The 143224-nt window shown below is 43.8% G+C and overlaps 4 protein-coding genes, 1 long non-coding RNA gene and 1 pseudogene across 6 annotated transcripts in view; 2 read left to right on the forward strand and 4 right to left on the reverse strand.

The window, feature by feature from the left end:
- Positions 1–1622: 1622 nt before the first annotated feature.
- Positions 1623–11177, reverse strand: TMEM230 (transmembrane protein 230). Of its 2 annotated transcripts, none has more exons than XM_041732912.1 (4): positions 11152–11177; positions 9137–9257; positions 7691–7813; positions 1623–2660 (listed from the first exon to the last, which is right to left on the reverse strand). In XM_041732912.1, exons 2-4 carry the CDS (start codon positions 9233–9235, stop codon positions 2520–2522), a joined length of 363 nt encoding a protein of 120 aa, XP_041588846.1. In that variant the 5' UTR covers positions 9236–9257; positions 11152–11177; the 3' UTR covers positions 1623–2519. The 2 variants fall into 2 exon arrangements, with proteins under 2 accessions (XP_041588846.1, XP_041588845.1); XM_041732911.1 differs by having other exon boundaries at positions 11087–11171.
- An 859-nt stretch (positions 11178–12036) lies between these two features.
- Positions 12037–19069, reverse strand: PCNA (proliferating cell nuclear antigen). The gene is made up of 6 exons (XM_041732910.1): positions 18664–19069; positions 17529–17626; positions 17298–17365; positions 16426–16620; positions 13267–13390; positions 12037–13183 (listed from the first exon to the last, which is right to left on the reverse strand). The coding sequence occupies exons 1-6, from the start codon at positions 18882–18884 to the stop codon at positions 13104–13106; spliced, it is 786 nt and encodes a 261-aa protein (XP_041588844.1). The 5' UTR covers positions 18885–19069; the 3' UTR covers positions 12037–13103.
- Positions 19070–22639: 3570 nt separating this feature from the next.
- LOC121477778 lies at positions 22640–27524 on the reverse strand. Its single transcript, XR_005984370.1, has 2 exons — positions 26609–27524; positions 22640–23282 (listed from the first exon to the last, which is right to left on the reverse strand). It is a non-coding gene; the product is annotated as an uncharacterized LOC121477778 (long non-coding RNA).
- A 199-nt stretch (positions 27525–27723) lies between these two features.
- Positions 27724–93238, forward strand: CDS2 (CDP-diacylglycerol synthase 2). Its single transcript, XM_041732307.1, has 13 exons — positions 27724–27935; positions 71097–71233; positions 72471–72567; positions 73323–73420; positions 75534–75673; positions 77175–77233; positions 78027–78109; positions 80290–80377; positions 80924–80992; positions 81924–82076; positions 83541–83660; positions 84995–85098; positions 85352–93238. The coding sequence occupies exons 1-13, from the start codon at positions 27879–27881 to the stop codon at positions 85482–85484; spliced, it is 1338 nt and encodes a 445-aa protein (XP_041588241.1). The 5' UTR covers positions 27724–27878; the 3' UTR covers positions 85485–93238.
- Positions 42517–46318, forward strand: LOC121477777 (annotated as a pseudogene).
- Positions 93239–137580: 44342 nt separating the features above from the next.
- The window catches only part of PROKR2 (prokineticin receptor 2), an 11671-nt gene continuing 6027 nt past the window's right edge, over positions 137581–143224 (reverse strand). The window contains exon 3 of the mRNA XM_041733121.1: positions 137581–140591. Within this exon, the coding sequence (XP_041589055.1) occupies positions 139895–140591 (697 nt within the window). The 3' untranslated portion in view covers positions 137581–139894. The remainder of the gene's footprint in view (positions 140592–143224) is intronic.

The following is a 143224-nucleotide window of genomic DNA, read 5'->3' on the forward strand; positions in this document are numbered from 1 at the left end:
CTCTGCTCTTAGAACCCTAACACTACATGCACAACATGAAAACTATATTCTAGTGTAGATTTTTAAAAAGGATGTGATCTCCATGTATATGGAAAGATACACCCAACAGAATAACTGGAAAAAAGGGAAATTATAGAACTATACAATGGGAACCTGAGTTTTTATTTATTTATTTTAAAAGATTTTGTTTTCATAGAGACACAGAGAGAGAGAGAGAGAGAGAGAGAGAGAGAGGCAGAGACATAGGCAGAAGGAGAAGCAGGCACCATGTAGAGAGCCTGACGTGGGACTCAATCCAGGGTCTCCAGGATCACACCCTGGGCTGCAGGCGGCACTAAACTGCTGTGCCACCCAGGCTGCCCGGAACCTGAGTTTTAAAAAGAAGGATATATATGTTTATGTGCTTACGACACTTCTGGATAGGTGTCTAAGAAACTTCATTAGACAACCTTAGAGACTGGGTCAGGGAGTAAATGTTTACCTTCTACTGCAAAACGCCTACTTCTAATTTTATAACCATGTTCCATTTTGAGTGTTTTCTCCTTACCAGGGACACGATTACCCTTATAAAAAGGACCAAATAGGGGCAGTGCCTGGGTGAATGAGTCAGTTAAGTGTCTGACTTCAGCTCAGGTCATGATCCCGATCCTGGGATTAAGCGGAGTATTGGGGGGGGGGGGTGTCCTTGCTCAGCGAGGAGTCTGCTTCCCCTCTTCCTCTGCTCCCTGCCCCCTAGCTTGTTCGCTCTCTCTCTCTCAAATAAAACCTTAAAAACAAACAAAAACAAAAAATTTGGTTTGGTTAAAGCCTTCTGGTCTGAGTTTTACTTTAAAAACAGTTCCCAGGGGATCCCTGAGTGGCTCAGTGGTTTAGCACCTGCCTTCAGGCCAGGGCATTATCCTGGGGTCCCAGGATGGAGTCCCACATCGGGTTCCCTGCATGGATCCTGCTTCTCCCTCTGCCTACGTCTCTGCCTCTCTCTGTCTCTCTCATGAATAAATAAAATATTAAATAAATAAATAAAAATAAAAACAGTTCCAAGGATAATGCTTTACAGATCTCTTTTACATAGGAACTTCAGTAAGAGTACTGGGCTCCCCAGCCTGCTCTCCCATTACCAAATGAACTTAACTTTGGAGGTTGCTTCAGGTCAGCCCTCTCTGTCCCTCATTTCCTGAGTCCTAATTTTTTCCCATATGCACTCACTCTGTGAGTGGTATCATCCAGTTTTTAGTTAGTGTCCCAACAATGACTCCCTAATTTCTATCTCGGGCCTAGACTCCCTCCTGAACTTTAGATCCATGCTTTGCAACTGCCTACTCAACAGTCCCATGTGGATGTAAAGTACAGATCTACAATTTAACATATCTGAAAGTGAACTCACCTTCCCCAATAAACCTGTTCCACCTACAGCCCTCCAAATCTCAGTTGATGACCCTTCCTGGCTTCTAGTCACCTAGGTCCATAAGCTCACAGTAAGAGGAGGATTGAAAAGCAGTCTGACCCATATGGTCAGTTATCTAAAAATGAAGTTGGCCCTGAGTATTGGGATCAAAGATATCATATAATCATTAAAATGTTTTCTGAAATATACTTAAAATTAATTCACTTTAAGTCTAGGATTTAGATTTTGGCATTTTAATTTCTTTTGAATATGTCACTTTGTGCAAGCTAGGAAGCAGAATCAAATTAAGGCAGTCTGGTCCACCTAGGGATCCAGGCTGAGTCTTGCAATCTTCAGCAGAATGACATCATAATGTAAGGTGCTAATAAGAGGTTTATAATCTATAAGTAACAACCATTTATCTACATTTTTTCCTTAGGAAACAGCCAAAGTCCAGTCCTTAAAGGCATGATATACAGAACATCTTGATCTACAAAGAACAGAATGACCCAAATTAAATGCTGGTCAACTTACTGGTGGACCAAATCAAAGCTGACCAAGGATTCCTGAACAGAGAAAATGTTTACCTTTTGGAAACTTGCTCTGAGATTTAAAAAAGTCCTGGCTATTAATGAGAAAGCAAGTAAAAAATATTACAGATGCACCCACACTGACATTTGATTTTGCCAAGGTCTTCCACTGGAACACAAAGTTAGAGAATGAGTGTAGGGGTAAGATACTTAGATGTTTTCAAAATAAATTACTAGTAATATGAAATTTGACATATTGAATTCTTCCATTTGCCACCAAAACAAACTGACAATGAGGACTATTTAAAAGAAATGCTGAACTCTAAAAAGGGTGGCAGCAGTAACACCTTCCACTATATAATAACCTCCTGCTTTCCCACACCATTAACATTGCTATTCTTCCAAGATAGATATTTGTGTGGAAAAAGTTGTCAGCTTTTGCCAGGGCCAGTTAATTTGTAATTGTATGCTCGGTTGACATCATGAGGGTGGACCTTTAAATCTGGCCATTCTTTTGTTTAACATCTGCAAACTACAGAATTCCTTAGCCAGTTTCTGTTCTCAGTCCCATCTGTGTTTCTTCTTCTCAGGGTTGAGGGTGGGCGCTAGTCATCAAAATCTGGAATGTCATCGTAGGAGTAACCCCGGTAGCCTTTGGAAGCATAGTAGGCAATGCGCAGGTGGTAAAATCCTGGCAGGAACACCAGAATGCCAATGATCAGGACAGGAACGGCTCGGTCTGCCCCCTGGTGGCAGAAGGAGGCAAACACATTAGTAAGATACAAATTATAAACTGTAAAATAAAACACAGCCATACATCAGGGTCTTACACTCTTTGGAGCATTTCCTTTGGGTAGTATGCTACCAAGGGAACAGGTTTACATCTTTTTTTCCCCTGATTATAAAATGCAGAAAAACTGAAAAGCACTAAAAATTAAAAAGTCAATTGTCCATCTTCACCCATATTTTGCTTATTTCCTTCTGTTTCGCCATTGTAGTTTCCAGTTGTGAACACACCATACCCTGTGCCTTGTTTTAGTCTCTTATTACAAAACAAGCAATTGCCAAAATACTATGAAAAGTTCTGCACTGGGGGTGGGAGATAGGCAAAGGAGACAAGACAGACAAAAGGTACAAACCTCCAGTTACAAAATAAGGAAGTTCTGGAGAAGCAATGCATAGCATGGGGACTATAGCTAATAATACTGTATTGTATTAGCAAGTTGCTGGGAGTGTATATCTTAAAAGTTCTCACCAGAGGGAAAAAACAATGTAACTATGTAGAGCTAGATGTTTTTGTTTTTGTTTTTTTAGAGCTAGATGTTAACTGGACTTATTCTGGTGATCATTTCCCAATATATACATATATTGAATCATGTTATACAATTGAAATTAACATGTCATAGGTCAATTACACCCCCCTCCCTCACTGTTAGATATTTTGGTTGTCTCTCACTTTTTGTAACTGTACAGAATACCACAATAAATGTCACTGTTTTTCCTGGCCTTTCAGATTATTTCTTTAGTGTATATTCCCATGAGCACAATTCACAGGTCAAAAAGGAAGAAATAGTGTTTAATGATTTTATCAGTAGGGCTTCAGTTATTTTGGGAGTTCCAGGAGGGCAGGGACTTTGTTCATCCCTATATCCCCAGGTGTGCCCAACATATAAATGTATTAAATAAATGAATCCACTTTTATAAAATTGCTCTGTCTTTAGGTAGAATTTTAAATGTTTATATAGTTAAACTTATCCTCTTTTCTTTTGTGATTTTTCCCATTTTTAAAAAATGATTTTATTTATTTGACAGAGAGAGTACAAACAGGGGAAGTGGCAGAGGGAGAGGGAGAAGCAGACTCCCCGCTGAGCAGGGAGCCCGATAGAGGGCTTGATCCCAGGGCCCTGGGACCATGACCTAAGCCAAAGGCAGACGCTTAACCAACTGAGCCGCCCAGGCTCCCCTTTATCACAGGTTTTAAGCTTTTCCTCATCTAAAGATTTAAATCCAATCTAAAAATCTCCTTTTAACAGGGCTAGTTATACAGCGTACATTGTTAGGTTATCATCTTACGCTGTTTTTGTTTTTGTTTTAAAGATTTATTTATTCATGAGACACAGAGACACAGAGATACAGGCAGAGGGAGAAGCAAGCTCCTCCTCGAGGGGAGCCTGAAGTGGGACCTGATCCCAGGTCTCCGGGACCACACCCTGAGCTGAAGGCAGATGTTCAACCACTGAGCCGAGCCACCCAGGCATCCTTATTGTTAGGTTATCTAACTCAATATAATTTTGGCTGCTTCACTTACAAACAGAAATCAAAAGAAATTAAGTTCTAATTAACTCTACTCTTAAATTTACACTGGAAATTGTTTTCTAAAAGATACCTATTTCCTGATTCCATCACAGAAAAGGCCTAGAAACAATGAAAACCAAAGCAGGAGCACCACTAATGCCCAGTCTGTGATCTCTCTAAATCTACTTCCTATAAAGAAACTAGGGCTCTTCAGAGAAATGGCTGTTTACAAGCTGGGAGACAGGAAATATATAGATAAGCCTGGGATAATTTGCTGTGCCAGAAAGCAAGAAAGCTATCAACGGCTATGTGGGTCACATTTAAAAGACAAAGGAGTAACACGAAGGGGTCCTACTGACCAAATATGGAACAATTTAGGTATTAAAAAGAATACGGGGGATCCCTGGGTGGCGCAGCGGTTTAGCGCCTGCCTTTGGCCCAGGGCTCGATCCTGGAGACCCAGGATCGAATCCCACGTCGGGCTCCCGGTGCATGGAGCCTGCTTCTCCCTCTGCCTATGTCTCTGCCTCTCTCTCTCTCTCTGTGACTATCATAAATAAATAAATTTAAAAAAAAAAAAAATTAAAAAAAAAAAAAAAGAATACGGGGGGCACCTGGGTGGCTCAGTCAGTTAAGCATGTGACTCTTCATCTCAGCTCAGGTCTTGATCTCAGGATTGTGAATATAAGTCCTGCTTTGGGTTCCACGCTGGGCGTGGAACCTACTTTAAAAAAAAAAAAAAAAAAGATTGGGATCCCTGGGTGGCGCAGCGGTTTGGCGCCTGCCTTTGGCCCGGGGCGCGATCCTGGAGACCCGGGATCGAATCCCATGTCGGGCTCCCGGTGCATGGAGCCTGCTTCTCCCTCTACCTATGTCTCTGCTTCTCTCTCTCTCACTGTGTGCCTATCATAAATAAATAAAATTAAAAAAAAAAAAAAAAAGAATATAGACTATGAAACACAAATATGTGAAAGAAAAAATAGTTTACAATGATACTCACCATTCTCTGACCCCTTTTAAGATTGCTAGATATATTTTTATACAAGTTGTGAAACAGAAGTAAACATTTTTCCTATTTTCACTATACACATTATATTTTGTGGTAACCAGATGGTAGATTTGAGAAAGTGCTTTATAGTGGAATTTCAGCTAATGACTACAGAAAATGATTGAAGTGGATTCATTAGTATAAACAGTGATGGGGGGCATCCCTGGGTGGCTCAGTGGTTTAGCGCCTGCCTTCGGCCCAGGGCGTGGTCCTGGAGTCCCGGGATCGAGTCCCATGTTGGGCTCCCTGCATGGAGCCTGCCCGCTTCTCCCTCTCCCTGTGTCTCTGCCTCTCTCTCTCTCTCTCTCTCTCTCTCTGTGTCTCTCATGAGTAAATAAATAAAAAATCTTAAAAAAAAAACAAACAGTGATGGGGAAGTTTATAATAAATGAATTAAGCTGAAGACACTTAAACCCAGCAATCTATCTTAGTATCAACTAAAAAAACCCTGAATCTAAGCAAATTCCTATATCTAAAAAAAAAAAAAAAAAATGAAGAACAAGATCAAAGATATCAATACAGCACCCCTAAACTTAAGTAAAAACTGTTATAGATGCATACTGAAGATGCACACTTAAGAATACCAGCAAAACAGAGGTACCTGGGTGGCTCAGATAGTTAATATCAGACTCTTCATTTCAGCTCAGGTCACAAGCTCAGGGTTGTGAGACTGGACTCCACATGGAATCTGCTTAAGATTCTTTCTTTTTTTTTTAAATGGTTTTTTTTTTTTTTTAAGATTTATTTATTTATTCATGAGAAACACACAGAGAGAGAGAAAGGGGCAGAGACACAGGCAGAGGGAGAAGCAGGCTCCATGCAAGGAGCCTGATGTGGGACTCGATCCCGGGTCTCCAGGATCACACCCTGGGCTGCAGGCGGCGCTAAACCGCTGTGGGACCGGGGCTGCCCAGATTCTTTCTCTCTCCTTTTCCCTCTGTCCTCCATCCCACCACTCTCTCTCAAAAAATAAAATAACGAACATCAGCAAAATGTAAATTTGGTATTTGGCTTCATACACAGAAAACACAGTTGGAATACACGAAACAAAATGTTTATAGCTGTTGATGATGAATGGTAAGACACACGGGGGTTTAAAATATTATTTCATTTACTTCTGTTTTGTTTCAAATACCTGTAATAAAAAGTGAAAAAACTTCACAAAACCCAAAACTTATTAGTGATTTTTAAAATTAACATATTTATCCTTATTTAAAAAGTAGTCTTTTAGGGGATCCCTGGGTGGCACAGCGGTTTGGCGCCTGCCTTTGGCCCAGGGCGTGATCCTGGAGACCCGGGATTGAATCCCACGTCGAACTCCCGGTGCATGGAGCCTGCTTCTCCCTCTGCCTATGTCTCTGCCTCTGTCCGTCTCTCATGAATAAATAAATAAAATCTTAAAAAAAAAAAGTAATGTTTTATAAACCACACAAAGTAAAATGGTATTTGCTGCATGTGGATCTCACCTCTACTCTCAATTTTTAGTATATAATTTAGAGTCCTCTGGGATTGATACTGCATGCTTCAATTAAGGTTAACCAAAGGCACAGTCCTGAAGTTAGGTGTTCAAACACAGACTATACCAAGTAAACATCTGGTGACCATATAATACTTTTAAATAGATAGGGACCAAAGGCAAATCAGATTACTTCTTAAAAGCCATATACAGCCATTTTATTACAACAGTGCTACTATTCCCAATTTCTGTCATGTCCACAGTTTTTCAGGTCGTGGCTGTGTTCTCTGTGTAGAACAATATGACCATCATCCCCTGGCCTGGTGTGTGTTGAAGAACACACATGACGTAAGATCATCATTATTAGTTCAGATCAAGATGGATGCTGTTTATTACTGTATATATATAGCCTGAGAAAAAGAACCACCAAATACCACTTCAGGTTTTGAAGATAACACTTTGAAGCTCAACAAGAATTCCAACCAAACCTAATGTAAGAAGGATCAGACTCATGAGTCACAAGTCCTGGCTTAGTCGGTGGTTCCAGACCTATACAAAGCTCACTGCTTCTCCCCAAACCTGGAATAGTATGTCTGTGCACTGTGAAATTACAGTAACACATTCTACTCCAGTTACAGCCATTACCAATCAGGAATCCTCAATCTTAGGCTTGGCTTTGCTGTTTCAAACCATGACTGGGAAGGTTGCTCTACATCTTGGAGGGAAAATGTACCTACCTGTCCCCACCCACCTAGAAACTGTGGGACAAGCATGCTGTTACTCAAAAGAGGAAACGTATTTTGTACAAAACGTAACAAAACGTATTTTGTCATCTGAGAACAAAATCTAAAAGAAAACTCTTTTCTTCTTTCTGCTAGAGTGTACAGGAATCATACTAGACATGAATATAAAACAATACAGCCCAGACTCACACTTTAAAGATCTCATGGCACATTCCCACAAACCCTTCAGCTTACCCCTTTGCTGATATAGCCAGCCAGAAGGAGGGAGCCTATGATTATGAGAAAGGCACCAATCAAAAACAGCACTGTAGCAAGCGCAATGGCCTTATATGGGATCTTAGGAGGGCTCTTCTTAAACTGGAGGAGAAACAAACAAAAAAGGCAGAGCATTATGAAAATACCAGGACTCAGACACTTTAAAACAAGGACGATAATAAGAACCAACCTAGATGCTTTGTGTGTCTTGAAGGAAGTCCTACTTACCCACGATAGCTCTGGGAGAGAAAGGAAAGGGACAAGCCGGAGGTGAAGCTCCAGTTATTGCTCTAACAGTCACCAGAGGAGTCCCAGCAGAATGTTACTCTTTCTACTTCTAATCTCATTCCATACCATTCATTGTACCATAAGAAAACATTTTTTTTTTTTTTTTACAAAAATAAAAGACACTTTATGGTCATTCATTGATTAGACATGTGTTTATTAAGTGTCTGGCACATGGAAGGTTGTACTAATCTACAGGAATTCAAGAATGAACATCATGCTCTGGAGAAGAAAATATGTGATTTTTGGCATTCAAAGTTAAGCCAGCACATAGTCAAAGGTCTTAGAGATAGCTTTTTCTAAAGCATTAGTTGCCCACCCCCTGGATCAAGTAACCCGACTTGTTAATAAGTTTGATTCAAAGTTAAGATTCAGAGACAAGCTTTCTAAGGTTTGCCTCATTTCTGTATCTGACCTAACTGGCTGGAAGCTTCCCAGATGTACTTTCAAAAAAAAACCCCAAACCTCTCTCCTTCAAATATGAGTCCAAAGAGCACAAAGTAATTGATTTATTTATATTTAAAGGGACGGGTTCCTGCTTTTTCCTCCTTGGCCCTGGGTCCACCTAAACTATCCTAAGGGGAAGTGGGCAAAAGGAGATGCTACACCATTAAGAATTTTATAACTAATGATCAGGGTAGGATACAAACTTAACAAATATTCTGTTTTACTTACTGTTTGCCACAAAGAATACCTTTAATAAATTGGATCTCATGACATCAGGAAAGAAGGAAGATTCCCACAATTTGCTGGCTTTAGCAGTTAGTTTCTCCCTTAAAAGATGAACTGGCTTTGACTAAAGTGTAAACGAACCAATGACACAGTCCTTAAAAAAAAATTCTACTTAACAAAACACAATCTGAGTATTTTTCAGAAAAAACAAATAAAATTTGTAATTACTGGGCTTTGGCATTACAACTAAAAAACTCTTAGAAATGAATAGTATTTATATCGGTTTGAAACTGCTCTACCAAGGTCCCTCCTTCAGCAAACTATGGTTGAAAGGGTCTCAGAGCTTAGTTTCCTTCTTGTTCCTTCTAACCCCTAGGGACAGTTAGCAGAACCTCTGCCTGGAAGGTCTTCCTGCTAACTCAACAGAAACAGAGCCAGCCAGTCTCACCAGCTCCCTTCCACATCTACCTGAAGGTCAATGTAGCCATCGTCTGTGCTGGAGAGCCTTGAGTATTTCACTTTACTACTGGGGATTCCAGTAGCCAGGTTGGTACGAGACGGCATCATAACACACTGACAGAGCTATTGCCTAAAGACAAAGAAAACTGTTATTGTTGCAAGTGACAACAGTGTGCTACGTATATTGGAGTTTTGAGCCTGAGATGTCATACTAAGCAACTGGCAATTTATGTTCCATTGCACTTGAAATCTGGTATTTCTTTGACAGAGTGAAAACATTCTCATGTATCTACCTTGGTTTGTCCTCGTAGAATGAGAATCAAAACATTTGCCAAGAAACAGGCCTCATATTTGTCTTGTCACCAATGTTCCTTTGCATCTTAATTTTTCCAAAGCCTCACACAGAGTAGGTGGAAGAGTGGTGACTTAAATTCTGCTTTAATACTGCCTGGCCCCAGTCCCTGCTTCAGGAAAAGGCAAGAGGAGCATATGCTCAAATGATTCTTTTATTTGCCAGGGAGGAAGTTGGGTGGGATACGGAATACACTCACATCAGCATTTTGTTGATTCCCTCTAATGGCATCATTCTTTTAATGCAAAAAATCTGTAGAGCTTCCTGTAAATTTGGCTGTCAGCACTATCAGTACTGGTTATCAGTCAGCACGGTACCAGTGCCAATCTGCCTGCCTCTCTGCCCCACCCCAAGCACTGAAAGTAGTGATTTCATTTTCCATATTACTTCTATGGTTTCCTTAAAAGAAAAAAAGAAAGGAATAAAACCTGTCTTTTGTTCAAAATAGTCAAAGCCAACTTCAGTAATTAAATCACAGTTATTTTGTCACCAGTTTAAGAGATAGTAGGGAAGATTAAAAAGCAGTGACATTTAAATCAGAAAACATTTGTAATTTGTGCACTTTTCCTCCATTAAATCACAAAATCATGATTAAAAAGTAAATCTATTTTGATTGTGAAGCTATTTCTAAAGGTGAAGTGTAGGGGCAGCCCCGGTGGTGCAGCGGTGCCGCATGCAGCCCGGGGCGGGATCCTGGAGACCTGGGATTGAGTCCCACATCAGGCTCTCTGCATGGAGCCTGCTTCTCCCTCTGCCTGTGTCTCTGCCTCTCTCTCTCTCTCTCTCTGTCTCAATAAATAAATAAAAAATATATATAAAAAAAAGGTGAAGTGTATCTGTAAAAAGAGAAAATTATGTATTTTACAATAAGTGCAACATTAAAAAAACAAACTAACCAGAAACTATAAAGACTTTGCCTTCCTCTGGTATGACACTTTGGAAACAACCATCATCATTAGAACAATGTCAGTTAATAATTACCCAGTGTTGGTACCTACCAGGTACTATTATTCTAAGTGCTTTCTATATATTTTATCTATAATATTAATGAGCTGTTTCCAGTGGCCCGTAGTCAACCTCAAATAACTAGCATTATGATGGAATTGGTGCTAAATGCAAATGTCCCTTTTTAGCAATTATATACCAGTGCAGAAATCAAGTACTCAATCAAGTATGCTAATTTATATGCTTTTCTAAAGTTAGCTCAAACTGCATCTAATACTAGATTTTTAAGTGTTGCGATCTCGGTTTCATGATAATCTAAATTTAACTCTATAAAGTCCAAATTACCGGTATGTGGGAGTTTGAGGGAATTTAATCACTTCAGATTTGTATTCTTTTCAAAAAAAGTTTCCGTACTTTGCCATTACCTATTCCTACACCTGCATCAAAACATAAAAAGGCGCTGGGTGTAATAAGGAACAAGGGAGACGAAAGCTTACTGGTGTCAAAGAGTAAGAATTCTGCAAGAGAAAGGAAAAACGTAAATCGAGGTTTTCAAAGTAGCAGCCCAAGTTCCCAAAAGGCTTTTTTTTTTTTTTTTTTTTTTTTTTTTACCGGTTGCACCACAACCTGCAAACTCCCTGCCCACGCCAATGTTGCAAGACCTTGAAAGCATCAGTGAAGCAGTCAGCGCAGAGCCTGGCATTAGGTGCCTCCACACACACACTACCTTCCTGCCCGTCTCCCGACCTAGCCAGGAAGACAGGAAAAACCGACACGAATTTAGGCGGAAAACAAACAAAACCGGCTTCTGGGAAGAGGCCAGCATCGGCCGGCCTGGCGAACGCTCCACATCCAGGACGCGGAGCTAGATTTCGACGGGCAGCGCAGTCTCGGCCCCGCCGGCGCCTGAGGGGGGCGCTTCTGCTCCCGCCCCGCCGCACGCACGCCTTACCGGAGCGCCGCGCCAGGCCGCCCGCGCGCCGACGGCTCACTCACGGTTGGCAGCGGAGGCGCCTGAGGCCTCATGGCACGCCTCGCCTAACTGTCACCCCGCCCCACCCGAGCTCGACGCCGGAAGTGATGCGCCGAAAGGCAGCGCGCCGGAAGCGGCGTCACCGGGAGCGACGCCCCCCTCCTTCCGCTCTCTGGAAGGTCCGGCTTTGGCCCTGCGCTAGGGGGAGCATGCTGCGGGAGGCTCTGGGAGCTGCGGCGGGGGAGGGGGGCGCCGGTGGAGTCTCGCCCTGTGAGGTCTCGGGAGTCGCTGCGGCTGGGGCTGCGGCCCGGGCTTGCTGCCGGCCCCTTCCGCTGGGTGTCTGAGGTGACCGGCTGCCCCGTTTCTTTCTCTGATCCCTCGCGCAGTGTTGGGAGCTCAAGCGGCACCCCTGGGAGACGGAAACCCCGACAGTGCAGCAACCACGGGAATGCCAAGCCGCCTATTCACTGCCCGGGCTGTAGGCCTTCCTCGCCGTGCCGGTGGTCTCCGCTGGTCAGTACCCCACCACTACTGTCGTGGCCCCACATTCTAGTGGTTTCCCTCTCCTCTCGATCAGGATGTCGATCCTTACCCAGATAAGAGGCCCGCCCACAAGGGACATTTTGCAGCACATGAAGCTTTGTAAATGTCAGATTTATTAAAGTATAATTTACATACAATAAAGTACAATTGGATGAGTTTGAGAAGTGCATACAGTCTTGGAACCATCACCAGTCATATAAGTTACATCATTCCCAAAACCCGTCAGGCCCCTCGGCAGCCAAAGTCCTTCCCCACCCCAGGCACACAGAAGGTCCAGTAACTAGAACTCCGTCCAGGTATTACAACAAAGAAACCTGTCATTTAAACCACCAGCACAAAATACACTGGGATAAAGGACTTTAATGAAGCAATTCTCAACGTGTACTATGCCAGTTTGTGACACAATTAGTAACACTTCAACAGTCTGTTTCACAACTACTAGTCCCAAAAAAGGCTATTTATACTACAAAAATTATTTTTGCACAAACATATTGCTTGGGCCCTATCAAATCTACTAAATCTTTCAAGATTCTTTTAAAAGGCTCCCTAGGCTAAAGAAACACTGGCCTATAGCAATGCTAGTCTTCTAAAGCCCACAGCTTTGGATACAAAAAGCTTCTGAAAAAAGTGTTAGTTTTCGCTAAAAAAATATATAGGGTTTGGTCTACTCTCCTGTTCATTTCTTGAACTCAAGTTAGAATACCAAAATAAGTTTGACAAGTGAATCCCCAAAAATATCTTGTCACCTACTGTATTTGGAATACTTCATTTACATGAAATGGTAGCTTGAACTGAATTCCCTAGGATACTTCCAACAGTCCAAATGAAGGCACGGTCTTCTGATATTTGGAATTCAAATAACTTTTATTTAAATTGAAAAAAATTATTTAAACTGCATTTAGAGTCAAAACCCTTTTGTTATGAAAATCACGAGAACTTTTTAGGTAAGGCAGAAATATTTCTAGGTTAACAAGTCCAGATTTGACTTTATTCTTTAAACAAATTGTAAAGGATGAAGAAAAAATAGGTTATTTACAGAAAATATCTACATATGTACTCAGAGGTACAAATTTGATGACAGAAGAAACATAAGTACATGTTGGCATCTCAGAAGCAGTTCTTAAAGAGCTTAATTTTATTTTCTTGGATTTTAAGAAAAATATCTAAGATCCTTCTTCATCCTCAATCTTGGGAGCCAAGTAGTACTTTAAATGTCCCATATCAGCAATTTTATACTCTACAACTGAAAGAAGACAGGAACATAATTAATTATTGAGAAGTAACACATATGCAATCTACAAAACAAGATTCAACAAATTATCTTACCAAGGGGTACATCTGCAGACATACTGAGTGTTACTGTAGGAGACAGCGGAGTGGCTTTTGTAAAGAAGTTCAAGTATCTCAGTGCAAAAGTTAGCTGAACTGGCTCATTCATCTCTATGGTAACCTGAAAGAGAAAACAAAAGATTAATCATATTGAAAAACATCAAGAAAGTTACAACTCATTAGTTTGGAATGTACATTTATTTTTAAAGATTAGAGAGCAAAAGAGAGAGAGAGAGCGCATGCATGCAAGAGTGAGCAAGTGGAAGGTGTTAATATTCAAACACACTCCCAGCTAAGTAAAGAGCCCAAGCAGGGAGATCATGATCTGAGCCAAAACCAGGAGTTGGGAGCTCAACCGACTGAGCCACCCAGGAACCCCTAGAATATACATTTAAAAACCAAACAAACAAACAAAAAAAACATTTATTAGTTTCATATCATTCTTCAAAGTAGCCAATTTTGAGGAATGGTAAATAAAGCAAAAGACTCAGGCATTTAGTCTTTCCCATTTGTACTATATATTGCTCAGGTAAACAAATTACGTGATAAGAGAAAGCTCTTTATGGGAATACTTTTAATAATTAAATCAGCTAATAAATGAAGGAATGAAATATATTATTATAACCCTAATGACCTAATGATTCTAAATGATTATTATGGCTAAGAAAATACATGTACACACCTCACACCTACTAGAGGTACACACACCACCATCTGTAGAGTATTCTTGCTCTCATTCCCAAAACAAAGAAAACACTGAATATCATCAAGCCTCCGGAGCTGTGGCTACCAGTTTATAGGAAATACAGGTTAGATAAACATATTAATTGACAGAGGGATACAATGGGCAAAATCCAGACTTTGGGAAAACTCAGTGACAAAGGACTTGCTTCAACAAATTGTAATGGGGGAGGGGGGCAGAATTGAATGGAGAACCAATGAACTAAAAGAAATCTGAGGGATGCCTGGGTGGCTCAGAGGTTGAGGGTCTGCTTTTGGCTCAGGGCGTGAATCCCACAGTCCAAGCAAGGATCGAGTCCTGCATCGGGTTCCCTGCATGGAGCCTGCTCCTCCCTCTGCCTATGTCTCTACCGCTCTCTCTGTGTCTCTCATGAATAAGCAAAATCTTTTTTCTTTTTAAAGATAGATTTATTTATTTATATTTATTTATTGAGAGAGAGAGAGAGAGAGAGAGAGAGAGAGAGGCAGAGACACAGGCAGAGGGAGAAGCAGGCTCCATGCAGGAAGCCTGATGTGGAACTTGATCCCGGGTCTCTAGGATCACACCCCGGGCTGCAGGCAGCGCTAAACCGCTGCGCCACCAGGGCTGCCCAAATCTTAAAAAATAAAAATGAAATAAATTAAAAAAGAAAAGAGGGCAGCCTGGGTGGCTCAGTGGTTTAGCTTCAGCCCAGGTCGTGATCCTGGAGACGCAGGTTTGAGTCCCATATCAGGCTCCCTGCATGGAGCCTGCTTCTCCCTCTGCCTGTGTCTCTGCCTCTGTGTGTCTCTTGTGAATAAATAAAATCTTAGAAAAAAAAATTAAAAAAATAAAGAAATCTGAGGGCCTATCAACAAACTACAATGTATGGTGCCTATTAAAATCTTGATTCAAATTTCTGAAATAACCAAGAAAATAGGAAACACTGCTAAATTTTTTTATTTTATATTTTTGCTAAATTTCTTAATATCAAATAATGAATGTCATTAAATGCTTATCCTTCAGATATAAGACTATTTATAAAAGAATTAATTTAATTAAAACAAAAAACCTGGGTTGGCAGGTGAATTACAATGTGATTTAGGAGACAGATAATGCAGAATTAGCCTCTGGACTTTTGCTACTAATATTTTAAAGTCTTCATTTAACCTGAGGGTTGACTACTTACGCAAGGGACAAGAATATCTAACATAGTTACCGTAAACTTAAAATGCCAGACACTATGTTAGGCGCTTTGAATATGTTACCATATTTAATCCTAATAAACCTGTGAGGTTAAAACCGTCAATTCACTTTCATTTACAAAATTAGCTGATTTTTAAAACATTTTTATTTATTCATGACAGACACGAGAGGCAGGCTCCATACAGGGAGCCCTATGTGGGACTCAATCTGGGACTTTGGGATCACACCCTGAGCCAAAGGCAGACACTCAACTATTGAGCCATCCATGTGTCCCAGAATTAGCTGATGTTGGTTCAAAGGCTACAAACCTTTTAAAAAATGCAATTACAAAATATTAGCTTATAAACGAGGATCTAAAAAGAGCACTTGAGGAACACGTGGGTGGCTCAGCGGTTGAACATCTACTTTTGGCTCTGGGTATGATCCTGGGGTCCTGGGATTGAGTCCCACATTGGGCTCCTTGCAGGGAGGCTGCTTCTCCCTCTGCCTATGTCTCTGTGTCTCTCATGAATAAATAAAATCTTAAAAAATAAATTAAATTAATAAAGTACTTGATTATATTGGAAAACCTTAATTGCCCCCTACTGGGCATACAGTGTAGAAAGCTAATATAAAGATTTATCGGGATCCCTGGGTGGCGCAGTGGTTTGGCGCCTGCCTTTGGCCCAGGGCGCGATCCTGGAGATCCGGGATCGAATCCCACGTCGGGCTTCCGGTGCATGGAGCCTGCTTCTCCCTCTGCCTGTGTCTCTGCCTCTCTCTCTCTCTCTCTCTCTGTGTGACTATCATAAATAAATTAAAAAAAAAAAAATTTATCTAAGAGCTCCTAAACGGTAGGTTTTTACCTCCAACTAGATCCGTCTGTTGAGTTGCAATTATCTTGCTATAGACTGAATGTTTGCTTCCACAAAAACTCATGTTAAAACCAAATCTTCATGTGATGGTACTTGGGAGGTAGGGCTTGGGGGGTTGCTAAATGCTATACCCTTCTAAAAGAGACCCTAGAGAGCTTCTTTGACTCTACCAGTTGAGAAGCCCACTGTCTGTGAACCAAAAAGCAGGTCTTCATAGACACTGACTCTGCCAGTTTCCCAGCCTCCACAACTGTGAGAAATAAACTTCAGTTGTTTCTAAGTCAGTGTCTATGGTATTTTGCTGTAGCAGCCCGAAAAAACTAAGGAACAACCTAATGTTAAACAAGGTCAGAATTCTCTTCAAAGTATTTTGTTTACTTTTAAGACACTACTTACAGCTTCCTCCTCCTTATCGACATTACTTGTTTGTGACAACTTGATATTTCCATTTCCTAGTTCTCCACTTGCAGAAAATTTCACTCCATCTTTTGCGCAGGAAATTACAACAGCATCTCCGATATGACTCAGATCTCGGCATATACGTGCAAATTCACCAGAAGGCATCTTTACCACACAGCTATATTCTTGTTCCTGTTAAAATGAAAAATTAGAGTTCACTTGCTGGAAAACTAAATTTGGCATTCTCATTTTTCTGAAGCCTCAGCATTTAGACAAGAATTCAGAATTTAAGGTTTTCTGATTACTTTAAAATATCACTCATTGTGTATTTCCATAACATACTCTCTAACTCAAAAAATAAATGCAGGTATAAAACAAGTATGTCATAAGAATAATCATACTAAGAAAACTAAAATTAAAGTTTAAATCTTTAATGATAAATGCACTATCCAGGGGAAAAGAGCCTCCCCCTAATCACCCTCCAGGCCTAAATCAAGAGGACATTAGGGTATGGCCTACAAATGATGATGCATGTGCAAGCAGGCCCAACTGCCTACCAAAACAAAACAAGAGATAGTAAGGATTTTAAACATCTCAACATTTCTTATGTTGATAAACCTCAACCTCACCTGAATGAATTTCTGCTAACACAGCTTTATTTTTATTTTAAAGATTTTATTTATTTATTCATGAAAGACACAGAGACACAGAGAGAGGCAGAGACACAGGCAGAGGGAGAAGCAAGCTCCATGCAGGGAGCCTCAGTCCTGGGACTTCAGGATTACGCCCCTGGCGGAAGGCAGGTACCAAACCGCTGAGCCACCCAGGGATCCCCTAACACTGCTTTAAAGTCTACTCTTAATACTCACTGGAATTCCAAGTTGTTCAACATCTAAATCCATTAACTTCATTTCATAGTCTGAAACTTTTTCTTGATCTACCAAAAGAAAGCAGATTGAAGAAAAGCACATAAGTTTATAACTATGCCATTAATAAGTTTTACAATCATTAGGAACATTTTCTTAAGTTTTTCACAACTAAGAGAAATATTTTACACTGCATTTAAGTTTCCTCTAATTTAGTAGAAGAGTATCACCTACTTGGAGCTTCAAATACTAGTGCCAAGGTGTCCGCATTATCTTCAGCCCTTAGTGTAATGATGTCTTCATTGCCAGCACATTTTAGTATTTTGGACATGCTAGAACACGGAAGACACAGGATTTAAAATTGCCACAACGTTCTCAGAATCGTTAAGATTTCTGACCCAATTAAAACAAGGAGTTACCATCTTTACCAAGGTCGTCTGAGGAATTGGTGAGGTAAACTAATCCGGCCATTTTGTAACGCAATTTGGCAGTATTTATTCTTAAACAGGCACACAGCCTACCATGAGCAATTTCACTTCCAGATATAAACAAAAGAGCAGCATTTCACGCACTGCAAATTGCAAATCCCTTTGGTGCGCGAAGCAAATTATTGGGTCCTGACGGTCAAGAAAAATGAGCTAAGATACTTATTAATACACACTGCATGTAGTCGAGGTCAAGTATTTCTCATAAGCCTCATATTTGAACATGTTTTCGGAAGGCGGGGTGGCTCGGTGGTTGAGCGCCTGCCTTTGGCTCACGTCGTGATCCCGGGGTCCTGGGATGGAGTCCCACATAGAGCTCCCTATGTGGAGCCTGAGGGAGCCTGCTTCTCCCTCTGCCTGCGTTTCTCACGAATAAAATCTTTAAACATGTTCATGTAATGATCAAAGAGCTGAAAGCCACTGCCCTGGAGAAATTTTAAGTCCAGGAACTTAGGGTGCTCACTGCGACTTCCTAATAATAAAGGACCAGAATCAACCGATGGTCCCTAGGTAGGGTGACATAACTCGGGCACATTATAAAGCGGTTAAAGGCAGTCAAGCCAAAGGGTTCTCATCCAAGGCCGCCGGCACTTAGTGGCCAAGGTGCTGTGTAAGTCTTTTCCCGGCAGCACGAAGAAGCCCGTCATTTTCCCGCCACCACCCGCTTTGTGACTTTGGCGCGGAAAACGCCGGTTCGCGCGGCTGCCAGCGCGGGCTTTCGGAACCGCGCGCTCCGCTAGATCCCGCCCCTGGGCGCCGCAGACCAATGAGAAGGCGCGGGTCGCCCACGCCAGCCAATGAGAACCCAGCTCGCAGGCGCTCCCGCCAAGAGCCGGAGGTGGGGGTGCAAGAGAGGCCGGCCCTTGGCGACCCCAGGGGCTCACCTGGTGAGGTTCACACCCATGGCCAAGTTGCGGTCGCAGCGGTACGTGTCGAAGCCCTCGGAGCGCAGAGTGAGCTGCACCAGGGAGACGTGGGAGGAGTCCATGCTCTGCAGGTTTACGCCGCTCGAGCTGATGTCCCAGCAGGCCTCGTTGATGAGATCCTTAAGCGCCTCCAGCACCTTCTTCAGGATGGAGCCCTGGACCAGGCGCGCCTCGAACATGGTGGCAGAGTCACAACGACACAGCTGCAGGCGGAGACGAAGAGGAAGTTGTGGCCGGCTTGGCGTCACGGGATACGAGCGAGCTGGCGAACGCAGCGGCGAGGGCCTGGGAGCCGGGACGAGCACAACCCGCCCGCTCCGCCTGCAACCGTTTAATAGCGCCGCGTCTGCTGGCGCGCGCTCTCCGCCTCTGCGCCGCGTGTGGCGCGTCACCACGTTGCCCCGCCCACTCCCTGGCGGACGGACTCCTGGGCCAATAGTGTCCTTGGCCTCTGCTCGAGCCCGTCCTCCCTGAACGTCCACTGAAGGGTCGGCTGCAGGGGCGGGGCGGGAGCGGGGCGGGAGCGGGGCGCCTCCGCCTCCCGCAGGACCGCCTTCTTGCTCCGGCTCGCGACGCCGGGCGCTGAACAAGTCTGGGCTTGTGACGGCCAGACCCAGGTTGGGGTTCTTTGAATTACAGTCTTGTGCTGCCTCCTCAACCTCCCGCTTCAGGACTAGAAAGACTTTAGCCGTGAAAGTGAAAGGCAAATCCAACCCACCGGGAGGAAGACGCCTGGCAGCCCGAGGAATACAGCTGTTTTAAAAGTGCATTTTATTTTTGCTATCGTAGAAGTGATGTTTTGATAAACGTGGCTAAACTGACCACTGAAAGATTGCAATCTACAATATTTTCCTAAATACAGATATCAGCAATCTTGTTTTAAAAGTCTAAGTTTATTTGCGTGAAAATTCTAATCTGCATATTAAAAACTTGCAGGGGGCACGAGGGTGTTTCAGTCAGTTGAGCCTCTGCCTTTGGCTCAGGTCATGACCCCAGGGTCCTGAGATCTAGATCCAAGGTTGGCTCCTGGCTCCCGGAGGAGTCTGCTTCTACCTCTCCTTCTCCCTCTGCCCCTCCCCAATATGTTCTCTCTCTCTTTTTTTTTTCCCCAATATGTTTTCTCTCTCAAATAAGATTTTAAATAAAGATTTTATTTACTCATGAGAGATACAGAGAGGCAGAGACGTAGGTAGAGGGAGAAGCAGGTTCCCTGCACAGAGCCTGATGCAGGACTCAATCCCAGGAACCCGGGATCAGGCCCTGAGCCAAAGGCAGATGTTCAACCACTGAGCCACTCAGGTGTCCCCATTTGTAAATTTTTTTTTTTTTTTTTAAGATATTCGTGAGAGACACACAGAGGCAGAGAGAGGCAGAGACACAGGCAGAGGGAGAAGCAGGCTCCATGCAGGGAGACCGCTGTGGGACTCGATACGGGGTCTCCAGGATCACGCCCTGGGCTGAAGGCGGCGCTAAACCGCTGAGCCACCTAGGCGTCCCCTCCCCCCCCCTTTTTTCCCCCACCCCCTTTTAAAAAAAGTTTTAAAGTCACTGTGAACAAAAACAAGAAAGCAATTCACCCATTTCTCCCACTCCCACCTCTAGTAACCACCCATCTGTTCTCCATCTGTGAGCTCCGGTTTTTGTTTTTGCTTTTGTTTTAGGTTCCACATAGAGATCATATGGTATTTGTCTTTATCTGATTTATTCACTTAGCATAATGCCCTCAAGATCCAACCATATTGTTGTAAATGGCAAGATTCCATCCTTTTTTGTGGGTGAATAATATTCTGGTGTGTATATGTGTGCATATGACAATTTCTGTATTCATTAATTCATCAATGGATACTCAGGTTGTCCCTATAGCTTGGCTGCTGTAAGCAATGCTGCAGTGAACATGCAGAAATATTTATCTTTTCAAGTTAGTGTTTTCATTTTTTTAAAATGTGTTTTGGTTGTCAAATTCTTTTTTTAAAAAAAGATTATTTATTTATTCATGAGAGACACACAGAGGAGACAGAGGCAGAAACACAGGCAGAAGGAGAAAGCAGGCTCCATGGAGGGAGCCCGACGTGGGACTCCATCCCGAGTTGCCAGAATCACACCCTGGGCCGAAGGCGGCGCTAAACCGCTGAGCCACCAGGCCGCCCCTGTGTTTTTATTTTCTTCGGATTACTATCCCAAGGTAGAATTGCTGGATTACATAGTAGTTCTATTTTTAATGTTTTGAGGAACTTTCATACTGTTTTCCATCATGGGTGCAACCATTTACATTCCCACCAAAGTGCACAAGTGTTCCCTTTATTCATTTCCTTGTCAACACTTACTTCTTGTTTATTTGATAATAGATGTGAGGTGATAGCTCATTGTGGTTTTGATTTGCATCTCTCTATGATGTTGAGCATCTTTTATATACCTGTTGGCTATAGGCATGTCTTTGGAAAAATGTCTATTCAGATTTTTTGCCCAATTTTTAAATTGGATTGTTTGGTTTTTGCTATTGAGTTGTGTAAGATTAGCCCCTTATATCCTTTATACAATTTGCAATTATTTTTTCCCACTTAGTAGGTTGCCTTTTCATTTTGTTGATGGTTTCCCATTGGTAAATTTTGATAGGGGGACCTTCATGTTTTATGTATGATCAACTATCCTTTGCATACATTTTAATATCAAAACATAATAGTTTTATCCATCTTTATTTTCCTTTCTTAGTTCTCTTGGAGTCTCCATTCCTTTGCAAAATGTGGAATCTTTTCATTCCAGGGAGAACATTTGCTTCACTAATAATAAATGTATATTTGGCTACTCTATTTCTTGGTTTTTTGCTTACATAATTACATTTTGGTTTAATGCTAGATCTAAGTGTAATCAACTTGAAGACATTTTAAACGGTGATTAAACTCCACCCATATGGTACCCACATTGCACATGGTCAGTTGAAATGATATATGGAGGGCAATGACCTGTTGTAGAAGGCCCTCTAATGTAGTAGGATTTTACCAGAAAAGCTAGCTGTTTGGAGAGTGGAAGAAAGAGTATTCTGGGCTGAAAGAATAATATGTTGAAAAAGGACAGCATGTTTAGAAGATGTTCAGATAGTACTTCATTTTAGAATTCGAAGATATTTTTTATGGGTAATTTCCCTCAGTTTTATTGAGATATAATTGACATATAATAGAACTCAAAGATTGATATGTCTGGAACACATTGGTAAAAGGGGGACTGGTGCAAGGTGAGGTTGCAAAGGGAAGTAGGAGAGCTTGTAGGACTTTGCAAGTGTGAGAAAATTATCAGAAGATCTTTGACATGATCTAATTTGTGTTTTAAAAGGATCACTTTAACATCTGGTAAAGGTGCTATTCCAGTCAGTGAGAAAAACAATGTATTAAGTGAATTATCAAAATTGATTAAATGTTTAGGAAATAATAAAGGTATAGACTCTTCCTAATAACTGTTCACCAAAATAAATTCCAGATAGATTAAAGAATTAAAATTCAAATAAATAAATTCAAAATTCAAATCCATACTGGCTCAGTCAATAGAGCATGTGACTCTTGACCTTGGGGTTGGTCCCTATGTTGAATGTAGAGTTTATTTATAAATAAAATCTTTAAAATTTTTTTCAAGGGATCCATGGGTGGCGCAGCGGTTTGGCGCCTGCCTTTGGCCCAGGGCGTGATCCTGGAGACCTGGGATCGAGTCCCATGTTGGGCTCCCGGTGTATGGAGCCTGCTTCTCCCTCTGCCTGTGTCTCTGCCTCTCTCTCTCTCTCTCTGTGACTATCATAAATAAATAAAAAAAATAAAATTTTTTTTCAAATAAATATAAACCCAATAAGATGTGTGAAAGTCTTTTGGTAAATATCCATGAGATCTTGCTATGGGCTTCTAAACATAAAAGGAAAGCCTCCATAAAACTAAGGAATGACTATGTACGTTTTATTTTATTTATTTATTTATTTATTTATTTATTTATTTTTTTACTACATACATTTTAAAACTCAGTACGGCTAAGAGCATTGTGTTGGTTAGTATAGTTTAAGTTTCACGACAGAGAAGCCAACTCAAACTGATCAAGAAAAAAGAGGACTTTATGCATCAAACAAAAGCCAGAAGTAGCTAGCTTGCAGTGTCCAAGGCTCAGTCTTAGTAAGTATATGAACAAAATGGTTAGCCACATTAATATACAAAAGTAAGTTAATGGGAGACAGAATTTTAATCTACCAAATAAATTAAAATTGTGTCAACATTCATTGTTAGGAAGAAATCAAGGAAGGGGACACTTTCATGCATTGAAGATTACAGTATAAATTGTAATTTTTCTGGTGGGAATTTGGTAATGTGTATGAAGCCTTCAAATTTTATTTATTCTTTGACACACAAATTCAACCTCTAGGATATTTGCTTAAATAAGTAATCAGAGATACTTACCAAGATGAAGCACGTTTAAGAATATTTCTTATAGAGGGGGGATCTGTGTGGCTCAGTCAATTAAGCATCCAACTCTTGATCTCCGTTCAGGTGTTGATCTCAGGGTTGTGAGTTCAAGCTCTGTGTTGGACTCCACGCTGGGCCTAGAGCCTACTCACAAAAAAACAAAAACAAAAACAAACAAACAAAATAATGTTTCTTGGAGAATTATTAAAAATTCCTCTGAAATTGGAAATAACCCTGAGGTCTAACAAAATATTGGTAAATTATGTTAAATCTATAACATGGAATACTAAACAGCCTTTCAAATACCATTCATAGGGCAGCCCGGGTGGCTCAGCGGTTTAGCGCCTCCTTCAGCCCAGGGCCTGATCCAGGAGACCGGAGATAGAGCCCCATGTCAGGCTCCCTGCATGGAGCCTGCTTCTCCATCTACCTGTGCCTCTGTCTTTCTCTCTGTCTCTCATGAATAAAAAAACAAATACCATTCTTAAAGGACACTGAATGATAAACAGAAAAGTCAGGTTATGAAATGGTATAAATAGTAGTATTCCAATTTTCTAAAATTGTTATACTAGGTGCAAGTGCATGGAAAATAGAAGGAAAATGCAATAATGTAAATAGTAATTAATTACCTGTGGCTGATACTACCACGAATGATTTTAATGTTTTCCATTATACTTTTCTGCATTTTCCAAATTTTCTTCGTGGGACATGTATTGATCAGAAAATGTTAATGAGGTACACCTGGGTGGCTTCTGCCTTTGGCTCAAGTGGAGATCTCCCCGCACCCGCACCGGGATTGAGTCCTGCCTCACACTCCTTGTGGGGAGCTTGCTTCTCCCTCTGCCTATGTCTCTGCCTCTCTCTGTCTCTTGTGAGAGACATTTATTTATTTAATTAGTTTATTTAATTTCTTTTATTTATTTATTCACAAGAGACAGAGAGAGGCAGAGACATAGGCAGAGGGAGGAGAAGCAGGCTCCATGCAGGGAGCCTGATGCAGGGATCACACCCTAAGCCGATGGCAGATGCTCAACTGCTGAGCCACCCAGGCGTCCCAAAATAAAATCTTTTTAAAAAAGAAAATATTAATGAATGTTTGGAGAGAAAATGTCATAAACTATTTTATATAATTTCTGGCAAGTTTCCTTATAAGGTGATATCTGTTAGAGTGATTCTTAAGTCTAGCTGCCCATTAGAAACACCTGGGGAGGAGCCGGTGGGTGGCTCAGTCAGTTAAGCTGCCTTTGGCTCAGGTCGATATCAGAGTCCTAAAATCCAGTCTTGTGTGGAGCTCCCTGCTCAGTGGGAAGTGTGCTTCTTTCTCTTCCTATGCTCTCCCCTATTAGTGCTCTGTCTCTTCAATAAATAAATTTTTAAAAAGAAAAAAAAAGAGAAACACCCAAGAAGATTAACAGCAAAAAAGCCTATTTTCTCTAGGCTCCATCTCTAGAAATTCTTATTTAGTTGGTCCATTACTATCTTTTAGAAACTCCCCAGATAATTCTGATAAATAATCAAGACTGAGTAGTACTGTTTCATGTGGGATCATGTGGGATCAATAGATGAATATTTGCTTAAAGCCACCTGCGCCCCTACATAGACTATTGGTTTGAAAAAATGAGACCTAGAGTTTTGCCGACATCTAGACTCTAGTTTAGATGGACTAATGATTGAGTACGTCTGTAAGTTTGTGGGAGGGCAGGATTTGCATTTTTGAAGCTTTAAGAAGCTTGACAATTCTGCAGAGCACACTCTCAATTCCATTTTGTATGTTGCCTCATTAAATTGAGGAAGGTTTAGTTATCTGAGAACATCTGTCAAACTAAATACTGAAAGGGCAATGTTGAAGGGCAAGATAAAAAGCAGATAGTCTGTTTATGTTTATTGACAATTTTTAAAAAATATTTTATTTATTTATTGGAGAGAGCATGAGCACAAGAGCAGGGCCAGAGAAGCAGACTCCCCACTGAGCAGGGATCCTGTTGTGGGGTTAGATCCCAGGACGCTGGGATCATGACCTGAGCTAAAGGAAGATGCTTAACTGAATGAGCCTTCCAGGCACACCTATTTATTGACAATTTTTAAAAGAAGTTGCTGTTTAAGGAATTGTTTATTGACAATTCTTCCCAGCTAAGAGATGAAAAACACTATTCAGGGAACTGAAGGATTTTCTTGTTGTTTGTACTAATACAGTTTTCAAATGTTTTTATTACAAAATAATTTTTATTATAGAATAATAATTACAACAATAGCTTTCCACTTATACTGAGCTCACAGCCCAAACATTCTGGGGGACTTGAGAATTTCTTGCTAGTTATATCAAGTAATCAAAATAACATCTAAAAATAATGGGAACTAATCAAGGAATGTAATGAAAAGAAGTCATTGTAAACAAGATAAGCCACAAGCCTGAAAGAAATGACGCTACATGAAGGAGCTAATATGAGGACTAGAAGGGAAAAGTCAGGGATAGAGGAGCAGGTGTAAGGTAATGTAAGGATTTTCTTCAGGGTGGAGATAGGGGGAGATCTTTACTTTTATTTTCTTTCTACAGTATATATATATATATATATAAAGATCTCCCCCTATCTCCACCCTGAAGAAAATCCTTACATTACCTTACACCTGCTCCTCTATACTATACTTTATATACTGTGTATATATATATATATAAAGAGAGAGAGAGAGAGAGAGAGAGAGAGAGAGACCCTAGTGCTTGCCTAAAGGCCTATTAGTATGACTTTCAGTGGTCTGAATACCTGCTCCTTGGTTCTCTACAGCACTTTAGATATGTACTAGGTTTAAGCTCAGTTAGCCTGGAAGGGCTTAGAGCAATGGCTGAGAAATTTGTTCAGGCCAAATTGTAGGGGTTTATCTACCCTAGTAATCATACTGTACACTCTGAAACTTTAATTGCTATGCACTGCTCTTCAGCCTCCTTTATATTAGGCTGGGTTTGAAAGGCAACAGTTGAGCTGGAACGACTGATGCGTTGCTTACTCAGTTGTGACCTTTCATAATTACGTACCCTAACCGTGAGGATCTGGATACTAACACCTCTATGTCAGAGGATGACCTTTGTGGCTTTCTTTGTGTTGACATCCTTCTACATCTCTTAGGTAATAAACCTTGCTTCATTTACTCAAGAGGTGTCTGATCTTTAGATGAAGAAGTAATCACTGACATTGGTCATAATGATGGTCACACGGTCCTCAACAGATTAAAAGAGCTTTAAAATGACCACGACTATGTTATTTATTTTTTATAAATAACATTGAAGCAAAAGACAAAATAAAATACAAAAGCAAAGCTTTCTATAAATTATGGCCTGGAAGGAGCGGTCTGTTTCTTCTCCCACAAAAAGCCCGCCAAGAATTTGTGCAATGCTGTGGGTAGGAAACCAAGCACACCCCGAACCTAGTCTACTGTCACTGTGAAGTACTGTTACAGAAACTTGGGGCTATACTTACAGAAATCAAGAAAACAGAATGCCTTTCTCAGAATTCTCACTACCTTATCCAGAAGCCACAGCTACGGACAAAATCGCTGACATGAAATCGCCACTCCTACGTGTGCGCGTTTCTCTCGGTTCGGTGACGGTATGCTTACAGGAAGGGACCCCATCTCACACTTGTTTTACACCCCTCCTAAAGCAGAGAATAAGAACCGCTGGAGGCAGTGCAGTGTTTGAACGAGGCAATATGGACAATGATTATCGTGGGCTTTGGTAACGAACAGATCTGTGTTCTAATTCCTAGCGGGCAATGTCTTTGTAGTTACGAGACCTTGGTCGATCCTTTTCCTTTAGGAGAATCTTTAAATCCATTCAAGTGCTAAGGATATGTCCGGTATACAGGGGGATCCCCTGTGAACGAGGCAGCCGACATTCCTGTCCAGGAAAAGCTCTTCTTTAGCAGTCCAGGAGGCAGAAATTTGAAAAACCGCGGAAGATCTTATCTGTAAAATAAACACCGTATCTACTTCTCTCTCTGTATGAGGTGAAGCGATTACTTAGCTCAGAGGCTAGCCTATTGAACACGCCGGAATTGCTAGAGACTGAAGTTTGGGCTTCGCTTCCTTATCACGTGAGTCTCTCCTCTTACACGGCGGGGCTCCCTCGGCTTTTCCACTTGAGGACCTGACGAGTGTCTCTCTGTACACGGGAGGGACGAGCCGCGGCTACGGAGGACCCCGAGCCGAGAGCAGCAAGCACCCAGCAGGTGAGAGCTCGGAGGATGCCGCCCCGCCACCCGCGGAAGCCGATTTACCTCTAGGACCCGGAGTGCCAGCGCCCCCAGTCCGCTGTCAGCCCGGGGCTCCCATTGGCTCGTCTGCTTCGGAAACGCCCGCCTCCTCGCGCAGCTGGCCCAATGCACGCCTCAGCGCTCCGCTCTGCTCCGCCTCCCGCGGCCCCGCCCCCCCGACGGATTCGCGTCATTGGTGGATCTCCGGAGCCGCGGTGGCGGCGGTGCGCGTGCGCGCTCGCTCCGGGGTCCTGCTCTCTGGAGGAGAGAGCTGGCCGGGGCCGGAGCGGGCCGACTGTGCTCCGCCCGGGTGAAAGGGCGGCGGCGGCGCTGGGCGGGGCCGAGCTCCACCGCCCGCGGCCCGGCTGCGGTGGGTCCTGCGAGCCGCTCGGGCGGGGCGGGGCGGCCGAGCGGAGTCCGCGCGCGCCCGCGCTGAGCTGCACGCCCGGCGGCTGCGCTGCTCCCCTGCAGCGACGTCGCGCGGGGGTCTCCAAGCATGACCGAGCTGAGGCAGAGGGCGGTCCGCGAGCCGGACGCGCCGCCGGAGGACAAGGTAGCGGCGGCGGCGGGGCTGGCGCGGCGGGGCAGCGGCGCCCCCCGGATGTTGGCGGGTGGCGCGCGCGGAGCGCACACTCGCTCTCTGACCCTTTGTCGGCCCGGGGCCTGGGCAGCGCCGAGGGTCTCCGGGTGAGGGCCCCGGCGGAGCGCGCGGGAGGGGGCGGCGGGTCGGGACCCCGGCTGCGGGCTCTGCTTGCGGTGGCATCCCTCGGCGCGGGAGGCAGCGCGCGGCCCCGGCCCCGGCCCCGGCCCCGGCCCCGGCCCCGCAGGGTTGGTTGGGGTCCCCTGCCCGGCTGCCACCTCGCCGAGGCCTTCCTGCGGTGGGGGCAGCGGGGCCCCGCCAAGCCTGGACTGGCAGGAGCCTCCTCTGAGCCTGTCCAGAGCTGTCTGCTCCCCCTTGGGAATATTTGGGCGGGGAGGCGGCAATTCAGAAAAGGCCATTGGAATTTGCCTCTAAGGAGATTTAAATTCTTTCTTGAAAGTTCAATCTTTTCGCTTTAAAATAAGCAGGTTTCTTGACTCACGTCCGCAGGTGTTGGAAGGGTCACTCCCAGGATGGGTTTCCTGCCTCGAGTGTGGGCATTGATGGAGCGGAGCAGGAGGGTAAAACAGAGGCCATCTTGGCGGGGACGCCGCTGGCTGGGGGGGGGGGGGGGGGGGGGAGACACCTTTCGTTGAAGTGAAGGGTTTGTGCAGGGGAGTTGGGCACGGCGGAGGCGGCTCTGTGGACGCCGAGCGACGGCGCAGCAGGAGGGTTGGGACTTGGTGGCAGCGCGTCGAGCTTCAGGAGCCTCAGTGTGTTAGGCAAGCTGAGCGGGCAGTGGTGTGAAGGATGCGTTGAGGGAGCCTGCACGGAATGGAAGACGCTGGTTAACTCGAGGGTTGCCAGCGGGTGACCTGCACATGTATTCTTTGGTTCATGCTATTTTATTTTTTTCTTAACGTATTTATTTATTTATTCATGAGAGACAGAGAGGGGCAGAGACCTAGGCGGAGGGAGAAGCCTGATGCGGGACTCGATCCCAGGACGCCGGATCAGGCCCCGGGCTAAGATTAGGCGCTCAACCACTGAGCCACCCAGGCATCCCTCGCATGCTATTTTAAAAACCGGAAGGTTTCTCCTAACAGCCTGAATTTCAGGTCAGTGTGCATAATTGGAGGACCTGCCGTCATAGTCCCACCTGAATAACACGGGGCTGGGAGCTGAGGAACGGCTGTTGCCACCAATCCCAGTTGTCCTGCACTGGGCCTCACAGCACCCACTTACGGATGCAGCTTGGAGGTTTTGATAACTGGAGGAAAGGGACATTAGGGAAACACCAGGAAGGGAGAAAGCACAAATTTTGGGGACAGGGTGTCAACAGAGTAGTTATACTAGGAGGCATGTTTTGGGTGAAGGATAATAGGGTGTTAAACAAGTTTTTTTGTTGCTGCTATTAATAGTGGATCTTTCAAGGAGAACTCTTATTATTAATTTTTAGAATACATTTTGGAGAAAATTTAGGGTTTCAGTGCAAGTTTAGGAGTCATTTGTAGAGAAAGGTACTTTGAACTCTCTTATCTTCCCATTAAATATCCTGGTTGGGCCTAAAAGAACTCTGCCCTACCCTGCATATACATGTTGGTGTGTGTTTAGAGATTTTAAAAATATTTTATTTATTCATGAGAGACAGAGAGAGGCAGAGACATAGGCAGAGGGAGAAGCAGGCTCCCCGCTGTGAGCCTGATGGGGGGGGGCCCCTGTGAATCTGCTGGGGGGGGAATATGGGACCCCTGGATCACAACCTAAGCCAAAGGCAGAAAGTCAACCACTGAGCCACCCACCCAGGTGCCCCTTAGATATTTGGAGATTGCGTAGCCTTGTTTGAGACTTAATGTTAATGGAACTTTGGAGACAAAAGAAGGCATGGTAGCTAGTGGGATATATTTTTTTTTGAAAAGCTGTTTGTCATAGACATACTTAGTGGTGAAAACAAAACCACCCCTCCGCCCCCATGGGATTATGAGGTGAAAAGTTTTTACCCTTCCCACTCAACTCCTTGAATCCATCTCCCAGAGAAAAAGTGCCATCTGAGTCTTAATTACTTTCTCATTCCGTGTTTTAGGTAGGGAGACCATGAGGAGCTGTCCAGCTGAAGGTACCTTAAATGTTTGCAACTGCATTTAAACCACTTATACAATGACAGAATGACTGGAGTTGTGAGCTCTAAGTGCTTGTTCCCTAAAACACAGCGGCTACTGCATTCGGTTAAAAGCCTGATTGATGTAGTCCATTAGCCCACAACAAGGCAGTCAGCTCCTCACCCTGTCACTCAGTATTTCTGAACTACCGTGTATGGCATTTTTAATAATAAAGATACATTTTAAGAACTGTGAAATGCTTTATGTGCCTTTGATGAATGTATAGAGTCTTTAAAAATGTTTACTCTATTTCATAGTTTAAGAAACCTATCTCCATGATTCTTGTTTTGCTGATGTTCTTGTGTTAAAACCTAAGGAAATTGGGATAAAACAAGGATATCTCTTTATTTTTTATTTTTTTTAAAGAATTTTTTTTTTTTTATTTATGTAGTCATACAGAGAGAGAGAGAGAGAGAGAGGGGCAGAGACATAGGCAGAGGGAGAAGCAAGCTCCATGCACCGGGAGCCTGATGTGGGATTCGATCCAGGGTCTCCAGGATCGCGCCCTGGGCCAAAGGCAGGCGCCAAACCGCTGCGCCACCCAGGGATCCCGGATATCTTTTTAAAGAAATGAATCGTGAGGGATGCCTGGGTGGCTCAGCTGTTGAGCATCCGCCTTCGGCTTAGGTGGTGATCCTGGAGTCTCCAAATTGAGTCCCACATTGGGCTTCCTGCATGGAGCCTGCTTCTCCCTCTGGCTAGGTCTCTGCCCCTCTCCGTGTTTCTCATGAATAAATAAATAAGATCTTAAAAAAAAAATGAATCGTGAAATGAGAACTTTCTTCTTTCATAGAAAAATTCAGAAAATATTATCAGGTCAGTTCATTAAAAGAACTGGAACAAATTTGAAGGATTCTTTAAAATGTTCCATTTGCTTAATGGTTGTGGCAAAATTGTTTTGTAAATAAGCAAACGATCATTAGTTTCAAAATAGTCTGGAGAATGTTTATTAGAAGTCAGAAGGTATTTTATTATATTTAGCATCCTAGAATGGAATTTTCAAAGCCAATTGCTAATAAAGGAAATGTTTTCCTCTGGGAACTGTGCTTATAATTTTAAAGTCCCAAAGCACAGTATTGTTGCCAAATTTAAGAAGCTTGGAATTTAAGCTTTGAGAATGATCCTCCTTCTGCCCAACCGTGTTTTTCCAATGGAGGTTAGGAAAGAAAAGGATGAAACATGGGCCAAAAGATCGGCATCTTAAAATTTATGTCTGGGTTGGCATTTCAGGAAACTTTGTTTTGGAGGTTACAGTGAAGGCTCTGCTGTATTTAGGTGCTGGAGTGCTACTTAAATTAGAGCTCTGCTCGTCTCAAGGCTTCCTTTGTAGATAGATAGACCAGCCTGGGGAGGAAATAATGACATTGTTTAGAAAGAGGAGTTTAAATTTTAACTGGAAAAAAAATAAATTTTAACTGGAGATGGTCGTTAGGTGCAGGGACTGTGCCACTTACCAGCTCTATAACTTTGAGCAAGGCACTTGTATAAAAGCCTCCGTTTGTCTATCCCTAAAATGGAGGTGATAGGATAGCATGTGTTTCAGAGGATACTCCTGTGGTTTAAATGAATATGAGTGTTAAATAGGGCAGAAGCCATCACATTGTGATGGTGTATTAGCTAAGACTGTTTCTGGCTGAAATAGAGTTTTTTTTTTTTTTTTTTTTAAGATTTATTTATTTATGATAGAGGCAGAGACACAGGAGAGGGAGAAGCAGGCTCCATGCCGGGAGCCCGATGCGGAACTCGATCCTGGGACTCCAGGATCGTGCCCTGGGCCAAAGGCAGGCGCTAAACCGCTGAGCCACCCAGGGATCACAAGCCACCCAGGGTTCCCTGAAATAGAGTTTTATAGAAAAAAATCACATTCACCTTCTCTCTCTCTCTCTCTCTCTCTCTTTTTTTTTTTTAAAGATTTATTTATTCATGAGAGACAGAGGCAGAGACATAGGCAGAGGGAGAAGCAGGCTCCCTGCTGTAAGCCTGATGCAGGACTCGACCCCAGGAGCATGCCCTGAGCCGAAGGCAGACACCCAACCACTGAGCCACCCAAGTGCCCCTCACCTTCCACTCTTGTAAGAGGATTAAATCACCAAGTTATGAGTGTTTGGAATAGTCTTTCCCTATTCATCTCTTTTTAAGGAAAGTGTTATAGACAGGGCTTGCACTCTGTGATGTATGTTTTCAGGCCAAATTTTTTAGTGTTCCAAATCACAGATAGAAGTAGCATTGCTGTACACAATTATCTTCCCTTTATTGCACTGGTGATAATCTATTTTAGGATAGCGGTGAATAATTAAAAATGTTTTTCTGATTTTTAAGAGTAAATTACTGAAATAATGAAATTTTAGTTTAAGAGCTATAAAACTACAGATATAGGAGAAATGCTCTATTTCAACTCTTTTGTTTTTATATTGAGAAATACTTCAGGGATCGAAAAATTAGTAAACCTTGGCTATGGTTCTTAAACAGGGAGAGAAATGACAAGATTTGCTACATAATCCACCATTTTAAGTTTCTTATTTATGTTGATCACGGTGTATAATTTTATTTTAGTTTTTTAAAGTGTATAATTTTATAAACTCAATTAGCTCTCATTTTGTGACTACTTAAAATTAGGCTTTTTTATTCATTAGTTTTTTTAAAAAGCTAATTTTGGGGGTGCCTGGCTTGCTCACTTGGTAGAGCATGTAACTCTTGATTTTGGGATTATAAATTTGAGCCCCATGTTGGGTGTAGAGATTACTTAAAAATAAAATATTTTTTTAAAAACTGATTTGATTTGAGATGTTTTGTGTTTGTACACATTTGTGATATTTCACTGGAAGAATTTGTATCTTTTAAAAATGTTAAATTGTTCTCATTGGTTATTAGAACTAGAAGGGTCTTAGAGGTCATTATTTGATAGAGGAGGATACCATATCCCAGAGAGTTTCTTTGCTCAAGGTCACACAGCTCCTTGGAGGCAGATATGGGTCATAGGGTATGAAGGTTTCCTAACTGTTTTTTTTTTCTCATTATGTTGCATAATGCTGCCTGCAAAGGTACAGAATTAATTTACAGACTTTAAAAGCATGCCCACATATCACCTGTTTTTCTTATGTGGCTACAAAAATCAGAAAAATAGCAAAAGGTTTTCAAAAACTTGCACATGTATATGTGCAAGTTGTCAGTAAATGTGGAGATTCTGAGGGGAAAAAAATTGGCAGAAAAAGCTGATTAGGTCCAATTTTCCCAGGTACTGGTGGTTTATGTATTTTGGAGTCTCCATCCCTGAGGGCCACCATTCGGGTATCCTTGAAAGAAAGTCCCAGTGTGGTGTGGGCTCCTCACACTGAGCTGCGTATGAGGTTGCTTTCTGGATGACTTTTAATATCAGAATTGTTTGTTCCAGCAGTAATCAGTCACTCAGTATTCAGCACCCCTTCTCCTTAGAACCTTCACTGAATCCTGTGTCCGCTGTATACAGTCCCTTTAGCTCTGAAGAAGGGCTGGTGTCTGTGTTCATAAGAAAATGTTCAGGATTTTATACCAGTTTTGGCTTCAAATATTCCATTCTTTCTCCATTGATTTGAAGAAATAGAACTAAATGCACAAAAATGAATCTTGTAACTAATTTCATAGTTGCAAAAGGATGCAAATAATTATCCTTTAAAGTATTTGAAAGAGGGATGCGTGAGTGGCCCGTGATTGAGTGTCTGCCTTAGCTCAGGGCGTGACCCTGGGGTTCTGGGATTGAGTCCTGCATCAGGCTCACCACGTGGAGCCTGCTTCTCTCTCTGCCTCTGTCTCTCTGTATCTATCATGAATAAATAAATAAAATCTAAAAAAATAAAGTGTTTGAAAGAATGTGAACATTAATACAGTAACACCTCCCATCCCTTATCTGTAGAGGATTTGTTCCAAGACCCCAGTGGATGCCTGCAACTGCAGATCACTACTGAATCCTAGCTCTACTGTGTTTTTTTCCTATACATACATAAGCCTGGGATGCCTGGGTGGCTCAGCGGTTAAGCATCTGCGTTGGCTCTGGGGGTGATCCTGGAGTTCTGGGATCAAGTCCCACATCGGTCTCCCTGCATGGAGCCTGCTTCTGCCTCTGCCTGTATCTCAGCCTCTCTATCTGTGTCTCTCATAAATAAATAAATAAAATCTTTAAAATACATAAACCTATGAAAAAGCTTAATTTGTACATTAGCACAGTAAGAGATTAACAATATTAAAATAGAATAATTGCAACCATATCCTATAATAAAACTTATGTGAGTGTGTTCTCTCTCTCAAAATATTGTTCTGTACTCACCCTTCTTGTGATGTGAGATGGTGAAATGCTTATGTGATGAGATGATGTGAGGTCAATTACATAGGCACTGTGACCTTTTGAGGATATCTCAGGAGGATCACCTGCTTCCAGACCCTGGTTGACCTTGAAAAGCAAAACTGCTGCTAAGAGGACTCTTGTATTTCTGATCTGTGCATTCTTCTTCTGTTCTCAGATCTACACTGGTGGAGTATATTAAACTTGTTTGCATTTCTAGTAGGCTTGCAGAGTAACTCTCCTGCACACGGTTTCTTATTTCCTGTGCTGTGACAGCCTCCTCGACTTTCCTGACTGGTGCTGGAGGCTACTGGGCATGAGAAGGCAGAGACTTTCATGTGCTATACTGCTTCTGATTTGTGAAAACGACATAGAGACCCTGACTCTTGATTAGTGTTTTTGCCAGAGTCTTCTTGGAAAAATACCAAGTTGCTCCTGGTGTTGGGCAGAGTTCTTGCCTTACAAGCCTGGTGGCAGGGTGGTGCAGTGCCAGCAATGGTAGGCTGGTTCCATTAGGCAGCTTGCCCGTCCAGTCCCCAATCTTTGTTCTTATGCTGTTTGCCCCAACAGTGGGGATGGCATAGGGCCCACCAAGTTGAGTGACCTTTTCAAGAAAGTTAAACTTTATTGTGTCATTTTGACTAGGCAGTGCATGGTTCAGAATTTGAAAGGTGCAAAGTGTAGGCTGTGAATTCCCCCTTCCCTCCTCCCCAGTGCTCCACAGAGGCAGCCTCTTGAGCCAAGTTGCAGTGCTCATGAGTGCCTCCTGTTGGTGCAGGACCTGATATGTCCTTCCAAAGTTAGACATCTATTGTTACCTTTTGGCAGCAAGTCATTTGTATTAGGGTCTTGCAGGGCCAGCCTAGGGCTCCTCTGTGAGGACTCTGCTGTGTTTTTGAAAGAGTTGTTGAGATGTGGGATTTTCTTTTTTCTTTTTCTTTTTTTTTTAAGATTTTATTTATTCATGAGAGACAGAGAGAGAGAGAGAGAGAGAGAGAGAGAGAGGCACAGACACAGGCAGAGGAAGAAGCAGGCTCCATGCAGGGAGCCCGACATGGGGCTCAATCCCGGGTCTCCAAGATCACGCCCTGAGCTGAAGGCAGCGCTAAACCGCTGAGCCACCCGGGCTGCCCAAGATGTGGGATTTTCTGGCAATAGTCTTTGCTCCTGGGTCCCTGACATTGAGGGGATTTCTGTCATTGACTCCAGATTCTTTTTTTTTTTTTTTTAAAGATTTTATTTATTCATAAAGATGCAGAGAGAGAGAGGCAGAGACACAGGCAGAGGGAGAAGCAGGCTCCATGCAGAGAGCCTGATGTGGGACTCGATCCAGGGTCTCCAGGATCATGGCCTGGGCTGCAGGCGGCGCTAAACCGCTGAGCCACCAGGGCTGCCTGACTGCAGATTCTTTAGTGGGCGATTCTCAGAGCCTCCTCCCGACAATCTGTGTCCTGCTAGTCCTGGTGGTTTCATGACATCGAGGACATTCCTTGGTGCATATCCCTCAATCAGTAACTATCTCAAATCTGACTTCTCTTGCTCTAGACATTGACCCTCCTGTCTCTGCAAGTAGAATCAGATCTCTAAGTTGCTTTAGCTTTAGAGTACATTGGTCTCTGTGTCTTCTCTCTCACCCCGTCCAGGTCACAGATTCTAGCCAGGTGTTACCTGTATTTCTTATCTGTTACTCTTGAATATTTCACGTAGTTCAGCACTATTGTGAAATCTTCTAATTGAGTTCCATCCCTTTAGAATTTGTACCTAGTCACCTCTAGTCCATCTGTCCTTTCTATCTGCTAACAGCTCTGAAACCACCCTATAAATTATAAGGAAAAAAAGAAAAAAAGAATTCTGGACATAGAAGACAATACACTCTTCTCTCTTAACGAGTCTCTCCTCTTGTTTGGTGCCCCTGTGGTGTCAATCTTGGCTCCTGCTATTTCCAACTCCTGAGTTGTGCTCTTTGTCACCCCTCTCCCTACCTCTACTTATTTAAATCTTATTTTCTCAAAATCTGTTTTAGCTCTTCGCCATCTCATTATTTCATCAGGCATATATTTATTGTAGAAATCACAGAAATGTATACATATGAGAATGAAATCCACCTATAATCCCATCATGCAGAGCTGTTCAAATGCATGCGGCTGCACCTGACTGTAATAGTAGTTACCACATATGATCTGATAGCTTGCCTTTTTACGCTGTCAGAAGCATATTCTCCACATCATTAAGGTTCGTTCTTTATAAACAGTATTTCAAACTTTTTCTAATTACGAAGAAACAGATGAAAATAAAAGATATTCATTGTAGAAACACCAAAAAGAAAAGAAATCACCTTAAGCCTGACATTGAGAGATAACCACTGTCATTGATGTTTTGGTGTGTAGCCTTTCTTTTTATATGCACTGCACAGTCCTGTACTATGTATACTACTGTTTTAGAACTCATTTTTTACTTAAGAATATGCTCTAAACATTGTTCAAATCTGTAAACATTTAACCACCATCATTTTTAATGGCTATGTGTCATTTCATTGTGTGGCTGTGCCTTAACTTATTGAATCAATCAGGGTTTTAAGTTGTTTTAAATTTTTTGCTATTATAAGCAAGCCGCAGGAAATACCCTTGTTAAAACAAAACAAAAAAATAAAATAAAATAAAACAAAACAAAATGCAAAAACTCCTTTCTGCACATGCGTGTTCTTAGAGAAATTCTATGTTTAGAACTGCTGATTTTAAGAAGGGATGTACATTGTCTAAACTTTTGATACAATTAATGTATTTCCTTCCTGCAGTAAATTTGTAGCTACCCTAACTGCATGAGAGTGTCTATCTTTGTGGTTTCTCCTCCCCCACAAAGACATACTGAGTATTCACTTGTTTCCTGATCTTAGAAGAGGCATTACAGCCTAGTAGTTACAAGCACAGACTCCTAGTTGGACTAGTTGGTTTATAACCTGGCTCCCCCCAATAATTTGCCTCAGTTTTCTCCTCAGAGTAATGAGGCTTAGGATGAAGTTATTCTGAGGCATTATCATGTTTTTGCATAGGAACTGTATCTTTGAGTAACCAAATAGTTGATTAGAAGTTTTACATTTCTTTCTTTTTTAAAAAAGATTTTAGGGGCAGCCCGGGTGGCTCAGCGGTTTAGCGCTGCCTTCAGCCCAGGGCATGATCCTGGAGACCTGGGATCGAGTCCCACGTCGGGCTCCCTGCATGGAGCCTGCTTCTCCTGCCTGTGTGTGTGTGTGTGTGTGTGTGTGTGTCTTTCTCTCTCTCATGAATAAATAAATAAAATATTTTAAAAATAAAAAAAAGAGGGATTCCTGGGTGGCTCAGCGGTTAAATGCCTGCCTTCAGCCCAGGGTGTGATCCTGGAGACCCAGGATCAAATCCCACGTCAGGCTCACTGCATGGAGCCTGCTTCTCCCTCTGCCTATGTCTCTGCCTCTCTCTCTCTCTCTCTCTCTCTCTCTCTCTCGTGAATATTTGTTAAATAAAATCTTTAAAAAAAATAAAAAAATAAAAAAAAGATTTTATTATTTATTTATGAGAAACACAGGGAGGCAGAGACCTAGGCAGAGGGAGAAGCAGACTCCCTGCAGGGAACCTGGTGCGAGACTTGATCCCAGGACCCTGGGATCACTAACCTGAGCCAAAGACAGATGTTCAACCTCTGAGCCACCCTGGTGCCCCTAGAAGTGTTTCCTTATAGAACAAATGGAAAAAGAGTGATAGAATATTAATATATTCAACTCCCCAGGGAATTGATAGAATGAGACCATAACCATCAATGCTACCATCAGACAGCCAGATATGATGTATCTCCTGATGGAAGTACACAATACAACCAATGGAGCGTCTTGTCCAAAAATCATACCTGAGCCTGAATAAGATGTTCGTTTTAAGTACTAGTTTACAGGAAATTAAAGGGACAGGAGAACACATTGAAAAATATCACTGGACAAATGACCTGGTTACTTTAGAAAATACATGACAAGGAGACATCTTGCCCCACTATAAAAAAAGGGGGAGCAAGAGATATAAAACTTGCACATTAAAAGATATATGGTGTGTTAATGATTTCTGGACCTTATTTGGGTCCTCATTCAAACTGCTATGAAAAGAAAAAAACTAGAAAATTTTGGATAAATTCAAATCCTCGAGATTTATTTATTTATTTATTTTAATATTCCATCCATTTACTCATGAGAGACACAGAGAAAGAGAGAGAGAGGCAGAGACAAGGCAGAGGGAGAAGCAGGCTCCATGCAGGGAGCCTGAGGTGGGACTCAATCCTGGGACTCGATCCCAGGTTTCCAGGATCAGTCCCTGGGCCAAAGGTGGCACCAAACTGCTGAGCCACCAGGGCTGCCCAAATCCTGGAGATTTAATGTGAAGGAATTGTTAATTTTTATAGGTGTGATAATGGTATAGTGATATTTAAGAACTCTTAATAAAAATGCTAACTATAAAGGAAACAATATATAAAGGAAACTATAAAAGAGCTAAATTAAAATCAGGAACTTCTGTTTTTTGAACTAAATGAAGAAGTCTACAGATGAGAAGATTTAAAAAATATATTTGACATAAGATCCAGAATCTATGGAAAGCCTACAAACTAAATATATGAAAAAGAGAACTCAAAAAAATGGACTCTTCAAATGGTCAATAAATATATGAAAATGTGCTTGACATCATTAGTCATTAGAGAAGTGAAAAAAAAATTTTTTTTGAGAAGTGAAAATTAAAACCTCCAGTGAGATTCCACTGTACACCCACCAGCATGGCCTAGATTCAGAAGACTGAAAATACTAAGAGATAGCAAATATATGGAGTTCACATACTGTTTGTGGGAGTATGAACTGGTATTACCACTCTGGAAAACTGGTAAATATTTACTGAAGGCTATGTATAGGGGTGTCAGTGTCTCCATCCTTTGGGTGTCCAATTCTTGCTTTCAGTTCAGGTCATGATCTCAGGGTCATGAGATTGAGCCCCCTGTTGGGCTGAGTTCTGTGCTCAGCTTGGAGTCTGCTTGAGATTCTCTTTCCCTTTCTATCTGTTCTCCCCTACCCCCTCATGTGTGCACTCTTTCTCTCAAATAAAATCTTAACAGAAAATAAAACCTACTATACACAAATCCTATGAACATTCATAGGTGATTACCTGATAGAAATCTGTGCACAATGTTCATAATGGTCACTAGAAGACAAGTTATAGAATATTGAAAGCAGTGTTCTCTATAGTAGCCACAACCTGCAAATGACCCAAACTGTGAATAGTGCTGCCATGAACATGGGTGTACAAATATCTGTTGGGATCTGTGCTTTCAGTTATTTTGGGCATGGACCCCAAAGTGGAATTGCTGTATCATATGGTAATTTTATGTTTAATTTCCTGAGGAACTACCACACTTGTGTATTCTGGGAATTTCTGTTTTAATATCTAATAATGGCAAGTATTGATTGATGTAATCTACATAGACCACTCTTGTGGTCTTCAATAATTAAGAGTGTAAAGAGGTCTTGAGATTTATTTACTTATTTATTTTTAAAGGTTTTATTTATTTATTCGAGAGACAGAGAGAGAGAGAGGCAGAGACACAGGTAGAGGGAGAAGCAGGTTCCATGCAGGGAGCCCGATGTGGGATTCGATCCTGGGTCTCCAGGATCACACCCTGGGTTGAAGGTGGTGCTAAATTGCTGGGCCACTGGGGCTGCCCAGGTCTTGAGATTAAAAAAAAAAAAAAAAAGGCAAGAACTGCAGCTTTAATGAACTGTGTTATTCACCAAGGAGGAGAAAGGTTGAAGCAGTCATTGCCAATGGATGTGGATTAGGTGGGTGATACTCTTCTTTGATCTCTAATGTCCCAATTTGGAGGATACTTTATATGGTCACCCTAATAATGGGATCCATTATAAGGTGGGTCATCAGACTGGGTAACCCAGTCACCTTTGCTTGGTGTTGTAGTAGAGCTTCCTGAACTGGCAAGCTTTCATCTTCTTGTAGACCATGCTTTAGGATGAAAAAAACTACAGAATGTAGTTTTATTACACCCCTGATTGTTACATTAAAAATTTCTTTGTATGGTTCTATAAGACATCAGATCTTTTTTATTCTCTAAAATAAAGCCTCTTATCATATGTTCATAAAACATATGTTGCCAGTGTGACTCTCAAATACCAGTAATTTTAGAGACCGTACATTCCTTTTGAATTTTGACTAATGATTTGAAATCTAATGATTCTGACTTCCTCCCACTGTTGTTTGGAATGTAACTCAAAAATTTCCCCACTCACTGTTTTGTTTAAAATGTCAAATGGGGATCTCTGGCTGGCTCAGTCAGTTAAGTATCTCTTGATTTTGGCTCAGGTTGTGATCTCAGGGTCATGAGGTCAAGCCACATGTTTGGCTCCATGCTCAGTGGGAAGTCTGCTTGGAACTCTCTATCCTCCTCTCTCTCTGCCCCTCCCCCCAAACGTCTTTCACTCTCTCTTCCTAAAAATAAGTCTGTAAAAAAAATGTCAAATGGATTTTTGAGACACAGATGCTTCCTATGTAAACATTGACTAAAAACATCACGTTGAGAAACGTGCATTTTATGAAGTTTGCATTTTAACAATCTGTGTGTGTCTTCCCAGGAAAACACTAACTGGGGAGGGTTTGTAGGGTGTGCTTGCTTAATCCAGTCTTTTCTTCTGGTCTGCAGAACACATCACTTCCTCCCAAGGCAGGTGACACCAAGCCTATTTAGTTGCAAGTCCTTGTATGTGGCCCAGGGTTTTGTATTACAATTTGATGTCCAGTAGTCTTACTGGGTCTAGGGACTATGTACTAAAGATTATCTTCTGTCCCTCTCCCCTTCAAGGACAATTGTGGATGAGGGACAGGATGGAGGGGGCAGGATAACCCAAATAAGCTTTCCTGTTTGGACAAGGAAAGAATGAGTAGCAGTGTCTTGCCTTGCCTTTCTCCTGACTGGGAATTTGTCTGAGACCTCTTTGTGCTTAGATGGGACCTGGTGCTTGATAGGCTTCATTTTAGGTTGAGTGGATAGGGAGCTGAACCTCCTAAATCTCATCCATCATCTCATAGATCTCAGTCCAGAGACTCCTCCAGGGGGTAGCAGAGGACAGAGGGCTTTACTTTCTCTGGAGCCTTCTTCAAGTATATACTCTTGGCTACACTTTCTGTTTTATTTCCTCCATCTTAGTTCTTTAGTCTACTTTGTTATCCAGAAATTTGTTGAAATCTCATCTGTGGTTGGTCCCTGTCCCTACTATTTCTGCCTAAAAGGTCATGGTTTTATTCCTTACTGTGCTTATTGATATTCATTATCAGGGGGATATGAGGCATGCTCTCTGTCTGCTTTCATCAACAGGAAGTTTTCAGTTTTGAGAGACTGAGCTGATCTTATATTAGAAGCAACTCATTACAACACTTTTGTTGTTCCGTGTTTGGGGTGAAGGATAAACATGGTTCCTCCTGACTCATGGCACCTCTGAATTCTGGGCTTCTTTACATTAAGAAGGGCAAGAGGTGACACTTGACCATGGTAAGTGCCTGTGTTTGATTGGAATTGGCTGATGGAGGGGAGGACACTGGGTAGGAGACCAAGGAAGAGTCAGAAGAGGGTGGTGTGAGACCATATTCTGAAATAACAAGTGTTTGAGAAGAAAGAAAAGCTGTGTTGAGTACCATGGAGAGGTCAAGTGGAAGGAGCAGACAAGGTTTTACCTGGCCAACATTATTTCCCACAATGGTCCAAAAATTCCTTCATGAAAGATGGTATCTCAGAAGGTGATAGGACGTAAGTTTTTCCGAACAGTAAACCTTTATACATTTCCCATTTTATGGATTTTGCTAAGCTTTTATGATACTTTTAAGCCCCTGTTGGGCAGCCCGGGTGGTGCAGAGGTTTAGCGCCACCTGCAGCCCAGGGCGTGATCCTGGAGATCTGGGATCGAGTCCCACATCGGGCTCCCTGCATGGAGCCTGCTTCTCACTCTGCCTGTGTCTCTGCCTCTCTCTCTCCCGCTCTGTATCACTCATGAATAAATAAAATAAAAAATCTTTAAAAAAAAAAAGCCCCTGTTACCTTATGAAATAACCAGTACTTGTGTGTGTTTATAACCTATTTCTTTAAACATTACCACAAAGTATCAGGTTTCCATACTAAAAACTAGTTGCTGTCCTGTTAAGCTGCAAGTGACTGAAAACTAAAAATGATAGTGGATGAAACAAGACAGAAGTATAAGTACACTTCTTCCTTACACAGAAGTCTGGAGGTGGGCATTCCAGCACCTTCACAGTGTCAAGGATTCAGGTTCCTTCTCTCTTGCTGTTCCACCATCCTGAGTGTGTGACATCCACCCCTAGTGCAGAATGGCTGCTGGAATTCCAGCTATCACATCCATATTTCAGGAAACAGGAAGAAGGGAAGGAGAGAGAAAAAGCCTGTTCCTTTCCTGTAAGGACTCCTAGAAAATGCATGGTTTTTGCATCTACCCCATTGGCTAGAACTCTGTCACATGTCCTTGCCTGGCTGCAAGGGAAGCTGGGAAATGCCCTCTCTAGGTCGCCATGTGCTTGAGCCCTGGGGTTCCTATTACAATGGAAGAAAAAGAGGATAGATGTTGAGACAAACAGAACTTTGAGTACTTCAGAGGCCTGAAGATGCCTATGAAAAATTGGCAGGCATTCTACAAAGCCACTGCACAGAAGCAGAGCTGTGGGAAGATGAGGGCAGAGAGTAGAAGAGTCCAGTTGTGGTCTCCTTTGGTGGTGGAGGTGGTGGTACCTCCTCAGCCAGGTCACTGACAGCCAGACAAGGAGAAAAGCAGGACTGTTTTGTAGGTGTGAGAATGGGAAAGAATGGTGGGGACCAAGCACAGATAGTTGCCTGTGGCTTAGAGAAAGAACCCTCAAGGCACAGGCCTTGAGGATCTGTTGCTGAGTGGTCTGTAAATGTCTAGTAAACAAAGGAATAATATCTAGAAAACTCCCTGCATCCCAGTAGCTCCCAAGACCCTGAGATCATGACCTGAGCCAAAACCAAGAGCTGGACTTAACCTACTGAGCCACCCAGGCACCCTACCTCCACTTTTTAAAGTAGTCTTTACCCCCAAAATGAGGCTCAAACTCACAACCCCAAGATCAAGAGTTGCATGGTCTACCGATTGAGCCAGCCAGATGCCCCTAAAATGATGATCTTAAGTCTTATGAAATTGTATGGAAATGACCTGTTAAAGATAGCTAGCAATTATGCTGCCTTAACAAGATGACTTTATCTTATTTATTTATTCTAAAGATTTTATTTATTCATGAGAGACACAGAGAGAGAAGCAGAGACACAGGCAAAGGGAGAAGCAGGCTCCATGCAGGAAGCCCGATGTAGGACTCGATTCTGGGACTGCGGGACCACGCCCTGAGCCAAAGGCAGATGCTCAACCGCTGAGCCACCCAGGTGCCCAAGAAGATGACTTTAGATAAAAATTATCACACATGCAGCCTCTTTCCATCATTGCAACAGAAATGTACGTTCCCTAGATGTTGAAACAGTCACTTGCCAGAGGTGGTGCAAGTCCTGGCAGGGTTCTCTTGCTGCCTGAAGGGCCTAACAAGGATGCCATGATTAGGTTCTTAGTGTAATGTGGCAGTTCTCTTTGGAGAAATGAATCAGTTACTGATAAATTTAGGCTTCAAAATAATAATAGTCGTCTAAACAAGAGGTCATTGGTGGAAAAATAATCAGTTGAGAAATGGTCCCATTATGTCATACATGGAAGTGGGCTCGGAGGGACTGACCAGCCAATCTGCATTCTGATCACCTTTAGCCAGTTTTTCCAGGGGCTTCCCTCTGAAGGCATAAATCTTCTATATTCCCTTCAGCTATAGGTGGGTAGTGTCCCATCCTACTTTGAATATGAGGGTAGTTTGTGGAAGCCCAAACACCTCCTTTACTGGCTACTTTAAATAGAATCTTCCACTACAGTCTGGTCTATGCCATGTTGAGGCTGATGTCTGTCACCCCCTATAGTTTTGGGAGAGCAAGGGCCACATAGGCTTTGTTTTTTTACAGGGATGTCAGCCAGACTCAGTTTTCTCTTGAACGGTTGCCATTTCTATCTTCTATCTGTTCCACAGAGAATTCTGTACAGAGAATTTTCAATTTTCACATAGTGGTCTGTTGAAAACACTTTGGGACAGTAACTATTTTGAGCACTTCTGTCAAAGAACTATTTCTTCTAGAGATATCAGCCTTTCCTAGAGGCTTTTTATCAGACAAGTGACATCTCATAATTCTAGAGGATCCTGCTTGAGTCCTGAAACTGGTTAGATATCTTGTTTCCTAGATCTCAGGAAAAATTACCTCAATAATGGGCTTTGGTGTTGTAACACATGGCTCTTATATTTCTCATTGGTTTTAAAATACCCAAAATACAAGCTCTCTGTCTTCTCTGCACTGGGAACAGCTCTCCTGCCACAACTGCTCATCCCCTGAAAATGTACACCTGTGCAAAGTTTGTCTCCAACCCCTTGGGCAGGAGCACCTCTCAGCTGTTGAGCCGATCAATGTCTGCAGCGATGTTAAAAGCAATGGGAGACACTGACAGATGAGAGCCTCGACAGCTTGGCAGCCCCATGTTCCCTGACCTCACTTATTCCCAGCCATAGCTTGTGAACCAAGAGACATCAACACAGCGGCCAAGTTCATTGGGGCTGGGGCTGCCACAGTAGGGGTGGCTGGCTCTGGGGCTGGAATTGGGACTGTGTTTGTGAATTTCATCATTGGTCATGTCAGGAATCTGTCTCTGAAACAGTAGCTCTTCTTTTACACCATTCTGGGCTTTGCCCTCTCAGAGGCCATGGGGCTCTTTTGCCCGATGGTGGTCTTTGTCATCTTCACCATGTGAAGGAGCTGTGTCTCATCTCCCATTGATCTTTATCCTGTGTCTCGCCCTGTATGTTCCTTTTTCTATACCTCTACAAGCAGCCTGGGGAAAGTGGTTGGCTCAGGATTTGATAGAGGGAAGACAAATAAATACTGTATTAATAAAAGAAAATCTAAAATACAAGAAGGAGCCATTATATGAAGTTGAAAAAACAATGACTTTTGGTATCTAGGGGATCAAGAAAGGGATGGAAAACCAGGATGGTTTGAGATTTTTCAACCCCCCCCCCCACCTTTTTTTTTCCAGGGAAAGTTAGCCCAGGATTTCTTTTTTTTTTTTTTTTAGCCCAGGATTTCCATCTTCATTCATCACAAATCTCTCTTAGTTTTGATGAGTTCAGTATAGATATGGAAGCTGACCTCAGGGGCTGGTGGTTTTGGTTACTTTGAAGAATCTCATGTTGTCTCCTGTGGTCATCCATGTGGGACTCTAGGGCTTGATCATCATTCTGACTTGTTTAGCACTGCCTGGGTGAGGGCAGGGGAAGGGCTTATGGGGGGTGGTGACAGTTTAGCTGGAGGAACAGGAGTGCGTCTGGAAAGATGGACGAAGAATAAGTTAGGGGTCCCAGGGGGAAGGCCCTGAAGACCAGGCCAGAGAATTTAGGGGGAAGCCAGCAAAGGTGGCTCAGCACCTCAGCACAGAGGAGTTGAGAAGCTTAGATCTATCCATTTGGTGCATTTTTAAAGTATGGAAGCAATCAATACTTGTTTGCTGGAAAATGTGGAGGTGATGGGAAAATATTTAAAATTTTAAAATTACCTTTAATTTTACTGCCTAGAATGTAACTGCTGCTATCATTTATATTGTGCCCTGCTAATCTTTTTTTCTGTGGCTGCTTGGTGTTTTCCCCTATCTTTTTTTTTTTTTTTTTTTTTTAGATTTTATTTATTTATTTATGAGAGACACAGAGAGAGAGAGGCAGAGACACAGGCAGAGGAAGAAGCAGGCTCCATGCAGGGAGCCCGACGTGGGACTCAATCCTGGGTCTCCAGGATCATGCCCTGGGCTGAAGGTGGCGCTAAACTGCTGAGCCACCCGGGCTGCCCTCCCTATCTTTGTTAAGTAGGTCCTCATGTAAATGGTTTCTTCTCATAATGGCATGATGAACATCCTCCTGTAAATGAGGTATTTCTCTAGATACTCACTTTGGGTATATTTCTCACCAAGGAATGACTAGATCAGAGGAGATGTGAGCCATTTAAAGGTGCTTTTTTTTTTTTTTTAAGATTTTATTTATTCATGAGAGAGACAGAGACATAGGCAGAGAGAGATACAGTCTCCTCACAGGGAGCCTGATATGGGACTCAACCCCAGGACCCCAGGATCATTACCTGAGCCAGAGTCAGATGCTCAACCACTGAGCCACCCAGGTGCCCCTAAAGGTTCTTAATACATATTTCCAACTTGCCTTTCATAAAGTGCTGGTAATTTACATTTGCATGAGTACTATATGAGCATACTGGTTTTCTCTGAGCCTGGTCCAGTCCACTGTCAATGTTCTTTTTATCTATTCAGTTTGACGTGAGAAAATGGCTTCTATGGCCATTTTATTTATTTATTTATTTTTAAAGATTTTATTTATTTATTTATTTATGGGAGAGACAGAGAGAGGCAGAGACATAAGCAGAGGGAGAAGCAGGCTCCATGCAAGAAGCCTGATGTGGGACTCGATCCTGGGACTCCGGGATCACATCTGAGCCAAAGGCAGACACTCAACTGCTGAGCCACCCAGGTGTCCCTGTCCATTTTATTTTTGATGTCATTGATTATTAGTGAGGTTAGATAAATATACGGGTTATTTGGCAAATTGTTTCTCGCTGATTTTTTTTCTGTTGGCATGACCACATTTTATTGATTTGCAAGAGTTTTTTGTTCTTATTTTGAATAGTTAAGGAACCCGAAAGATCTCATTTTTCACAGACATGCTGCAGTGATCACCTGTTCAGCAGGGCTGTGAAGTTCTTGTAAGTCCTGATCATGCAGTGACCCATGGCTACTGTATATCTATAACTAGAGGCAGGCTTCCTGGATTATCAGAATATTGACTCCCATTTTACAGGGATGAGCAAAAAGATCTAAAACACAAGTTAGACTTTGAACCCAGGTAGGCCGAGTCTGAGTTCCATGCTGTTTGCTTTAGCCCTTCTGCTTTCTTGATCTCCCTAGTCATGATTTGGCCAAAGAGCTCCTAACATAAGAGGACCTGTGAGCATCTCAGGGTTAGCCAATAGGGCCATGGGAGTTGGAGAGCACTTGCCTCACTCTGCACTTGTCTTGGAGAGAGGAGGTGGGGTAGTGGCACCAGAGTTCCTTGGGGCCTGTATGCTGGAAGCAGGGGCATCTCAGCACAGGCCCTGGAGGCTGCACCAATGTGAGGCCTGCGTGCCAGGGAGCCCATACCCCCTGAGGCCTACCTCAGCTCCTCTGTGGAACCTTCTCTATTCCTGCATCCCATTTCTTCATCTTCCTTTCTTCTCCAGTCTTCTATGGAAATTGTTCAAATTCTGGTTAGGTGCTGTCTCTCAGCAATAAAATGTTTGGATTTGGGCTCTTTGTCTTGGAGTTCTGTAGCTCCCACGAGATTCAGGCGTGTTGATCTGTTATGATGGTTTCTGACAGGGAGGCAAAACTAACCATCCCTGGGAGAAGCAAGCTTGAACGCACAGCCATCCTGCCGACATGGTCATAAGCTCTTGGTTGCTGTCAGACTTGGCTGTTCCTAGCACATATGGTTGTCAGAAGGGGTGCTTAGAGGGGTGCTAAGTCAGCTGTGAAGATTAGCAATAGGCTGGGCAGTGAGAACTAGGCCTCTGGTTTTGGGAGGAATTTGTTGAGCTTAGTAACTAGAGTTGTAAAACAAAAAGAAAATATTGGCATGTCAGTATTTATTTTTGGTATTGAAGTACCACATTATGTTAACATGGTATGTACCCCTTTTAGGAGTAGCGTGACTTCTGGCACCATATATATATATATATATATATATATATATATTTTTTTTTTTTTTTTTAATAAATTCAGATCCTAGTTAGCTTTTTTTTTTTTTAAGATTTTATTTATTTATTAGAGAGAGAGAGGCAGGCAGAGACATAGGCAGAGGGAGAAGCAGGCTCCACACAGGGAGCCTGACGTGGGACTCGATCCCAGGTCTCCAGGATCACTCCCTGGGCTGAAGGCGGCCCTAAACTTCTGAGCCACCGGGGCTGCCCTCTGGTACTATATTTTATTTTTTGATAGTTGTGATATACTGAACTGATTTTAAGATCCAGTACGTTTCAATACACAACTTGAAAAACATAGCCTTACCTTATTTTATCTCCCTAATACCTCTGAGATAGGAATTGTTTCTGTCTTGAAAAAGCTGAGGCCTGAGGGTGACACAATCACTCCTAAGATCACACAGCTGGTACTGGTTCCCCTTTTCCCCATGCCTCTTAGATACTCTTCTCATTGAGATAGACTTGCTTCTTTGGAAAATCGGTTGCAACCTTTTCTTTTTTGTTTTTTGCCTAGTTTATCACTTCTTACTTGTGTTTATAGGATTGATTTCATTATTAATGTAGCTTTAGTGAATTCCGGTATTATCATTCTTAAGTACTGAGAATGTTTTTGTGAAAATTAGTAGTATACATTTGCTCATTGTTTTGGAAGTTTTGTAGTTTGGAGGCTTTCATGGCATTCATCCTCTGCCTCTCCCTAATAGAATAAAACTCTACAGGTGCATAGATGACGTGCAGGTGTGACAGATGAATTTGGGGTGTTTACAGGTCCTCACTGTCACCAGCCGCAAAGCATGCTGACTTGCGTTTCCTTCTCTGTGTGTCAAGCTTATGGATAGATTTCTTCTCGCCCCGTGTCTCCCTCAGGCTGCAGAATACCTATCTGCAGGGCCCACGAGTCTTGTGGTCCTGTCAGCCTCAAGCGTTTCTGGTTGAGAGGTTATTGCTCCCAGCCAGGACCTCTTGGAGTAAATGCTTTGAGAATAGCAGGGGTTAAGGTCTAACAGTGAGCACCTAGAAGCCTGTGTTGGGCACTGTGCCCGAGGACCCTCTCAGACTGTGAATTGCTCACTGACTGTATTCATTTTTAGGGCAGGCCTAGTTCTGAGAGCCTGGGCCATCTGAGTTCTCCATCCTTGTTAGAGTTCTTTGGGAGAGAGGCAGCTTTGGAAACACTCTGAAGACAGGTCTGCAGATAGCCAGTGTCCTGATAATGACGGAGGATACTCTGGGATTCAAAACTGAGCACTGAAGCACAGAGTCTGACCTATTGGGGTAGATAGCACCTTCACTCATTAGCCCCTGAGTCCTGCCCAGGCAGAAGAACAGTAGAGATTTCAGGCGTTGAAAGCAAGATAGCAGACCCCAAAGTGACTTCACTTATGCTAAGCCTTACATCACCAAACTGAAACTTAGTTTTGGCTCTCCCACAAATGGAATCTTAAACTAGTCAGAAGTTATCTGACAGCACTAGTTAGATAATCTGCCTGATGCACCCCTATCTTTCCCTAAGGGAATTCCCTAAAGGAGAATGACCTCACAGTAACCAGTCTGCTTTGGCCTAGCATGACTTCCTTATTCCTACCTTGTTCTGCCTATATAAGTCTTTTATTTTGTACAGATCTTCAGAGCTCCTTTCTGTCTGCTAGGTGGGATGTTGCCCTATTCATGAATCATTGAATAAAGCCGATAAAACCTTTAAAATTTACTCGGCTGAATTTTTTTTTTTTAAGATTTTATTTATTCAGGTGAAACACAGAGAGAGAGGCAGAGACACAGGCAGAGGGAGAAGCAGGCTTCATGCAGGGAGCCCGATGTGGGACTCAATCCCAGGACCCCGGGATCACGACCTGAGCTGAAGGCAGACGCTTATCCGCTGAGTCACCCAGGCGTCCCATGAATTTTGTTTTAACAAAGGAAACCTAGGATGATGTCATTAAGTGTCCTCATTGTAGAGGTGCATAATAATCTTTAGGTAGAGGATTTGCAACCTCAAACATTTATAAGAAAACCATTTTTTTTTAAATTGATGAAGCAGGTACATTTTGGTTATCTAGAAATTTCACTGTGAATTAGTGGATTTTTCCTTATTACCAGAAAAGTGAGGTGTTAGAGTTTATTCTATTAATCAAACCTCAACTTCTCAGCTGAGAATGGAGTTGGGTGGGGACAACAGCCAGCCTGTCCACAGTGTGAAGACTGCAGTGGCTGCTACAACTGTGCTTGTTACAAAGATGGTGAGTAATTTTTTCAATTGATGCATCTGTCTTTACTTAGAGTGACAACCAGTTTGGCAGGGGCTTAGCTTCTGGAAGCCCAAGCTTGCAGGAAGCAGGTATTTTCCTTTTGCAAGGTTGTTGGACAGAAAGCAGTCAGCAGCTGCTGGAGATTATTTTCTCATTGTACTACTCATTTTAGTCTCCTAGATGTTTGAGGTCTCATCCTTAGGACATTTAAAAAAAACATTTTTTTTTTTAGTTTATTTATGATAGTCACAGAGAGAGAGAGGCAGAGACACAGGCAGAGAGAGAAGCAGGCTCCATGCACCGGGAGCCCGATGTGGGACTCGATCCCCGGTCTCCAGGATTGCACCCTGGGCCAAAGGCAGGTGCCAAACCGCTGCGCCACCCAGGGATCCCCCCCTTAGGACATTCTTAAGAATTTCTCATTCATTCCACTTATGAAATCTGCAAATCTGGGTGAACACCGTGAGCTTGGCACCATTTTGTGCAGAGTGGCTGGCTATGTGAGAAATTATGCTTGCCATTTTAACCTACAGACTCAGGAGTGGAGAAACTCCTTTGTTGTTCCTTAACCTGTCATCTTCTCTCTCTTCTTCCCTTTGTGAAGAAACCTGTATTGGGGACCTTGTATATATCAGTCATTGTTATAGGCCATTGGGGATATAGTAGTGAATAACCAAAGTCCCACATGGAGTTGCTTTCCGGAGGTGGGGGGCAAATGTTTTTTTATTTTTTATTTTTTATTTTCAAATGTTTAATAATATCAGGTGGTAGTGATGTTATGAAGAACAAAGCAGGTATTTTTTAATATGAGGGAAGCATTTTGAAGTGTTAATGTTGGAAGGGCCCTTCTGCTAATGAATCTGATTGGCTCAAAGAACAGATGTGTTCTTATTCTTTCTGGAGCATTTTCCTTTCAAGTGAAATGTGCAGAGATATATTTTGTAGGGTAGGACTGAACCATTTAGGGCTCTGAAAAGTTTTACTCTGCACATATAATCATTACCCCTGGCAATATCAGGTATTTGTCTGCAAATACAGTTTATGACCACTCTGGGTTTTATGTGTGCTCCCTGAGGACTCCCTCACCAGCCTCCCCAACCCCAGTCATTTTAACCATTGAGAAGAGCTGAAAATGCAGCCTTTTTAGTCACTAGTTGGATTTGTAAAGCTGTAGCTTTAGGGTGGTCTTCTCCACACAAATACTGGCATACCATTATTTTAGGCATTTCATAGATAAAGGTTAATGAATTTGATTAAAATTCAATGAGTCTTGGGGCAACAAGGTCGTTCAGTTAGTTAGGCATCCTACTTGATTTCAGTTGAGGTCATGATCTTGGGGTCGTGAGAGGGAGCCCCGCCTTGGACTCTACCCTGGGTGTGGAGCCTGCTTAAGATTCTCTCTCCCTGGGCAGCCTGGGTGGCTCAGCGGTTTAGTACCGCCTTCAGCCCAGGGTGTGATCCTGGAGACCCTGGATCAAGTCCCACATCGGGCTCCCTGCATGGAGCCTGCTTCTCCCTCTGCCTGTGTCTCTGCCTTTCTCTCTGTGTTTCTCATGAATAAATAAATAAAATCTTAAAAAAAAAATAAGATGGGACTTGAAGGATGAGCAAGGAAGAGAAAAGGCAAGGAGCAAAGGAGAAGAAGGAAGAGTGGGATGTAATCAGAATCAACGAGTAGTTTTGCTTGGATGAAGTATGTGGTGTGTGTAGGGTGTGGAGGGCCTGGAATAGAGGTAGTTGTCTTTAATTCACTAGGCAAAAATGAGTAGAGGAGAGGTGTGATCAGAGCTGTGCTTTATGAAGATTAATCTGGGAATATGTGCAGAATAAATTAGAGAAGGGAGGAATTGGTGGAGAAACCAGTTGGGAGGCCAGCGTAGTAGAGAAAGGTTGACGTGCAGACTTAAGCAATAGTACTAGCAGTGAGATTAGGAATAAGGAAAGACCCTGTAGGGAGAGGATCACATAGTTTGAGAACTGATGAGGTGTGTGTGTGTGTGTGTGTGTGTGTGTGTGTGTAGGGAGGTGTTAACAGTTGGACTAAATAAATTTTTAAAAGATTTCGTTGGCTTTTATTAAATGATTTGTAAATCAGGCAGCATCCCATCTAGCTAGTGGAGGGGACTTCTGAGGAGTTGTATGGAATGGAAGGTTTTTATGGGGGGAAAGAAAGTAACCAGCAAAGGGATTGTTCCAGGCAAAGGAAGAGAAGTTGGGGGTCTTCTCATGCAGATTACCTTATCTTCCTTTGGGGGTTAGAAAGGGCCCGTGTGGCAGACTTACTGGTACTGATCAAAAATTCCTGACTGACCCGTTAAGACTGCATTTCTGGGGGAGTTTGAAACTGCAGTTAGATTAAGTGTTAGGCTCTGGTTTGGGAAGTTGGTATAAGTGATGCCATTTGGGGCCTGTGGTTTTCAACAGGGGATGGAGATAATGGTGAGGATCAGTGTTCCCCATGGAGCATATGGAGCATATTTCAAGTAAATTAGCGTCTTGAAGTAAAACAGAATGAAGAGCCTTTGTGGGTTGGGAAGGAGATGATGGGTTTGGACCCATTGAGTTTGAGGTGCTGGTTGGACATTGGAGGTGTCTTGTTGGCAGGTTGATATGTAGTGCTATAGTTTGGGGGAGAGGAAATAACTAGTATTATGGAGGATGAGTCCACAGAAGAGAAGCTGATGACAGTGGCTCACTTGCTGAGGATACAACATACAAACACAACCTGCATTTAGGAAGTGTGGGGAAGAACAACAGAAAGGATGTGATTGGAAAGGAAAAAAAAATAAGACTGTTTTAGTTATAAATGCAGGAAGCCACTCAAATTTGATGAAAAAAGTATTGGCTCATGTAACTTAAACACCGGAGGAATTCCAGCTTTAGGCCTAATTTAATCTAGGGTCTCAAAAAAAAAGAAAAAAAATTCTAGGGGCTCAAATGTCACCAAGCCTTGGTTGCTCTCTTTCACATTGCTTTTGTTTTCAGACTTCACAAGGCTGCAGGATTTTCTAGCAAATGAAAGTTCCATGGACAAGGTCATGTCTTCAGGGAATCACTGTGATTAGTTTGTGCAGTGAAAACGTACAAACTGTGACCAAACATATTTATCCGTATTATCAAAACATATTGGTTCTTGAATGCAATCATTTTGTCAGTAGACTAATGGTTTAAGGCATGTACAGTGGTAAGTATTAGGGATTTAAAAATTCTGATAGGGCTGGATTGTAATGTCATCCAAACCAGGGAATTAGGAGGATATAGGTAACTGGCTAGAAGGCTTAAGGCTTCTGGAATGCTTAATTTTGGTTTTTTTTTTTTTTTTGAAAGATTTTATTTTTTAAATTTTTATTTATTTATGATAGTCACACACAGAGAGAGAGAGGCAGAGACACAGGCAGAGGGAGAAGCAGGCTCCATGCACTGGGAGCCCGACGTGGGATTCGATCCTGGGTCTCCAGGATTGCGCCCTGGGCCAAAGGCAGGCGCCAAACTGCTGCACCACCCAGGGATCCCTGGAATGCTTAATTTTGTAACAGTCTTTTTTCCCAGTGCCCTGGCCCTTTGCACCAATAACAGAAACCAGGGAGTTTTACTCTGTTGAGGGACCTTCATTTGCCACGTTTGAAAATTGAGACTTTTAGTGGTCTTTGTTGCAGGTGACCCCTGCTAGGCTCTGAATGAGCTGGCTTGCAAAACTAGCTAAATGTGGAGTGAACAGTTTTCCATTCCATGCTGGTCCTTCAACTAAAAGATCCTGGTTCATTCAGCCTGTTAGTAAACGTAGAACTAAATGCTACCCAGAAGGTTTCAGCCTCTAGAGGAAGATCAGAATCTTCTTTAAAGACAGTTTGGAGTTGATAATAGGATGACCAGGTTCATTAGGTTTTTGTGTGTAAGACAGAATTTTGTTCCAATCAACAGGCTTAGGAAAAGCTACTGTGATTGCCACATGGAGATTTCCAGTGAGTGTTCTAGGATCTTGCCAAAAGTTAGGGGTTTGTTTCTCTAAATCTTTTAGGGTGTTTTCATGGGGCAAGTTTTATCCGGTGTTTAGGCTGGTCCTCACTGACAAGCACACGGCCTGGCTGATACAAGTCTGAGAAACTGGGATGGTAAGTTGGAATAAGTATGTTAATGTCTTTAGTAGGGCTCCTGGGTGGGTCAGGGGTTGAGTGTCTGCCTTGGGCTCAGGTCAAGATCCCAGGGTCCTGGGATCGAGTCCTGCATTAGGCTCCCTATAGGAAGCCTGCTTTTCCCTCTGACTGTGTCTCTACCTCTCTCTGTGTCTCATCAATCAATAAATAAAATCTTAAAAAGAAATTCTTTAATAAATGTGAATTAAAAAAATATTTTATTTATTATTTATTCATGAGAGACAGAGAGAGAGAGAGAGAGAGAGAAAGAGGCAGAGACACAGGCAGAGAGAGAAGCAGGCTCCGTGCAGGGAGCCCGATGCAGGACTTGATCCCAGGACTCCAGGATCACATCCTGGGCCTAAGGAAGACACTCAACTGCTGAGCCACCCAGACATCCCAGTTAACATGAATTCTGAGTCACTTTAGGAAACTCTTTAACTCTGGCTCACAGTCTGGCCTTGGTCCAGGGAACATAAGAAATTTGGGGTTTATTCAGATCCTCAGATGACTTAACTTTAAAGGGGCAGGTTTTATTAGGTTCAGGAAAGGAGAGAATTGGGAGAGATTCAGAGGAAAAGGGAAGTTCAATGAAAAGGTTAGTAGAGCGGTGATGTAGAGAAGTTGGGGACTGCACACCAGATACATCCTGAGACAGAAGACAGGAAAGGAAAAAAGAGGCCTCCGAAGCCCCTTTTATCTCCTTTGCTTGCTTCCATTAGTCCAGGAGAGGCAACTTTAGATTCCTGGTAATGTTTGGAAGCTTCAAAATCCCCAAATCTCAAAATTTTATTCAGTTTTGACAATCTTAGAGCCATGGCTGTCTAATTCAGTTTTGAGAAAATAAGTTTGGGGAGATTGAAAGTTCTCTATAATGGCCATTGAAGTTCTAAATTACTTTTAAGTTGCTCCATTTAGTTAGGAAAACAAGACTCAGAAGCCATTTAGACTTCTTTCCATGATTTGATTGCCTCAGTTAATTTAGAAATAGTATTTTGCACAGAGGCAAACAGAATCCTGAAAATGTTTGGAGGCCTCAAGGTATCAACTAAAATGGGCATCTCATTTAGTTCTCTCCCTCTCTCTCTCATTTAAGGAGCCATAGCTTTCTAATTTAATTTGAGAAAACAAATTTAGGGAGATTGAAAGTTCTCCATAATGGCCATTGGTGCTCTAAATTAGTTTTCATTAAGTCAGTCCATTTGGTTATAAATGTGCATGTGGAAGGACCATAGTTTGTTTGTTTGTTTGTTTATTTATTTATTTATTTATTTATTTGGACCATAGTTTTTAAACATAAAACTGGCTGGGGTCCCAGAAAGGGGGGCACCCTCATAGCATTTTGATGACTAGAATCCTATATCATAGAGGTTTTTCTTTAGAATAAGGAGAAAAAATCCTAAAAGCAGTTTCAACAGGACCAGCCTGGTTCCAGAAGAATCAGGTCGAAGGCCAGGAGGGTTCCAACAGGAAGTCTGACTCTGAAAAGGAGTCAGACTAAAGGCCAAAAGAATACTCTCATAAGAAACAAGGCCTTGGGATCCCTGGGTGGCGCAGCGGTTTGGCGCCTGCCTTTGGCCCAGGGCGCGATCCTGGAGACCCGGGATCGAATCCCACGTCGGGCTCCCGGGGCATGGAGCCTGCTTCTCCCTCTGCCTGTGTGTCTGCCTCTCTCTCTCTCTCTGTGACTATCATAAATAAATAAAAATTAAAAAAAAAAAAAAAGAAACAAGTCCTTAATAAGACATCTCAAATAAAGCCTGAAGAGCTTGGACACAAAGTGGAGCTTGGAATCCAGGAGAAAAACTTACCTTCACACTCCAAAGTTGGTGAGAAAGCAGTGAGTCCATTTGGTCTTGTGAATACTGGCACCTGTTTGCCCACCAGCTTTGGAGTTAGGGCGGATCTTTCCTGGATCCCATTTCTTATCACAAGTAATGTTAACATTAAAAATAAAAGTCGGGATGCCTGGGTGGCTCAGCGGTTGGCCGCCTGCCTTTGGCTCAGGTCGTTATCCCGGGATCCAGGATCAAGTCCCATGTTGGGCTCCCTCTGAGGAGCCTGCTTCTCCCTCTGCCTGTCTCTGCCCCCCTCTCTCTCTCTCAGTCTGTGTCTCTCATGAATAAATAAATAAATAAATATTTAAAAAAATTTTTAAAAGATTTTATTTATTCATTAATTCATGAGAGACACACAGAGAGAGAGAGAGGGGGCAGAGACACAGGCAGAGGGAGAACCAGGCTCCCTGCAGGGAGCCCGACGTGGGATTCGATCCTGGGTCTCCAGGACCACACCCTGGGCTGAAGGCGGCACTAAACCGCTAAGCCACCTGGGCCGCCCAATAAATCTTTTTTTAAAAAAAAGTCATTTTATTGGGTTTATTCAGCAAAAAGGGTTTGTTAAAAAAAATGGGTTTGTTTATTTGAGAATAATAGAGACTTGTAATCTGAAGCAGGAAAGCTACTGGCAAAACTACGGGCAAGTTTACAGAACAAAGGAGAAGAATGGTCTTTTATTTTATTTTATTATTATTATTATTACTGTTTTATGTTATAGTATACATTGGCAAATCAAACTCCAATAAAAATGTGTGTGTGTGTGTGTGTATATATATATATATATATATATATATATATAAAACCAAAAAACATTATTAGAGATTAAAAAAATATATATGGTCTTTTATAGAGGAGAGTGCAGTAAGTGCAAGGCTGTTACAAACAAAAGGTCCTTGGGAATAAGCTGGGAGTTCCAAGTATAGTGGCTTTTCATTGGTTGAGTTAGGACTGTCTCTCATTGAGTGGTTGCAGTGAAGGAAAGAACTTTTCTTAATTCTGCTAAGATAGTAAAGTAGTAGTGACTTGATTTACTGACTTGACAGTCTCTTCCTGTTGGGTCTGCACTTGATTAGGAGTGATAGGGGCTTGAGAGCTTCCCCTGCTGGCCTCCTGACTTCATTGTGAATAAGATTTCCTTTCATTAATTTTCAAAACTGATCGATGTTTTGGAAAGATTACTGCCTGTGAGGAGCTGGGAGAGAGGAAGGAGCCATTAGGAATACATTGTAGATGAGAGATGATCGGCCTGGGATAGATTTGAGATATATTTTGGCTATGGAATCAGGACTTGGATTTGCAAATATTTTGGCTATGGAATCAGGACTTGGATTTGCAAATAATTTGCAAATTCATAGTTGCAAATATTCATGAAATCCATTGGCTTAACCTCTTCTCCGTCTTCACTTCTCTGTGCCTTTCAGGTGTTGGTCATCATCAAGCTCTGATGGAGGTGCAAGCCAGTGCTGGTAGTACCTGGTTTCCTTTTTCCTCAGGCTAGTGAGGGAGAGCGAGCTCAAGTGTCTCTTCCCCTTGCCTCCTTTTTTTTTTTTTTTTTTAATTTTTTTTTTTAATTTTTTATTTATGATAGTCACACAGAGAGAGAGAGAGAGGCAGAGACACAGGCAGAGGGAGAAGCAGGCTCCATGCACCGGGAGCCCGATGTGGGATTCGATCCCGGGTCTCCAGGATCGCGCCCTGGGCCAAAGGCAGGCGCCAAACCGCTGCGCCACCCAGGGATCCCCTCCCCTTGCCTTCTTACCAGATTCTAGAGCTGTATTTCAATTGCACCATCTTAGGCCAAGTGGTTGCTCTAAAACACTCATGGCCTAGGCTGGGGGTAAAAATGCCTCTTCAGGAACCTGTCGATTTGAAAAAGGGAATGGAATTAAAATAATTAGTTTGCACAGGCTACCATGTACCATCCAGGAGGAGTGGAATGGATTTTTGGAGGGAGCCAATTGCAGTGTCCAGTACCTGGGGGAAGATGGGAGAGGAATTAAGCATGACTCCCAAGTTTCTGGCTTCTACAGGATATAGATTGTGGTGTCATCAGCTTGTCAGTGGGGTGAGGCCTCAGGATCAACAGTTTGTGGGAAACATCTATAGTTCTGTTTAGATAGTTAGGTTTGAAATGCCTTGGAGAACTTTCTGGTGGAGATGTCATTACTATTTCCACTTGGAAGCAGTAGTTGGGTCTGACACTGCAGGAGGGATTTATGTCGGTGGAATTGGTAATTAAAATGAAGGGGTTGGATAATACTTAGGGAGAGAATGTAGAGGGCCTAGAATTTGACCAGAACTGGTTCAACATTTAGAGGTCATGTAGAGGGAAAATAGCACAGAGGTTGAGACAGAGCAGTCAGGTAGAATGAGAACCTAGAAAGTATGTATTGTGGTCCCAAAGAGAGGAATGTTCAAGGAAGAAATGGTCAACTAGATCTAATTAATATTGCCAAGAGGTACAACAAGATGAAGACTGGAAAGTCCATCCAGTTTGGCAGCAGTGTTAGAAATTTCACATTTGTTTTAGTACCCGGAGCCTGGGGCATCACACTGAGGCCATGTTGATTTTTCACTGCTGAGATACTAGATATCTCAAAGTCCCTTGCAGTTCAGCAGACCAGGTGGCTCTCCCATTTTTTTTCTCCTAACCTTTTTATTGAAGGAATTTTTCAAACACAAAAGAGAATAATCAATTTCCTCATACCCATTGTGTGGAAAGGGCATGATAAACAGTCTTTCCTTTTAATTATTGACTTTCAAAAGGTCATCTCATGTCCCAGCAACCTTCAAAGGTAGCCAGTGTGGCTTCTTACAATAATCATTATGAACTCACAGATTTTCATATACTTGTGTTTAAATCACGTTTAGTCTTTTAACACTCGAATTAATCCCACCTTTGGCGATCAGGAGTCTTTTATTTCTTAAATGGCTTTCTCATTTTCCCATTTCATTTTTTCGCGGTCATCCTTAATGATTTATCCAAAAAGCCATTTCACATTGTTGGTTTCATAATTTCTTTTACAGCCAATACAACAATTTTGGGATTGAAAACACTGTTAAATTTTTGTTTCCCAGTGGAGAAATATTGGAATCTATTTGATTAGCATCTATTTCCATGACTATTAGTTATGGATCAGGAATACCAAAAAAGTAACAGTGTAATATTCTAATGCTATAAACAGCTCAGGGTTCTTGCCCACTTACAGGGGCCGGTAGGTTGGAACACAAGACACTGGGAACATCAGCTCTCATGTCTGCTTACCTTGTATAGTCAGCTTTGTAGTAACGGTTGGAGATGGTGGACACTGAAGCAGGTACTGGAAGGCAATTTATGAGTTAGGGGCTTCTCAGATATGGAACTTAGCAGCTTGTCCTGGTTCCACTTTCTGGCAGAGGTCTAGGGAACATGCTTGAGCCTACTTTTAGGATTGCAAATATATTTTTCTTTCTCATCTTATTAGATTTTTGGGTAATATTTGATATATTCTCTTTGAAAGAGTCTTTTTCTAATAAAGAGGAAACTTAAAAAATGTTTTTTCTCCCTTGGTAATTTTTCCTTAAATGTTAGAGAGGTCCTCTACCTATTGGACTCCAGCCAGGCTTCTAGTATTTTGTGTTCTAACTCAGACAATGGAAAAACAAGCGGTCTCATCAGGATAGAACCTTGGGCAGAGCCTCCTGTGAGACATAGGCCATTTTTCCACCTTTGGCCATCTCTGACCTGAATGAAATAATGTCTTGTGATGTTGGGTACTAGATTAGAGTTTTGTTCTTTTAGTAAGCAGATGCATTTACTCAAGAGGGAGGTTTAGTGGAGAAGGTAGGAGAGAGTGTTGGGAGAAAGGAGAATTCTTGTTCATTCTCTGTCATCTGTACTCTTGGTTTGACGTATGAGATTGGCATATTTTGAGGAGGTGGGAACCAGGCCTATGGTGTGTGAATTGAAAGCTTTGCATTCGAACAGGCTTCCTCTTCTGCTACCAAATGGTTCTCAGAAACACCCCTACTACACATCTTGGGCTTTGTGAATCCCCTGTATCACTTAGGATATGTTTGGCCACAAATGACCGAAAACCCAAGATAAGAGTGGCTTACCCAGATAGAAGTGCTTTTCTTTCTAGTGCGATAAGGAATGGAGACCCTATACTGTTTGTACTGCTACACAGTCCTCCTCCATAGCTAGTTTTTCCTCACTAACTCCTTCCATCTTGTTGCTTAGTCATTCATAATAGGTGGATTTCACCTTGTAGTTGGTTGCTGGAGCTCCAACCAGCCAGTCTTCATTCTAGTCAGCATGAGGGAAGAATGGTAGAATTGCACACAGCATTTCTGCTGTTGACTTGTTGGCCAGAATCGGAAAATGTAGTCTTGGTTCTAATCTAAACCCAGCTAAAAATCAGGGGGCTTCTGTGACAATGTCTAAGAAAGAAGATGGACAGTGGGACCATGGGCTGCAACCTTGTGATGCCTCATGTAGTACTTGTTTTTTAAAAGATTTATTTAGGGGTGCTGGGTGGCTCAGTCAGTTGAGCATCTGCCTTGGGCTCAGGTAGTGATCTCAGGGTCCCGGGATTGAGCCTTGCATCAGGCTCTCTGCTCAGTAGGGGAGTCTGCTCTTCCTTTGCCCCTCCCCCTGCTTATGTACACACGTGCTGTCTCTGCCCCCCCATGTCTATCATAAATAAATAAGTCTTTAAAATAAAAAATAAAAAAAGATTTGAGAGAGCACACATGTGTGCATGGGTGTGTGTATGTGACCAGGGGGAGGGACAGAGGGAGAGAATCTCAAGCGGAGATTCCCTGCTGAGCACAGAGCCCTACCCAGGACCCAGCTCCATCCCAGGACCCTGAGATCAAAACCTGAGCCGAAATTGAGAGTCAGCTCAACTAGCTGAGCCACCCAGGCACCCCTCTCAGGTAGTACTCATTAAGAGCATAGAAAATGAGTTGCTGAGTCGCCCAGTTCTCTGCCAATTCAGTAAAGCCTGGGTCTTCTCTGAATGATTGGCTGTGGTACCTTGGGCAGCTGGGGTAAGACCTACTAACTGTCTAGGCCCCAAGCCAGATGCCCGGTGTATTGTGGTGAGGAAGTCAATAGCGGGAGACCATGCAGTGTGGGGTGTGCTCTTGAGAAATGTTAGGGGGGGCCACTGGGGCACACAGGGAAATGGGGAAGGCTTGGAGAGAAAGGAATCTCTTAGCTGAGTTTTTTTGTTTTTTTTTTTTTTTTAAGATTTTATTTATTCATGAGAGACAGAGGCAGAGACACAGGCAGAAGGAGAAGAAGGTGCCTGCGTGGAGCATGATGCGGGACTTGATCCCAGGACCCTGGGATCATGCCCTGAGCCAAAGGCAGATGCTCAACCACTAAGCTATCCAGGCGTCTCTCTTAGCCAATATTTGAAGGATAAATTAAAATTGACCAGAAAGAAGAGATATGGGTGTCCATGGGTGATTTGCAAAAACTGTTCTAGGTAGGAACAGAATGAACAAAAGCCCTAAAGGTGAGAAAGTACAACCTGTTCTAGGAACTGACTATACTTCAGAATGGCTGTTAGGAATGACAGTGGAAGGGTCAATAAGACCCTGATCTCAAAGTGGCTGGTACACCATTTAAAAAAGTGTAGGTCTATCCTTTAGATTACTAGAGGTAGAAAATTGCCTCTATTTAGATTGGAGTGCTCCAGAAGGAGTTCGGGACAGTGAGTGACATGATCAGATTTTCTTTCTGGAAAGGTCCTTCTTGGTGCAGTGTTAACAGTAGAGGGAAGGTAGGAGTGTACTCAAGACTGGAGTGAGGTGGCCAGTTGGGCTGCTGCAGGTTCCCAGAGCAGAGATGGTGTTGGCTTGGATTAAAGGGAGTTCCAGAAATGACAGGAAGGAGTAGATGGAGTGGAAAGCTTTTTGGAACTATTAACAGCCTGAGTGATAGATAGTTTTAGGGGTGGAGGGAGGAGCCACCGAAGATGATGGTCACATTTCTCACTTGAGAATTCAGGGGAAAGGACATAATTTGGTTTTGGACACATGGAGGATTTTAGGCATCTGTGGGACACCCAAGGGGAAACATCTAGTACATTTGGATGAATGGGCCTGCAGTCCAAGGAGAGGCAGTTGGAGGCATCAGAAGGAATAAGAGTACTTGAGGAGAGTGGGTAGTAAAGAATAGGAGCCTCAGAAGAAACCCTGTGGAACCCCCAAATTAAGATGCTGGAAGAAGAAGCTGCCAAGGACAAGGCTGGCTAAAGAAGGCCCTGCTGAAGAGGCAGCTGGGAAGGATGTGCTGCCTGGAAGCAAAGGAAGGGTGTGTCTTTTGCATTGCCTGAGCAAAGGGAGGTGCAGAGGACAGAGTGCTGTGGGCTTAGTGATTAGGTCATTCATTGGTGAGGGGAGCGTGCTGCAGCAGAGTGGCTGGGAGGCAGGTGGCTTGCTGTGGTTGAGGACTGATGCAGTCAGAGAGGGGAATGGGTGGCCATAGCTCTTGCCAAAGATTCGCCTGTGAAGTAGGGAAGAAAGTGCATTGGGTGGATGAGCTGTCAAAAGCTTTTTATTCTTGAGCCTGTTTACCTGATTGTAAGGGCCTGTGATGAGGGGGAGGGGAGGATCCAGATGGGAAAGAGGATGATCAATGGTGTGAGGTCTCAGAGGAGGTGGTAGCAAAGGTGCGAGCTTGGGCCTGTGTATCCCAGTGCAGCTGGGACTGTCCTTCCAAGGGAGCCATGTGTTGGCCTGTGGCTATCAGTGGTATATTTTCTGCAAAGGCCCCAGTAGCCCCCTGGTAATAGTGTTGTCTGGAGGTAAAATGGTTCATAGCCAGAGTCATAGCTGTCTCCCATGCATGCATCTTTTCATGTCCTTTCTTCGGAGCTCTTTGGTGTGGAGTGGAGTCACCTGTGGAAGTACTTTAGGTGAAACAGTCCATCTTGAGTAGCTGAATGTGTTTTCTGTAGATCATATTCATATGAGGCTTTTGGAGGACATTGTATGGCTGTATTGGGGATGATTGTGACTTGCAGAGTAGAACTCTTCTTTCTTGACCTTTTGTTTAAACAAGTGAACTTGTTAAATGGCATTAATATCGGAAAAACTGGAAATATTTGCTCTTCCTAACACTAGACACACACACACACACACACACACACACACACACACCTACTTGACTTTCTTAGTAAGAGGGACATATGGGTCCCTGATACTCTTACGTATAAATCTATTTCTGGCAATTTCTCTCCTGGGGATGTGTCTATAAGTAGGGTAATGGATTGCCCAGCAGCTGCCACAGGGTTTAAGGAGATGGCAAGCCCAATATTTAGCAGAAACGTTAGGCTCAGCCTGATGACTTTCTTCTAGGATAAGTTTTGTGATATGCATCTAAAGCAGCATGAAACATAGTTTGTGTGAGTTATGGAGTCACCAAGTAAATGAAACTTATGAATTTGAAAGCATTGCCATTGGAAAGGACAGAGTTGTTGGAAGCAGAACCAGCCAGTGCCCTGAGCACTACCTTGTAATGAAATTTCCCTGAAAATGGAAAAGAGAAGAAAGAGCCTAGTAGATGGAACCATTTATTTTCTTTCCCTAGTTTTTTACTCCTCACCGGCAAACACGAACAGAATATTAATATGTCTTCTTTAGCAAGGTACAAGACTGAGTTGCATCTGGTAAAGAAATGTGTTGTGGGGTGAGTACCCTCTGCCAGAAGCCTGCTTGATACAATGCCAAAGGCTCCTGTTCAGCCTGGCCACAGCCACACCATTTTTGGTCAAGCTCTGACCATCACCACTTGTGGGTGTCACTATAGAGTCTTGAGAAACAACAAGTTCAGAGGGTGGGCCCTGACACTAACTGGTAACCAAAAGGGAGCCTCAAAAGGATGCTGCCTCGTAAGTTTTTGTAAGTCCAAGGCAGTCCTTCAGCAAACACTGGGAATTAAGAGGGAGTGGGAAGAGGTAGAGTTTTCTACCTAGAGAATAACAGTGAAAATGAGTTCTATGAGTGCAGGTCCCTCCCCAGGCCAGGAAAAGCCAGGCCTCAACCATAGATAGCTTCCCCTCCCATCCCACAGCTCCCCTGGCCCTCCCTCACTGCCTTCTCTTGCTTCCATAGAAGCAACACTTATGTGCTATGTTGTTTTGAGCCTCTCAGGTCAGGGCTGGGCTTGGCTTCTGGGCAGTGTGGGGGTAGAGAGGCCCTGGAAGGCTGGTAGGGAAAGCCTTTCTGAGCTTGAGCTTCTCCAAAAATGTCAATAGGTCTTAGCTGAGCTCTTAGTACCCAGGACATTCTGTCTGTCCTCAGACTGACTTTCTGCTTTCTCTTCAGGGTCTAAGTGAACCAGAAGGGCCTAGGAGAGAGCTTTTTTTCTTTCTTTTTGAAATATCTTTTGTTTCCTGTTTACACCAGCATCACAAGCCCCTTGGGGAATGGCTAAGGGATTGTGGAGGATGGCTGTTGATTGAGATAGAATTTCAGAGGTAGGCTCTGCTCCACTTAGCCTCTGATCGGGGCCCTTGGGTTGAAAAGGGAGGAGGAGCTGCCTGGGAGCTGGGCTGCAGCAAAGCAGCTTTCCTGTGCTGTCCTCCCAGCAGGGAGGGGGCCAGAGTGGGACTAGTCTGGTCTTGCTGTGAGGGCCCCTGGGAGACAGAGGCGTGGGTCTTGGCACGTGAGCTGGAAATCACAGTGGGTTCTGTCACACTCAGGGCGGTCTGGATTCTTTGGTCTGTAGTAAAATTCTCACTAGCCCGTTAGGTCAAATCTTCGGGTGCCTATTGTGTTCCAGGCATTGCTCAGCACAGTGAGAAACAAGGAGCCCACGGCCGCTGAGACACCACCGTGCCTGGCATGTATGTGATATTTTAGCCTTGTGCCCCAGCTTGCACAGAGTTATATATGTGTATTGGTAGTTCCATTATAAAGCATGCACAGGAAAGAAAATACAAAAGAGATAAATAGGAGTAAGTTCTAATATTTCTTCCCACACTTCAGTAGATTGTGTTGCACGCATCCCACTTCAGAGCACTAGGATATACTGCGGCCTTTGTGTGTCACACCACCCCATTCCACAGTAGCTTTGGGAAGTAGATTTTTATTGAATTGGGGGGCTGTCTATTGGATGAATGAAAGGCATGAGAAAGGAAGCAGGGCAGGCCAATGCTGAGCTCACATAATTGGTGAGCACATGGGCCCCAGAAAGTCCTGATGGCTGCCATTTTTTCCATTCCACGCTCCGGCAGGTGTGGCCATGTTGCTTTTTAGCTCCTTTATAGTTTTCACAGACTTGCATTGGTGTGGCATTTGATCATTCCAGTAGCTGTCCAGGATAAGGGATCCTTTCTTCACTCGGAAGACCAGAGATCAGAGGCCGATGGGGAGCATAATGAGCATCAGAGCTGGGTCCTGGGCCCTGCTCTCCCTGACTGGCTGCTGCCTCCTTCTGCAGGAGGTCATCTCTACCTCTGCCTATCTTGCCATCCCTTGGAGGAGCAAACCAGCATACCTCTCAGTACCTCTGACTCTAGGTCCAGCACATGTCACTTTTCTTTTAGGCGAGAACTTGGGCTCTAGGTCCCTGCCTCCTCAGCATCCCTGCCCACCATGGAAACTGCCACTAGCACTTGGCTTCTTGTATGCAGCCTAAGAGCCAAAGAGGAAGTCCTGGTGATCCAGGTGAAAGGCCTTTTCCCACGGGGTGGAGAGGAGTCAGAACACGATAAGCCTCCAGGTTCTTTCAAGTTTGTGTTCCTTTGACCTGCTCTCTTGTGACATCTACACCTGGGGGTGGGGGTGGGTGGAGACTGGCATCAGGAACCCAGAGCCAGCTGTCTTGCCCCCTCTCCGTCCATGTTTTCTGGGCTATGCCCTTGAGCCTTGCACAGGGATTTGCCCTTCTGCCTTGTTGGGTCCTGTTGCAGCTTGTGAGGGAGTGGTTGTCTAGATGCTGACCTCCTACCTAGAGGGTGCCACCAGGTGAGGGCTCTGATGGTACTTATTCAGTGTCCTGGCATCAGGCTCAGGACCCTGGGGTTATTTGGTTAAGAGAAAAGTAAAACCTAGAAATCTCTTTCAGGCTTGTTCCTTTAGGGCGGTAACTTCATTTCTTAGTTCATCTCAAGCCCCCTGACATCTTAGTAATAATAGTTATAGGGATTTATTTACTTATTTATTTACTATTTTAAAAAGATTTTATTTATTTATTCATGAGAGACACAGAAGAGAGCGAGAGAGAGGCAGAGACACAGGCAGAGGGAGAAGCAGGCTCCATGCAGGGAGCCCGACATGGGACCCGATCCCGGGTCTCCAGGGTCATGCCCTGGGCCAAAGGTGGTGCCAAACCCCTGAGCCACCCGGGCTGCGATATATATATATTTTTAAAGATTTTACTTATTTGAGAGAGAGTGTACACAAGCTGGGGGAGGGGTAGAGGGAGAGGGAGAAGCAGAATCCCCGCTGAGCAGGGAGCCCGACGTGAGGCTCGATCCCAGGACCCCAAGATCATGACCTGAGCCAAAGGCAGACACTTCACTGAGTCACCCAGGCACCCCAATAATAGGGTCTTTTTAAGAAAGATTGATTTACTTATTTGAGAGAGAGGGAGGGAGAGGGAGAGAAGCAGACTACCCCCTTGAGTGTGGAGCCCGATGCAGGGCTCAATCCCAGGACTTCGTGTGACTGGAGCTGAGATGGAGTCAGCCACTTACCCGACTGAACCACCCAAGTGCCCCTTATAGTATCTAGAACTATAGATAGTTCTCCCTCTCAACTATTTTCTATCTCAGGACACCTTTCTGCCCCTCACCCCATCTAGCAAGGAAGGATAGGAATCAGGTAGGGTGATATTGCAGGACACAGTGCTGCGCTAATGCTCATCAAAAGTTGTGGAAGGTCCAGAGAGACTCAGCACCAAGCTGGAGCTCCCTGCCCTTCCCCTGCAGGCGCTCTGCCTCGGCTCCTTCCTGCCTTCCCCTCCTGGGGAAACCAGCAGCCTTTGTGAGTCTCCTTGACAACAGGATGGAAGTTAAAAATAACCTTGTGCTGGGACATGTGTGTGTGCGTGCACATGTGCTTGTGCCTAGATACATGCCCTCTTCCCTGCTGGGCTCCTGCTCAGTCCCTGTGGCTTCCAGATGCTCCTGGTGAGCATCTGTGGGAGGCTTTGGTGGGGCCCAGGTGCTCACATGCTGGAGCTCCTTGGTTTAGGGGTTGGATCTAGATAATACTGCAGCATCGTTACTTCATATCGCTGATGGTTGCCGCTAGGGTGTGGGTGTTAATGTTCACATAAAGAATGGGAGGTCTTTCTAAATGCCTCAGTCTTCATTTAGTCTAACTGGAAGGTGATTAATCCCAGTGGCATTGCTGTATTTCAGAACCTCTCAGGGTGCTGGAGTAGGACATAGCCCTGGGTGGGAGTTTTGCTGTATCTCTTTAGGGAACTCCCTCAAGTAAGGAGGACTCTTTCTGGACACGTTTTATAAGGTGAGGACACTGAAGTACAGAGGCACTTGTGTGACTTGTCCAGAGTTACCTGGCTGAGCTGTGGCAGAGTAAGGAAGAGTGACCCTGTCATCAGAAGCTACAGCTCTTCCCTCAGATCCTACTGATGAGGTCATCTCCACAGGTCCTTTACCAAAGCCAGCTGTCTTACATCAGCAGCCTCACACTAGTTAAAGCCCCGTTTTGTGGTGTTATCACAGTTAGTTTAAAAAGAGCGGTTTCCCTGAGAGTAGGGGCTGGGTAACTCTTTACCACACTTGGGATTAATTCCTGGCTTTCTCTTCCCATTTTTCCATCCATTAGTAAGTATTTTGCTCTGTACTAGGCATGGGTAGGTCGTGAGAAAAAGGTGGTCCTTATCTTAAGGGAGCAACAATTAGAAAAATCTCTCCATCAGTTCTCAATGGGGCCAGTGCCCAAAGGGAAGAGGGTAGGAGAAGGAATGACTGGGATGGAGGTGGGGTTGGAGAAGGCTGGGAGAACATGTCAGTGTACTTAAGGCTGGGATGTATCAGATGCTCCTATGAATCCAAAGGAAGGCAGAAAACTTGGTAGAAAAATGGTCAACGACTTGATAGACGCTTTACAAAAGAAGATACCCAAAGAATCAATAAACATGAAATGGTGCTTGATTTCATATACTTATTAGGGAAATTCAAATTATTCAACTTATTAAAAAATGTGACTGGGGCACCTGAGTGACTCAGTGGTTGAGCATCTGCCTTTGGCTTAGGTCATGATCCTGGAGTCCTGGGATCGAGTCCCGCATCAGGCTCCCCCCAGGAAGCCTGCTACTCCCTCTGCCTATGTCTCTGCCTCTCTGTCTCTCATGAATGAATAAAATCTTAAAAAAAAAAAAAAAAAGTGACTCTTTGTGTTCACACACATATATAATGAAGTCTTTGAAGGTGTGGTGAAACATCCTTTTACCATTTCTATTTACTTCATCCTGAATGTCTTACTGAAAAAATAAAATGGGGTCTCTGCCCTAAGCTCCGCACTCCCACGCTCCAGCTCCGTGTCTGCCCTCTCTGTGTGCACTGGCCAGTGGGGAGCCCGTGAGCCTGGATGCCCTGCAGCTCCCTGTGGACTAAGGTGCCCCTCATTGAGAACGTGGCATTGTTCTGAGGCACAGTGGTCTGTAACTCCACTCAGATGAATGTGCTGCAGCAGCTTCTCGTGGAGCCAGTTCAAGCATCAGGAAAATGCCAGGAATGAAGAGATCCTCAATTCCCTCAAGTACATCTGACCCAGCGGTGGGCTTGAGTCCACCTTTGTGCCTCTGGAGAAGTGCGAGGTGGAGGGTGCACAGGTGCACCTTCTCTTCACCTTCCCATGGGAGGCTCTGCCTGGCCCCAGTGACAATGCCACTGTGCTCATGACCAACCCCCAAGCTAATCATCTGGCTCCAGGTTGCCACACCCGTGTTGCCTGGTGTGCCCAGATGGTGTGCCTGTGCGTAGTGCAGCTCCCACTTTTCCAACCCACGACATTGAGCCTGACATCAAAGCCCTGCTGTCCCAGGGCCTGAGCTGTGCTAGGGTGCCCCTCTTCTCTCTGCTACCTGGCAATCACAGCGCTGCCCCTTGGGGATTTCATCCATGATGAGGTTTCCTAGAAATTTGCATGGAGGAATGCCTGATGTCCAGGAAAATCCCCTGAGCTGGGCACTTCTTGTCCATCCCAGCCCACCCCTTCTCCACATCAAGGCTCCTCACAAAGTGTTGGGTGTCAGAAAAACAATGGATTCCAAGATGCTTAAAGGAAATTTAGTCGGATGAACACCTGGAAGTCAGAAGACCTTCGTTAATAGATTTGGGACCCACCACTGAACTTCTCAGAGCCTCTGTCTCTTCATTTGTAGAGATCTCCGGTCTCCTTTCCCTTCCAAAACTTCTCTGAGGTTCACAACAGGTATGGGAAACATTCTTACAGCTGTTGAGAGCTCTGCAAATACGAAGCAGTATTGTTAGACTCTAATTTGAAGCAATTTGATTTCTCTCTCATCTCCCCAACAGCAGTAATTTTAAATTCCTGTAAGAGATAAATACTCTGAGTAGTAGGGTCCCTAGGATTCAGAGCAGCCTGTCCTTGGTACTTTGGATAGAGAGCCTATTGCTGGCATGACTCTGGTCCCCTCATCGGGATTGGCAAGCAGGGTGAGTTTCTGATGTAGCCAGAGCCCATATGGCAATTCTGAGTGACATCGCACTGAGCTGCATGGCAGCGAAAGGACAGTGGCATACCACTCCTGCTGAAGCCTTGACTCTAGTAAGCAGTACTATGTGGCTTCCACACTGAGTGGGGCTGGCCTCCCCATGGGGTGCTCTTGTGGAGTCTGGAAGTAGCACTGTGGACTTTGGGGGGGCGGTCCAGTGCGGGACAGCCTGCACACCCAGCTTTTCTCTAAGAGCTTTGCCAGAGCCATGGGACACCCTGGTGGCACTAGGAGTCCTCCTCATATAGCAGAGCAGGGACTGTTTCCTCCATGATATAGGTGTTGGTGGAGAGGGGTTTTTTAGAGGTGGATGTGTCTTCCTGGGTGCCAGTGGCCAAACCCTTAATAGGTAGTAAACCTGGCAGCAAGGGCAGGGTCAGGAATGAGGTCCTGATGAAATCAGGCCTGCCTCTCCTTTGGCTTTGGATACAAAAGAGCCCCTTTCTCCCTTGTCTGGACTGTTTCCTCTCCTGCCCCTGGCCAGGCAAGGGGGATTGAGCAGATTGTGGCTGTAACTCATTTCCTCATGGTACAGATGCGTGCCTCACTTCCAGCAGAGAGTTGGCCATCTTGGCACATGTCACAACAGTGTTGGGATCACTGTGTGTCCCATCTGTTTTGTCACTTGATTGTGCTAGGTCCTTGAGCCTTGTTGGGGCGGGGGTGGGTGGGGGTGGTGTCTTTTCCCACAGATCTCCTATGACAGGCATGTATTCATCACTATCCTGCTAAGCATTTTTGACCTTTTCCTCGTCTGTTTTTCTGCCATGTAGGAATCAGAGACAGAAGCAAAGGTAGATGGAGAGACTGCATCGGACAGTGAGAGCCGAGCAGAAGCTGCTCCTTTATCAGCCTCTACAGATGATACACCAGAGGTCCTCAACAGGGCCCTTTCCAACTTGTCTTCAAGGTAACATGGCTGCATGAGCAGATGCTTGTGGGGTCCTTGCTCCAGGTCCAGGTGCCAGGGGAGACCCAGAGCCCTCAGACAGCCTGCAGTCTTAGGACATGAGCCCCCACAGCTATGACAGTATGTGGGTGAGGGGCCTGCCTAGCAGTGGCCACGGTCTCCCCGCTTCTGCATGGGTCTCTGCTAAATGTGATCTAGTGCTTACTGGCTACTATGGGCACAGTCTAGAAGGATCTGGCCCTTGAAAGGTGCTATAGGCTGGGCTGGAAGGTACAATCGTCCAAGGAAGGTGGGGAAAGTGTGGACAAAGCGGTGGTGGTGGGCAAGGTTGCTGACACAACATGCAAAGGGGCTTGTGTCTAATAGACGGGCTGTTTTTCACAGAGGAGCCCAACTTATCTAGGTCAGAGTTTAGTTTTCCCTGACCCACACACATGCATTGTGGAGGTTCCTTAAATTCTCCTAGAAGAATTGAGAAATCTCAACTCAAGTGAATCCAGGGTTAAATGTTAGTCCCTTGAAACTCTGATTCTCCAACACTGGCTATGTGGTCAGATGAAAAACACAAACTTTAAGACCCCAAAACATCATCTGAAGGTGGCTCTATGTGTGTCTCCCATACACATGTCTCTTTGAAAGTTGGTATTGTGCAGTTGTCGAGGACATGGGTTCTGGTGCCAGACTCCCAGGATTCAAATCTCAGTTTGACCACATCCCAGCTGTCTGATTTGTGCATCCTTTTCCTTTTCTGTAAAGGTTACTAGTGTTGAGGGTTAAATGCATTAATATACACAGAGGCTGTATAAAAGTGCCAAATGCATCTTTCTGATCACTATTATCATTAGTTAGTGTTGTTCTCACCATAAAGATGCAGGGGCAGAGTGATGTAGGATTCTGCTGCTGGAAATATATACGTTATTTTTTCTTTGGACTGAGAGCCATAGAAACCATCCAAGTAGGTACAGAAGTAGGCACCACATTTCCCTTGGGACTTTTGCCTGATTGTTTTGTTAAGATAAAAGCTGGGTATATTTTTCTGTAGGCTTTGGAGCACCTGCTGAGTTTGGTGTGGGTGAAGTGATGGCTCTGTTTGCCCTTCTTCTGCCTGCCTGTGGCTAGTATCTCCATTGAGGTGAAGGGATTGACTTCTCCTTCCACAAAGAGCCATCCCCCTTGGGTTTGTGCTGCACTTCTTTCTGGGCTCCTAACATGCTTTCTCCTTCCCCTCTTCTCTTAGATGGAAGAACTGGTGGGTGAGAGGCATCCTGACTTTGGCCATGATTGCATTTTTCTTCATCATCATTTACCTGGGACCAATGGTTTTAATGATCATTGTAAGTGTCATTTGCATACTATTTTAGTTTTGCCTTCATTTTTTTCCCACAGGATCAGTCATCTGAAGTGTAGGGCATTGGGTTGGTTTCTGGGCATCAGTGGGAGTTCCGGCTCCTTAGACCACATCTGCCTCAGAATATCTGACCTCTCCCTTTTTAGGAGCCAACTGGAGGGTGTTGGCACAGGCCAGTTGTGTGTGGTTAAAGATATCTCTTCATTTTAAAAGTTGATACTATTATTTCAGCTGTTTGATTAGCCTGTGACCCTGGCTATGACTCTGTGTGATTCTGATTTTTGTTTCTTGTTTTCCTGGGGCCTCACTATGGGGCTTAGGACTTTGATTTAAAAATCCCAGTCCACAGCACTGCTCTCTTAGTTTTCCTGCTGTCATGGACAGGGTCAGATGACTAGTGGCTGACTGCTGAGCAAAGCAGTTAGGGCTTTTCAGGTATTTCTATTCAAAGTCAAAAGGAGAAGAGATTAATTGAGTCCAGGGAGGTACAACAATAAAAAGTTAATTGAAGCTTCAGTGGTATGTATTTATTGGATCTCCTATGTGAGACATAAAGGACTGCACTGCCAAAGGGGGCGGTGTGAGTGAGAAAGGAGAAGGAGAGCAGAATCACTGTAGGACTGACATTCTTAAATATGATAGTTTCTCTCCAAGACCCATGGCCCATGTGTGGGTTTTTGCTTCCCAAGATGGTTAAGAACTGGGAATTAGCAGGTGTTCTGATTCTTTAATGTCTTGCAGGTGATGTGTGTTCAGATTAAATGTTTCCATGAGATTATCACTATTGGCTACAATGTCTACCACTCCTATGACCTGCCCTGGTTCAGAACCCTCAGCTGGTAAGCCCACTAACCCCACAGGGGCCCTTAATGGATTTGGACGAAAAGCATTTTATGGTAGGTATTTACAGTCATGGTGGATAGGTGGGGAGTGATGGCCACCGACTCACATGGCACCTTTAATACCCAAGTATTTTGGGTAGCCCCGGTGGCTCAGCGGTTTAGTGCTGCCTTTGTCCCAGGGCCTGATCCTGGAGACCCGGGATCGAGTCCCACATCAGGCTCCCTGCATGGAGCCTGCTTCTCCCTCTGCTTGTGTTTCTGCCTCTCTCTCTCTCTCTCTCTCTCTCTCTCTTAATCTCTCTCTCTCTGTGTCTCTAATAAATAAATTTTAAAAAATCTAAAGAAAAAAAAAAAAGACCCAAGTATTTTATGTGGCTGGCATGTGAGGAGTGTTGAATACTTACCTGGGGCCTGGAATCTCCCATACTGGCTACATCTTGAGCACGTTTGCCTTGGTGTTTGGATTCATCAGACTTTGCACAGTGGCCCCCAATTCTAGACCAGCATATTTTTAATGCTCTGCTATCTGAGCATCCCATAAGAGTCATCTGTAGGTTGTCAGTGCTGGTGTTGCTATTTCTGGAACTTGGTTTCCTCGTCCTCGTTGGTTGAGACTGAGTCAGTCAACTTTGGACACCCCCCCCACCCCCCATTCCTCAGGATGGAGGCACCTAATGGACCAGAGTGCGCAGGATCCAAATGTAGAGGATCTGGGCTCCTCTGAGAAACTCTGCTCCCTTTGTCCTAGGAAAGGGCTTGACTGCCTTCAGGCAGAAACACAGTTAAAACCTGTAGCACAGGTGATGTCTGAGATCCTGTCCTGATCTGAAACTCTGTTTTATTGGCTTCAGTGTCCTCAGGGAACACAAGAACAGATCTCTTGTGTGGTGCTGAGAGGAATTGGGGCAAATACAGAATCTTCTCACCTGCTGTGCTGGGACTCAAGGATTGGTTCCATGACTTAGCAGCCCAAGATGAGGGCTTCTGGCCAAGGGAGCTGAAGTGCTCAGACTTGGGCCAGACATATCTTTCCCAGAGATGCTTCCTTACCACCCAGCCGTGCAGCCTGCCTCATGGTCTCCGCATGGGCCTGTGCCTGTCACCTGGGTTAAGATATAGGTCTCTCTTGTGATTGTCCTATAGCTGGGAAGCAGTATTTTAAATTTTGTTAAACACATTCAGGATCTCTGACCTTCTGTTGTGGTCACTGACCTAAGGGAGTGTTTTTCATGTAACAGAAAATAAATCCAATATGAGAGTTCTTGAACTTCCACAATTAAAAAAAAAAGAAGAAGAAAGAAAATAGAGGAGAGAAGCTCTCTACTCTCTTTCCTACCTCAGGATCCTGAGTATTTGGAGTAGGTCTGTGTGTGCCCATACTCCAAAGCATCACTGAGACTGCCAAGGTATATGAGCCATGGCCTCTCCCTTCCCAGAGGTCCAGTGGAGGAGGCAGGTTATAAACAAATGAATTAATGCTGGTGAAAGGTTTATGTGTCAGAGAGGCTTTAGAGACGGAGATACTCAGAGCACAATTAATTGCTTAGTGAAATGTCCAAATACTACATACTATAGAAATAAACATGGAGGAGGCAGATACCATGCTAGGTTGTGCAAGCTTTTATGAAGAAAATGGTATTTGAGTAACGAGTGACAAAATGGGTAAGTGAAGAGGATGTCCCAGGCTGGGGGAGATAGGAGTGAAGCAGATGGTGGCAAAGCCCGAGTAAACCACTGTGATAGGTGTGCAGGGTTCCCAGAAGAATGGGAACAGGATGGGGAGGCAGGATGAGGCAGGCTCTGGAAGGTCATCTTATGGTTGGAGTGTTCTTAGGTTAGGCATGGTGACTTTATAAAAGGGGCAAAAACTGAGTCTCAGGTTTGTGATGAATGGAGAGTGAGTGAAAGCTGCCATGGATTTCCAGATAAAACTTCTCACCCAGAGGGTCTCCAGTGAACAGGAAATTGTGGTTGGCTTGTCCCTCTGGGAGCTGCCAGGGGAGGGTTCGGGTGGACTGCTCCTCTGATCCTCAGAGCTTCCTGTCAGCCTCACTGTGAAGGAGAGGCTACATGTGTGCTCCCCATGGTGGTGACCTGTCTTCATTTACAGGTACTTTCTCCTGTGTGTCAATTACTTCTTCTATGGCGAGACAGTGACAGATTACTTCTTCACTCTGGTCCAGAGAGAGGAGCCTTTGCGGATTCTCAGTAAATACCACCGCTTCATTTCCTTTACTCTCTATCTAATAGGTAGGCATTTAGCGGTTTACCAGTTCTTGTGTTTGTCTTGTTTTTGTACGTTTGCTGAGTAGAAGTTGGGGAACTTCTTGGTTAATGCACAGGTTGGATGATGTTAAGTCTGTGTGGGACAGCAGAGCTGAGGGCTCTGCCTTAAATGTGAGTCATAGCAGCTTTTGACTAAGAAATGGGACTGAGGGCCTTGTGTGGTTTTAGGGACTATAGTTTGTGCCACCTGTCCCTGTGTCCCAGCCTCCTTTGGAGGACAGCATAACACAGTCCATTCCTGACTCTGCTATTGGCAGAGATTCTGTGGTGTGATCAAAACAAAAACCACCTAGGAGTTTGGGTATAAAAACAAGCAGCTACCTTTAGGGGAGTCACCTGAGGAGCTGCACGAGGGCCATTACAGTGTGGTAGAAATTTTACCTATCTGGGTTTAAAAAGAGTGTGATTTCATAGGAGCTGGGAGCTTAATCTCTGAGACTCTTTTGTAGTCTGGAGCTAAAACATCAGAGGTACTGTGAAGATTTAATCAGATACATTAAAAGTTGACAAACAGTAAGGTGCTGTGTCAGTCTAAACTCATTCCTACCTGAGTGTTAAGTGTTAATGCTAGTGTTTTTCGTAGTTACTCTCAAAGCCAGTTTGAGGCACAGGAGAAATTTGTTCTGACCTAAATTTCAGTCTGACCTATTTTTGATCAGCTTGATAGCAATATTGGGCTCTGTGAATAACACCTGGCCATTAAACCAGAAAATCCATTGCCAAGGAGTCTATTGCTGTTGAGCATAGTCAAAGAGCATGCCTCAGATCCTGAAAGTAGCCCCCACAGTGGGAGGTCAGGAGTCTGGAATAGCCACATGAGGGGCCAAGCCACTCTTGTGGGTAAAAGTCTCTTTCCTTCTTGGAGGAGTGTGTGGGCCTGCAGATTTTTTTTTTTCTTTTTTGTGAAAATTGCAAGGCCCTGACTCCATACTAGGTAGATCCTCCCTTAGCCAAATCTATAATTTAGGATAGGGTCAGCAAACTTTTTCATAAAGGTCCAGATAGTATTTTAGGCTTTGGGGACCATTGAGTCTTTGTTGCAACTCTTCCACCCTTGAGCACGAAAGGAGAACCCCAGATAATATATAAGCAAATGGGCATGGCTGTGTTTCAATAAAATTTTATTTATAAAATAAATAGGCAAACAGGCAGCTGGTCTGACCTTTGTTGGTTGACCCCTGCTCTAGTATCAAAACATTCCTATCTGGTGAACAGTGTTCTAAATCAAGTGTAGTCTGCAAGATTTAAAAATATTGCCTTCCTTTGATTGTCTTGAAGGAGTGCAGTTTTGTTCCTAACTCTTACTGGAATAACTAGGTTTATTCCCCTGGGCTTTGGAATTGTGTGCTGGTTAACTTCTGCCAGGAAATTGGCCAAAGGACCATTTAACACATCTAAAGGAAATGACTAGGACAGAGATAATGTTGGGTGTGATTCATTTTGCCCTTTCTCCTCCTCAAACTAGGATTCTGCATGTTTGTACTGAGTCTGGTCAAGAAGCATTATCGACTGCAGTTCTACATGGTAAGGGAAATATATGTATGTGTGTCAGAATTCTTGGCTTAAGTGAAGTTCTGCAGAAACTCAACAAGACTCTGCTTTCTGTGACAAATCGGAACTCTGGAATGCAGTCTGTTTTGTGTGCATCTAGAACCTAGAACATGAAGGGGTGTCTCTGTTTAAGTTAGGTGGCTCTGCATCCACACAGACCCAATCACTTTTACTTAATTTATACTCCAGGCAGTCTTTCCACTAGGACCTGGAGGTGGCTTTCAAGTAAGGCTCAAGGTGAAGCTTCAGGCCCTGCTACCTCTCTCTTTCAACTTGAAAACAACCCCTGACTGAGTGTACCAAGCACTCAAGTAACATTTTTTACAAAGATTCTATTTACTTAGAGAATGCACGCACACAAAAGGAGAAGTAGACTCTTCCCACTGAGCAGGAAGCCTGACACAGGGCTTGATCCCAGGATCCTGAGATCATGACCTATGCTGAAGGCAGACGCTTAACTGACTGAGCCACTCCAAACGCCCCAGCACTCAACATTTATTGAGAAAATGAGATGAAACCTAGGCTTTCAGAGCGGAGAAAGACTTGCTCATCTGTGGTCCCTAATTGTAGCTGGGGGCAAAGTTCATACCAAATGCCTGTTCTGTACCTTTTTACTTATAGTAAGACAAGTACAGACATCTATTCTACCTGTTTTTGTTTTTTTGTATTTTTTTTTAAAGCTATTTTCTATTTGTTATTGGCTGTTATTTGAAGTTCCTTTCAGGGTAACATATAGGTCAAATGTATTTTTGATCATCTTTTGCAGTTTGGCTGGACCCATGTAACATTATTGATTGTTGTGACTCAGTCACATCTCGTTATTCACAACCTGTTTGAAGGAATGATCTGGTGAGTGATGTCAGTGAGGGAGATTTTCCCTTTTATTTTGTGGGTTTTCTCATGTCCAGTAGGCTGGGAACTCAAGCTTACCTTCTAAGCCAGGAGTTCTTACCTTGAGCTACATCAAAATCCCCTGCAGGGCTAGTTACATACAACACACATCACTGGGCCTCCCTCCTGAGTTTCTATTTCAATAGATTCAGTAATGAGAATTTCTAGTATATTCCCGGGTGATGCTGCTGCTGCTGCCAGTACCTATACTTTGAGAACCTATATTCTAGACTAACAAATACATGGATAATTAAAGAATCAAAGACAATGCAACTGTATGGCAACAGGTTTGAAAAACTAAAGGAAACTTTCATGATCTGGGAAAATGTAAACTCCCAAAAGTCATGAAGAAGAAAACTTGAAAAGATCAAGAACTATAGAAGAACTTTGAAAATCGCCTAAGAATCCACACGTGGGAAAAAGCAACCAATGATAATAGCAGAGTTTTATCTACCCCTTCATATGAAAGCTAATAAGCTTAGGGAGGTAGAAAGAAGAATGTTACACTGATTTCTTTAGTGATTACAGGTAACCATTATAAATAAACTATTAGCAAATAGAACCTGGCAATGTGTCAAAAGAACCATATAGTAGTCATTACTTAGTAGATTTTTTTCCAGAAGTACAATGGTTTCAGCAAGAAATCTGTCAGGATATACAGAAATCAGGAGGTTGACTGAGGAAGCTGGATGATCTTGGAGAGAAGATGAAGGCATATCCTAATTTATATGAGGTACTCAAGTGTGATTAAGACTCCAGATTGTGCCTCTGTTTTCAGATCTCAGAATGAGGTTATAGTAATACCTACCTCCTGAGGAATAAATTAGTAACTATATGTAAAGTGCTTAGAACAGAGACATAAATGTTGGCCTTAGGCACTATAACGTTTAAAACAATGATAATAATGGCCTAAGGAGGCACACAATCTTTCCCTTTCTTTCAGAGTTTTTGTTAGATAATTCTAAGGAATGGCCCATGATAAGTCCTTATCTTTAGGGCCAAACATACCACTTGGTTGTATGTGAATCATAGTAAAATTTCTGGTTATTGGTTTTTACTCAACCTATAGGATTTAATTATAGATGTAGAAAATATGAAGAGCAGAGAATATGTGCTAGAAGCCTTGACAAAGTAGAACTTTGACATTGTATGGGTTTGGGACTATACAGATGCTTTCTTAACAAACAGAAAATGTTGCCTCTAATTGATGGGTCAAGAAATCAGAGATTTATGTATATCATGTTAAATACGGAAATTTAAATAGAGGACATTTTTATTTATTTATTTATTTTTTAATTTTTATTTATTTATGATAGTCACAGAGGGAGAGAGAGGCTCAGAGACACAGGCAGAGGGAGAAGCAGGCTCCATGCACCCGGAGCCCGACGCGGGACTCGATCCCGAGTCTCCAGGATCGCGCCCCGGGCCAAAGGCAGGCGCCAAACCGCTGCACCACCCAGGGATCCCAATAGAGGACATTTTTAAAAAGTGATAGTGGAGACTGAGGAGAGCAGAACGATGGTACAGGTGTGAAGCTGTACGGCTCCTTTTTCATGGTGGCGATCAGCAGGCCAGGGGTGATGGGTCAAGAAGATAGCTAGCTGTGTGGGATGTGGTTCTGCGCTCAGCATAGCCCTAGGGAAATGTAGTGCTCACTAGAGTTAGTCATAAACCATTTACAAAAAAAGTAGGTAAGTTATGAAATAAACATGAAATACACTGCATAGAATTATGTAGGTAACCACTAGAAGGAGAGAAGTCAGGAATGAGTACAAGTAATTATTTTGGGGGAATAGAGATAGGGATGAGGGAAACAGAGTAAACGTTTTCTTCTTTACAGTTCAAATTTGTATTACCACGTTTACACTGTGCATATATTACTTTTGTAAAAGAAAAAGCAAATGGCACTTTATAGAACACCATCATTTATTCAGGAGTTATTCAGAAAACATGTGAATGTCTGCTTTGTCCCTGGTACTAGGTATAGTTTGTCTGTTTTTTATTTCTTTCTAGCTTCTTTCATGGATAAGTACTTACAGGTTTCGTTGGTATTGGAATTGATGAACGGCATTGTTTTGTAGACATCTGAGGTATTGCCGTCTTGGGAAAGTTGATTTTTACTTTGGTTTGTTCCCTAGGTTCATTGTCCCTATCTCTTGTGTGATCTGTAATGACATTATGGCCTATATGTTTGGCTTCTTCTTCGGTCGGACCCCTCTCATTAAGGTAAGTGGGTCATCCTAACATGAAGTACTGCCATGAGGGAAGGGTAGTGCTTTCAGTACAAGCAGAGCAGCTTGGGAACAAAAGAAATCTAGCCTATGTATGTGTGTGTATCTTCAGTCATCCCAAAGAAAGTCTAGCTGGCAAGACTTAGTTTTGAGAGAAAAGCCAAAGGAAGACATTTGACAATTATTCATAGAGAGGAAAAGAGCTAATAGAATGTTTATAGACAAAATAGGCACATTTTGGGGGCTTTGGTCTGAATATGAGTGTTGTCATTAAATTAGTATATACCCTTTCCTAATTATCTGACTTGAATGACTAATTGGGACAGAAAGGAAACTGAGGGGTATGAGGCTGGGAGTAAGGAGATCCAGTATAGGGTTATTTTAGAAGGGGAGGTGGTTAACAGAATGAGGTGGGGCTTTTTGTTTTCTTTTGTTTTTTGTTTTTTATTTTTTATAGTAGAAAGATTTTAAACAAGTAATCATTGTTTCCAAAGCCAGTTGTCAAAATGCCCTTTGTTAAGAATTTGTTCTTTGTCCCTAGCTGTCCCCGAAGAAGACCTGGGAAGGCTTCATTGGAGGATTCTTTGCTACTGTGGTGTTTGGCCTGCTGGTAAGTGGTGGTCCTTGCTGCTTGGGGGAACGGACAGAGACCTCACACCTACCATCAAAGCTTGCCGAGGGCTAGAGAGCTGGTTTCCTGAGGCCAAGGACTCTGTCCCACTGAGTGATTATCTCACCCCGTGAGGGGCATGAGCATGGCCTGCTCTGTCACTGGCTCAGCAGAGTCAGCTGTCCTTCATCTGCCAGTTTTCAAACAGGGTCTTGGTAGTTGAGGAGCAGGGGGCCAGATGCACCTGTACTCCTCTCATGCCAAGGCGTGGTGACACTCAGCAGGTAATGTCCTTATCTACATATTTGGTATTTCAAGGTTGAGTGATTGGTAGCTGAGAGTAGGAGGTGAGGTGAGTTATGTCACTCCAGCCCAGGTTCTCTCCCATGTGTGCCCTGTGAGAGGAGGATGATCTTCCCACCCTTTCTGGAGCATTCCCTGCTTCTGACCATCAGGCCAGCCTCTCTTTTTTCAGAAGTGCCAGCCGTCCTCCAGTACTGGTTCCTTTACTTCCTTGCTCTTCTATATTCTTCCTCTAGGCTGGCTGTCTCTCACTATACCACTCCCTGACAACATGCCTCCAGTTCAAATTAAATTAAGAGATCTTGAGAAAAAGGGACCATTGCTCCCCTAAATGGGGAGAAGCTTCTTGTAGTCCTTTGCCCAAATTCCTTCAGGTCTTTCCTGGATTTCGACCTGGGTGTTTGGGCAACTATGTGTAAAGCCTCAGTGGGCCATGAACCTCTTTTTCAATTCTTTTCCAAACTCAGGCAAAATACTTGTGGGGAAACATGAACCTCTGATTTAGTGCACAGCTCACAGTTAGCAGGGTCCTAGGCGCTGTGAGAGATGCAGTGAAACCCCATGCGAGCTGCTCAGGCAGGATGGCTGGGACTTGTATCTTCTGCCCAACTCTGCTCTTTATCTTCAGCTGTCCTATGTGATGTCCGGGTACAGATGCTTTGTCTGCCCTGTGGAATACAACAATGACACCAACAGCTTTACTGTGGACTGCGAGCCCTCCGACCTCTTTCGTCTGCAGGAGTACAACATTCCTGAGGTGATCCAGTCAGTCATTGGCTTGGTATGTGCCACTCACGTTGGGCAAACTATCCCTGGTTAGCTAGTGACTGCAGAGAATGAACCCTCTCTCCACCATGGCAATTCCCTCAAGAAAAAACCTTGCTTCTTCCCTCCACAATGCTGCAGATCCCAGCGTGGAGGAGACTTGTTCAAGTCAGATAAGAGTGAGAACAGAAGGAAACATTTCATCTCACTTCAATTCATTTAGACCAGTGGTTCTCAAACTGTGGTCTGGGGAGTCCCTGAGATCCTTTTAGGGAATCTCTGAGGTCACAGTTATTTTCATAATGATATAATGACATTATTTGCCTTTTTTAACCTTGTTGACATTTGCTGTGAAAGGTGAAAAGCAGTTGTGGGTAAACTTGCTGATACTCTAGCATGAGTGAAGGCAGTGGCACCTAACTGAACTAAGACATTGGATTCTTCATGCCACACACTTGCTGTAGGAATAAGGTAGTTCCTCTTAAGAGTGTCTTTGGTGAAACCATAAAATGATTCATTTTATTAAATCCTGACCCTTGAATACATACCTATCTAGTACTCTTACACACACAAATAGAAAGTATTCATTTCCTTTACCTAAAGAAAAGCAGACATGTACCTGTTTGAGTTATGAGCTGAGCTAGCTGCTTTTTTATAGGGACATAATTTTTACTTGAACTGACTAGTTTTTCAACTTTGCATATTTGACAAACATTTTCTTTGAAAACGGATGAAGTGAGCCTGTCACTTCAAGGAAAACACCTGACAGTGATTGTTACCAATGATAGAATTTGGCTTCCTAGTGAAAATCAGTATTTTGGAAAGCATATACCTGTCACTGGAGCTTGACAGCTTCCTAATACTTCAAAGCTTTGTGGATGTGAGCTGCAATGATTTTTGTGTGTGGGATTTTTATAATGATTTTAACATAATGATTATTTTGACATGTGTTTTGACATTGTTTATAGCAAAATGTGTCTACATTTGGAAGATTTATATAACTTAGTGAACTATCATTTTCTAAATGGCAATGCATGGTGTTTAAACTGTCAGGTGGGGTAAAAGATTCATTCAAAGTGTAAGACCTATGGATTTCAATGTTAAGAGTATTGTAAGTTCATTCATTGGATTTCAAATTCCACACTGCGCCAAATTTTTAAGAAACTACCACTTGTCCAGTTCTGGTGTAGTATCAGAGAAGAGTACCTATAATTATCTGAAAAGACAATGCTGAAATACTCTTCCTTCTTTCAGCTACTGTGTAAGGCTGGATTTTTTCCCCATACTTCAACTAAAACATCATATTGCAACAGACTGAATGCATAAATGTTCTCTATTAAGCCAGGCATTAGAGATTTATAAACAAACAAAATCTAGTTTTCTTACTAATTTTGTTTTTGGGGGAGAAAATATAGTTCATTTCATAAAGAGTTATTTATGTTAACAAGGCATCTTGACTGATTTCATTTATTCTTCTCAGACAACAGTCTGGATGTACCCCTTCCAGATTCACAGCATTGCCCTGTCCACTTTTGCCTCGCTCATCGGCCCCTTTGGAGGTTTCTTTGCAAGTGGATTCAAACGAGCCTTTAAAATCAAAGTAGGAAAACTTTCTTCTCTGTTGTTCTCGTTGTCTCTCAGCCTGATATCCTCCTTTCCCTCCCCATCAACCACCACCTCCTTCAAAATACCAAGCTGTAAACTGACTAATGTGTGCTCTTCTTCACCTATGGGTGGAATTTAGGCTGGTTAATTAAAAGTACATTGTTTCTGGGGCTCCTGAGTGGCTCAGTTGGTTAAGTGTCCAACTGTTTATTTCAGCTCATGTCATGACTCTCAGGGTCGTGAGATTGAGCCCCCTGTGTGGAGCCTGCTTAAGATTCTTTCTCTGTCCCTCTGCACATCCGCCCCCACCCCCACCCCCCTCCCACTGCCTTATGTTCTCTAAAAAACAACAACAACAACAACAAAACAAGAATAACATTGTTTCCAAGAAAATTCAGTATAGTTGACCCTTGAACATGCAGGGGTTAGAAGCACTGCTCCCTTCCACCATCCCCATTCTCCCACACAGTAGAAAATTCACATATAACTGTTTACTGGAAGAATTACTGATAAACAGTTGACTAACACATATTTTGTATGTTATATGTATTATAGACTGTATTCTTACAATAAATAAGCTAGAGAAAAGAAAATGTGATTAAGAAAATTAGAAAGAGGGACACCTGGGTGGCTCAGTGAGTGAGCATCTACCTTCAGCCCAGGTCATGATCCCAGGGTCCTGGGATTGAGTCCTGCATCAGACTTCCTGCATGGAGCCTGCTTCTCCCTCTGCCTGTGTCTCTGCCTCTCTCTGTCTCTCATGAATAAATAAATAAAATCTTTAAAAAAAATTGTGAGAGAAAACACATTTACATTACTGTATTTACTGAAAAAAATTCAAGTATAAGTAGACCCATGTAGTTCAAACCCCTGTTGTTCAAGGGTCAACTGTAGTTGGATTTTCAGTTTATTTGTTAATATATGTTGTATCTTTCTTTAGAAGAAGCCTTTTACCATAAGATTGTGTTCTATAATACCCTCAGCATTTGAATCAACACTTCTTTTTTTTTTTTTTTTAAGATTTTATTTATTTATTCATGAGAGACACAGAGAGAGAGAGAGGCAGAGACACAGACAGGCAGAGGGAGAAACAGGCTCCATGCAAGGGGCCCGATGTGGGACTCGATCCCGGGACTCCAGGATCACTCCCTGGGCCAAAGGCAGGCGCTAAACCGCTGAGCCACCCAGGGATCCCCCTGAACCAACACTTCTTACTTTCTATTGCCCTTAGCTACTCAGGACATTAGTGGGGCATTGACAAGGGACCATAGGCCAGGGTTTGGTGTTGGCCTAGCCCAGGCTCACCAGTCCTTCCTCTGCCTCAAACAGGACTTCGCCAACACCATTCCTGGCCATGGAGGCATCATGGATCGCTTTGACTGCCAGTACCTGATGGCCACCTTTGTCAACGTGTACATTGCCAGTTTTATCAGGTACTGTGCCATTCCATCTGAACCATGTTGGTGGAATTTTGAATGTGGTGAAATTCTAGAATTTGAGCTACAAATCAGTTGGAGTGAAAAGCGTCCCAAACATGAATGCAGTTTTTAGTTGTACTCTGTCTGGATTCTCTAAGGGCCCCCCATCCTGCCCTCCATGAGTAGAGAATCCAGAGAGAACAGCAACCATTTGGGTAATCAGGCCTTAGAAGCTGATGGGCTCCTGTTTCCTCACATTCTCTTCCAGGGGCCCCAACCCAAGCAAGCTGATTCAGCAGTTCCTGACCTTGCGTCCAGATCAACAGCTTCACATCTTCAACACACTCAGATCTCACCTGGCTGACAAGGGGATGCTGACAGTTGCCACGGAGGATGAATAGGGGCCCTGGGGCTGAGACAGCAGGAGCAAACGGAACAAGGGGCCAGGTTCCAAGGCAAGCCCCACTGATGTGATTCAGACAATGACGAGGCTTCAACTCACTGTTTTTCTTTTTTTTTTTTGGGGGGGGGAGGTTAGAGTGTTTTTTATTTGTGGGTTTTAAAAACAATCTGTATATACTGTCTTTGTGCTTATGATTTGGGTCGTGGATAAACTACAGCTTTGAGTTGGAAAGAAGTCACGGGGGTAAGACCATTTGGGTTTTTTAAAAAAAGTTTTAACCTGAAAGACAGTGTTGTCCAACCAGGGTGCATCTGCTTGTGCTTCTTGCTCCCAAGCTAGAGCCTCTGTTTCTGGGCTCAATCAGAAAGTGGATGTTCATCTGTGTCTGATCAGTTCAGGGGGTCCCCTGGCCTGTCGTCTTTGTAGCTGCCCCCAGCTGGGAAGAGGTGCATAGCTTGGATGTCTTTGCTACTGGAGAGCTTTCACCTGGGCTTCTCAAGAATTCCTGCCCTGGAATGATGGGACAATTGCCTTCTGTACGCTGGAGGGACAAAAGTTTGTTAATTAGATAAGCATTCTACCCACAAAGTCTTGCGGAGTGTGAGCTCTGCTTTGATATGGGTTCACCTTACTTCATCATAGACCGAAAGGCGGCTTCAATATTTTTTCTTCAGGAAGCACGAGAAATTATTTATAATAGTCTGAAAAAATACACTGTAATATTTCAAGTGTATGCAGTAGAATGTACTGTAACCGAGCCCTTTTCCACAGGTTATAGACTCAAGTGGCTCCTCTTGGGTAGTCCAGCTATGTCTTTTCAGGGACGCTACTGTTCACGTTTGTGCTGTAGACTTGTTGCTGCTGAATCCTTTCTGGGGGCTTTCCTGTTAGGCAGGGAGCAGGGGGCTTCTTGTTCACTCACCCTTTGCCTGACCGACCACCCTAATAGCTGCTGTGTTGTATATATACTACTCTTATGGCAAGTGTGTATCTGTGTGTGTTTTAAAAAATCACTTCTTTCTTACAGTGATTTCAGTTGTACCATGACTTATTCACTGAAACCACAAAATCCTGCTTACAACTCTGGAAAACCTAACCTGATTAGAGGTGTGACTATTCTGAAGATTACATGCACATTATATATATATATATATATAAATGTGACCAGTTTAGATGTAGTTTGTATTTTATTGAGGGACCTTTTTTCTTTTAAACTGTGATTTTTTTTTTCCCCTGCCTGATTATAGGAGTGAGGTTGACTTTGGGGCACAAGTTCTTTGTCAGGACAAGAAGGGAGGTTAGGAGAGAGAACTTGGTGCTCAGGTGTTCGGTTATTCTGTGCCATGGTGGTTCTCATTGCCAAATGAGGGTGCAGTGACTTGCTTCAGCACCTTGGTCTGCTATTGGTTCATTCTGTTTCTGTTTAAATCAGCCTTCCCTGGATGTTCACAGTCAGCTTAGGTCACTGATATGTCTGGCGCAGGGCAGCCGGCCCCTCCCAACATTGCAGCTCATGATCACTGCGTGGCTTTCTCCACGTTTGCAGCACTGAAGCCACTTTCCCCCCTCTGAGCTTGTACTTCCATTTCAGTACATGGCTTTTCTGGTTCAGGGCCGAGGCCCCTTAAAAACAAAATGGGTTTTTACATGGGGTTTCCGTTCTGGCTGTGTGATCCTGATGTGACCATCTGGCAGGACACAGCACTTTCTTGGTCCTCATCTTGAGTGCTTCCCTAATTCCAGTGTTCTGTGATTCTGGCTGAGCAAGTTCATGTCACCAGAGGCTAATTGTGGGTATCAAGTTGTGGCCTGGCACCCAAACAGCAAGAGATTTCAGGCTATTACTAAATGCCTGACCTTGAGATGAGTCAGTAGCTCACTGATAAATCTTAAACAGTGAAGGTCATTAGTAACAAATCTAGTTTTCACATTGAAGAATGAACTTGGTTTCTGAAACCAGAGACACAAGGGGTTGGTTGTTTCTGTTGCCTTAGTGTGGGCATATGGTGGGGGCCTTGGTGGCTGGAGCCCAGCAGTCCTTGCAGAAGACCGTCTTTGGGATCAGGGTGCCTGGCACCTTCCTCTGTGGAAGTGGTCACCTAGGGGGCCTCTGGGGTCCTAGGAAACTGAAGCTGGATTCTCACTAGAACTCTCAGCAAGAAGCCCAGAAGGTCAGCTTGGGTTTTATCTTCTGTTTTCCCCATCTGCTTTCTGGTCAGAGAAGAAGAATTTCCTAGAGCCTAGTAGCCAGGAAAGCAAAGCCACCTTGTGTCTCTGAATATGCACAGTGTTTTTCCTTCTCCCATTTGTTAGGATATTTCACCGTATTTTAACATACCCCTGGACTGATCTTCATGAATGGCATAACTTGCTTCAGATCCATTTTTTGTGTGTGTGAGAAATAAAATGTGACTGAAACTGTGTGCTCTCCCTTGTTGTGACTTCAGTTTCTCCCTCCCATGTGTGGTTTTCCATTCCCCACTTGTTTCTGCATCATCATTATCTTGCAGTCCTAATTTAGAAACCTTTGTTTTTTGCTCAGAATCTAGTGATCTCTGGAGGCACCTCAGGTCAGAGTCCTGAGCACCTTACTAGTGAGGTCACTGAGGGTCAGAGCAGCTAGAGTGCTTCTCCAGGGTCACCGGGCAGAGGCAAGCCTCACTCCACCTTGCACTGCCCCGCTCACCAGGATAGGGATGATCCCTGGCCCCACTTGCTTTTGTGAGATGGTGTTAAGTGTGCCTGGAATTCTGCAGCATTGGTTCTCCAAGCCGAGGAGGCCCAGCACCAGGTTGGCACTTACAGAGGGAGCTGATGAGCAAGGGTGTCCTGGAAACCTGGAGGTGGGGAGGGGTTCTGCAGAGGGCTGGGCCTGAGCATCCTCCCTGGTGAGCCCAACTCGTGACTGCTCATGGGATGCCTGAGTCTTTTCCCCTTCACCACCCTCAGCATTGAGAAAGTGTACATGTATGTTTTGCTTCTGAGAGTGAAATCCCTAAGGCAACCTGGATCTTATTTGTGCTTATTATTTTTTGCCTGTTTCATATTCTGAGCATATTAGTAGCTACAGTATAATTATATTTTAAATTATTTACTCTTAGTGTTTTTTATATTTTGTATCTCTAATTCTATAATGTATGTCTGAAATTAGTGTCTCACTTTTAGAAGGGGTGGAATGTAACATTTAATCTTATACAGGTGGTCTTTGGAGCCATTTTCATAGTATTTGTTTTTTCCCACTGGGCTGCTTCTCCTGTAACATATTTTTGGAATCTTCCTGCATAACACATTTTAAAGATTAAACAGACCCTGAATTGAATCTAAGCTAGTTGCTGAGTTGGCTGGAAGATGATCCTAATGGTTTCCTGAGTTCAGATCTTCAAACTGTCCACGAGTCCCCAGCAGGCTCAGCGGCACCCCCATGTCGATGGAGGTGGTCGGGAGGATGTAAATGACTCAGGGCAAAGAGCGTCACTGCTCAGAAAACTCAGCAATGGCCTTTCTCTATTAGGAACCTGCCCTAGGTCAATTTCTAAGTAAGTAGATTTCCATTACTCTATGCAATGTGATCCGTCATTCTGGAACCTCTTCCTGTGTCCATAATATTTTAGGCACTGTCACTGGCTTCCAGAGTAACTCCATCTGGGCCTACCTTCCTTTCCCATTGTGATGATGTGCTGAGTATCAGGTGGAGTAGCGAGGGGGTGGTTTTACTTTTCCCAGCGTTCCCGTTCTTCCAGAGTCAGGGAGGGGAGGAACGGCTAGGAGAAGGATGTCCAGGTGGCTGTCTAGACATCACAAGACAGTGAACCATGGGCATACTCACTGTGCTTGTGTGCAGCAGGGACTCTGAAGAAGCAGCTATAACAAATCCTCAGCTTCTTCCCTAGGGGGGCTGATTCTTGGCCAGAGTCTCATTGTTCTGTCGTTGTCTTGGTCAAAAGGAACTTCTCTTTCCCTTGATCACTCTCCACACAGTTGTCCATTTTCCAGTTTTTGGAAGACATTTGACACTCCCATTGTCTGATTTGGTTTCCCTGGTTGGGTGAGGGCCTGATGGCCTGATCTGCAGAGGGTGCTGCTCTTGGACCACATGATCAAGAGTGACCGGTCTCTTCTAGGCCCACCTCATCTTGGTCCTAGACTCTGCTCATCCACATCTCTGCAGCAGGCAGGCATTCTCAGTGAGGAATGGAGTCTCAGCTGCTGACTGATTGTATCACTGTCCAGTGTTCCTGTCTTTCTGTTCCTCCTGGCTCTGCCCTGTCACCGCCTTTTAGGTTGACTAGTAGGGACCTTACTACCTGGGCTCTCAAGTGGCTAGAGGTTATTCTTACCTGGGGCTGTCTCTTAATGGAGTAAGGCTTTCACCTGTTTGTAGGTGGGCTGTGTTTTCAAGAGCAAAGAGCTCACAGCTATGAGGGCAATTTGGGAGATATACTTTGGATGTTGGGATTTGTAGAATATTTGAGTAATTTATGAGACTAGAGGGCAGAATATGTGGCATCTTAAGATTTTATGGGTAGTGGGTTTCAAATCCCTTGGCCTTTTGAAGACCCTGTCCCATCTCCTTCCCCTCTCCACCAAATGCCTATCTGCTGAGGCTCCTTTTTATTCTTGAGCAAATAAGATACCAGCAGTGTGTTATTATTATTAATAATAATAGTTGCAATAATAGTCATAGCGCTTAATATGTGCCAGGTATAATGCTAAGGGTTTATATACATTATCCCTTTTAATCCAGAAAACAGCCTTTGATTATATATTATTGTCCTCATTTTATAAATAAGGAAACCAAGGCACCATGACAGGCTGATCTCACTAGTTAAGAAGATAGACTTAGGGCTCGAATAGCCCTAGGTTTAGGCAGGTTACTAGGTGTACCTCCAATCTGATGGGGTCTGACAGTCACCTCCCACAAGGGGTTATTCTGAGGATTTTATGAGCTAATGCATGTAAGCATTTAGCACGGTGCCTGGCACTTAGTAAGCACTCAATAAATGGTAGTTCTTGTCAAACTCAATAAGTAATTTGAACCCAAGTTAGTGTAACGCCAGAGACTGGGTTCTTAGTCACTACACTGTTACTTGCCCTGCACACAGCCTGGGTGTTCACAGTCTAGAAGATTTTGAGAGAGGCAGGCCAACTTTAACACCCACCTACAGTGTGTGGGTGCATCAGACTTCATTTAGAAGGCTAGACTGACAAAAGGAAAGAAGACATGGTGATGGGCAGCAATTCTTCACTCTTAGTTGGAGTGGTTTCCGTGAGGTCTTGCCCACTTTCTGTTGCCCATGGCCTGGCCTCTCCTTAGAGAAGGTTCTTACCTCTTGCCTGATGCTGCCTCCACTCCATGAGAGGTGAGGTCTTGTGACTCACTCTGGACCCCATTTTCCTTTGTACACAGCTCAGTGGCCTGAGCAGTTTCCTGTATGGGTGGGCCTCTCAAGGGCCAAGGAGAATGGGGAAAAGAGAAACCTATGTGGCCGATTATAGTACTGATGGAAATCTTAGTTCTGCCCATACCCTCACAACATAACAAGTCAGGGGCCTTGTGTTTTGTGCTTTCTTAAAAGTATTAATGGGCAAGGGGTGCCTAGATGGCTCAGTTGCTTAGGTGTCTGCCTTCAGCTCAGGCCATGGTCCCAAGGGTCTCGGGATTGAGCCCTGTGTCAGGCTCCCTGCTCGGCGGGGAGCCTGCTTCTTCCTCTTCCTCTGCTGTTCCTCCTGCTTGTGCTCTCTCTCTATCTCAAATAAATCAAATCTCTTTTAAAAAGGTATTAATGGGCTAGAAGCAGATGACCTCTTGAGAGGCTAGATGGCATGGAGTATTTGTTTCTGGTGGAGTTTCATTTAGCTAGAATCAAGGTTAGTTTAAAGGATCAGATAGGTGTGTGATGAATGAACGGAAAACAGGCACTGGGATTGTGTGAACAATATTTCACTTGGTTTTCCAAATGGAGATGGAGACTTGGGGGAGGGCATGTGTTTGAGGTGGAGGGTTCTTTGCTTTGAAGGAATCTTGCTGACAGAATCCCTGAGAGTCTCAAGCCAATGGAATAATCATAACTACCAATAGACCATGGACTGTTTCCTGGGTGTTGTTGGGGAATGAAGACCAGACTCAAAGCCCCATTGTATTTAAAGAATGGTCTCTTCCCTTCAGTTAAATAATGAAGTAATGACTATGAATGGAATCAGGAGAAGGTTGTAGAAGTGTTCAGTAAGCATCTGCTCTGACAGGCTGATCCTAGCTTGCCCTCATGCCCTCTTGGACTCTTATTTGCCAGGCCTGGCACTTCTTCCCTAATTATTGCATCTGATGGACACAGGTTGCCTTCTGTCTGTGAAGAAATGGGCTCTCAACTGGGGACAGGGGCCCTCTGGATATCGGGGCGACAATGCCCTGTGTTGGTCTCCTGGGCACAGGGCAGGGCCTACCTAGCTCCTTGCAGCCTCCCTAGGGCTTTACCTAAGTAACACTCACAGGGTGTAAGTGGACTTAGCCACCTGGTGATTCTGTCCCAAGTGAAATTGTGTCTCTTATACTGTTTTTGTCCTTGGCTCCCGGAACACATCTGCTTCTCCCCTTCATTCAGTTCATGGACTGGGCTTGCTGCCTTTGTGCCTAGAAATGCCAGAATAGGAAGGGAATTCTAGTTGGCAGAATGTATATCCATGTTCTTCTAAGAATGTCCTTCGTGTGCTGCTTTGTTTTCATTCACAGAGTGTCGTGTCACTCCTTAGGTCATGCTGGCTGGGCGTCTGGGGAACTGGTTAGAAAGGGGAAGAGATGAGTGGACATCATGGCCAAAAAAAAAAAAGGACTTGGAGCTGCAAGAACAAGTCAGGACAGAATGCAGAGATTTGTTGCCCTCCACCTAGAAGACAGGGGAGAAGCCACAGGAGGCAAAGGAGAGGCCAGGCAGGAGTCCTGTGGCTGAGGGCAGACTAATGGGGGGCCAGCCCTGTGTTTTGTGGGTGCAGGGACCAGAAACAGAGCTCAGAAGCCTATCCAGGAAGATTCAAAGCTCACGGAATATGGACTATCCTCTGGAGCTGATGCTGATAGCAAATTTTTATTGATGCTTCATACTTTCCTAAAGGGAAGGGGAAAACCAAAGTGGGTGAGGTAGGGGGCCCCTCTGTGGAAGCCCCAGGAGCTCTGGGGTGTTGGGGGAGCTGGGCACAGCTGTGGACCTGCTCCTCAATTCAGTCTTGCTCTGAGGATCGATTTAACCCGAAAGCTCCCCCAGACAGAAATGCCTCCCTGCCCCATTGGGGAGTGCCAGGCAGTCACCTCTGACCCATCCCAGCTGTGTCTGTGCCACCCAGAGGTTAGCCTATGTGTACCCTGCCTCCTCAAGGTCAGTGTCTCTGCTCCTCCCCTCGTGCGGTGTGATTCAGTCACGTCAGACGGGTAAACTAGTACTGACACTTGCTTTTCCTGCGCTCACACACTGGTAGCCTTGGAGCAGCTCTTGGGGGTGTGTGGAGCCCACCTGACAGTCCTTAGGGCCTCCCCAGATAGGTGTACTGCGTCTGTGCCCTTTACCTGACCTGGTGGTTTGTGGAATCCTTGTGTATTAGCCACAGCTGACCTTTCTCTGTGTTCTGATCTGTGTTGAACAGTACATGTAGATTCTTTTTCAGTGCAGTTCCAGAACATCATGTATTGTACATTGGGAAATATTTACCTTATTTATATACCTGAATGTTCCTGTTACACAAATAAACATCTATTAAGTTCTGTATTGTTTGTGGTTTCTGATGGGGGACGAGTGCCTTGTGAAGGCTGTGGGTGCGTGGGACTTGGCTCGAAATGGGGCGGGGGGGTGGTGCGGTGTGGAACCAGAATCCTTTCCCAGAATGCTGCCACCCCTGCCAGCTTCTAAAGACATTCTGCCCTTGGCCTTTGCAACCTGCTCTCTTGGCTTTGGTCCAGCTTCCCTAACTCTTCCTCTTCAGCCACTTTTCTGAGTATCCTTTTCCACCTGTCCCTAAGATTGTGGCACTCTGCCTGAGGCTTTCTCCCCCCCCACAACTGAACTCTGTCCTGGGTGTTTTGACCCACTCCCAGGGCTCTGATTAGCACACTCACCTCCATGATTCCCAAGTCTGCACCCCTAACCCACATGGGCTGCGAGGCCTCTTCATGTGGACTTTGCATGACCAAACCCAGACCCTGGCCTTTTACCCACACGTGCCCTAGCCCAGTGTTTTGTTCCACAGCCAGTACTTAGGAGCCATCTCATCAGTAAACACAGCCTGCCCATTCTTTTTTTTTTTTTCTTAAAGATTTCATTTATTTATTCATGAGAGAGAGAGAGAGAGAAGCAGAGGCAGAGACATAGGCAGAGGGAGAAGCAGGCTCCCTGATGGGAGCCTGATGCGGGACTTGATCCCAGCATCCCAGGATCATGACCTGAGCCAAAGGCAGACGCTAAGCCACCCAGGTGCCCTGACAGCCTGACCATTCTACGTTCATCCTGCCCGCCGGAGAAACGGTGGGGCCCCAGTCCTCTGTCCATGTGCTGAAGGCTCTTGTCCTGGCTTGTGAGGTCCATCTGCTGGCTCTGAGGAGGCCCCAGTCAATGGCATCAGGGCCCATCTCCTATGGGCACCTCTGCAATTGACTGCATCTGGTGACCTTCCACCTCAGAGCCCCTATGCTTAGGTCTTGATGATCTCCATGCATTCGGCAAACGTTCCTGGAGGGCCTGCTCTGTGCTTGACCCATCTGGTTGCTGGGAATGCAGCAACAAAGTCCCTGTTCTCATGGAATTCATTTTTTTTTAAATTTTTTATTTATTTATGATAGGCACACAGTGAGAGAGAGAGAGAGAGGCAGAGACACAGGCAGAGGGAGAAGCAGGCTCCATGCACCGGGAGCCTGATGTGGGATTCGATCCCGGGTCTCCAGGATCGCGCCCTGGGCCAAAGGCAGGCGCTAAACCACTGCGCCACCCAGGGATCCCTGGAATTCATTTTAAGAGAGGGTGGCAGACACGTGAAAAAGGTAGTATGTTAGCTGGAGAAAATGTAGCCAGGGGAGGGGAATGCCAATGGGGAGAGATTATTTTAAATAGGGTAATTGGGGAAGGCCTTGCTATCAAGGTGAAGTTTAGGCCACTGGACGCATTGAAGGGTAGGGGGAGGGTGTTGGGGCAGGTGTGCAGCAAAATGCAAAATGTCCTCAAGGAGCTACAGTGATGGAGCAGGGTGGGTGGGGAGGGGCAGTGGTAGGAAATGAGGTCCCAGAGATAGGATGTTATTATGCAGGGTGAAGCCATTGGCTTTTACTTTGTGCGAGATGAGAGCTGTTGGAGAGTTTGGAACCAAGGAGTGACTTGATCTGATGTTTGTTTTCAAACTCACTTGGCTGCTGTGTTAAGAACAGATTTCAGAGGGGTGGAAGCAGGAGGACCAGAGCGAGGGACACAACAACAATCGAGACAGCAGAAGACAGTGACTCAGCATGGGTGGTATAGTGAGAAACAATCATCAGAATTTGCTGAATGATTTTATATAGCATGGGAGAGGAGTGAAAGATGGCTATGATGCTGTTGGCCTGGGCAACTGGAAGAGTGGTGGCACCATTTTGGGGGGCCGAAGAAGGCTGAAGGAGAACAGGTTTGGGGTAGGAGGTGGGGCAGAGAGGGAAGATCAGGAGTTTGGTTTTGGATACAGTAGATCTGATGTGCCTTGAAATATCCATGTGGGGATGTCCAATCCAGAGGATGTGGATATTATTCTGTACCAGGATCCAGGAGACTAGGTGAGACAATTGATGGGAAGGAGTTCAGATCCAAAGCCAAGCCCTCTGTTCATTGTTCTGGACTTAGGGATCCACTTCTTTTCACCTGGGGCCCTTCCCCTCATGCCTTCTATGAGATGGTCTCATGCCTCAGACAATCCAGCATTTGAGCCAGGACAAAGACCTGTATGGAGTTTGTCTTCGGATAGCCCCCTCCCACCTGATAACAGAAGTGGCTGCTAACTTCCTCCTGGGGAAGAGGGCCAGAATTTTAGAGGCCCTTTCCTCAAGAAGGAAGGGTGCCATTACTTTTTTGGCCTCTTGGGGGAAGTGGCAGAGGGAAACAAAGCAAGAATGACTTCTGTATTCTGATGTTCAGAGGACAGGCAGTTGGGATAGAAAGCCCCAGAGAATGGACTGATGGCCTGACCGTGACATAATCACAAGCCATTACCTCCCCATAAAAGCCATTGCTAGTTCCAAAATCAAAGCCCAGGTTGCTGTCAAATAGAATAAAACCATGTTGCCATTCCCTTAATTCCTGCCTCTTCTCAATTTTAACAAGAAAGCCCAGCACATTTTCAGGGTCAAATGCACGTGCGTCGGAGACTAGGTTCAGGGTTAAGTCTGATTTCTATTTGAGGGTGTTTGAAGTTGTTATTCCTACAGTGAAGATGAGCCCTCCAATCTTATTCATGTGGTCCTGATTTCTCTGAGATTCCAAGAGTCTTAGAGGTAGTGCTTTCTTTCTTTCTTTCTTTCTTTCTTTTCTTTTCTTTCTTAAAGATTTTATTTATTCATGAGACAGAGGGGGGGGGGGCGCAGAGACACAGGCAGAGGGAGAAGCAGGCCCCATGCAGGGAGCCTGACGTGGGACTCGATCCCGAGTCTCCAGGATCAGGACCTGAGCCGAAGGCGGTGCTGAGCCACCGGGGCTGCCCAAGGTAGTGCTTTCTAAGCCAGTGATTCTCAAGCTTGGCTGCACATTAGAATCACCTGAGGAAATTGAAAAAAAATCTCCATGCCCAGGCATGGAGCACCTCAAGCCAATTACCTCAGAATCTCGGGCTGGGACTCTGGCATGGGTGTTTGAAAGAAATTCTCTGGCTGATTCCAATGTGTAGCCAAGATTGAGAACCGGTGGTTGAAACTCCCTCCAGTGAGTTGATTCCCTCCCAGACACCCCCTCGCCCTCTTGGGGGAGTGTCTCCAGTTGGGAGTCCCAGGGTCCCTGAGGTGAGCTTTCTGGATTAATCCCTGGAATGGTGTTGCCCACCATGGCTACAGTGTGGAATGACATGCCTCCACGTAGTGCTCATTCCTTTTCCCTGTATCTCAGAGACTGAGTCTGCATCTATTTTGCTTCACAAATGCCTGTAATATTTGCTGTGTGCTCCCAGGTGGCTCCTGCCTTTGCCACCCAGGCTTCTCTTCTGTAGCTCTCCCATCTTATGCCCTTCTTTCTCCTATGAGAAATGCCTTCTGCTCCTTCACTGTGCTGACCAGTGCCAGTGTCTGGGCACAGACAGGCCTATGGTTTTTGAGGGTCTCTACTTGTTGCCTGTAGTTGTAAATAGGTATGTGCATTGGTGGGGCGGCACATGGGGTGCTATGAGAACTGAAGTCCCCTAGCCACTACTGCCTCAGAGGCAGCTTCTTCCTCTACTCATCTCAAGGGTCCCTGTACTCTGTACCTACGGTGATTGTGATCATCGTCATCAAGAGGAGCTGAGGAGGGAGCCCTGTGGATCATAAATTTGTCTCCTACAGACTCCATCAGTTGCCAGATACCATCTCAGGAGAGATGTAGTTGGTGGCTTATTGAAGGTACAATTACTTTTTATTTGAAATAATTTCAGATGCACAAAAAAATAAGAATAGTGTAAAGAATTCCCCCACAGACTTCACCTAAATTCCTCAAATGTTAGCATTTTGTCAATTATTCCCTTTCTCCACACACACTTTTTCAAATTGTTTGAAATTATAGACATTATTCTCCTTTACTGTTCTGTAACCTTATTCAAATTTCAGCAATTATCCCAATAATGTTCTTCATAGCAAAATAATACATATAGTTTTGACTGATGCGATTTGTCATTGTCACTGGTTCTGACAGTAGCTTTGAGAATGAGAAATACCATCCCTGCCTTTCTGAGGTCCCGCCACTGCTGCCATCACTTCCTGGTCAGATGCAATCACTCAAGAGGCATAGGCATCATGCGGGGCAGTGCTGCCGTAAGCCCAGCAGAGGGCAGCAGTGGGTCATAAGCGAGGCACAGGGCTTTGGTGTGAGATCCCTCTGGGTGGAATTCTGGTCCAATGGTCCGCAGCTTTGTGACTTGAAGGAAACACTCAACCACTCAGCTTCCTCCTCTACAAAATGGAGATAATTGAGCAAATCTGCAAAGCACTTGTCTGGCACCTAGCACCTACTACTCATCCATCAGAAATTGATTTGTGACTTACCCCTTGATCTGAGAAGTGAATTTCTGGGGGAAGTAGAGGAAAGGCACCCATGCTCCAATGAAGGGAGGAGCAGGGTGGGACACTGAAGCTGATGCACAGACGAGGAAGGAGGCTCTTGGGGTGCCTGGGTGGCTCAATTGGTTAAGCATCTGCCTTTGTTGGGCTCAGGTTGTGGTCCCGGGATCCTGGGATAGAGCCCCACATGGGGCACCCTGCTCAGCTGGAAGCCTGTTTCTCCCTCTCCCTCTGCCTGCTGTTCCCCCTGCTTGTTCTCTCTCTCTCTTTCTCTGTCAAATAAATACAATCTTTAAAAAATAAAAGGAAGGAGGCTCTTGGGAAGGAAGGCAGGGGGAAGTAAAATTATAACAGAGCATCCCAAAGTCAGTTAGATCTGAATTCTCAGTGGGGTGCCAACTGAGCGTGTCAGGGCATTGTGCAGAGTCCCACCCGGTGCTGCGACCACCCCTCCCCCTCCATGGAGTCCTTCGCAGATCCACAAAGGGGGAATGGCTGGTCTTCCTTTTCATTGTGGCCAGGAGAGTGACCAACTTTTTCTCCTAACTCCATCATTTCCTGATGTGACCTGGTGGCTTTGGGCAAATCCTTTAACCTTTCTTTGCTCATTTCCTCATCTGTGAAATGGGGGTGATGAGAGCCCCCACCCCATGGTATTGTTGGGAGGGTGACATGAGTTAGGAGTTGGAAAGAGTCCTGACTGAAACATCATCAATTATGTTTTATATGTTAATTATGTTTAAATACTTGGGAAGTATTAGGATGATACTTACACTCAATGGATCACCACTGAAGGATGCTAGTCAATGAAATCTATTTCTGGAACTTGTAAACAAAGGGGCAGAATCCAGCATTGATCCTGCCTTTTCTAAATAAACTGTATACGAATGCAATCAAATACCTGCTGCATGAAGATGAATCAACTAGCACCCTAGGTAGTAATTTTGAAATTGGTAAATAAAGTGAAAGGATTAAGAACAAGGAAACAGGGCAGCCCTGGTGGTGCAGCGGTTTGGCGCCGCTTGCAGCCCCGCGGTGTGATCCTGGAGTCCCGGGATCGAGTCCCAAGTTGGGCTCCCCTGCATGGAGCCTGCTTCTCCCTCTGCCTGTGTCTCTGCCTCTCTCTCTCTCTCTCTCTCTCTCTCTGTGTATGTCTCTATGAATAAATAAAATCTTAAAAAAAAAAGAGCAAGGAAACAGACCTGTATACTCAGGATCACTTGATTTATGACCAAGGTTAGTGCGGTGGGGAAAGGATGGTCTTTCCCATAATTGTGGACCCGGTTCCATTGTTTCCTGGTAAAAGTCTTGCTATTTAGCATAGGACAGAGGTGGTCATGGGGAGCAGGAGAGATCCAAGGGAGTGGGCACATAACTGGGTAAAGGGTGTGAAGGATGTTTCAGAGGAGAAACCCTTGAGATGGTTCTACTTTCCCTCCCCCACCTTTGCAAATCAGAACTTCTTATGGTGAAGTTTCTTGGTCTCCTCTGGGTGTTGAGAGCATGGACCAGGGCTGGCTGTTTTGGTGCATTTGTTTCTGTTATCTTTGTTTTAACAGCCTCTCTCTTTCTGGCATTGGTGGGCGTTGGCATAATTAGGTTTGCAGAAATAGCCATACTTCTTATTCTCCCCACTGAGTGTGATTGATTTGCCTGTCATTTGCATGTGTTCAATTCCACTGTGAAAATTATTCCCCATCTACACTGGAGCCTGAAGGACTAGAAGGTCTGAAGGAAGAATCAACTTAGCTAGTCCTTTAAGCAGCTGCTGTAGATTGGGCTTCTCCAGAGCAGACCCTGAGAGAGGGGAGGTCATCGGGGGGCATGTTCAGGACAAACCCACAGTGGTGGGGGAGGCAGACAGAGAAGCACGTATCAATGAGAAGGTCCTGCCAGGGGGGCAGCTGGGACTCAATCCCTCTGGAGGAATCCATGAGACTACAAGAAGCACAGTCTTCAGGGTTGGCACTGCTAAGAGGTGAGGAGGTTCCTCCAACTTGTTTTGTCACCAGTTGAGGAGAGCTTCTGGGGGAATCGAATCCTCCAGCATACTGTACCCCCTGTGCAGTGGGCTAAGAACATCACTGCAGCCAGAGGCAGCTCTCAAGCAATGAGTTGAAAGCTCTTGTGTAGGAAGCCATTGCATACTGGGAATGGTGAGGGCCAAGGGGGTAAGGGTGGGGCCTGGCGTCCTGGGCTACAACAGCTTTCAGGGAAGATTAGGGCTGCTGGACCTCAGGCCATGACTGGCAGGGCAGACAGTCTTTCCCAGCATGACACAAAAGATACCATCATTGCCTGTGGCAGTTTCATGGTTTGAGATGCTCACAACAGATTATAAACAGTAGCAAGATAATTTCCATGACAGTCCCATCTTAAAATAATCCACTAATTTTTTTGTGTTTCATTCAACTTCTTTGTTCTTTGAAATAGCCACCTTGTGTGTAGCCCAGGCAACTCTTGCAGCAGGTATGGGTTGGGTGTGGCAGATCCTTCCCAGGAATTCATGAATGCAATATCTAGAATAATTAGCTGGCTTTAATTCACTGATACCTGACTCATGTGGGCTCGGTCCGCGGGATACTATAGAGTAGATTGCATGCTTCACAAGGATGCTGGGTGATGGGGGTCAAAAGGCAGAACAGCTACATTCACCTAATCTCCAACATCCAGCTAGGAGTTGCATCCAGTCTGGGTACATCTGGACACAAATCTATAACCTGCCTGGAGGATGTATCTTCTAATTTGTACAAAGTTGCTGTATGAGTTAACGGAGGCACCACAGAGGAAAAGTGAGTTTAGAAAAGAGTGATTTACATCCACAGTATGTCATTAAGGCAACCGTTGGGCAGAATGAAGGCACTGTATTGGTTGGTGTTCAGTGTGGATGTGAAGTTGAGTCGTAATGGTTCTGGGACCTGCCATATTTCTTCCCACATTAGTCCAAAGGACACTGATGCTTGGCCTGACATTTAACTGTTAACTCGAGAAGGACTGAGTGGAAAGTTACATCAGCTGTCTTAAGAACCCTTTTTACTTCAAAACAATAGTAATAACAAATACCAAATAACCACTTACTCCTCCACTTTACAAAAAAAAGGCAGAAAGAAACACAGGAGCCTACCACACATCCATAGTTTTTTTGTTTTTGTCCTTTTAAAAAGATTTTATTTATTTATTCATGAGAGACAAAGAGAGAGGCAGAGACACAGGCAGAGGGAGAAGCAGGCTCCATGCAGGGAGCCTGATGCGGGACTCGATCCCTGGACCCTGGGATCATAACCTGAGCCTAAGGCACACGCTTAACCACTGAGCCACCCAGGCATCCCAAAAGTCCACAGTATTAACCAGCTTCAGGAGGTGTGTGGAAGTAACAAGTCCATGCCGACTTCAGAGTCCCCTGCGGTTCAATATCAAGAGTGAGCTAGTTGCCTTAAATAATGTAACAGGAAAGTTGCAGTCTAAACTCTCACTCTGGGTGCCTTATGGGTGGGCCTTCTGTAGGGAAAATAGTGAAAATTCAAAGAGGGTCTTTGCCATGAGGAAAGGAGGAAGGAGGGAAGCGCTGGCTGAATGATTGGATGCCACCCCTCACCTCTCAGCCCATACCTTACATAGGCAGTGTCCCTGTCTGGCTCTCTTCTTGCCATTTAGGTTTTTATGGCATGGGCATCTATGACATCACTTCTGGTACAAATGCATGTTTTACCTCTACTTTCTCTTAAAAATGATGTACTTTGCATCCAATCTCTTCTTGCCCCTTGCTATCACTGTGGAATGAGCCACCTTCCTAACTGATTTCCCTTTCTCTATCCCTTTCTTCACTCTAGTATCTACACAGCTGCCAGAGTGACCTGACCCACTCAGATCCTATCCCTCCTCTGCCTAGAACCCTACAGGAGCTTTCTTCTCATTCAGTAAAAGCAGAAGTCCTTACAATGCCTGTATGATCTGGCTTCATTTCCTCCTTGTGTCCTCTGTACACTCTGTACTAGCCATACTGGCCCCCCAGAATAGCATGTCCCTCCACAGGTCCTTTGTACTTGCTGTTCCCTCTGTTTAGATTGCCCTTACCCCAGATGTTCACATGGCTCCTTCAGATCTTTATACAAATGTCTCCTCCTTAGTGGGCTTCATCAGGCCACCTGTTTAGCCACACACACACCTACATCAGATCACCCCCTTCTTCTTTCCTATTTTATTTTTTTCCATAGTGCTCATCATGAACATATTGTATATTTTACTTATTTATTATCTATCTCTCCTTCTCAAGGGTGAGATTCCTGAAGGCAAATATTTTTGCCTATTTTGTTCACTGTTGTGTCCTAATATCCTAGAACAGTCCTGGGCCATAGTAAGTGTCCTGCAATACAGATAGATGTGAACAACGGGAAGCTAGCAGTGCTTATTCTATGAATTGATCAGCAACCATCTCAGCTGGCCCCTGGGATTGCTTCCCTCCTGGATTCCCAGGTGTGTAAAAAGTTAGATGTTTTGGCCTCTCTTCCTAATCCCCTGCTTCTATCTTGCTGTATGGACAAGAAATGCCAGGAAATCCTTTGAGCTATGCTTTCCTGTAAAATAATGGGTTTGAGCTCAATGATCCTGGGGCTCCTAAATCCTAAATTTAGTTTCCTAAATCTTAGACTTTTTTTCCCTTTCATTTCTACCTTTCTGTGGCCAGCCTTCAACAAAACTGTCCTATTAGGGTATTTAGTGACTCCTACTGGTGAGTCTCAATCTCAACTGCCTACAGTAGACCCCACCAGTGACCAACCCAACTCTTGGCACTCACCATTGCAGGACATGCTGACTGCATTCTACTGCAGGCCCCTGCACCTTTTTGCATAAGGCTTTTCTTTCCACAGTGAGGAGGCTGGAAGCTCTGAGGAGGAAGTGTTCCCCAGGATGGCCTTCAGCTGATGATGTATAAGAGTTGGCAGATAAACAGCCCATCCCCTTTGTCCTGCCACTGCGCTAACTCTGAGGTGTGTTCTGTGCTCTCTCCTGGAGCTGCCTAGCAAGACTGAGTCCTGGTTGTGCAGGGGGTGTCCTGTTTGTTGCTACTTCCTGTCATCTCTATTTCTCTCACCCTACTCCTCTAACCAGCGTTTCGGAGGAATCACCTCCCTAATCATCTACTTCCACTCAGGTCCTGTCTCAGGTCAGTTTCCGGGGGACCACCCAAGACACTGCTCTCTGACTTCTGCTCACTCATTATGCCTGCTGCCTCTGTGGGTCCTCCTTTCTCTGGGACTGATGTCAGGACTGGCCTCATCATCCTATCTCTGGTCCCTTCCTTCCACCATATTGCTGGGACCCCTTTGGTCCCATTTCCCCTTCCATAGTCTCTACCCTGTTTTACAGGCCCCAGCAGGTGAATCCCAAATTATTATGCAGAATGATTTGATTATTCTTTATCCTTCTCTCTCTCACCTAAGCAATGCCCACAGGGATCTTGACTTTCTCTACCAACCCTACCTAACAAGATGCTTGGCTAAACAAAACAATACGTCTCACCCTGCACATTTTGCTTACTTCTCTGTCTGTTAGCTGTTACTCACACTACAAACAGTTTAAAAACTGTATTTTCCTCATTATATCTGGCACGATGAGAAAAAGTGAGCTCAAGGTACACCAAGGAGACTTAAAGCCACAGCTGGAAAGTCCTGTTTATTCACACAGTGTTCAGGGTAAGGCATATTCTCTATTGGTCACATGAATGACAAGCAGAGACACAAATTGTACAAGAAGATAATGTTCCTTCTTCCTGGAATCTCTCTAAAAGAGGAATGATGAGGACTCTGGGTAGTATTATTTTAAAAATTGGCATATAGCCTCAAATTGCCAATCAACCTCAAGCACGCACTTGAGCCTATAATTTTTCTTGAATATCTGGCTTCCATGTCCTAGACCAGCAGTATGCTGTCCTAGACTACAGCAGTATGGACACACTGAAAATACTGAATTGCCTTACCTGGAGGCAAGGTGGATTTGAAAATAAATAATGCATTCCACAATCCCACGCAACATCATGCTTCGTGGAGCCTTAGAGATGTAATGTGCTACCCTCACTCTGTACACCCCCAAGCATTTTTAATTAACTCAAGGACTGTGGGCCCCTGTGTGGGACTGCAGGAGAAGGAGGCGTGGGGAGACAGCACAGACCAGAGAGGTTTTTGCCTTCCTTCTCACCCTTATCTCCATTTGGCCACCCCAGATGTCTTTGTCTCAATGCTAAGGGGCAAAACAAAACAAAACAAAATCCCAAACTCAGCTAATTGCAGATCTGTCCATCTAAACAACCAACCCTGAAATCCAGTGAGATGATCAAGTTGTGACCATACATCATAGCCCTTACAGTCATATTTTAGAGAATATCGACATGCAGGGGTAAATGCTCACAATAGATTGCAAGCTGCAAGGCAGAATGTACAGAAAGTCCTCATTTTGATAAATTATATAGGCAAATACAAATTATAGAGATGTTTGTGAATTATTCCCATTCACACAACACGGGCTTGTATTATACATGTAAATTACTTACACATATAAACTACACATGTAAACTACATATACAAAACATGGGGAGAGTAGACATGACCGTATTCATAATGGGTACATTGGAAGGAGGGGGGATTTGTAATATAGGGGAAGATACTATCAGTGTATTTTCACAGCATTTTTAATTGACCATATTCTTTTGGTAAACAGAAAAATACATCAAGAAAAAGAATATTGTCTTCACCCTTGTTGATGCAGATTGAGTAAGACTACTCCTTTTCCCAGTTGCTTTTCTTTCAACCCCAGATGTAACTCTGTCATTCATCCTAACATAGTTTACTTAGGCTGAGGTGCTGGTCAAGGTCAGCGGACCTGAAAGCAGGCTACTCACCGATGGGGTCTCTATCCCCATGAAGAAACAGCAATGTGCCCTCTAAGTCTTGTCAGAACGCATCGCTGACCATGGTTATAAGCTCTTCATTGTCCTGTGTGTCAGCTTAGACAATGGGGAAATTGCTTTTAGTACAGAGATGACCCCAGCTAACTATAGCATCACCCCTGGAGACAGAGCCACCTACTGCTTTAACAAAGCCTCAGCCTGTTTTTATAATGATCCTGTTACATTGAGATATAACTTGGCTTAACACCAGAAAAAGCTGGATTTAACTCCTACATTAGAGTTTCAACGCTATGTGCTGTGTGACTTTGGGCAAGTTACTTAACTTCTCTGAGCTTCACTTTACCCATCTACAAAATAGGATCCATGAGGGGGTTGTTGTGAGGGTGAAGGAAGTCTGTAAAAGTGCCTGACAGCTGCTGGTTGGTCACCACATCGTGGTCATTACTCTAGTCTACTTTTGTCACTTACTAGCCTTTGACCTTAGGCTAGAACTCTGTCTTTCTGAGACTCAAATTTTGCACTTATAAAGTAAAAACAGAAACAACAGAAACCAAACTTGCTTGGCCAACCCACATGGGATTAGGGTGAGGATTAAGTGAAGTGAAAATGAGAAATGGTATTAACCCAAACCAATGGGAAGAACTCAGTATTTGGTCTTGGAGAGGCACCAGAGAAAAAGATTAATAATGAGTCACTCTCATTGCAAAGCTGATTGCAAAATAGCTCCACTTCTTCCTCTCCTTTTATCTACACCCCCTGGCAGTGTAACTTTGTAGCTCCTCCCATCAAGAGGTGGAGCTTATTTCTTACTCCTGGAAATTGGGCTGGGCCCCTGGGCTTGCTCTGTGTTGCAAACTGAGCACTTGCAAAGCCCTTGCAACAAGGGAGCTCACCCTTTCATGGTGCTCTCGGAAACCCTACTACTACGCCATGTGAATGAGCCTGCTGCTGCATGAGCAACACATGCTCTGATAAACAGACCTTTAAGGCCCCTGCTGGCAGACACCCAGCAGACATGTGAGTGAGGTCATCGACCACGGGCTGACTGCAGTGCACGAGGGAGCCCAGCCAGCACCTTGGTGCCCAGCCATCCCCCATCTGTCCCACACAACATTCCTCCATATCTACAAGTCAAATCACTCTCTGAATTATTGCCCTCGTTAGTTACTGAGCTACAGTTGAAAACTTTATCCTTCTGGTTCCATGTGTCCATGTGTGTTTGAAAGCAAATGGTACAATTCCAGGCGTAGACAAGGAACATGCTGAGTGTTTATAGACCAAATGATAGCTGCATAGGTGGATGATGTAGGTCAAGGCAGGATACAAGGCTAGAGCAGGGGGTTCTGATGAAAAGTAGTTAGAACAGGGTTTCTCAGACTTAGCACTGTTGACATTTTGGTCCAGATAATTCTTTTTTTATATATGTGTGTGTGTGTATGTTGGGGTGGGGGTGGGGAGTACTGTCCAGTGCGTTGTAGGATACTTAGAGCACCCCTGGCCTCGACACACTAAATACTAGGTAGCGATCCCTCTTTTCCTCACAGTGTGACAGCCAGTGATGCCTCCACATATTGGCACATGTCCCCTGGGGAGTGAAGCTACCATCCCCCCAGCCCCCAGAGTTCAGGGAGAAGATTCTTTTTTTTTTTTTTTGTCTTTGTTTTTTTTAAATAATAAATTTATTTTTTATTGGTGTTCAATTTGCCAACATACAGAATAACACCCAGTGCTCATCCCGTCAAGTGTCCACCTCAGTGCCTGCCACCCAGTCACCCCACCCCTCGCCCACCTCTCCTTCCACCACCCCTAGTTCGTTTCCCAGAGTTAGGAGTCTTCCATGTTCTGTCTCAGGGAGAAGATTCTGAGCAGCTGTTGGGGTTACCTCTGGCCAGTGGTGAGCAGTTGCCTCAGATAGAGGGCTTTATCCAAGGACCCATGAACAACACTGAGAGGTTAGGAAGGCTGGCTGGGGCTTCTGGGGGTAAATGCCAGAGTCATTGGGCCACTGGGCCTAATGGAGCTCCAAAGCTGAGGTCTAGAGTAAAATGAGAATTGAATGATTTGTGATATGCATCTCTCTCTCCTGCCTTCTTGAGCCTGCCACCTCACCTCACTTCTTCATATTTCCACCAGTTACCACTAACTGATAGTAACAGAGAAAATAAAGACTGAAGAGACTCTAGGGAGGCAACATTGTTGTTTGCTTTAAGGGTGTGGGGAAGGGAGAGGAAAGGAACCAAAACTGCCTTTGTGGAAATTTCATCTTGGCCTTCGTCACCCTTATGGAAAAGGTCATTAAGAAGTAGCTTTAGGGGCACCTGGGTGGCTCAGTTTAATAAGCATCTGACTCTTGGTTTCTGCTCAGGTCATGATCTCAGGGTCATGGAATTGAGCCCCGTGTTGGGCTCCACATGTGGTGGGGAGTCTGTTTGGGATTCTCTCTCTCGCTCTGCCCCTCCCTGCCCCCCTGTGCTCCCTCCCTCCCTCTCTCTTTCTATAAAATAAATAAATCTTTTTTAAAAAGTTGCTTTATTTCCAAATAGTGACATATACCCAAACTCAGCAATCCTTACCAAAAAGCAACTCATTGGCAATTGTTTAGGAGAAGATGGTAAAATCAGAGCACTGAATGCTTTTCCCCATACAACACAGCAGAGATCAATAGCTTTTTGAGTACTTCTCCATCGTAATCCAACAATCCGTAAACCTCCGCGTAAGATGGTATTGTGACAAAGCCTTTGTCCATCGATGACGTTTTAATATCCCCTGACACCGTTACAGAGTGAAAATGTTCTATAAACAGAAGACAGCAAGCATGCCTGGGCTAATAGCTTTTCTCTCTCACTGTTATTCAAACCACCCTAATGCAGTAGCTCTCACATGTATAATTCCTAGCAAAACAAAGCCTGCTTCCTGGCTGTATAAACTGCCTGTAGGGGTATGGGAAAATACACTGAGGAGATTCCTGAATGTAAGTATGTTTCCACAGAGGGAGAGTTTAGATGAATTTGTTTTTATTGGTGGCCTCTGGGCACTGGGGAAAATGAAACCCTATGGTCAGGGTTTTCTAGCAGTATTGGGAGGTGAGATTTCCCAGTGAACCAAACATCCTGGCCTTTGGAAAGCTAATGAATATCAGTGGCTGTTTTTGCCATATTAGACTATTAGTTTGCCATAACAAAGTACCACAGACTGGGTGGCTTAACCAACAGAAATTTATTTTTTCACAGTTCTGGGGGTTAGAAGTCCAAGATCAGCAGAGTTTATTCTGAAACCTCTGTCCCTTACTTGCAGATGGCCATCTTCTTCCTGTGTCTTCACATGGCCCTCCCTCTGCGTGTCTGTGTCCTAATTTCCTCTTATAAGGATGCCAGTTATATCAGATTAAGGACCATACAATAACTTCATTTAACCTTAATTACCTTTTTATGTATTTATTTTTACTTTTTAAAAAAGATTTATTTATTTGAGAGAGAAAGAAAGAGAGCAAGCATGCACAAGCAGGAGGAGCAGGGAGAGGGAGAGAGAACCTCAAGCAGACCCCATGCTGAGCAAGGATCTGAGTGCAGAGGCTGACGCGGGGGTCTATCTCATGACTTTGAGATCATGATAGGAGCAGAAACCAAGAGTCAGATGCTTAATTGCACCACCCAGGTGCCCCTTAATTACCTTTTTAAAGAGCCTATCTCCAAATCCAGTTACTCTGAGGTGCTGGAGCCTAGGACCTCAACATAAAAATTTGATGGTGGTGGTGATGTTGGGAACACAGTTCAGCCCACAGCAGTGACTCTAGCCAGGCACCCACCCTTTCTCTTTCCAATGCACATCACCAAGAGCACAGAAGTGCTGGGCTCCCTTTCCTGGCTGGTATAGCTATCTCTCACTTGCTGGTACTGTTGGCAACTGGTAGTTCACAGTTGACCCTTTCCATGTAGAACTTTCCTTGTCCAGGAACTTCCCTGGAAGATGTTATACCCCCTTTCTGACAGCCCACAGCTAATGATGACTGATACTGGGTACCAAAGTCCAGCCTCCTTGCTTCAATACGGGACTGACCATGTGGTGCAGTTCATACTCTAGAGCTCCCTATGGACCAGACTGACGGAACGCTGCAGCTGAGACCACATCCCTGCGTGGCAGCTTCCCCTGCTGCCTCCTACTTCTTTCCCTCCCCTTCTCCAGAGATCCCCCTCAATAAATTGTGTACCTGAATCCTGTGTCCATCTCCGCTTTTAAGGAACTTACCTTGAGACTGAATTTCAATGAAATCACTCAAATGCATTTAGCAGAAACATTCTTCAGAAGACAATTTCATCATACTGTGATGATTCATAAGATACTTCCTGACCATGCAGGGCCATGTACTCTTATTATGAACATCAGTTGCTTCTACAGGTGGGAGGAAATATCCCTGCATGGAGCACTCCTCTGGCTAGAGAGTGCAGTTACACATTTTGATTTAACAGCAGCCAGAACCCAGTCTGGCTAGATCCCAATAATTATGCTGAGTGAAATGAATCAGTCGGAGAAAGACAATTATCATGTGGTTTCACTTGTATATGGAATATAAGAAATAGGGAAAGGGACCATCAGAGAAGGAGGGGAAACTGAGTGGGGAAAAATCAGAGAGGAAGACAAACCATGAGAGACTCCTAATTCTGGGAAATAAACAAAAGAGTTGGTTGCAGGAGGGGAAGTGGGTATGGGGAGAGGGTAACTGGGTGATGGGCACTAAGGAGGGCACGTGATGTGATGAGAACTGGGTGTTATGCTATATGTTGGCAAATGCAATTTAAATTAAAAAAAATTAAAAAACAAAAACCTTTACTAACAGGCAAAAAAAAAAAAAAAAAAAAAAAAAAAGAAAAGAAAAGAAAGAAAGAAAGAAACAAAGAAAGAAAGCCAAATCTGGTGACAGAGCCAGAGATCAGAATGATATCTCTGGTTGACATCACCTGTACCAACTGTAACAAATCATAGTCATTGTGCTCTCCCATGTGTAGCTTCTTGCTTTAACAACACTTCCCATAGTCATTGTGTTCTCTCCACGTATAGCTTCTTGCTTTGAAAACACTTCATCTCATTTCTCGATACATAAGACGTTAGTGCTCAGAGGGTCTGCAGTTATTCCTCTAACAACTATTTAGAGCTCTGTGATGGATTGGATTGTGTTCCCCCCAAAGATATGTTGAAGTCATAACCCCTGGAACCTCAGAAGATGGCCTTACCTGGAAATAGGGTCTTTGCAGATGTAATTAGGGTGAAGTAACACTGGAATAAGATAGGGCCCTAATCCAAAATGATCTACTTTTTCATTGTTTTGTTATTGAAATCATGGGAAACAGGACTCAGAACTTAACAAAATGTTATGAAATTTCACGGCAAATAGCCACTTTTAATATTTCCTATTTAAGAGTTTAGAGATGGAAAGCACTATGCCATTGTGTAAAAACATCTCATCCTAAATAAAATGATTAGAAGAATACATGAAACCAATGTGGTAGCAAAATTAAAATGCAGTTCTTGGTCAAAAAAATATGTGGAGGACACTTGGAAAATACTCCTGGAGATTTGGAAAATGTTAAAACAAATGACACAGGTGGGAAGTTTGCAATGTAGTTTGATACAAGTACAGAGAGCTGTTCCTTATGTGTCCCAGGGTATAGTGGTTATTAGATTCTGTCAGTAATAAAATGCAAGAGGTGTCTTTTAATAAGCAGGAAAGGAAAGATGAACTAGACAAATAGTCTCAGCAGTAATGACTTTTTGAATAAAACCAGTATTTGATGAAAAGGAAAGCCCTCAAAACCTGTAGCCACCAAGGATCATCTGCTTTGATTTGAGAGGAGAACAGGAAGGATTTAGGCGTGAGGATCTTGAACACCTCTTAAAGAACGCATTCAGGGATCCCTGGGTGGCGCAGCGGTTTGGCGCCTGCCTTTGGCCCAGGGCGCGATCCTGGAGACCGAGCATCAAATCCCACGTCGGGCTCCCGGTGCATGGAGCCTGCTTCTCCCTCTGCCTGTGTCTCTGCATCTCTCTCTCTCTCTCTCTCTCTCTCTCTGTGTGTGTGACTATCATAAATAAATTAAAAAAAAAAAAAAAGAATGCATTCACCATTGTTTCAGAGGCTAGGTGTTGCAGCAAAGAGGTGCAAATAGGAAGTGCTCCATTGACATAGTTTGCTGAATAAGGAGGTTTTTTTTTTTTTTTTAAGATTTTATTTATTTATGAGAGATAGAGAGAGATTGGCAGAGACAGGCTCCACGCAGGAAGCCCGAGGTGGGACTTGATCCTGGATCTCCAGGATCAAGCCCTGGGCTGGAGGTGGCGCTAAACCGCTGAGCCACCAGGGCTGCCCTGAATAAAGAGGATTTTTAAGGGGACGAGCATGAAAAGCATGTAACTACATTAGAATTCATGGGTTATCTGGTGGCAAAGTGTGTTAAAGATCTTCTCACTTAAAGATAAATTGCACAGTTTTCCTTGAAAACAAGACAAATGTCTCAAATCTGGGAGCCTATTCTTGGAAGACAAGTAACCATCAATCAATTGAATTGACAAATGACATGGGAGGGCTCAGCCTGGCAGAAAGCCAAGAAACAATCATGGACGGGTAAATCAGCAAGGCTCACTCATCTCATGGATGGAGAAGGGAGTTGGTATAGTCAGAATTCACTGCAAAGAGGTTACGAATATTAACTGAACCACACGGAGGTGTAAACTTGTGCACTAAATCTTCTCCCAGGCTATACAATGTCAGATGACAAAATCTGATCAAGTAAGGATTCCAACAGACGTTCTGGAAGCCTGTCTCTTTGGCTCCAGACTTGCACAGTAAATTTTATGCTGGAGCCAGAAGCACCTCATCACTCTTGGAGTTTATGATATGAAATATTATTATAGGTCCCAGTACCCTCAGCCATGAACACAGCCTTCTGTTGTCCCCTTTGGATCCTAAGCTAACAGCCTTGTCCAGACACATTCCAGAATTTAGTGCTGTCCAGCTGTCTTTGGATTAAGAGGGACTTCAGAGACCTACGAAGCAGATGCAATGTGTGGTCCTTGTGTGGATCTTGGCTCAGACAGACCAACTGCAAAAGACGTTATGGTGATAATTGGAGAAATCTGAATATGGACTGGGTACTAAGTGACGTAAAATAATTATTGTGCATTTTGTTAGGTTCAGTAGTATAGGTTTATGTAGGAAAGTCCTTATTTTTAAAGATGCACATGAGAGTATTATGAGGTAAAATGTCACAGTCTGTAATTTATTATAAATACTTTGGCAAAAAGTATGAAGCAAATCTGGCAAAATATTAACAGTCATTAAGTTTAGGTAATGCATATATAGAAGATTGTTGCACTATTTTTTCTATTTTTCCATACATTTGAAAATGTTCATAATAAAAATTTTTATAACAAACAGGATTGGGGAACCTGAGTGGCTCAGGGGTTGAGTGTCTGCCTTTGGCTCAAGTCATTGATCCCGGGGTCCTGGTATCAAGTTTTGCATTAGGCTCCCCTCAGGGAGGCTGCTTCTCCCTCTGCCTGTGTCTTTGCCTCTCTCTGCGTCTCTCATGAATAAATAAATAAAATCTTAAAAAAAGAAAATAACTTCATTTATAATAGCAATAAAAAGAAGAAAATACTTTGGGATAAACTTAACCAGGGAGGTGAAAGACTCCTATCCTTAAAACTATAAAACATTATTGAAAGAAGCTAAAGAAGACAAATAAATGCAAAGAGCTCTTGTATTATGGATAGGAAGACTTACTATCATTAAGATATCAATTCTAGGGGTGCCTGAGTGGCGCAACTGGTTAAGCTTACAACTCTTGGGTTCGACTCACGGTTGTGAGATCAAGCCCTGTGTCGGGGTCTGCGCTCAGCCAGAGTCTGCTTGGAATTTTCTCTCCCTCTCCCTCTGCCTGTCCCACTTATTCTCTCTCCCCCTCTAAAAATAAATAAATAAATAATAAATCTTTTAAAAAAAGATATCAATTCTACCCAAAGCAGGCTACAAATTCAGTGCACTCCCTATCAAAATCCCAAAGACATTTTTTATAGAAATAGCAAAATACATTCTAAATTCATATAGAATCTCAAGGAGCTCTGACTAGTCAAAACAATTTTGAAAAGAAACACAGTTGGAGGGCTCACACTTCTTGATTTCAAAACATATTACAAAGCCACAATAATTAAAACAATATGGCATTGGCATAAACACAAATAGAACAATGGAATAGAATAGAAAGCCCAGAAATAAGCCTTTGTGTATATGGTCAAATGATGCCAAGACCACTCAACGGGGAAAGGACAGTCTTCTGAACAAATGGTGCTGGAAAAACTGGATATCCACATGCAAAAGAATGATGTTGGACCTTTATCTTACATCATATATGAAAATTAAAATTGATTAAAGATCTAATCTTAAGGCTTAAAACTGTCAAACTCCTAGAAGGGGTAAGGCTCATGACATTGACAATGATTTCTTGGGTATGACACCAAAAGCAAACACCAAAAGCAAACACAGACAAATGGGACTACATTAAACTTAAAAAATTTGTGCATCAAAAGACACAATCAACAGAGTGAGAAGGTGAGTTAATGGAACAGGAAAAAAATAACTGCAAATCATATACCTGATGAGGGATTAATATCCAGAACATATAAAGACCTCTTCCAACTCAAAAACAAAAATTTAAATAACCCAATTTAAAAGTGGGGAAAGGACTTGAATAGATACTTCTCTAAAGATGATATAGAGATGGCCAACAGGCATATTAAAAGATGCTCAACATCATGAATCAGCAGGGAAATCAAAACATGATGAAGGGGGACCTGGGTGGCTCATTCAGTTGAGCATCTGACTCTTGGTTTCAGCTGAGGTCATGATCTCCTGGGTTGTGAGATTGTGCCCCACATTGGGCTTCATGTTCAGTGAGGAGTCTGCTTGAAGATTCTCCCCCTCTGCCCCTCCCCCCATTGCATGCACATGCTCTCTCTCTCACAAATAAATAAATAAATCGTTAAAAAAAACCATAACGAAATATCACCTCAAACTCAATAGTATGACTACTATAAGAAACAACAACGATAGAAAACAGTAGAGTGAGGTGAGGTAAGTTGGGGAGGATGTGGAGAAGTTAGAACCGTAGTGCACAGGTGGTAGGATCATGAACTGGTGCAATTTCTATGGAAAGCAATGTGGAGGTTCCTCAAAAAATTAAAAACAACTATCATATGATGCCACAATTCCATTTCTGAGTGTACATCCAAAATAATGGAAAGCAGAATCTTGAAGAGGTATTTGCACACTTATGTTCACAGCAGCACTGTTCACAGTAGCTAAGAGACAGAAGCAACCCAAGCACCTACCAACCGTTGAATGGATAAGCAGAATGTGATAACCACCCACCCACCCACACACACATTATTCAGCCTTAAAAAGGAAAGAAATCCTATCACATGCCACCACATGAATAAACTTTGAAGACTTTATGCTAGGTGAAATAAGCAAGTCACAAAAAGATAAATATCATGAGTCCACTTATACGGGACATCTAAAATAGTCAAGTTCAGAGACAGAGTGGAAAGGTGGCTCCCAGGAGCAGGGGAGAGAGAAAAAAAGGAGTTAATGGCTGTGGAATTTCATATTTACAAGATAAAAAAAAATCCTGGAGATCCCTTTGCAACAATGTGAATGTACTTAACACCACTGAACTGTACACTTAAAAATGGTTAAAATGAGAAGTTTTATGTGTTTTTTACATAATAAAAAGCGGAGGAAAAGATGGGAACAGAATAGTTGAGCTGTTTAAAAGCTTCCACATGAAGTATTTCAGTAGGTTTTGAACTGAAACATTTTGTTAATACATAAGAACACAACACCCTCTCTTTAGTCTCCAAGAACCTCAGGGAACAGAGTGATTCACTTGCAGAGTGTCGACAAGAGTCTCTGCATAATTGATGGTGGAAGAGAGAAAAAATAAGCATGGCAATTTAGGAGAGCACATCCAATGATGTCCTTACGACATTTACTTCTTGTGAGGAAACTTTTTCGGTTACAATAGATATCAAAAACATGTTGAAAGAGACAGACCTACCTTCAAATTATATTACACAGAATGTTAAGTCATTACCTAAAAAAATTAAGGTGAATCAGGTTATGTTTAATTCGAAATAATAATAAACATTTTAATGAGAACTATTGGCCTATTCATAAATTTCTAAAAACATTTATTAAGTATTGATTTCCTGTTTAGTTCATTCTTTTAAAATTTCTCTTGGTTCCAGCTCCAGTATTTTTACTGATGTATAACAACTTTGAGGTCATTGCTGGAAAGTTTATTCATGCTCACAAACCCTGGAGAATCCTGTCCAATCTCTTCCAGGAATTCTGAACCAGATGTAGGAAGAGGCTATGGTAGAAAAGGAAGGAAAGAGGGAGGAGGAGAGGAGTCTGGGAGGAGAGACTTTTATTTTAATTTGATTTTCAAATTCTTCCAATTACCAAGAACAACCGTACCATAGAGTTTTCCATGATGAAGAGAATGTTCTCTATCTGTGCCATCTGTTACAATGACCCTGGTCACATGTAGCTACTGAGCACTTGAAATGTCACTATTGTGACTCAGGAACTGAATTTTAAATTTTGTTTAAATCAATTAAAATTTAAACGGTCACATGTGGCTAATGACTACTGTATTGAGACATTGCAGTGTTAGAAAGGACCCACAGCAAATCATGCCTAAAATATTTAGTGACCACAGGGAAATAAGAAATACAGGAGCCTGGCAATGGAGAACTGCACATGTGTCAATGTGAAGAAGTAAGCGAGTACAGGGATGTAGAGATGGGATAATCTGAACGATGTAGGTGGCTGAGTTGTACCAAGGTGCTCTTACATTTTCTTTTTTACCTTAAAGAAAGATTTAACATTTCTGGGCTGTTGCAGAATGGAAATATAACTTATGTGTCACAACTTACCGCCTACAAAAGGTGTATGCAAGATACTTTTTTGACAGTTTAATCATATTTCATAGTTTCACATTATTTTTCCCTTGAGAAGTTGTAGGCACCCCTCCCCTTTTTAAAAAGTCTCATATTCTAGAAGTATAATTTCATCACTGCAAGCAGGGCAACTTGTCTTTTTCTCTTCAGGGCTGTATATGGCCTCGAGATTTCAAGTTCTATCTTCCCCTTTGTTAAATCCCCTCCTCCAAAAAAATTGCCTTCCATGCTGACATGAAATTCCTTTAACAGGGATACCTGGATGACTCAGTCAGTTAAACGTCTGCCTTCAGCTCAGGTCATGATCCCAGGGTCCTGGGATGGAACCTTGCATCAGGCTCCCTGCTTGGTGGGGTTCTGCTTGTCTCTCTGCCCCTCCCCTGCTTGTGTTATCTCTTTCTCTTGCTCAAATAAATAAATAAAATCTAAAAAAAAATCCTTTAACAGCAAGCAAAGTCTTTTGTTCCCCAATTAGAGATAAAGGCTGGTGACAGAAACACTACCTGACATTGTACAAGAAAGACATATACTAAGAAAAAAATTCAGTCCATGAATTGAGGGGACCACTGGCTCCTTCTCTATGAAGGAGAGGCAAACCAGTAGTTCCATTTTTTAAAAAATTTACATTGTGGGGATAAAGAAGAACCATATTTTTAGGCATCATCATCACTTTGCCTTCGGCCAAATGAGAAGAACAAACTGAAATCAATGTTTGGGATGCTTGAAGCTCTGGGCTGTGGGGTTAAGAACAGCTCAGAGGTGACTTGTCTCTATAGGGACATTATAAATTCTGGGAGAACAGGGACCAACCACAATATATTTCCCACCCGCATCTTGGTAGCATGGTGCCAAGCACATGGAGTGTAAGTGTCTGTTGGAAAAATGAAAGGATATAACTTTTAAAAACCTACTTAAGTCCTGGAGCACTGCCTAAGCAGTGAACATTTTCTTTTCCTTGAACAAGTGGATGAGAAAATTAACTAATTAAGAATCTCCTAGGAATGGTGTCCCCACCCAGCCTTTGCTTCTCACTGATGAGAACTCAGATTGAAGAGCTCCTCTCAAAGTTCTTTAGCAGCAGCCAATTTACTAATGAAAATCAGTGTTAACTAGATGAGCATTTTGGAATTTTTAAAAAATTTTTTATTTATGATAGTCACAGAGAGAGAGAGAGAGAGGCAGAGACACAGGCAGAGGGAGAAGCAGGCTCCATGCACTGGGAGCCCGACGTGGAACTCGAACCCGGGTCTCCAGGATTGCGCCCTGGGCCAAAGGCAGGCACTAAACCGCTGCGCCACCCAGGGACCCCGAGCAGTTTGGAAGTTAAGACAAGGAAGTTTTCTGTATAAACTCAGATTTTTCATTTGTCAAAGCAAGATTTGTGATGAGAAAGATAAAATTTTATTGAAAGATGTTAAGGAATATCTAAGTGATTGCTAAAAATGCCATGTTTATGACTAGGGAGATGCAGTGCCACACGTGCATCAATCTCCCCAGAACTGAGCTATAAATACAATGTAATTCCAAAAAAAAAAAAAAAAAAGATTTGAAAATTTACATGGAGAAGTAAAGAGCCAAGAATAGTCAAAACACTCTTGACAGAGAAGAACAAGGTAGTGTGAGGTCTGGCTCTACTACATATCACAACATTGAAAGTTCAGAGCCGTTAAGACAGTGCGATATTGTCATGGAAGAGTTAACTGGAGTGATGAAGCCTGATAGAAGATCCAGAAACAGAAACACAGGGCCGTGGAAACTGAAGATGTGTCACTGGGGGCCATTGCAAGAGGAGGAAGGGATGGATTGGTTGGCACATGGCTCCATGATCCTACAAAAGGCTTGGTGTTCGGGCAGCTCGGGTGGCTCAGTGGTTTATCGCTGCTTTCAGCCCAGGGCGTGATCCTGGAGACCTGGAATCGAGTCCCACTTAGGGCTCCCTGCATGGAGCCTGCTCCTTCCTCTGCCTGTGTCTCTGCCTCTCTCTCTCTCATGAATAAATAAATAAAAATTAAAAAAAAAAAAAAGACTTGGTGTTCTATGCTTTCACTTCTACTTGTAATAGCACCCCAACCCATGTTAGGGGTTAACTAACCTCAAGCGTACACACTCCCTGTTGCTGACCTAAGTCCTTTGATCTGTAGCAGGACTAACTTACTCTGAGATTTGCAGACCACCGGCGTTGAGGAGCAAAGGACCAGACTTTCCCAGAAGGTAAGGCCTGACCACATTCGAACAAGGCTGCCCCGGATGCCACCAAGTCTGTGCAGGGTCATGTCAACATCGGACTAACTGCCCAAACACCTCCTCCTGCACGCAGCCCCCCTCCTTCCTCATGCTTTCCCCTTTAAAGCCCTCTGGCTCCCCCTGGACAGGAAAGTTGGTCTTTGAGACATTAGTCCACCACCTACCCAGGGTGCTGGCTTCATGAATAAAGCAATATTTCCTTTCCCACCATCACTTGTCTCTCAGAGTGTTGATTTTCAAGCTTTGAACAGGTGACCTTAGTTTGGAACAGGGTCTCTGTCTGGTAACAGGCTTAGCCATCACTCTGGATGATCACTGCTTTGTTTTCTCTCTTTTAATTAATTAATTAATTTATTGAAGATTTTATTTATTCATGAGAGACACACACACAGAGAGAGAGAGAGAGAGAGGCAGAGACATAGGCAGAGGGAGAAGCAGGCTCCCCATGGGGAGCCTGATGTGGGACTTGATCCCAGGACCCCAGGATCATGACTTGAGCCAAAGGCAGATGCTCAACCACTGAGCCACCCAGGTGCCCCCCCCTTTCTAAAAGATTTATTTATTTCAGGAGAGAGAGAGAGAGAGCGAGCGAGCATATGAGTAGGAGCAAGAGGGGCAGAGGGAGAGGCAGAGAGAATCCCAAGCAGGCTCTGTGCTAAGCGTGGAGCCTGATGTGAGGCTTGATTTCATGATCCTGAGATCATGACCTGAGCCAAATTGAAGAGTTAGATGCCTAACTGACTGTGCCACCCAGGTGCCCCACTGCTTTGTTCTCTTACTGTCTCTTCCACAAATTTGTCAACACTGAAAGTGTCTTATTCCCCCTCTTTGCATCACCTGACACCATGTCTAGCACATAGAAGGTGTCCCCTGGTTGTGATATTTTACTATAGTTTTGCAAAATGTTATTATTGGGGCAAACAGGATAAAGGGTATTTTGAACCTGTATAATTTCTTGCAATTGCAAGTGAGTATACAGTTTTCTCAAATAAAAAGTTGAATTAAAAAGAAAAGCAGTCTTGGGGCATCTGGGTGGCTCAGTAGTTGAGCAGCTGCCTTTGGCTCAGTGTATGGTCCTAAGGTCCAGGGATTGAGTCCCGCATAAAGCTCCCTGCATGGAGCCTGCTTCTCCCGCTGCCTGTGTCTCTGCCTCTCTGTCTGTGTCTCTCATGAGTAAATAAATAAAATATTTTTAAAAATAAAGAAAAGCAGTATCATTATGTCTTTTAAAAATATTTTTATCTCCGTATTTAATTTCTTTAAACTTATACATAATTTTATATAAATGCACAGGGTTTATTTCAAATGCAGTCTTTTTTTTTTCCCTTTTCACTTGTCCCTTCCCTCTTCCTTCTTGTGTGTTTATATACTGCCCCTCCCCTTAATTGTTAATAGGCTTCTATGGAAAAAAAAAACAACCATTGAAAATGTTAGTAGATAAATGATAGATTAAAAAATATCAATAATGCACATGACATAGTTAAAACTGTTAAGATTCAAAAACACTTTATTAAATCCACAAGGATAAGATCAAGCACCCAAAGGGAAAAAAGACGGGCAATGATCATAAGAGATGATTCACAGAACATCAAATTCAAGTGGTCAACTTACATGGGACAAGATGCTGAAACTCACCAGCAACCAGTGAAATACAGTTTAATGTAATAAGTGTCACTTTGTACCCAACAGACTGGATAAAACAGGGAAGGATGTGAGGGCAAAAGGCACTTTCCCTCATTGCTGTGGACATGTGAATTAAAAACAGCAACGTGGCAACATCTATTACAATTAAAAAATATTTATACTTTAAAAATTTATTGAGTCAGGCACTCAAGAAACTGTGTGCTTTACTGAAATACATGTACTTTTGCCCAGTAATGCTCTCCTAGAAGTCTATCCCATGAACTAAAACCACCAGTCTGTATAAAACAAGGTGCCTATCACAATATTGTTTGTTGTGCCTAAAGAAACTGGGAATAAAGTAAATGCCCACAAATGGAGGCATGCTTGACTATGGTGTGGTTGTGCTGGGAAATATTGCGCCATCATTAAAAGGAGTCTATCAGAGTTATGCAGATGGTTTGGAGGTATCTCCCCAAGGTCCTGATGAATGAGAAAAATTAGATGTAGAAAAACATATATATAAGGTGATCTTGTTTTAATAAAGTAATTGTCAATGAACCCTGTATGTATGTATATGTATCTGTGTATGCACATTCTTGTATATATTCTTCCCACACTTACAATTTTTAAAATTGAGAGGGTTACAAAGTTGAAAAATATATTAATTAATTAATTAATTGATTAATTGATTAATTTATTTATGAGGGACACACAGGGAGAGGCAGAGACATAGGCAAAGGGAGAAGCAAGCTCCCCTTGGGGAGCCTAATGCGGGGACTCCATCCCAGGATCACGACCTGAGCCGAAGGCAGATGCTCAACCTCTGAGCCACCAGGTGCCCACCAAGTTGAAAATTTATGCAAACTTGCTGCCGTTTCTTTTACTGTGCATATACACACCCAGCAGCGGTTGAGGAGCTGGTGATTTAGCCCCTTGACCTGCCAGTGAACTCTCCAGGCTTTTCAGATCACAAACCAGGGAGGCGTCCTTGGGAGCACACGAATGCCTGCATTAACACTGCTCACTTGCTGGTGGATCAAATGCAGTTTCAATAACTTGATGTCACCCACAAACAGCAGGGGACTCTGGAATGGAATCATGTTGCTAAATTGTCTACCGGGCACTTTCTCCCGATGAGCATCTGTTTTCACTGTCTCCTTATGGAGCCACTTAAAATACATTGAGTTTCTATTTAGAGTTGTTTTCAAATGTTTTGCAATGTTCTGGGATAATAATATAATCGTGATACTTAACATCTGTTGGATCTGGTGTATGGTAACTGTTCTATAAATGTTAGCCTCTGAGTGGCAGTTGGAGGAGGGAAGGGCAGAGGGAGGTGAAGCCAAAAGGTGGAACCAGCTGTTCTGTGGGGAGGGCATGCCTCCTGCCCTCTCCTATAACCCCTCAGGCTTAGGGTGCCCTTCTTACATTTAATTATTTTTTTGAAGATTTTTATTTATTTATTGGTAAGAGACAGACAGAGAAAGAGGCAGAGACATAGGCAGAGAGAGAAGCAGGCACCCTTTGGGTAGCCTGATGTGGGACTTGATCCTAGGACCCCGGATCACAACCTGAGCAGATGCTCAACCACTGAGCCACCCAGGTGCCCCCTTACATTTAATTCTTATGTGGAGGACAGAGGCCAGCTTTCTCCTTCACTTAAGGAGGAGACATTTAATGCCCGGAAATATTTTTAAAAATTTAAATTACATTAACAATTAAATTGAAAATTAGTATGAAATAACTAAAATGCAACTGCACAACTATCAGAATGGCCCAAATCCAGAACACCGACAAGAGGAAATGCTGGCAAAGTTGTGGGGTGACAGAAACTCTCATTTCTTTGCTGGTGGAAATGTAAAATGGTACAGACACTTGGGAAGACAGTATGGCATCTTCCCACAAAACTAAACATATTCTTACCATACAAGCCGGCAACCATGCTCCTTGGCATTTACCCAAAGGAGCTGCAAACATACATCCCCACAAAAATCTGCACATGGATGTTCGCAGCAGCTTTATTCATTTACTCATTGCCCAAATTCAGAAGTAGCCAGGGTGTTCCTGTAGTAGGCGAGAGGATAAACTGTGGTCCACCCAGACAATGGAATCTTACTGAAATGAACTCTCAGGCCAGGAAAAGACATGGGGAAACACTAAATGCATATTACTGAGTGAAAGAAGCCAATCTGAAAAGACTGCATCTTGTAGTGATTCCAACTACATGACACCCTGGGAAAGGCAGACGTATGGGGATTGTAAAAGGATCAGCAGTTGCCAGGGGCCTGGGGGGAGGGAGAGATGAGTAAACAGAGCACAGAAGCTTTTTAGGGCAGCGAAACCATCCTGTGGTGGTGGATATGTGTCTTATACGTTTGTCTAAACCCACAGAATATACAACATCAAGAGTGAATGCTGATATAAACTATGCCCTTTGGGTGGCAGTGATGTGTCCAGGTGGGTTCATCAGCTGTAACAAGAGGACAATTCTGGGTTGACAATGGGGGAGACTGGGCATGCACGGGGGCACGAGGTATAGGGGGACTCTGTCCTTTCTGTTGATTTTGCTGTGAACCTGAAACTATATTTCAAGGCCACAGAACTCAGGAGTGCAAAATTGAAATTTCCTTTGTTTTCTAACGATGAACGCAGTCATTTGGGGCCTCTGTAGCAGACACTGTTGATGCCCACTCCCACATGCCACCTCACATTCATTGTTCTAGTGCCAGCTAACCCTACAGCTTCCTACACCTTCTCTGCTGGGGATATTCTCTGGCTACTCCTGTTGGACAGCACCGGCTGGTAGATCCAAGGAGCTGGCCTGAGGGAAGACTCACCCATCGACTGGCCCACTTTCCTCATTCTCACTGATGATGGGCATCTGCTCATTGACAAATTCTTTGTGAGCCACTCTCTCTTTGCTGTCTCCTTCCCCACTCTCCTACGGGGATCTTCTGACACCACCCCTAAATAAGCCACCTTGGGGTCTGCTTCTAGAAGAGGCCAAGCCAACACAGCCTCACTTCCCACCTGAATACGTAAAATTTAATCTAGTCATTTTTCAGGTAAATAAAGTTACTTGAAAAAAATTTTAAAGATTTTATTTATTCATGAAAGACACACAGAGAGAGGCAGAGACATAGGCAGAGGGAGAAGCAGGCTCCTCTCAGGGAGCCCAGTGTGGGACTCAATCCCTGGATCAGAGGTCACGCCCCGAGCTGAAGGCAGATACTCAATTACTGAGCCACCCAGGCATCCCACTTGAAAAGTTTTGATCATTTCAGATTTCAACTTGGTCAATTCAGGATTCCCTCCCTCACCCCTACCATCGCTCCATGTTCCGCTGACTGTGTGCATCTGGGTTCCTGGGTGTGGTAGGGGTGGGGATGATGTAGTGCTGATGTGGTGTCACAGCACTGTCCAGGGCAGCGAGGGTGGGATGTCCTCCTGCCTGGGCCAGGCACAGACCACAGGTACACAGAGAGAAAGGGGCAGGGGAATTAATTACTGTCCTGCCATATGCCTACAGAAGGAATGGCTGCCTTTTTTTTTTTTTAAGATTTTATTTATGTATTTATGAGAGACAGAGAGAGAGAGAGGCAGAGACATAAGCAGAGAGAGAGGCAGGCTCCCTGCAGGGAGCAAGATGTGGGACTTGATCCCAGGACACTGGGATCATGACCTGAGCCGAAGGCAGACAACCACTGAGCCACCCAGGCATCCCTGCCTTTTGGTATCTAAAGGCCATGACAGGGTGGAAAAAACATCGTGAAAGACTTGGTAAAAATAAACACCCTAAGAGTGGAATTCTGGATTAAACCCCCGGTTTTGTGTTTGGGAACAGAGTTGAACCCTGTCATGAGAAGTTTCTAGGTGCTCCTTTAACAAGCTGGCTTGAAGAGCTTCCCTCTCTAGCTTCTTCTCTTTTGTGGCCAAATGGCTAAGCCCCGGAAATCGGTGGTGAGAGATTTCCCAAAGCCATATCAGACAGAAACACAAAGTGAAGGGTCGGACCTGGAAAATTATATTTCTTCCAGGCAGAGGAACTCACCGAGGAGATTTATAGGTGAAATGTGTGTCCCTTTGTGACTCATTTCTTTCAGTCAATATTGATTTTGAGATTTCTTTTTTTTATTATTTTGAGATCTGCCCCGTGATATATATAACTGAGCTCCAATCATTTTCCTGCTGGATATTCCAAACTACACATATAACAAAAAATTTAAATCCTTGCTCTATGGTATTCCATTTTATGAATATAACCACAATTCTTGGATCCATTCTCCTGTCAATGGACATTCAAATTGTATCTGGCCTCCCCACTTTATAAAATTGGAAATAATTTTACTTTGAATATTCTGTCTCCTAGTGCACATGTATAGGAAGGATGGAATTGCCATTGACATTTTATATTTATACATGTAGAATATTATATATTTAACTTATATTGCATGTTTATATAAATAATATATTTTAATGTGTAATATATTTATATATATTATGCATATGTACACATACATGTCCCCTCTTAGTCACTTTCTTCTATTATTTCTGTCTCTGTCCATGGCTTTCCTCAGATATTTGGCTATCTGCTCACCTTCAAGTGTATGTCTCTAAGAATGATGGGAGAAGTCTGTGCTCATGGGTAGCACTTTTGACTTTGTGTCTCACTATAGAGTGATGTGGCTGGGCCATTTTGTTAGGGAAATTCCATTTCAGTATCTTTAGGTCTTTCCTCTTTAGGTGACCCTCTTTGGGTTGAGCCAATTTCCAGAGGAGAAAACTTCTCATTCTACTTCGGGGATGTGACACCAGTTGCCAGAATTCAGGGGATAAGTGGAGGAAGACAGTTGGGGCTTAAAGTCGATAGGTAGACACATTTTTGCTGGTGTTCCCTTTCTCAATATGGTGCTTGCTGCCCTCTGCTGTGCCTGGTGTTTCCACTTTGTTCTCTCTGGGGGGAGTGGAGGGGATGGAATCCTTTAGTCTTTGGACGGCACCAAGGAGGAGAATCTAGGCGTCTATTTGCTTTGCCCTTAGACTCTCAACCTCATTCTGTTTTCAGCATTGCCCTTAACCCTGCCCTTGATAACATTGGAAATTTTGGCGGGTTCTGCTGAGCAAAGTGGGTTGCTTCTTGGATTTTCCCACTGTCGATTTTCAATTCTCATATCTACTAACTCAGTTACCGCATCTCCTACTGCTGCCCACCTTCCAAAACGTGATGCCTGTCATGTCTTTATTTTTGTGGTTTATGCTTTTATAAGCATTTATGTTATTTTTCTGGTAGGATTTGGGGAGGATCAGGAGATAATTTGTGTGTTCAATTCCTAGTTATTTACATTTAATTTTAATTTTTATGTTTTAAAGTAAGCTCCACACCCAACATGGGGCTTCAACTCATGACCCTGAGATCAAGAGTCACATGCTCTATTGACTGAGCCAGCCAGGCACCATAGTCTTTATATTAAGTCAGAACACCCCAATTTACTTCTTACCAAATATTTCTTCAAATTATCTCAGCTGGGAATCAGCAATGACCATAGGTGGCTCCCCACCCTGCAGAGGACTTGTTATCAGTCCTGACTGGCCTTTCAAAATCCTCTGTGGAGCTTACGGAAACACACAGACCCCTGGGCTTTGCTCCAGAGGTCCTGATTTCCAGCCTGGAGGTAGGCCCAGGAACCTGTATTTTGACATGTTCTACAAATGCGGCCTGAAGACCATTGCAGTAGAGACACTTTCTGGCAGATGGTCCAGCAGATCTTAGTCTACACCTCCACTGGCACACTGTGCAAATAATCAGGTGACTTAGAAAGCAATTTATTTATTTATTTATTTAAAAATTTTATTTATTTATTTATTCATGAGAGATACACGGAGAAAGGCAGAGACATAGGCAGAGAGAGAAGCAGGTTTCTCAAGGAGAGCCTGATGTGGGACTCAGTCCCAGGACCCCGGGATCATGACCTGAGCTGAAGGCAGGTGCTTAACCACTGAGCCATCCAGGCATCCCTAGAAAGTGATTTAATACACACAACTCAATCTGTATTCTGGGAAGCTTCTGTCATTGTAGTTTGACTCTTTGAGATTGCTCCCCTCATGCCTGGTTACTATTCAAATATCGAAGGCAGATACTGTTCACTTCTCCCTTTGGGCTCCTCTTTTCTTGGGTGAACTCACCTACCCCTTCTTCCTAGGGTATGGCTGTCAGGTTCCTCACTATCCCAATGCAGTCACATCTGGCAACCGACTCCAGTTTGTCAACACACTTCTTTCTTCAAGGAAACGTGGGATTCCAGATGGAACCTGGACTGAGTGTGTTAGTGCAGAGGGAAGGATGGTTGTTATGTCCATGGAGTCAGGCTTCACATATATTATTGTGGCCTTTGATTACACTGCTTTGTTTCATTTTTTTTATTTTAAAGCCCATTATTACTGGTGGTTTGGTGTGATTTTGGAATCAGATGCTTTCTCCCAGTGAAATCTTCCATCTAGATTCCTTCTGTCAGGAATCTGCCATACTCAAAACTGGACTCTAACAATGTGTTGGATTAAGAAACAGATGGAGGAGTGAATGAGTAAATGGACTTCCACAGGAAGTTGAAAGGGCTTTTCCTCATATCATGAAGTTTTGGTGAATCCCTGAAAGGGAGAATAGTAGGTGAAAGTTACCCTCACTTCCCAATGAGAGGTACTAGGATGAGTGATGCAAGATGTATTTACCTACATTACCAAGAGAGGCACTAGACATACCTATGCCAGATTTACTGGAAATATTAGAATACATTCCTTGGCCATCAACCCCATCCTACTTCTGGTTATTTCTTTTTTAAGATTTTATTTATTTATTCAGGAGAGACACACAGAGTCAGGGACCATAGGCAGAGGGAGAAGCAGGCTCCCCATGGGGATCCTGCTGTGGGACTCGATTCCAGGACCCCAGGATCACAACCTGAGCCAAAGGCAGTGGCTCAACCACTGAGCCACCCAGGTACCCCTTACCTCTAGTCATTATGAGAAAACTCTCTACTTGAGATATATCATGCGGAGGCTCTTGCAAAAGTACTTCCAAAGGACTCCCCAGTGTGCCCCACCAGGAGCAAGGTTGAGAGCCTTCCACATACAGAAGACTTTTACAATCAAGTCACACCCACAAACAGCACTAGCTAAGTGCATTGATGCTTCCCTATTTTCTCTAATCCCTCCTTCTCCTGCTTTGTTCCATTGGAGGGAAGAAGTGGAGGAAGGCAAGGACAGCTGACAGCACTCTTCCTCGTTACAGGGTCTTGAGCCACAGTTGAGGGATGAGCTACAAGGAGAATTGATGCTTAGAATTGTATACGAGACTGGAGTTTTGACTTGGACTGGACCAGACTTGGCTTTCAATAGCTAAGCAGTGAGTCAGTATCAAACTGAGACTGTTCTTATTGTTGAAAGGGGTCAATTAGGCTGAGATGTTTTCTAGGGGAAGGGGTTGAGCAATTTTGAAGGCAAATGGATAAATGAAGTTATTTCCTGCTTAGACCTCAATAAGCTCAGCATATTTAGTATTGAATGAAAGGGTGAATTCAGGATTGGTGATAATGGATTCCTCTCATTGTGCACTTAAAATCCTAGAAAGCTGCTAATTTCTTGAACTCCTGAGGTCCTTGTGGTCAGATCTGCCATTCATTCATTCATTCATTCAACTTTTAATTGGCTTCATGCTTTGTGTCTAGCATTAGGATAGGCCCTAGGTGTCCTGGATGAGTGAGCCAGACGCCTGACATCCAGGAGCACCTTGTTCTTAGAGAAGGAGGGGATTCCATTGAGCCCTGAAAGATAGCTCAGGCCTGGTGTGTTTCATTCATTCATTCATTCATTCATTCAAGAAATATGTGAAGGAGCATCTGCTTAATTTCAGGGTCATCTGCATAGCATCTTTCTTAGAGTAGCATCCCTTAGAGTAGCATGACATGTCTATTTCTCATTTTCTGAGAAATTCAGAAAAGCAAAGAGGTAGTGTGGTTTAAAAGTTTTGGAATCTGTATTTTTTTTTACTTCCCCAGTTAATACTCTGATATTTCCAGTTGCTTCCTGGTGCTCTGTTGACTTCAGACCATAACTAAAGCTAGAAAACAGGACAGATTCATTTCGTTATAGTCAGAACACTGACAGCCTCAGGGAAAGGATGAAGGCTCTGTGGCAGTTATAGTGTTCCTGCCCTCCATTCAAACCTTGGGAATAGGATTGCCAGATGGAGTTGCAATATTTGAACACGCTTATTCCCAAAAATTCATTTCTTATCTGAAATTCAAATTTACCTGGACACTCTGTATTTTAATTTGTGAATCTGGCAGCCCTACCTGGGAAGAGTTCTCTCTTCCCTGAGAAAGATGATGAGACTGGTTTCTCACTTTTTAAGAGCTTCTTCCCCTACAAATCTTCTCTCACCCCAGCTGGCTGGGCCCAGCTGTACACTGCTGTTGACTCTCCACAATTAGCCCTCCACCTTAGACCGTGGACCAGACCTGGGTTTTAGGTCATGGTCTGCCCCCAACAGGTTCTGTGACTCTGCATAGGACAGTTTGCCTTTCTAGATCTGATTTCCCTGTTATGAAGTGAGGAGGCTGAGGGTTTTATGGACCATTCAGGCATTACACGCAAGCTTCCCGGTACAACCAGGATAGGAGCATGTGGTCATTTGTCTACTCTGTACCCAGCCAGGGTTCTGTGTGTGTGTGTGTGTGTGTGTGTGTGTGTGATGAAGGATGAATGCGAGATCCCAAACTGCTCTAGATAATGCAGGAAATCGCTTGTTAAGTGCTAACAGCCATGCTTTTGCAATTTTGTAGTATGGAAATGACTCTTGTACTGACAGAGATAGTGAGTGGGTGTGGAGCAGTTAGAGGTCCTGCCCCATTTCTGTCTCAATTTACTCTCTCAGAATAACCTCACCTCCATCCCTCCTCACTCCCTGGAGAAAACAAAAGTTTCTTTTTTTCTGTTCTTAGAATCAAAGGGAATGGAGATACAATGGCAGACTATTGAGCTGAGGTTGAAAAGGCCCAACCACAGGACCCCAGTTCCCCCTGGAGCTACCCAGGGCTCAGGTCGCCCCATTTGGGAGGCTGCTTCTGACAGCCCTGGCTATTCATTCATTCAATCTTTCTCTGAAACATAAGGTAGAGATGAGGGGCAGATGTATACAGAATCTGTGGGGAAGCCAGAGAACTAGCAGCAATGAGAGGAGAGAAAAGTGCCTTTCATCAAAATGCTGCTTTTATCCCTCACCCTTGGATCATGCACACTCAGCAACATAGGGAACTGATTCACTGGAGTTGGACAAAACTCGTACTAGGGCCGGAAACCCAACCAATGCATCCTCAGAACTGCCTGGATGACATGATGGCAGCGGGAAGGTGGGGCTGACTGTCGCCCTGGAGTAGAACAGTATTGGCTCTTGGTTTTAGGAGAGGAGCTGGTGTGTATTGTGAGCACTGTTGTTGAACCACCCAGAGCCCCTGAGGTCCCCCCCGCCCAGCTCTCCATTTGCATCCCCAGCTGCCCTGGGCTTTGCTGTGAATGCCGGCACCTGTGCCTTTTGAAAGATCATTTTGGGCAGTGACAAGAGCTAGAGGAGCCTGAGAGTTCCATGACCTTCCCCCCCAAATCCTCCCTTCCTAGCCAAGGACAAGTGTAGAAGTACAGAGCTCAGCTCCCCATAGTAGACAAACTCCAGGGTAATATATGTTCCAGACCTCCCCATGGGATTAGGCTGAGCCTGGGATCCCACCAGAAATGCTCTCTTCCTTGGCTTCTTCCTCTTCCATATCCTGCTTCCCCCACTTTCTTGCTGGGTTCTCCTTAATTAATGATCTGATTCATTAAGGAACTTATTTTGTAACTGACCACTTATACCTGAACTCCAGTCTCCGTGTCAGATTCTGATCTGATTACAGTGTAGGGGACAGGCAACCAGTGATTGAATCCCAGGATATTCTAATAACACCCCAGGTTCTCACAGAAGAAGAGAACCAAGGAAGCATTAGCTCTATTTAACCAACCATGGGCCAGAGCAGAATTCTCATCTAGAAAAGCTCTTGGGAGGGCAGGGGCAGGTTGCTAGGAGCAGGGGCTTCTGGAGGTGTGCATCACAATGTCACTCATGTTTATGTCTTCACTTCAGGGTCCTTGAAATGATTTATAGAGGAGACTTAAGTTACTGGTGAAGAGCATGTGTTTTACAGTTGGACAGATCGGGGTTTCTGTCCCCCTTCTGACACTCATAGAGAGCATGACCTGGGGCAAGTTGCTCAACCTCTCTGGGCTTCAGTTTTCTCATCTATAAAATGGGACTCGTTTGGTTTGTACCAAACAGGGTAGTTGAAGAGTTAAATGAGCTAGTGTGTGTTTCTTCCAGCCAGTGGTGAATGTGTTGGTTCTTCCCTCTGAGTCTCAATATTAACATAAAACAGAAGCCCACACCCTCTGTCTTGCCAGGTTGTTGTTCAGAGGTGGGACATGCCAACTGCTAAATAATGCAGCCAGCCCGTGATTTTTGCAAGCGTTGTTATGGCAACCATATTTTCTAAAGTCGCTAAAAGTTGGCAAAGAATGTGGAACTGGGACTAGGTGACAACACAAAGTGATGGGATGACATAAATAAACCTAGAAAGAAAAAAGAGGCAGGAGCTAGGGGTATGAGATGCAGGTAGGAAAATGTGCACTAAAGTCAGAGCAGGACAACTGTGTCTGAATGGGTGCTGGGAATCTGTGCACGGTCTGGACAGAATGAAGGATGTAAACTCAGAAAGGGCATCACTACGTGGTCCGCAGCCCTCCCTATCAGGGCTGCCTCAGCCATTCTGCTGCTTGTTGGGCACTGTCTCCTTTGAGTGTCCTAAGCAATTGGACCAAAGGGACCTGCCTTGAGCTTTGCAGTTCTGTGGTCTTCCTCTCTTTTGCTTCTGTCCCACCTGCCTGCATTTCCACTGGGAGCTCCCTGGTGGAGCCGTACCCTCGCTGTCCTCTGTAAGTCCGCAGTAAAGCCTGGCATCAGGGAAGTGCCAGAGATCCTCCACCTCTAGGAGTGGGAGAAAGTCAGAGTCATGATCTCACTTCTAGGTGGGTAGCTGGAGTAGCATGGTGGGAGCCATAATGCCTTGGCAACTGCCAGGTGGATACCTTGTGAAGGACTTAAGAAACTTCCCTCTCTCGAGGCCAGGATAGAGCCCAGGTGATAGAGCTGAAGCTCTCAGGGATGCAGAAGAAATGAAGGACCTACCATGAGAGGTATGATGCATGTGCTGTTTGCCCACCCCAGACTCATTTTCTGCCCTCTCTGTTCTGCTCTGAGCTTGGAGACTGACCCTAGGAGTGGCATTTTGGGGGCTCACATGCCAGCTGGATTCCTGTTGGGTTTGACCTATGGGAGTTATCGGAGACTGGCGGGCAGCAGGAGAGAGAGGTCAGAGTATAACATCCCTGCCCCCTGCTTTCACACTGGCTCCGTCCCTCCAGGAAATGTCCTCTCCCCAGCCTGCAGCTCTCTTCGGGCTCCTGTGCCACCATTTCCTTCCCTTGCTCTCCTGTCCCAAGGGCAGTAAAGCTGCCTCTGCTGCTGCTGTCTGGGAGCCCAATCACCTCTTGTTGGTTCCCTTAGCCACACCCACACTTCTGTAAGCAGTCCCTCCATTAAAATCTTCATATTAAAACCATCTGACTGGTGCATGGAGAGAGTTAAAGGCACCAGAGGTCCCAGTCTTTGTGGGATCAATTTTCTGAGGCAGCAGCAGTGCAGGTGAGGGGGGGAGAAGGAGGTGGAATAAACTTGGGACATACGGAGCAGGACCCAGGAATCGAGCACAATAGTAGAGCTGGCTCACACGGTTCTAAATTACAGGTTATTGCTACCGGTCTGTGCTGGTGCTGAAACCAGGGAGACATTCTCTGGTGATGGGAAGAGGCAGGGGTCTTGGGCAGTGGAGATACACTGGGGACACAGTTCACTCTGGGAAATCCCTGGGCATTTAACAGGACTCATCCCAGTGGGGTGGGGAGCCCAGACCTGGGCATGAGACCAGAACCAGCCAGCCAACGGTCTGAGAGTCATGAGATAGAGCCAGTTCCACCAGAGAAATTGGAGTAGGATGAAGGCAGGGAGGTTGAGGGTCATTTTCATGCTCTTTGGGGAGTCTGAGTAGGGATGAAACCAGGGGCATGTGGGAAAGGACACGTGACACAGAAGCCCACACCCTCTGTTTCACATGTTGATAAATGTAAGGTGACACAATCATAGCTCATGATTATGTAGTTTTGCCTTACTCTTTAGTGATGGTAGGGGGAAGGAAAAAATTCTAAAAATGGGCAAAGACACTTGAAAACTGTTTCTGGCACATGAAGGGAAATCACAGAATGTTTAGGAAGTGAGTTGCTGGTGTGTTACCCATAATAGAGGAATTCTGTTGGTAATATATGATATTGACTGGGCTGGCATAGCATCATCTGTGGACCAGCCTCTCGGCCTGCTGGCCTTGTGTCAGGGGAGTTTCTCTCAAGTCTAAGTTATCTACCTGGCGGTAGCCAGGGCATCATGGCTCCATCTCCACCCCTTCTCACTTTGCCGCTGGTGACTCAGGAATGCTTAAACACCATACTCCCTGCCATGACCCAGATGCCTCTGTCCAGGCATTCAGACAGGGCTGAGGCGGGGGCAGACTACATTTCCCTTTCCTGTCCTGTCCCCTTATCCTCTCACCTCCACAACAGAGTATGAGAGGAGGCTGGAAGTGTAAAGTTTTGGTAAAAAAAAAAAAAAAAGTCAAGTGTGTAAAAAATCTCACTTTCTGTCTCTATAACAAATTTAATTCTTGAGCTTGACTTGCACATTTTGGAGAAAATTTGATTTTTTTGCATATATATATGTGCATATATATATATACACATCTGTATCTGGGGTTTTATATTCTATTTCTTTGGCCTACTTATTGACTATAGGTTCACAATAAATATTGGTGTCTGGTAGAAAAGCCCCTTCTTCAAAAAGGTGACTTAGATTGAATTTTGGAATAAGCTTGTCAAGTTTACTACTGATTTTTGTTTCCAGATCTTATAGCCAACTACCTTGTTCTACTCTTTTATTAATTCTATTAGTTTCTACTAGATTCTTTTGGTTTTTCTGTGTTGACAATTATATTATCTGCAAAAAAAGACAATGGCATTTTATAATTCTTATATATTTTTTCTTATTATGCTGACTTCTACAGGTTGAACAGAAGGGATGAAAGCAGACATTTTAAAATCTTGTTCTTACTTTAAAAGGGAACTTCTCTTTCTTCTTTTTTTTTAAGGTTTTATTTTATTTTTAAAATTTTTTGGGCGCCTGGGTGGCTCAGTGGTTGAGTGTCTGCTTTTGGCTCAGGTCGTGATCCCGGGTCCTGGGATCGAGTCCCATATTGGGCTCCCCATGGGGAGCCTTCTTCTCCCTCTATGTCTCTGCCTCTCTCTGTGTATGTGTCTCTCATGAATAAATAAATAAAATCTTTAAAAAAATAAAAATTTTTGAGAGTGTGTGTGCTCACATATGCACATAAGCTAGGGAGGGGGCAGAAGGAGAGGGAGAGAGTGAATCTTAAGCAGGCTCCATGCCCAGCCCAGCACAGAGCCTAACGTGGGGCTCCATCTCATGACCCTGAATCATGACCTGAGGCAAAATCAAGAGTCCACACATAATCAACTGAGCCACCAAGGTGCCCCCTCTTTCATTCTTATCATGGGACTACCACTCACTTTTTTAGAAACTCTATGTCTACCCAAAGGATTTGCCTCACCCAGGATCTACCCCTCTTCCCTTGGCAGTACTTTCTCTGGTGCTGAGGAACTCCATCTATAAGAATTTCCTGGGGCCTCCAGAAGGCCGTTAAAGGCCTTTGACATTCCAGGTCCCACAGAGGATGAGCTTTTCCTTCCAGATCTTCTCCCCATCTGTGTATTTTATAGGCATACCTCTTCACTTTCACATTTTCCAGTGAGCTGCTATTAAATGAGGTGGAAAAGCATGTGACTATATGTTCTCTCTCTTGATTTCTCCCTCCCTACTTCTCTTTCTTTCTTTAAGGAGAGAGAAAACTTTTTAAAAAGATATTTATTTATTTATTTATTTATTTATTTATTTATTTATTTGAGAGAGAGAGAGAGAGAGAGAGAGAGAGAATGAGCAGGGTGAAGGGCAGAGGGAGAGGGACAAGCAGATTTCTCCATTGAGCAGGGAGTCGAACATGGGGCTTGATCCTAGGACCCAGAGATCATGACTTGAGCAGAAGTCAGCTACTTAACAACCGAGTCACCCAGGTACCTTGAAAGAACTTTTTTGAACTACTCCTGGATGAGGTTAGGTACCTTGTGCTCCCAACAGCTGTCCTCAAGGGAGTTCTGATAACAACTCACATTTCACTTTGCCCGCCCACTGATCTCACTCCTACATCAAGGACTTCCAGGAAAGGCACAGGTGGGGGGGATTTAAACATCTTTACATGATGAAGTGAGATGACTTACAGGTTTCAGCATGCTTCCACAATCAAGAGTGTCTCACAGAACCTGGCAACCAAGATGGTGGTCCTTTCCACTGCTGGTTCACAATATCTCTGGGTCATATGCAGGACTCTTCTTAGAGGAGCTTAAGGAAGAGTGAGCTTGGGGAAGCATTCCACTGGTGCCTCCCTGTTTTTTGATCCAAGGCTTCCCCATAACTTAGATATTTCTATTGTGTCCCCACATCCACCACCTAGATTTAGCCCGTAAAATCAGAAAGCAAGGACAAATATCTTTGGTGTTCAACTAACATTTTTTCTTTCTTTCCTAATCTCATAGGGACTAGAAGGAGTAGTGTTTGTTTTTTTCTTCCTCTATGGAAAAGACTTCCCCTACATCATAATCTCTTTCGTGGATGTCATTAAACTTCCTGGCTGAGGCTTAATGGTGGAAGGGCATCCTCACATTATGGAAAAAAATCCTGTGATTTGAACTGGCCTGGTATGGTTGGGAGTCCAAGATGACTAGAGATTGAGATCACAGAAAATAAAAATTCTCTGGTTTGATAACCTCAAAAATATGATATCCATTTTATATGACACAATGTTCTGGACTCATCTAGAAGAAATTCTGTTCCTACAATTAATCATCCTAAAATAATAGATAGTATCTATTGCCTGCTTATGATGTACTAGGCATTTTTCTAAGATATATATTTAGTCCACATATAATCCTATGATGTAGGTATTATTATTACTCCCATTTAACACACAAGGAACTAAAGCCTGGATAAGGGGTAAGGTATCTTCCAAATGCACATGGTTAAAGAAGAATTACTGTTTGAACCTGATGCTGTATAATTGTGCATCTCAGGCTCTTTCAGGCCATCCCCCTCCCCTGGCCTCTTTCTTCACCCTGCTCTTCATCCTGCTGCCCGAGTTTTCTCTCCCTTTAAACATTCTGAATTCTTTGTGCCAACCAAACAATTCACCATCCTATCTCATTTCTCCTCCCTTCTACATCTTGATTCATTCTGGCCCCTTTGCCTTGGATGCCCTCTCCCCACCATTTACCAAGGTCCAGGGCTCTGCCTAACTACCCCGCCACCCCAAGCCTTCCCTGACTCCCTTGGCCAGAAGGAAACTGTCTTCTGGATTCCTCCCATTTTTGTGTTTACAGTGTTTCCACTTCGACGTAGGATTAAGCACATGTTATTTCAAAAGTCATCTTAGGATTCAGGTTTGCATCTCCATCATATCAGCTCCTCCCTAGTAGGCAGCACAGACACTGGCTAAATGGGTGGAAGCCACTTTTTTTGCACACAGTGGACCATCCCTAAAGCAGAGGTCAGCCAAAGGATTGTGTTGGATCCAGAGCTGGGATTAACATGATTAAACAAGATTAAACAAGATTCTGGAAATGACCTCTTTCATATCAGCCTGTGACTCATCTGTGGAAATTTAGTATAAGAGTCAGTAAAAAAAAATGCAAGGACCTTGTGTCTACATGGCCTTCTGTTTCAAGGGCTGACCTTCCTGCTTCTTGAAGACAAACCTCTGCCTATTTCCCTGCCCAGCAATTACTTATTCTAAGTTCCAATGAATCTCTTGCCTGCCACCAGTTTGTTACATCTAAAGAAAGTGCCAAGTACCTTTTTTTCATACTAGCTTATCTCTTAGAAAAATCGTCCCATATTTGGAGCTCTTTGAATACCTGTACAAGGTTAGGTGGTGCAAGGAACTCTAGGAGGTAATATGTCCTTGGTTGGCGTACCTGCAGAGGGAAGTTGATCTGGTGACTGGAAGCCATTTGCTCCTTGGGAAGTATGAAGAATGATCACTGCTCGAGGCCAGCTGGTAGTGACTTGGGTGAAAATTGCACACTCTGCCTTGGGTGGCCCCAAACTTTGTCTTTGAATATGAACACACTCTTCCTCCCACTACCTGCTGTTCCTTGGGTTGGGGTCATCTTTCATTATGATCTGCTTTCCCACATGCTCTAGTATCACTCTTAGATAGTTCCATGTACATTCAAATCAATGTGTTCTGATCTCCCCCAGGGAGGGCATGTCTCTCATGGGGAAAAGAAACACAGGAGCATCAGCGGGGCCCTGCCATAATTCTCTTTGGTTTCTCTGGAATCATGGAGTCTGGATTATGAAGTCACATGGATGGGGTGCACTCTTTGCTTGCTAGGGGGAAAGGAGGTATCTTTTGTGCAACTCATGATTCTTTCAGGTCAGAAACCAGTTTAAATGGCCCTTTTTTTCTTCCTCTATGGAAAGGACTTCCCCTACATCATAATCTCTTTCGTGGATGTCATTAAACTTCCTGGCTGAGGCTTAATGGTGGAAGGGCATCCTCACATTATGGAAAAAAAATCCTGTGATTTGAACTGGCCTGGTACTAAGCATTCTTAGAGATGCTCATCTCCTTTGGGCTCTGGAACACAGTGACTAAGCTTAATGGTGGAAGGGCATCCTCACATTATGGAAAAAAATCCTGTGATTTGAACTGGCCTGGTACTAAGCATTCTTAGAGATGCTCATCTCCTTTGGGCTCTGGAACACAGTGACTAAGTGCAGTTCACTGGACCAGAGTTAGACCTTGGGGTAATGTTTTGCCTCCAACAGAGGTTAGCTTTGTGTCCTGAAGCAAGTAATTTCTCATTTGGAATTTAGATCTCCTCACCTAAGCAAGGAGTAAGTTGAATCATAAGCCCTCAAAAGGACATTTTCTGCTTTGGAGTGTGTGTGTGTGTGTGTGTGTGTGTGTGTGTGTGTGTGTGTCTTCTTGAGCCCAAGGGAAAATAATGGTTAAATTGAAGCAATACACTTCAAAGCCATCATTTTCCCCTATAAATGAAACTCTTTTTTAAAGTTTTCCAATCACCTCCCATATGTCACATTCTCCCTCCTAAGTCTGGAATTGGTGTTTATGCCTGAGAGTATTTATTTTTTTTTTTTATTTTTTTTTTATTTTTTATTTTTATTTTTATTTTTATTTTTTTAAATTTTTTTTTTATTTATTTATGATAGTCACAGAGAGAGAGAGAGGCAGAGACACAGGCAGAGGGAGAAGGCAGGCTCCATGCACCGGGAACCTGATGTGGGATTCGATCCGGGGTCTCCAGGATCGCGCCCTGGGCCAAAGGCCGGCGCCAAACCGCTGCGCCACCCAGGGATCCCATATGCCTGAGAGTTTAAAGCCATTTTTTGATTTCTTTAGTTTGAGAATCAACTTATTTGGATATTGGATGCTGAAAGGAAAACCTCTAATAGCTTCATCCCAAAGTCATCTTTTCTCTTATTCTGGCCAAAGAAATGGACCTGGATTGCCAAATGAGATAAAATTTGCCATATATAATAGTATGTATAAATGTTTATATAGCCAAGCTCATTAAAAGTATCTTAAACTTATTATCAATTCATCTTGAGAAGAAGAGAGGAAACATAAGTGCAATTAATTTATTATTTATTACTTTAACACCAGTTAGGTGAATGGACAGTCTCCATGCAGACAGTAGTATTCATTACACAAACAAGACAATTTTAAAACAAAGGGTAATAGAGGCACTGAGTAGTTTTGCATGCATGAATCCACACCTGGGCTGTAAAGCTTGAGGGATGTAACCAACGGGAGGCTGGATGCTGGCATGAGCTATTCTAAATATGCCTTCAACACGTTGCTTCTCTGTTCCAGGGTTGAACTGTTTAGGTTTATATCTAGACATACTGTTTATATCTAAATATATGAACATATATAAAAGATTAGTGGGGAAAACACTTGAACACTGTGGTTAAGATTCCATATGTTAATTATGTAATTAGATAACAACATAACACTTATTCACTGGAAAAATCACAAATATGCACTGATATTTACAAAAGCTGTTTCAGTTAAATTTAAATGAAAGGAGGATGGTACATTTTAGGATAAAAAGGAAAAAGGGGCTGAATTCTTTTGTCAGACACAACTGTAGCACAGTCTACTCTTAAAGAATCTTTTAATTAGGAGAAGAGTCAAGATGGGGGAAATAAATAAAAGCACAGTTGTATGTATAAAAATGCAGATAACCCCAAATACTTGGTTGCTTGGCTTTAAAATGCATTGTGTAATTTTTGTAAACTTAGAACTTGCAAACCATTTGGCTTACGCTAATATTAAAGTCAGTGCGCATCTCCTGAGGTACAAATGATTGGGTTGAAGGTGAGTGTGCTGGTTTGTGATGGAAGGAAATGTTGGTTGGAGCTTCACTGTTGGGTAAACAAACCAACAATTAATTTAAAAAAAAAACACACACAACCAAACAACCCAATAACCCTTTCTCTAGAGAAAAGTAGGAGTTATCCCAATGGGGACGGGTCAATCCCAAACCAGGTACCATTTGTAGTCTCTGCTTTAAAATGAACCAGGAAGGATCAAGAACATAGATATATAATCACCACAGATGTATAATAATACAAACATTGTGCAGCCCTGGGCTGTGCTGCTTTACGACATGCAGGGAAGATTGTCAAAACTTTTGAAGACGATGGTGGCAGCAGGGGCGGGCGGTCTGAAATTCTGAGGTTAAATCTTCCTCATTATAACCCAGGACAGGGGTTCCTTTTTCTGCCCCAGGGGACAGGCTGTACTGTGAAGGATTCAGGCAGGGGTCTCTGGTCCAAAGACAAGGAACGAAAAAGTGGGAGTGTTTCTTCACATTTAGTCACAGTGGATGGGGGTTCTCTTATCCAAACTGTTCAATAGCACGTATACATTCTCACCACTGGTAGAGTTAAAAAGCACTTTCACAAACTATGGCCTCCATGGGCTCTTCCAATAGTTCTGGAAGGTAGATAGCACAGCTGTTTTCATCACCCTGATTTCAATGAAGCAGAGTAAGCATGCAGGTCACATGGATCTTAGAATTCAGGCTTGAACCCAGGCCTCTCCTTTCCAAGTAGAGCTCATTTTGTTTGTTCTCAAAAAAGAGGATTTGTTGTAGAAAGTGATCCAGACCTTAGATCGCTAAGTCACTTAGACCTCAGCCACATAGATTACGTTTATTACCAGTGGCAAGCTCCACCCCTTCCTCTGTCCCCAGCCTCCCTGACATTACAGCCCCAAAATCCTTTACGCTCAGGTGTCAGGGACTGGATGTATTCCTCATTTCAGGACCACATATCTTCACCCAAAAAAATGAGTTCTCAAAGCATCAGTGGAAAAGAGATATCTTGGACCTTTCCTTTGAAATTACAACATTGTACATAACCAATGCCCTGGTTATGAGAAAATATTTTTTTCTTGTAGCCAGAATCCTAGAAACTATCCTTCGGAGGTGGGGGGAGCCGAGTGGGAAAGTTCAACGTGATGGCATGAGCCCTCTTCCCATGAGGCAGTAAACCCCACACTCTGATGTTTATGTTTCTGCCTTATGTTTCTGTCACACCTAAGTGGCTTATTCTCTCACCTTTTGACCTTCCTGCATTGATAAGATACAGAGTGAGGGCAGGGAGATAGAGAGTGAGTGCAGATAACCATCAGAGGCCCTTGACTGGCCATCGCTTGGTGATTCCAATAGCTACTGCCATTTTTCTTGTTATTTTATTTTCTCCCACAGTAGGAAATGGGTAAATGTCAGCTCCTGTTGATTCAGCCAATCTCACTGGTGTGGCCAGCACACAGGAAGCTAGGCCAAAGTCAGTTTCTGTTACCTGTCTTGAGTCCCACCATCTTTCGGGACTGAGAAGCATCCAGTTCCTTGAGGGCAGTGAGGAGGGGAACACGGTTGTCCTTCCTTCAGGCAGCCAAGTGTGAACTTGGTTACGGGTGGATGATGCTCAGAGTGGTCGCTTTAGGGTTTTGGGCTGAGGAACACCAGCAGGTCACTTCAGCCTGATACAGTCCACCTCTTCCGTGGCCGGCATGCCGCTGGTCTTGAGGTCCAGGTCGGCGCTCGACTTGCTCCCGTGGTGGGAGGGACGCCAGTGGAGCAGCATCATCCTCTTGAAGTATTTCATGGTGTTGTTCTTGACCGTTACAAAGCACACGGTGTTGATCATGCTGTTGCTCATGGCGATGCACTCGACCACGTAGAAGGCTGTGAGGTAGTGCTTCTCCTTGACGAACACGGCGGGGAAGAAGTCGCGCACGATGGTGAAGCCGTAGAAAGGCGCCCAGCACAGCACGTAGGCCGTGAGGATGCACATGAGCACCAGCACCGTCTTTCTGCGGCAGCGCAGCCGCTTCCGGATCTGCTCTGTCTGGAAGCCTGGCACGGCCTTGAACCAGAGCTCGCGGGAGACCCTGGCATAGCACAGGGTCATGGTCACCACGGGGCCCACGAACTCCACGCCGAAGATAAACAGGAAGTAGGACTTGTAGTAGAGCTGCTGGTCCACCGGCCAGACCTGGCCGCAGAAGATCTTCTCCTGGCTCTTGACGATAAACAGGACCGTCTCCGTTGTGAAGTAGGCCGACGGGATGGCGATGAGGATGGACACCAACCAGACCAAAGCGATCAGGAAGGAGGCCGTTTGATAATTCATCCGTGGCTTCAAGGGGTGAACGATGGCCAGATACCTGGTGTGGGGAGGCAAGCCGTCAGTAATAATGATGTGTGCTGGGAAACATTCGTCTGGAACTAAGCGCAAACACACCGCAAAAGCAGACAGAATGGCACAACGAGTCCCTGTGTAATTATCCGGCTTTGACAAGCTTCGTCCTATTTTAGCAACATCATTTGGCATTTGGAGTAGCGCAGCGGTTTACTGGAAACAGCACAGGCTTTGGTCAAACAGGTGGACTAGATCCCAGCTTTCCTCCTGACTGGCTTTGGGGTCTGGAGTGAATCACTCAGCCTTTCTGAGATTTGTTTCTTCAAACGCAACATGGGATAAAGTGACACCTACCTTGTGGGGCTGCTGTGAATATTAAACATGAGCATGTTTGTAAAATGCTTCGGATGTAGCAGATGTTCAATGAATATAGGCAGCACTATTATTGTTCGTCCTATTGATACCACCTTGGCTTTGTCTTGGCATTCTGCCCAAGAACCTAATACTTTCAAAACTCTTTATTCCAAATAATCATGGGTTAGAGGTGAAAGGAGGACTCTGAAGCTCTGAGAGAGGTGGGGACCTTCTCAGGGCAGTGAATTAGGGCTGTCTCTCTCCTCCCTTCAGGTGTCATCCTGTATTACAGAGAAGGAAGGAGAGTTCAGGTGGGCTTGGCATGGAATCTAAGGAATCTGTCTAATGAGAGAAGTAAATGATCTGACCAAACTCAGTGCAGGGACCAGAGTCCAGGCTCCTGATACAAAACTTTTACACCCACCTCCCTGGGCTGTCTCAAACTCAGATGAGGTGTGTGACATTGCCTTGACATCATAAAGCAGCACACAGCATGAGGCTTTATCCTGCTCTTTCCAGTGAGCAACACTGCCTGGGAAAGAGGTTGGCACCCTTTGTGGGGTGGGCATGGGAAGGCAGTCAAAATAGGCTGTGTTACTGAGCAAGCCTTCACTGTAGGCAGCTGATGCTTATTCCTGCTGAGCCCCTGGAGCAGACGTGGTTCACCCAGGAGTGAGAGGGAACTGGGATATTTGTATGCCAACAATTTTAAGTCATTGGTGAGGGAGACAGAGGAGGCCTTCAGACAAAGAAATGCAGGTGTTGGCTAGTGGGAGTGGACAGGTGTGCACCGAAGTCACAATAGCAAAGGGATAAGACAGGGGCATCAATTGCATCTGCTACAACCTGGTAAATACACAACAGGTTGCTGGTCCTGCTGCGTGCCCAACCAATGTATATGGAAACAAGTAAGGGAAGGCACAGGCCTTGACCTCAGAGACCTTTTCTTCCAAAACTAGAATAACCAAATGATAGGTTAAGAGCCAACTTGAAGAAAGACATAGTCATTATGTTAGTGATGTAGTCTGGGAATGCTTCATGAAGATATTAAGATTCTGACCACCTCCTATTCACCCTGTTGATGAAGGCAGGATTCTCCTGACCTAAATAGGAGATGAGTGACCACACAACACCTGATGCCGGGCAGATGAGGTCAATAGCAGTTAACTAGTCTCATATACTTTCAGCCAAGGAAGAGGGACATTGCCCACTATGCAGGGCCACAGGGGAGCTGTACTCAGAAATAAAACGAACCAGCGGAGGCTGTGGGCAGCAGGCGCTATAGTGACAAGAGGTCTGAAGTGACCCTTGACTCCCATGGGAGGATGTGATTGGCTTGTTTGAATAATTCTGCCAGCTGGCAGGGAGGGGAGACCCATCAGGTTGAGGACTGAGGGTGCAGCTGGTCCAGCTGAGACAGGAATAACAGGTCAGGAGCCTTTCCTGCTGGATGAAGGGGTATACGTGGCAAGAACAGGGGACTTCATGGTTAGGGACCTTGGGGGCCCTATGGGGCTTGAAGGTGTAAAGCAGCCCAGGGAATTTTAGGCTTTATAATACAAGAGCCTAATAAGTAGCACTCAGGTTCTAAATCAAGTGAAAAATAAGGCAAATGATAAGAAGCATGGATGGTCAAACTCTCACTTTGTTAGAATTAGATAGTGAGGCTTTCATCTGTGAGCATAGGGACCGCTTCATACTCAATTAGATAAACCTACAAACCCTGACAATAGCAGGGGTGGGAGAGACACAGGCCTCCCTGTGCACTTCACTTTACTCTTTGGTAAGACATGTCTGTCCTATGATGTAGAAATATAAGAAGGGATATCTATGAGTATTTCTGGATGCCACAGTCAGAAGAAGAGTGAGGTTCATGTGTGGAGGACCTAGAAGAGATGTTATTTCAACTCATAGGGACCCTAGGAGAGTGTGGATCTCAGGAAATGCACATCTAAGCACAGGGAGGGTAACAGAGACCTTGTGGATGTCCCTTTTCCCAACAGACAAGTCATGGAAAATAATCAGTTTTAACAAAGTGCTATAGCTTCCAACATGCTTTATGTATATATGTTTACCCTCTCTGAACCGGACAATAATAATAACTCTGCTGAGTTATTATTATTTCCATTTCACAGATGAAGAAACTAAGTCCCAGGAGCATAAGGGATTTATCCAAGTGCACAGCTTGGAACCCAGATGTTCTCAGTAACTCCTAGGCCAGCGTTCTTTCCTTTCGGGCTTATTTGATAGCAACTCTGCATTTTGGAACATCTTTTAGAGTGAGGAAGATGTTATTGGATGATA

Source organism: Vulpes lagopus, chromosome 18 (genome assembly GCF_018345385.1).
Source record: "Vulpes lagopus strain Blue_001 chromosome 18, ASM1834538v1, whole genome shotgun sequence".
In the NCBI taxonomy this organism is placed as follows: Eukaryota; Metazoa; Chordata; class Mammalia; order Carnivora; family Canidae; genus Vulpes; species Vulpes lagopus.

Excerpts from the sequence above, each read along its gene's own strand:
- PCNA (XM_041732910.1), bottom strand. The coding sequence starts at position 18,884 with ATGTTCGAGGCGCGCCTGGTCCAGGGCTCCATCCTGAAGAAGGTGCTG. Across the intron at positions 16,621-17,297 it reads TTGAACAACTTGGAATTCCA|GAACAAGAATATAGCTGTGT; the intron begins GTGAGTATTAAG and ends TCATTTTAACAG. Across the intron at positions 13,391-16,425 it reads TCGATAAGGAGGAGGAAGCT|GTTACCATAGAGATGAATGA; the intron begins GTAAGTAGTGTC and ends TTTCTCTTTCAG.
- CDS2 (XM_041732307.1), top strand. The coding sequence starts at position 27,879 with ATGACCGAGCTGAGGCAGAGGGCGGTCCGCGAGCCGGACGCGCCGCCG. Across the intron at positions 75,674-77,174 it reads CTTTACTCTCTATCTAATAG|GATTCTGCATGTTTGTACTG; the intron begins GTAGGCATTTAG and ends TCCTCAAACTAG. Across the intron at positions 85,099-85,351 it reads TACATTGCCAGTTTTATCAG|GGGCCCCAACCCAAGCAAGC; the intron begins GTACTGTGCCAT and ends ATTCTCTTCCAG.
- TMEM230 (XM_041732912.1), bottom strand. The coding sequence starts at position 9,235 with ATGATGCCGTCTCGTACCAACCTGGCTACTGGAATCCCCAGTAGTAAA. Across the intron at positions 7,814-9,136 it reads ATGGCTACATTGACCTTCAG|TTTAAGAAGAGCCCTCCTAA; the intron begins GTAGATGTGGAA and ends TTTCTCCTCCAG. Across the intron at positions 2,661-7,690 it reads CTGGCTATATCAGCAAAGGG|GGGGCAGACCGAGCCGTTCC; the intron begins GTAAGCTGAAGG and ends TTCTGCCACCAG.